The sequence below is a fragment of the Callospermophilus lateralis genome, chromosome 3 (assembly GCF_048772815.1).
Source record: "Callospermophilus lateralis isolate mCalLat2 chromosome 3, mCalLat2.hap1, whole genome shotgun sequence".
Lineage (NCBI taxonomy): Eukaryota > Metazoa > Chordata > Mammalia > Rodentia > Sciuridae > Callospermophilus > Callospermophilus lateralis.
Window position 1 is genome coordinate 121,792,339 of NC_135307.1, and position 120,789 is coordinate 121,913,127.

Genomic DNA, 120,789 nt, shown 5'->3' on the forward strand with positions numbered 1-120,789 from the left:
TATCCACCTACACTGTAAAAAATCTTCAAAATTTAACTTAGAGGGTTAGCCCTGTTCAAGGATAAATAGTAATCTGTTGATTGGAAAATATGTGGCCCAGCATTCAGAGGGTCACCCATTTGTGGGAGTGTAAGGAACCTCCAAGAGCTTCTAGGTAAAGTGGAAGGATTCAATTGGTCAGGATTCAACCTTTTGTTTTGTCCAGAACAGAGCCAGTGAGTAATTCATCCTCTTGTGGCGGGACTCTAAAATGCCTGGTGCTCATCATATTGTTCTCTTTCAGAACTGGGGTGGGGAGTGAAGGGAGAGTGCTGTAGGAGGTTGTGGGTAGGGAGTTTGGGGCAATTTTTCTCCTGAGACTGTGACAAGCTCACCTCATTCAGCTTTCCATAGGATATTTGTTACTTAACTGGCCTCTCTCAAAATTGCTTTTTGAAACTAGTTCAAGTCAGGCTTTCTTTTGTCAGCCATTCCCACAAGTCTGGGCACGCAGATAGCTACAGGGGTTGTGCAAATGCGATCACTGCAGGGGCCCGATGGGGCCCTTTTCTCTTAGTGGCCCTGGCAGCGAATACCTGCGGCAGGTGTGCTGGCCTTCTCTCTCTAGCAGTGTGCGCCCTGGCAGCTCATCCCACCCACCGCCTTGACCCTGGGCAGCGGAGACAGGGTGCAGAACCTCGCTCCTTTTGCGCGCCGAGGAGACGGCTCCCGAGGAGGAGCCTCTCGCCTGCTCCTGTCCCCACCCGCAAACAACCACGGTCCCGTGAAAGCTGAGGTCACCTAAGCCGGTAGGTGGCGGTCCGGGCTCTCACCCGGGAGAGCACCTCGGACGGCAGTCCGCAGGGAGCGCGGCAAGAAGCTCCAAAGACTCCTTCCCCGGTCGCATCCAGGGGGCTCCCGGGCGGCGGGGAACGCCCGGCCGCGAGGAGGGAGCGGCAGGGCCGCGGCCCGAGCGCGGAGGGAGGAGCGCCAGGAGGAAGGGGCCGAGCCGGGAGAGCACCCGCCCCGGGAGGAAGGGGAGGAGGCCGGGTGTTTCCTGGCGCATTCCCGGCCCGCCCAAGTGACTCACACGGGCAGGAAAACTCCCAGGGCCCGCCCGGGACCCCCGAGCCACCGCCGCCGCCGCCACCGCCGCCGCGGACCCAGGTGAGGATCGTCGCTGCGCCCGCTCCTAGTCCGCGGCTTCGGTGGTGTCCGGGCCGCGCTCGGAACCCGGGCTGGGCTGGGCTGGGCGCGGCGGGGCCGGGCAGGAGCCCCGAAGGCGGCCGGGGTGCGCGGCCTCCCCGGCAGCGCGGCCTCTCGGGATCGCCCGGCCTCTGGCCTCGCGTCTCCCGGCCCGCGCTCGCCAGCTCCTGAACTCCCGGTCCCGGGTCGCGGGCTTCTGCACGCCGGCTCCTGCATTCCCTCCTGAATCCCTGCGTTCTAGAATCTCCGGGCCCTGGGGCCCCCAGTGCTTAAGTCCACAAATCACCCGTTCCCGCGCACCCTGGACTCCTCGCCCCAACCCCCGAGTCTCCAAACCCCGGGCCCCGCGCCCCAGGATCTTGGATCGGGCGTCCCGGGCACGTGGCAGAGCTCCAATGGTGAAGGGACACATTGGTGTTTTGCATGTTATTGTTGGAAAGTAAGGAGCGGACTGATTGCAAATCTTGGGCTAAAGTCATGCCACCAGTCTTGAACCCGTTTTTGCTTTGTGCCACCCTCCGAGGAGAGGAGGGAGACTGTGGTCCAGCGAAACCATTCTCAGATTCTTGGAGAGATGAGTTTTGGGCTTTGTTAAGGAGACCGGATTGTTACGTGGGCAGCACTGCTCCGCACAGCCATGCTGAATTGTGTATTTTAAGCCTGAAATGCGTGCGCTTAATTTGCAGCACATTGTGGATGTGAGGCAAGAGGGGGAGAGTGATTTGGAATTGGGGTTTAAGGAGCGTTTTTAAACTGAGAGGAAGCATCCAGACGATGCCAACTCTGTGGTTAAGTGTGAATGGTATAGATAGCAATTGCTTATTAAACGCGGTATTGATGGATCTCCTCTGTGAAGAATGAGACTATGGAATGTGTGTCTTCTAGTAGCGGATACTTACTGCTTTTCACATCGGACAGTTTTTCAGCGTCGTGAGTTAATAATGTTTCCTGGCTGTCTTTTAATAAGATTCCTTAGTTAAGATCCGTGATTGAAGCTGCAGTGGTACCTGAGACCTGGCTCAGATTGCTGTCCTTGATGATTTGGTGATATTGCTGTGAAGCCCCATGGGTTCATCATCTGGAGGTTGCAGCAGGCTTACATTAAGAAGTGGTGTTGCCTGGATCGGTGAGGGTCCCACACCTGCCGTCCCTTAGCCCTGCAGGTTGCTAATGGATTTCCATGTCATGCCTAGATCCACAGGCACAGAGCTTGAAAGAACTAATTCCATTTTAGATAAATGTGAGCCATGACAGATACACATTGTTAAGATTTCAGTAGGAAGATTGTGCTAGTGGTGTAAGATTCCCTGTTACTTTCTTTCCCTAATGCATCCCAAGGGACTTAGGCAAACACTGGAGTTGTGGAGGACACATTTCCTGGTCAGTATGTATGTTCTCATGCTGATAAGTTGCTTAAAGAAACTAAATCGCTCCCTGTGTTTTTGAGTATGTGCTTATTTTTAAATTTACATATGGCAAAATTCATGTTATGGTGTACAGTGAGTTTTACGAATGCATAAAGTTCTGTGACTGCCACTATAGTCAAGATGCAGAACCAGTTCCATCACTCCCAAAATATCCATCCAGATGTCCCTTGTAGTCAGCCTCTCCCTATCCTCAACTTCTGGCCATCACTGATCATTGCTATTTGCTTTTTCCACGAGGTCATATACAGTCTTTCAGTCTGCATTGTAGATTCAGCCCTATTCTAGTTTGTCAATAAGGAGTAAATATAGAAGGGTTCGAAAAGTGTAGTTCTAGGATGCATCTTGGAAGAGAGACTAATATGGTATTTTTAAGTGTTAAGGAAAATTGCAAACTCCAGCTCATTTAAAAATCTAAGTAACATTACCTTACAACTTCATATCTCTCTCTGTATTTTTGGTAACAGTGAGATATCATGCATTTTCACTTAATGATGTTCAGTTATTTAAAGATTTTGGAAATCCTTAAATGTTGGTTGTTTTAGTCAGTTTTCTCATCACTGTGACTAAAATACCTGACAATAACAACTTAGAAGAGGAAAAGTTTATTTGGGATTCATGGTTTCAGAGACCTCAGTCCATAGATGACTAACTCCATGGCTCTGGGCCAAAGGTGAGGCTACTTCATGGAGGAAGGACCCAGAGGAGGAAAGCTGCTTACCTCATGGCAGCAAGAAAGCAGAAAAAGGGAGAGAGGGCGCAGGCAGGGAGGGACCCCAGGAAGAACGATCCTTCAAGGAGGTAGATCACCTCCTCTTGCCATGCCCCACCTGCTTACAGTTACTATCCAGTCAGTCCATTCAAACCAGGATGGGCCAACTAGGTTACAGTGACCTGTAATCATAATCTAATCATTTTACATCTGAATATTCCCAAATTAAGAGGAGCTTTTGGGGGGCACCTTATATCCATACCATAACTTTGGTGTGTGTGTGTGTGTGTGTGTGTGTGTGTGTATATATACACACACACACACAGATTTCCATTTAAAAATTTTTTAAATATTTTTTATTTATAGGTGGACACAATATCTTTATTTTATATTTATGTGGTGCTGAGAATCGAACCCAGTGCCCCACGCATGCCAGGCGAGCACTCTACCTCTGAGCCACAACCTCAGCCCTGAGATTTCCATTTTTAATGACAGTGTATTATAGTCATGCATTGCTTACTGATGGGGTTATGTTTTGATAAATGTATTGTTAGGCATTTCATTACTATGCAAAATCTTGGAGTGTAATTACCTAAAGTAGACAGCTATAGACATTAGTTGGCGATTCAATCTTAGGAGACCAAGATTACTGACTGAAATGTCACTGTGCAGCACGTGACTATATTCCATGGTGTAGATGTATTATAATTTGTTTCATGTCTCTGTTAGTTGACACTATTATTTTTTACTATTTTTTCACCACTCTAATTGATGCTTATGTCTGTATCTTGGTGCATGTACTCAAATTTGTGATTTTGAAGGTGAATTTGGGTTTCAGCAATAGCTAACATTTCTTGAGTACATCATATGTTACAGGCTTCATTCTAAGCCAGGGTTACTTTTCCTGTAAAGGTCCAGATCGTGAATTTTTAAGGCTTTGTGGGCCATCTGGTCTCTGTGGCAGCATCAAAGCAGCATGGACCACGTGTAATGAGTGGGTGTGGCAGTGTGCCAACAAAACTTATTTACAGAAAGAGGCAGTGGTCTGTAGTTTGCTGACTCATATTCTCAGTAGTTCATGTGCTAATTGTTCTCACAACACTCCAAAGCAGGTGCAATTATTATTCCCACTTTGTGGATAAAGAAGTGACACAGATGAGGTAGGAGCCAAAGGTTATATGCAGAGCCAGACTTTGAATTCACACTCCAAGTTTAAAAATTAGAAAAAAACTTGCCAAATACCATCCCCCAAATGTCAGGCCCTCAGGCACTTGCTGATCTGCTCATCTGTGGTGGTTAGAAAGGGACATGCATGCTTAGGGACCACTCTCAGCACCCCCATTGGGCACCTATCTGGATTCTGGCTTTTGATCTGCTTCACTAGCATCAGTGGGGCTTCTAGCAGACCATCTGGAGAGACAACAGAGACTTCTGGCAGGGGAGATCAAGATAGGTCATGACAAGACCGCTTCTCTGTCTCCTATCAATGCCTGCTCCAACAGTAATCACTAAACCAGAGTCTATGAGGCCCTGGATGTGTTCTCCAGCACTGCAAAAGATAAAGCAAAAATACACCAAAAAACCAACGTGGGGGAATCACCTACCTGACTTTTCTTCCCACTATGACAAAGTATACAAAACATGAAATTGACATGAAAAACTCCAGTTTTTGTTGGAGTGTAGTGATATTGAATACATTTACATTGTTGTGCAACCATCAGTATTGTCTCTAGCATTTTTTCATCATCCTAAACTTAAACGCTGAACCCATTAAGTCATAACTTCCTTTTCTCCCACTTCCATTCAGTCTTGTGTCTCTCTATGAACTTGACTGTTCCAAGTACTTCATGTAGGTAGAATCATGTAATATTTTAAAAAATTTCTATTTATGTCTTTTACTATAATGTTTTTTAAGTCTCATCATTTGTAGCATGTTTGGAATGTCATTCCTTTTCAAGGCTGAAAAGCATTACATACCACAATTTTGTTTCCTTGTTCATCTATCCATCCATGGACAGTTGGGCTGTTTCTACCTTTTAGTTTTTGTGAATAGTGCTGCTATGAAAATTGTTTTGAGAGCCTGTTCTCCCTCACCAACCTTTATTTATTTATTTATTTTGTACGTAGCAGAAGTGGAATTGTTAGATCATGTGGTAATTCAATATTTAATTTTTTTTTTTTTTTTTAAGGAACTGCTGTTCTGTTTTCCAGAGTGGCTTTACCATTTTACATTCCCGACAGTGCATAAGGGTTCTGATTTTGTTATATCCTTGCAAACACTTCTTGTTGGTTTTTCTTTTCTTTGTCTTTTAAATAAAAGCCATCCTAGTGAGGATGAAGTGATATCCAGTTTGGGTTTTGATAGTTTAGTGATATTCAGCATTTTTTTCTGAGTTTATTGGCCTCTTGTGCATTTTCTTTGAAGAAATGTGTATTTAAGTCTTTTGCTCATTTTTAAATTGAGTTGATTGTTTTTATTGTTGAATTTTAGGACTTATTACTTATGTATCGATGATTTGAAAATATTTTTTTGCCCATTGTGGGGGTTATCTATTCACACTTTTGTTTTTGTTGTTGAGCCCAGGGACATTCTGCTACTGACCTACAACCCAGGCCCTTTTGGTTCATTTCTTATTTTGAAACAGGTCCTGCTGGCCTCGAGCTTGTGATCTTCTTGCCTTCGTCTCTCAAGTAACTGGGATTACAGGTGTGCCCCACCATATCCAGCTCTTAATACCACCCTGGATGGTCAAAAATTTTTGATTTAGTCTGCTTTACTGTTTTTTTTTTTCTTCTTTTGTTACCAGTACCTTGGGGATCATATCCAAGAAGTCATTACTAAATCCAATGTCATGAAGCTTTTCTCCTGTATTTTCTTCTTGAGAGAAGTATGGTTTTAGTAATTATGTTTAAGTATTGATGTGTTTTGAGTTAACTGGTTTTTGAGGGTGTATGTGCTAGGGATGGAACCCAGGGCCTGGCACATGCCAAGGTCTCCCACAGAGCTACCTCCTTAGCCAAGTTAACTTTTATAATGTATAAAAGATATAAAAGTATAAGGAAATGGCCCAACTTGATTGTTTCATGTGTAGATGTCTAGTTTCCCTTCTTATTTATCTTATTTTTTATTGTGAGACATTGTCTCACTAAGTTGCCCAGGCTGTCCCTGAACTTGGGATCCTATTGCCTAGGGTTACAGGTGGCTCTGCCACCATGCTGACCTATCATTTGTTTTTGCTTTTGCAGTGTGGGAGCTCAACTCATGGCTTCATACTTGGTAGGCAAGTGCTCTACCACCGAGCCACAACTGCAACCACTTTCCAGTGGTATTTGTTGAAAAGACTGTCCTTTCTCCAATTGAATGGTGTTAGAAATCATTTGCCCTTATGTGTAAGGATGCATTTCTGGGTATTCTCTTTTGTTGGTCAGTTTGTTCATCTTTGTAATCTTTCACCTCTTGGTTAAATGTATTAAATTTTCTTTTTGATGTTTTAGTAAATGGAATTGTTAATTTCCACATTAGATTGTTCATTGCCAAGCTATAAGAAATCCTCATTTTAATGTGTTGCTTTTGAGTCTTACAACTTTGATGGATTCTTTTATTGGCTCTAACAGTGTTTCTGTGCAATCCAGGATTTCCTACATATAAAATCACGTCCTGGGGCTGTGGTTGTGGCTTAGTGGTAGAAAGCTTGCCTAACATGTGTGAGGCACTGGGTTTGATCCCTGGTGCCACATGAAAATAGAAACAAACAAAATAAAGGTATTGTGTCCATCTACAACTAATAAAATAAAATAAAATCATGTCTGTCATCTGCAGTTTCATGTGTTATGAGGCTATTTCGTTAGATGCATATGTATTTGTACTGTTATGTGACACTGATGGAGTGACCCTTTTATCATGTTTCTAGTAATTTTTGTCTTCAAGTCTATATTGTCTAGTATTTGTCTGATGTTAGTATAATCATTTGTGTTCTTTTTTGTCTTCTCTTTTCATGGCGTACTTTTCCCATTCTTTTAGTTTCACCTCACTTGTGTCTTTGAATTGAAAAGTGTGTTTCTCCTGGATAGCATATAGTTGGTACACGTTTTTAATCCATTCTGTATGTCTCAGCCTTCTGATTTGAGTGACTTGTTTTATTTCCATTTAATGTAAGTAGTTATGTGGTAGGATTTACATTGCCATTTTATTCTGTTTATGTCTTATCTGGAGAACTGATGGTCACAAGTGGGACGCCTAATCACAGCATGTCTGGCCTGATTTCAGGTTATTAAGAGGATTCCAGAGCATTTCAAGAACAAGATTTGCATTTATATATATTTTATATTAAAGGCCTCTCAAAACATGGTCTCAAAGAAATATGGATTTTTTTTAAACCCTTGTGGTGGTTTTGAGCCTGGTGTGCATTTGTGTTGTTCAGCAGAAGCTCAGTGTTCATTTTCCTGGTTGCTCCCTCTCCAGCTTTATCTTGACTGCCTCTTCATGCATAGCTGGTGAGAACAGAAAGGGTGGGCATTGAACTGTGGCTTCCAGCTTTTTTAGTTGTGAATAGGATAGATAGGCAGAACTGTGACCTTGAAACCAGAATATTTGTGATTTCATATTTGTACCTCAGATCTCTCTAGCCAAACTTGTCATGCCCTGTTCTTTGCTGTCACCAGCACATGGAGGGATTTTGCTCAACAAGGGAGAAAAACAGATGCTCAGAAAGCAATGGGCTCCATCTTGAAACTGGACTCCAGGCCAGGTTTATGCTTTGAGCCTGTGTGGTCTCCCCTTTTGCCCATTTCCCTGAGCAGAACAGTGGAGTGTGTTGATTTCTCCTTGAAGAAAGTCAGGAGGAGGCAGGCTTTGGTCTGAAGAATCAGATAGCCCCAAGTCAGATGTGGTAGGAGGATCTGTGTTGTACTTGAATCCCTGTCTAATGCTTGACTTACTCAGATTGTTCCTTTTTTTTTTTTTTCTGCACTGGGGATTGAATTAGGGGCCTTATGCATGCTAGGCAAGTGCTCTACTACTGAGCTACATCCCCAACCACAAGCTGTTCCAAAAAGCTGTTTTTTGTTCCCACAAATCCTGCCTAGAAGGACCAGTCTCCACAAAAGCAATAATCTTTCAAGCAACCTCCACTCTAAGACCCTAGAGATCATCCACTGACCAAGTGTGAGTCCACTTGTTCTTGAGAATTCACAGGTTGTAGAGAGTTAGCTTTGTTCCTGTCCTGCAGACCACACTGAAAGGTTTTGAACACGTTGTGTTTTCTTGCTTTCTTTGGTGTCAGAGGCATGGGAGTGGTAGGGGTGGTGATTAGTCAGGGTTCTCCAGAGAAACAGAATCAGTAGGGGAAATATATAATATATACTCATATATATAGATACAGATAGATATATGTATACGGTATATATGTATAAACATACACACACACATACATACACACACACACACACACAGGCGAGGGGAGGGAGACGGAGATTAATTTTAAGGAATTGACTCATAGTTGTGGAGGCCTGCAAGTCCAGGTTTTTTCAGGGCAGAGCAACATGCTAGAGCCTCAGGGAAGAGTTGATGTAGCTCTAGTCCATAGGCTGCTTGGAGGCAAAATTCCCTTTTTCTTTGGGGAACCTCAGTCTTTTTTCACTTAAATCCCTCAGCTCATTGGATGAGACCCTCCTGAGTTATGGAGGGTAATCTGCTTTACCCAGAGTCTACTAATTTAAGTGTTGACTCATCTAAAAGCTACCTTTCATAGCAACATCTAAATGGAGTTTGGCCCCAAACCAGATGTTGTTAAAAAACAACAACAACAAAACGCCCCAGGCACTGTGAACTTGACCCAAGTTGGCACATGGCTATCACAGGGAATAATTTTTAGTTTATATTTTAATAATTTGCATTTTAGAGAATTGCCTCCTCCTTCAGAATTTGAGTGCTTATTGCATTGGGGATGCAGAGGGTGAAAGAGGGTGTGGTCTTGGCTCTCTGGGAGCCAGCTGATCAAGAGCCTACACTACCAGATTCCCTCCACCAGGAACAGGAATTACATCTTGGTCACAGATGCCGCTGTAGTACCTTGCACACAAATTGTGAGAAGTTGTAAACCTTCTCTCATTTATACCTGGCCCCACGTCCATCAGAAGTGAACAGAGCTGGGTTGGACCCCCTTCAGAGTGCCACATGGTCAAGGTCTGTGTGGAGTATGGTACTGGGACTTGAACTCAGGGACACTGAACCACTGAGCCACATCCCCAGCCCTGTTTTGTGTTTATTTATAGACAGGGTCTCACTGAGTTGCTTTTTGCTGAGGCTGACTTTGAACTTGTGAACCACCTATCTCAGCCTCCCGAGCCTCTGGGATTCCAGGCGTGTGCCACTGCGCCTGGCTATGCCCTACACTTGTATGCCACCCTGGCAGGGCATTGTGTGTAAAGACTACTTTGTACTACTTAATATTTCATTTATACATTTCAGGCTTACCTCACAGGTGGAGTGGAATGGGTTCTGATCCTGTGAAGGGCATTTGAGAAGCTTTGGGAGTTCTTGGGTTATTGTGATTTTGTCCCAGGTCCAGGCAGGAGGCATTATGGCCTCTGGGCTAGGGCTCGGCCCAGCTCAGAAGGCCAGGGAGGTGTGAGCATAGGGCCCACAGCCCTGTGTGTTTTCTCTGCACGATGAACTTGAAGGGCTCAGAAGCCCCTGGCTCTTTCTTTTTACATGTCAGATGCATTCCTGCAGAGCTGGTCAAGATTGCATATTAGGAGGAATGCTTGGAACTCCGTGTGCTTCAGGAGCTTGGTGACTTTGTTTAGAGGATGGGTTACACTCCTACTTACAGCCTCTGACACTTTGATTGGGGATTACCCTAGCTGCAGGAGGACATGCAGATCTAGACCAAGTCCTCAGTCCATGCCACTCAGCAGCAGGGCTCAGCCAGGGTCCTTCAGACAGTCTTCACTTGTGGTTAGAATTCTTCATGCTTTGGACACTGTAGCCTCAGCTGAGTAGCTTCTGTCACATCTGCTAACAGCCCCTGGAAAGGGACGCTGGGGAGCATAGTCCTTGTCCTGGGTTCCTGTCACATGTCAGAATTGATACTCCCAAGCACCTCAGGTTGCTTGGAAAAGCTTAAATAAATTATATAAACTTATTCATTTTTTTTTCTCCTTTCATCCTTTCTCAGCCTTTTTATTGTCTCTGGCACCAAATAAAAACAAAAACACCTGGCCTGACATTTAACCCCAGGCATTCAGAAGGTTAAGGCAGGAGGATCCAAGTTTGAGGGTAGCCTCAGCAACTTAGTGAGATCTTGTCTCAAAATAAAAAATAAAAAAGAGCTGGGATTGTAGCTCAGTGGCAGTGTGTCCTGGGTTCAATCTCTAGTCCCCAAAAATAAATAAACAAAATCCCTAAACAGCAAGAAAGCAGTGAGGGTGATTTTGGGGAGCACAGTATTTCCCACCTTGGTCATTTCCTGTCTTCCACTCCTCCATCCCTAAAGCTTCTCTGAGCATGTCTCTGTTGTTTAGCCACATAAAGGGCACCTTTGTCCAGCCTGCTGGGTGTATCATAAGGTGCAGTGGAGAACATCGAGTTTTAGAAGGATCCATCCATCAGAGGTAGGTGACAACACAGGCAGCTGCATTTGTCTGTCGGTGACCTTGGACTTGTGTTAATCAGGCCCCCGCGCCCCAGGCCTGCACACACACAGCGCATGCAGATTCTTAGAAGTCTTCATTGCCTTACCATGGTCCTGCCGATGGCCTGGGCTTCGGTACTGATGTGCTTCTTTGTCCCCAGCAGGTCTGTAGGTTTGTTAGGGAGGCCTTTCACCTGGGCTTCTCCCTGGGTCTTTAGCATTGTTTTCCCTCTGCATGTTTGTGCCCTAATCTCCAATTGTCTTTGATTAGAGCCCACTCTGACAGCCTCATTTTAAATTAATCACCTCTGTGGAGACCCTGTCTCTAAATATGGCACATTCTTAGGTACAAAGGGTTAGGGCTTCAACAAATGAATTTGGGTGTAGGGGGCTACAGTTCAGCCCTTAACAAGTTATTTAATTAAAACTTGGTCTTATCATTTTCACTTTTTGATTTGCCAGAAGCTTTCTTCCCAGAAATGTGGTATGTTAGTCTGTTTTCTATTGCTATAACGAAATACCTAAGGCTTGGTAATTTTTAAAGAAGAGAGATTTATTTAACTAAAACTAACTTCTGCTTGGCTTTTATGAGGGCCTCATGGCAATGGAATCACAATGGTGGAAGACAAGAAGACAGGGCACAGAGAGACCAGTCTTGCTTTCTAGAACAACTTTCTCAGGATTCACATGAGAACTACCTAATCCTCTCTCCGGGTGATACTCCAATGACTTGCTCACCTCCTACTAGGATCCACCACCCCTTAATATCACTAAGCCGAAGACCAGGCATCTAACACATGAACTGTTGGGAAATAAACCTTGTCCAAACTGTAGCATGGGGCTCTGGGCACGTGGGCATTTCCCGGGCTGGTATGTAGTTGGAGAGGTGTGTTTCACCCAGCAGTGGGTGGGTCACAATGGTGAGTCACATGGCTGTTTTGAGAATTTTTTTTTTAATCTTTTTTTTTTTAAGAATGATATATTTTTTTGTTGATGGATTTTTATTTTACTTATTTATATATGGTGCTGAGATTCAAACCCAGGGACGGCACACATGTCAGACAAGCGCTGTACTGCTGAGCCATAACCCCAGCCCCTTGAGCATTTTTTTTAAACATTTATTTTTTAGTTGTTGGTGGAATGATACCTTCATTTATTTATTTTTGTGGTACTGAGGATCGAACCCAGGGCCTCACACATGCTAGGTGTGCACCCTACTGCTAAGCCCCAGTCCCCAAATTCTTATCTTTAGTCAGTTTATTGAACTTTTTCTGGATCTTGGTATTATTTCTGGATTCATTCCTGGGTGATCTATTGCCCTAATACTTTTTCTCCCATGGGTGATTCTTTGGCTCCTGGGAGTGGTGACAGCAGTTCGCTGAGTCTGGGTCTGTTAAACAGCTTCCTTCCCTGGGCCTGGGTGGGCAGAGTTCTTCCTACTTGGTAAATTTAGAAGTGAAAGAGGAAATTCCAGAGGGAAAGGCTGAAAAGTTCAATATGATAGAAAGTTTAGACCTTGCCAGAGACTCTAGGTTCAATTTTCAGCATAAAGAAGGAAAAAAAAAAAAAAGTTAAAACTTAGGTTTCAAAGGGGAAAAGTAAGTAAAATGATAAAGCAAGTAGCTTGATCTGGAAAAAGTTGGGCAGCACCCACCCAAAGTTTCAGTATCTTTAATATTGTTAGTATAGTGAATATCTGTGCAATCAACGAAGAAAGAACTGAGATTCCAGAGGATTAAAAACAAGGAGCCAAAAACTCAAGTTTAGCAGAGCGGTGGCACACGCCTATACTGAGGAGGCTGAATCAGGAGGATTGTGAGCTCAAAGCCAGTCTCAGCAACTCAGTGACGCCCTGAGGAACTCAGCAAGAGTCTGTCTCTAAATAAAATATAAAAAGAAGGGCTAAGGATGTGGCTCAGTGGTTAGCGCCCCTGGGCTCAATCCCTGGTATAAAAAAAAAAAGAATTTAGAATAAATAAATAAATAAATAAATAAATAAAAAGCTCAAGTTGGCAAATCATAAGGAAAAGCAAAAATGGTTACAGTACAAGAATGTGTTTAACCTCAGTGACAAGAAAATAAGGGCAAATTAAAAAATCTTTTGTGAACAGTGCTACAATGAACATGGGAGTATAGATGTCTCTTCTGAATACTGAGATCATTTCCTTTAGATAAAGACTCGGCAGTGGAATTGCTGAATCATGTGGTAGTTCTATTTTAATTTTTTGAGGAACCTCCATACTGTTTTCCATAATGACTGTACCAGTTTACGTTCCCACCAGCAGCACATGAGGGAGGGTTCTCACTTCTCCACATCCTCACTAGGTGTATTTTTTAGTTTTGTTAATAGTCATTCCCATGGGGTAAGGTGTTCTCTTATTGTGGTTTTGATTTGCATTTCCCTGATGACTAGTAATATTGAGCAGTTTTTCATTATCTTTTGGTCATTTATGCATCTTAATTTGAGAAATGTCTATGAAGTCCTTTGCCTCCTTTTAAATTGGATTACTTGCTTTTTCTGTTATTAAGTTGTTTTGAGTCCCTTATATATTCTGGATATTCATCCTTTGTAAGATGCGTAGTTTGGAAACATCTGCTCTCATTCTGAGGATGAAAATGAGGCCTGGCTGCTGTGGGAGGTACCATACCAGCGATAGACCGACCACCTTGTCTGTGGGACCTGGGGAGAGCACACCTGGCTTGAATCCACCTGCAGCTTTAAAGGTGGTCATGTGACTTAAGAATTCTTCCTTAGGGCTGGGGATGTGGCTCAAGCGGTAGCGCACGCCTGGCATGCACGGAGTGCTGGGTTCGATCCTCAACATCACATAAAAATAAAATGAAGATATTGTGTCCACCTAAAACTAAAAAATAAATTAAAGAAAAAAAAAAAGAATTCTTTGTTGGATGTGTTGCCTGGAAAGTGACCTGAGAGCATACACTTTGAGCTCTTCTGCCCAGAGATGGTCATGCAGGCCGCGTGCCCAGTGGTGTTCCCCTTCCTCAGGTATTCAGAATATGAAGGTATTATGAAGAAGGCAGAAGTTCCGTGGGAAATGGAGAGGGGAAGGGAATAGGAAAGAGTAGAATGAGTCGCCATAACTCTCCTGTGTTCTTATGTTCATACATAACCAGTGAATCTCCACATCATGTACAACCACAAGAATGGGATCCTAATTAGAATAAGATGTACTCCATGTATGTATAATATGTCAAAATACACTCTACTGTCATGTATATCTAAAAAGAACAATTTTTTTTTTAAAAAAGCATTCTGACAAAAGAACTGTGTAGAAAGTACAGTTCTTTTTGTTAATTATTTTGAAAGCATTCTGGTAATTAGAATTGGGCTAGGCAGTTTCATCTACGGTTGTGTAAGCATTTAGCTCTTTGAAATTGGTTTTAAAGTAAATTAAAGAAAATGGTGGAGAAGATCCTCGTGAACTCAGTGAAAGAACTGCTCTTGGTTTTTGTCCCACTGATGGGTAGCTAAATGACCTGGAACTGTCCCCCCAACCCTGCCTAGGAGTTCTCATGAGCCTGGGAGGGAACTTGCCAGGCACAGAGATAAATGCCAGACGGCCTGACTTGCTGCCCCAATTGGCAGATGACTGGCCTGAGCAGGATCCTTGTTGGTGGGGGTGGGAGCCTGTTGTAGGATCAGGGTTCTGGTTCACCCTGAAAAGCCCTTCTTTAAGTCGCTCCCTTTGGTGCATAGCTGGTGTGTATGTATGTCACTACCCATTTACAGAGTTGCTGCCTCTGTGGAAGTCTCCTGTGAATCCCAGGGATGCCCGAGGACATTGGTTGCCCTGCTCTGTGGGAATGTGAGGTCTCTCGTCACCTATAAGGGAAGGAATTGAGGCCAATACTGATGCTTTCAGCCAAAGTGGGTTGACAGCAGGATCCTTGGAAGAGATTGGGGAGTTGGGTGTTGGGGGGCATTAGGACATAGCATCGGTGAGATTAGCCAAGGTCATTGACTTGACTTTAGGCTGAATGTCATTGTTGAGCTCAAGGGTCCTCAGTGAAAGCTGGCTCAGGACCAAGGATGTCAGAATCTCCCCATGGCTGTGCCTGGAGGGGGTGGAGGCTGACTTGGTTGTCAGATGCTGGGCTACCTTAGACCCTAGTGTGCAGGAGGCTGGGTTCTTTACAGGGCAAGAGGAGGGACAAGGAGAAAAGAAAGGGCACATATGTTTGGTATGGGTACTTGGTAAAGATGGATGAGTTGAGCTGGGCATGGATGTGTATGCTTGTTATCCCAGTGACTTGGGAGGCTGAGGCAGGAGGATGGCAAGTTTGAGGCCAGCCTTGGCAACTTATCGAGACTCTGTGTCAAAATAAAAAATAGAAGGGGTTGGGGAGGGCTTTGGTTCAGTTCCTAGAACTAGAAAAAAAGATGGATCAGGTGATCACAGTTTAGCCTTTGCTTGTCTTACAACTTCCTCTGTTCAGGGAGGAGAACCCAAAAGGCTGGCAGGGGAAAGATGGGACCCGTTCCCAGCTGCCCGTGGCAGGATCTAGCAGATACACTGGCTGTCAGGGGTCTGCAGTGTGATAAGCCTTGAGGAGCAGTGGGGTCACTGTGCCAAGTGGCTGAGGTGGTGCCTGGCACCTGACTGTATGCTGGCCTCCTGGGTAGAGTGGTTGCCTATTGTTCTGTCCATGTGGGACAGTGCAGGTGGGTGCAGGCCACCCAAGTCATGGCTGCAGAGGGGTGTGGGGTGTGTTGGGTGCAGGGGAACCTCCTCAGTCTCTCTGGGTTCAGCTTGGAGAATTCCAGAAACTAGTCTGGAGGTTGCTGCATCCCCTTTATGGTGTGACTGCCCTCTTACATCCCAGAAACCCTCTTGGCAGGATCTGTTCTATTAGAGAGGATAAATTGAACTGGAAGTACAGTTGTCTTCCTTTGTGCCTTTTTAAACATGAACTGGATTCTTGTGACAGATGAAGGAATGCCACTATCACCAAAAGCCATTCTGTAGCAAGTCATGCTGTCTCTCTGGATCCCACATCATGGAGGAAAACAGCCACCCCCACCAACAAGGACCCTGCTCAGTCCAGCCATCTGCCAAATGGGGCAGCAAGTCAGGCCGTCTGGCGTTTATCTCTGTGCCTGGCAAGTTCCATCACAGGGGCATTGTTTAGCATTTTTTTTTTCCTGAGGAACCTTCTTGGTTGGGGCAGTAGGAACTGCAAAAGCATGTCACAGAGGCCCCACGGTGGCTGGTCCCAATATGAAGGAGCCAGGGCAGGGCAGCTGGAGGCAGCTGAGGAAGCCTCTGGACCTGGAGATGATGACTTTATTCTGGGACATGCTGGGCTTCTTCCCTGCTATCTATCTATCATCTATCTATCTATCTATCTATCTATTAATATTTATTTTTTGGTTTTAGGTGGACACAATATCATTATTTTATTTTTATGTGGTGCTGAGGATCGAACCCAGTGCCTCACGCATGCTAGGCAAGCGCGCTACCACTTGAGCCATATCCCCAGCCCTTCCTGCCTTTTATTGATTGATTTTTTTTTAAATGTCAGAGTATTTTTCATACAAATCCTTGGAAGTAGTCCCAGTACATAGAGTAGATGAGACAGAACTGCATTTGTTGCCATTGTGAGGCACCCCAGAGTTCCAGGGAGCATGGTTTAAATAACAGCTGTGGGCAGTGGGAGCCATTGCAAATGGAAGCAGGAGAGCTACATTTTCAGAGTTGTGCTTTGCACAGTTAAAAGGGGTTTAAGAAGAAGAGTGGCATAAACAAGCATGGTTTGGAGAGTTCCAGAGGGGTCAGGGATGATCAGGCTGTCAGGAGACAGACCACTGTTATCTTGAGAGACTCTTGACTCCAGCTGCAGAGGCTGCAGACTCAGAATGAGGGGTGAAGACTCCGTCTTATTCCCCCAAAACTCAAAATTCCACGGCACACTCCATTTTAGACTCCAACCTCTCACTGTCATAATGTTTCAAGCCAACTTGATTTCTGTTTCTCTGTTGATAAGGCAGTTCTTCTGAGCTAGTTTTGAGTTACTGCTTTTGGAAATGAAACTTAAAATTTTGTGCTTTTTTTAAAAAACGAATTTCCCAGTAGTGGAGTCAGCCTAAAGTTTTTAATTATAAACTTTTTGCCTCTTTTGCCCCAAAGCAGCCATCTCCACGCAGCAGCTCTCAGCCCCTGCTTATGGTACTGTCCTATGTTTGGCCATTTTAACATGTGAGAGAGAGAGAGGAACAATTCAATGACATGTGTTTTTATTCCAGAGATGATTTCTTTTGCATGTGAACAGATTGCACAAAAATATTGGAAGTTTCTACTTTTCTGGAAAGTGCTGTTATTTGCGTGTAGAAGAGGAAGAAAATGAGATCATGCTTTGTGCATGTTAGCAGAAACATCATAGTTTATTTTCGCTTGGTTATGCTGTGTAGTTAGACAAGCGAACCACTTTCAAGTTGTAAATTTTAAAACTGATAAGTTTGGAAGTGCTAACTAAGCAGTCACTCCTTCTAACAGCACAACCCTCTTGGTGTGAGCAGATTGGCTTGGAGGTTAGCACCTGACATATAGCTGACTGTGTATGCTGCAGGCGGGGTCACCTGAACTGGGCACGAATAGTTCTGCATTTTCCAGAGTGTGGCTTCATTGCATTTTGCAACCTCAGTGTTGAGCTGCCCTGGCAGTTTCTATTTTAACAGATACAAAGACTGTTTCTTTCAGTTCCTGTGAAAAGGCATGGTCCTCACTTTGTTTGTATCCGGAGATCAGCCCTTGCTCAGACATTACCCTGTCTGTGCCGGGGCCAGCAGGTGCTCTGGTGCCTCCTGTAGTCCTCGCCCTATTTGTCTGGTTTGAACTGGCATGCCCCCGAGCCCCCACCTGCCTCACCCTTACCCCAGCTCCTTGCTCTGTATTGGCATCCATGTACCTTGGCTTCTGCCGAGCAGGTGCACCAGCTGTCTGTTGTCACTGTAGATCCCTCCGCCTGCCCCTCCAGGACCAGGGGTCAATCCTTAGTCACATCTGTGAGCTGAGTCAGCTGCCACTCTTCCTCGCTCATGCCTTTTCCCTCTCATCTGGTTCCCAGCCTGTGGAAGCCTAATATTTAAAAATATTATTTAAAAATATATTTATTAGTTATTTGACTTATTTATTTTCATGCGGTGCTGAGAATTGAACCTAGTGCTTCACACATACTAGGCAAGCACTCTATCACTGAGCCACAACCCCAGCCCCTAATATTTATTAATGTTGCTTTATGACTGGAACACATTCTGAATTCCAGTCATGGAGGTGATTTTGTTGTTGAGTGAACATCGTAATGTACTTTCACAAACCTAAATAGTAAAGGCCAGTCTCTTGGCATGGCCTGTTGAGGTAATCAAGGAACAGATGCAGTGAACATGTAATGTATACTGCTGTTGCTAGCATGGCTTAGCATGCTGTTTTATGGCAAACTCTAAAAAATAGTAGGAGTACATTTTAAAATGATGGTAAAAGGATAGGATATTAAATACATAAACCAGCAACTTAGTCAACTATGTACTGCACATAATTTTACAGGCCACACTTTCACACAGCTGGCCATGTAGTAGGTTCATTTCCACCAGCATCACCAGAAACACCTGACAGTGCTTTGCTTTGTTGCTCAGGGTGGCTCTAGTGTCACTAGGCTTAGGGAATTTGTTAGCTCCATTATGATCTCACGACAACGCCATTATCTTACACAATCTGCTGTTGACTGAAATGTCATTATGCAGTGCATGATTGTAGTAAAAATGATTTCACTTCTGTTTTCATGAACAATAATTTAATTAGTTAAGACCGTGACTTGGTAAAAGTTATAGATTCTGTGAAACTATTATGAGCTCCTTTATGAGTACAAGAGGCCTGTTGGGTTTAAGTGTTTGATTTACTAAAGATTTAAAGTAGAGGCTGCTTTGGAAACAGAAGTAACCAGGGGTGTGGTTTGCTTACAGTTTGTATTCTGAACTGTTGCACTTGGCACTTTAAGTCTAGCCCTGTATGTTAGGTTTGTGTTACTGTAACAAAATATCAGAGAAAACCAACCTAGGAGGAGAAAAAGGTTCCAGAGCTTTTATCCATGGTTGCTTGGCCTATTGCTTTTGGGCCTGTGGTGAGGCAGCACATCATGGTAGGGAGCATGTGTGGGAACAGAGTTGCTCACCTCATGGCCTGGAAGCCAAGAGAGAGAGGAAGAGGAGGTCCTGGGTCCCAATGTCCTCTTTGAGGGCACACAGGCACCCCCCTCCCCCGTGAGCTAATTTCTTCCCACAAGGACCCACCTCATCAAGGTCCTACCACCTCCCAATAGCACGGCAGGCTGGTGACCAAGTCTTTAACATGTGGCCTTTGGGGGAGGACTTTCCAAATCCCAACCAGAGCACCCTCTAAGCCGCTTCCTGCTCAGTCTGGCTGCCTTCATCCCTGAGTTCTTCTTACCTGCACCAGTGTTTACTTTGCTCTTTGTTTTTGTCCTTACATGCTGGTGGATGAATGTCCTTGCCATTATATGAAAATTGTCCAATCAGAAAGTGTGGTTGTTTGTTTCCAGAACAGCTCTAGGGGAAGGAAAATACATCCCAAGGCCCCTCTGCATCTTGTTAGGGGGTGGCCCGAGCAGGAGGGCCAGGCTGAGGTGGTTCTGGCGAGGAGCAGGCCATCTGTGTGCGGGCGGTGACAGCTTTTAGTCACCATCTGGCCATGTTTTGTGGGCGGGACCTCACCACTGTGCGGCCTGTGGTCCCTGAGGTCCCTGAGGTGCTGTCAGAGTCTGAGCCGCATTCAGGCCCAGTGGCAGTGGACGTGTCCACACTCTGCTCTCAGGGGCTGCAGTGGGGCCATCTGGATGGTGTGGCCCGGGGATGCCCCCTCCTCACCACAGGTGACCTCCCAGTGAGCCTCACCTGTGATGCCTGTCTCGCTTGTCCCTTGGCTTTGTCCTGTCTCTGGCTGGTCTTCTCATGGGACCCATGTCCTCCCAGGAGTACTGGCTTCTCGAAGACACACTCACACACCCACCTCACACTCACTCACACTCCTTTTTCCTCCTTCCCGTTCAGTCTCCTGGCGCTGCCCTGCCGCCGGCTGCACATCCATCTTGCTGCTCTCGTTTCCATCAGTTCTTTGCAGCCCACACGTTCCTCTTCCTTTTATAAGACTCTCGAGTCAGGCAAGGACGGACAGTCTGTTTTTACCTCTTGGTGGAACTGCCAGCTGAACACGGGAGCTTGTCTCCCCCCAGCCACCTGCCTCATGCTGCCCCTGGATGGGGAGGACGATCGAGTCTGTTTATTTTGTAAGAGAATGTTCCGTTACTCACTGTTCTTTGTTTCGAAGCATGTGGAGTCTGCTAGGTTTTGTGAAAATCATCTCCCTTCTCTTCTCCCTTCTGCTTGGCCTCTCTGGTTGGGAGGTGCACACAGCCGACCCCCCATCACCCCCTGCCCTAGCCTGTGAGTTTGAGGTGGGAGTGTGGTGAGTGCTGGGCTCCTGAGCATTGTGCGCAGCGTTGTAGGTGGCTTTGGGGACCAGGAGCCTGCCCCGGGCAGGCTGGGAGGAGTCGCTCCACACGGCGTAAGCACTCTCATGCTTACCTTACGTACCTTGTCTGGTATGTCTTGTTTGTCCCCAGGCCCATTCTCCCTCTCTGCCCTCCAGCCTTCAGGACTCACTGGGGCCACTGGGGTAAGAGAGGTGGGTGGACCCTTGTCCCTGTGCCTCTTGCCACCCCTGGACTTTTCTCTCTGCAGGTTGGGCTCTGTGCTGGTTTTCTTCTACCCCTTGGCCTAGGCCAGTTTGGCATTTACTCTCTCTGACACTTGCCTTGGCCCTGCAAGTCCAGTTGCACAGCCCTGAGTGGACATGCAGTGCCCAGTGCTGGGTCAGGGCACTATTCCTGCTCTGTGTTTGGGGGTCCCCAGCAAAACAGGGGCTCTCTGAGGCTCTCTCCTGTCAGTGTGTTGGGGTGACCCTACCTTGGGCGTGGCCTTGAGGATGACTTGTTGAGAATAAGTCAAGGTGAATTCAAGGCTGAGGGCTGGTCAGTGACATGAGGTCAGCATGGTGACGTGAAGTTGGCATGTGAGGGGAGCCTCCAGCATGCTTGGTGTCACTGCCCTTTCAGTGGGTGACCACCACATACTTCAGCCTGGCATTGGAAACCTGGGCCTGTTGCTCACCTGCAGTCCCCTAATGTTACCTGATTGCATCTGGTGTCCTCTGATGCCCACCTGTAGTCCCCTGAGACCTGCTTTGTCCTTTGATCAAGGGGAGGTACGCAGTATGGGTGTAAATTACCTCTCAGCCTGAGACCACAGTGGGTCTCACAGAGTGCTGGTTATAACTTGTTCTGTAAACTGCTGTGTAGCTGCCCAGAGCAGAGGGTACCCCCGAGCCATAGAGTTACTGTGATTGATGCAGACTCTCGAAAAGTCACCTGAAAAGCAGCCAAGATGAGTGTGTCTTCCTTTGAAATCTTAATTTTCAGCAATTCTTTAATTTACAAAATAAATGAATTTCTGGGCTTTTAGAACAGCACTTCTCACATCACATTAAATTCATTTTTTATAACTTGATAAACATAGAATTCAAAAATAAACTTGAGGATTGGGAACTATGTGGACAGAAAAGAAGTCGTCAAGGAAGAAAAACTGTCAATTTATGTTGTTAAATGACATAAACCGAGGGAGGACATGGTGTTTGGGTTGCTTCACCTTCCGGGAAGCCGGGGCTGTGTCAGAGGTGATGGGAGGTGCACGTAGCTGATCGTCCATCACCCCCTGCCTGGGGTGAGTGTGGAATGCCTCCCTGCAGCCCATGTGCAAGCAGGTCCAGCTGGCTCAGTGCCTTTCTGCACTGAGTGTGTATTGTTTTGTGTTCAGGAAAATACCAGCACATGTTGGTTCTTACTGGTCACTCAGTGCACCGAGTTCCAAACCCTGCCTGGGCAGTTCTCCTCAACTCCATGTTAGTTTGCAAGGGCTATCATCATCTAAACACCACAGATCAGGCAAAAACTTATTTTCAAGTAGTTTGGAGACTGGAAGCTGAGACCAAGGTGTCAGCAGAGGCTCCTGTGGCCCCTCTCCTAGGCTAGACTCTTGCTGTGTCTTCTCAGGCCTTTCCTATTGTGCCTGCTCATGAGTCATCTGCTCTGACGAGGCCCCAAAGGATGGACATCTATGTTTATGTCCCTATGAGCTGAACCAGTGGAACTAGAGATTCCATCCTAGCATTAAACTGTCAACTGCTGGTTGGTGGCACTGGCAGGTGTCAGGGCCACTTCACATGTGTGATTTTAGTTTTGTTGTTGGACGTTTGCTCTGTGGCAGCCAGCTATGAAGGCTGGCCAGACAGTTGAGGCTCTGTCCCAGGGGTTGTAGGTAATGGTCATGCAATGTCTGAGCCAGACAAAGTGCTCCTGCTGTGTATGTGGGCTTGATGGTGGGGCTGGGCAGCATCGTGAGCAGTGGACAGGGAAGGAATCAGGGCATGGCTCAAAGCAGGAGGAGAGGCTGCCAACATCCTAGGACTGGGGTGGTTATAGCTGGGCACAGGTGAATGTAGACTTTATTCTCAAGCCACAGGACCTCGGGGACCAGGATTCGATTGGCAGTTACAGTTAGGAAAGTAAATGGATTTAAAAGAAAAATGGAAGGCACAAGTGCAAGGGCAAGAGGTGGCAGAGCCTTTGGGATTGGTTTCAGAGTGGATTATTCTGAGTTCATGTAACACAATTGAAGCAGAGGTCACCCAAGTACATAGTGGTGGAAGGTGTACAAAGAGAGAAACCTTCAGAAGTGGCTGTGGCCTGGTGAGCTGGCCCCAGGTGGTGTGCATGTGCACGTTGTGATGGCTGCTAGGCGTCCCACACCAGGTGTGTGGTGGAGGGAGTTTATGATGAAAGACTTGAAGTGTGAGAGTGCAAAGAACCACAGCGTGGGGCCGCAGGGCTTTGGCCAGCAGCCCATACAACGCATCCTGAGCAGTAGCAAAAATATGCTGCAAGTTGGACGTGGTGGCACACGCCTGTAATGCCAGTGGCTCGGGAGGTTGAGGCAGGAGGATTGCAAGTTCAAAGCCAGCCTCAGCAACTTAGTGAGGCCCTGTCTCAAAAAATAAAATAAAAAGGGCTGGGGATGTGGCTCACACCTGGGTTTAATCCACAGTACTGTACCCAAAAACCCCAAAACAACTGTGAAAAAAAAAATGTTGATTTACTTGAGAAATTTTATGGAAGTTGGAAGATACAAGCAGCTTACAAAACAATCCATATCATTTTATCTTGTTTTTGTGGGATTATAGATAATAATTTTTTATCCTTTGTACATTTTCTGAATTTTTTAAATGACTATCTATCTATTTATCTATTTATTTATTTATTGGTACCAGGGATTGAACTCAGGGGCACTTGACCACTGAACCATATCACCAGCCCTATTTTGTATTTAGAGACAGGGTCTCACTGAGTTGCTTAGGGCCTTGCTTTTGCTGAGGCTGACTTTGAACTTGCGATCCTCCTGTCTCAGGCTCCTGAGCCGCTGGGATTACAGGCGTTTGCAACTGCACCTGGCTTTCTGATTTATTACAATGATATATTTTGGCTTTCCATTTTCAAATTTAGGTACAATAATAGAAATACAGTGTTTTAACCATTTTTAGGTTCCAGTTCAGTGGCATTAAGTGCAGTTACATTGTTTTGCAACTATCATTACCAAACCATCCCAGGAATCTTTTCCTCATCCCAGACTAAAACTCTGTCCCTATTAAACACTGACTCCCTTTTCCTCCTTCCCAACCCCTGCAACTCTCTGTCTCTCTGAATTTGGCAAACCTCGGAACTTCACAAAAGTAAAATCATACGGAATTTGCTAGCTGGGCATGATGACTTTCACCTTTAGTCGCAGCTACTGAAGAGACTGAGGCAGAAGGCTCACTTGAACCCAAAAGTTTTGAGGCCAGCCTGGGCAACATAGTTTACCTTTTTGTGTCTGACTTTGTTCACTGTAGCATAATATCTTCAAGATTCATCCATTTTGTAGTATGTGTCAAAATTTCTTTCTTTTGTAAGATTGAATGACATTTCATTGTTTGTATAGACCACATAAATATTGCTTCTTTGAGGGGAGGCAGTTCCTGGGGATTGAACTCAGGGACACTCAGTCACTGAGCCACATCCCCAGTCCTATTATGTATTTTATTTAGAGACAGAGTCTCACTGTGTTGCTTAGTGCTTTGCTTTTGGTGAGGCTGGCTTTGAGCTTGGGATCCTCCTGCCTTAGCCTTCTGAGCTGCTGGGATTACAGGCATGTGCCACCACGCCCGGCTGCAATTCTTATATGTAGAAAGAAATCCATAAACACTGATTTGAAAAATGTTGAGCATGTGGGGTTTTCCTTAGATATGACATTAAGTGTGTCACTCATGAATCATGGTTGAGAAGTTAGCAGTTTCTACCAAGCCTTGCTGTGACCCCCTTCTTTTCTTCCTCTTTCTCCACTGTGGGGTTGCCTTGGCCTCTCCTGGGCAGAGGCTGGGGTGCGAGTTATGGGGGAAGGAGGGTCTCCAAGGGACACCCAGTGGGCTGTGTGGCTTCCTGACCTGATCTGCTTTCTCATTGACTAATGGCGGGTTGGCACAACTGACTGAGCCCCCCCCACCTCTCCTGGCATTCTGAATTGGTGTTGCTATGCAAAGGGCAGAGAGTGGAACTTGGGACTTGGTCCACAGGATGCTGGGCCGAGGTATGTCCTGGGTAGCCTGGACTCCTCAAAGCATCCTCAGTTTGGAGGTGCCTGCATGGAGACCATGGGGCTCCCGGGGCCAGCTGGCAGGATGAAGGCCTCCAGGCCCGACGTGGCCAGAGCAGCTTTGTGCTCTCACTGCCCTGTGCTTTTCTCTTGACTGCCTGGAACGGGAAGTTGTGATTAAAGAAAGAAAAAGGCTGGCTTCCTCGTTTTGAAAAGTTTCTGCTGCATAATAAGTTTAAGGTTAGAAACACGCAGACTAGATCTGCTGTGGGGGGAGTGTCTGTAAATGTCAATGAGATCCAGCCCGTGGGTGATGGTGGCGTCCCTCTGTGTTCTTGCTGATTTCCTAGCGATCCCTGAGAGATTATAGCTGTAGTCGTGGACTTGCCTATTTCTCCTCATTCTGTCAGTTTTGCTCTGGTCGTTTGAAGTGCTTTGGCTAGATGCAGACACATTTACAATTGTCCTCTCTTGGCAGAATTGACCCATCTGTCATTATGTAACATCCCCTATTTGTCCCTGGTAATTTCCTTGCTCTGAGTCGGCTTTGCAGGGCCATTCCAGCTTCCCTTTGATGAGTACTTGCCTGGTTTGTCTTGTTTTTACTTCCAACCTGTTTACCTTCACTTGAGGTGAACTTTTAAAATTCATTCTGGTGATCTTTTTTTGTGGTTTGTTTTTGGTACTGGGGATTGAATTCAGGGGTCAGCTTTGCCAGTGAGCTACATCCCCAGCCCTCTTTATTTATTTTGAGACAGGGTCTCTCTAAGTTGCTTAGGACCTCATTAAATGGCTGAGGCTACCCTTGAATTTGTGATCCTCCTGTCTCAGCCTCCTGAGTCACTAGGTAAGCATTTGATCCCCAGAACCATGCCCAGCTCTGGCAATCTTTTAATTGGTGTTTTTAGATTATTTATTTATTTATTTATTTATTTATTTATTTTTTTTATTATTTTTTTAATTAATTTTTATTGTAGGTTGTTCAAAACATTACATAGTTCTTGATATATCATATTTCACACTAGATTATTTATTATTAATATAATTGTTGGTGTGGTTTGATTTAGGTCTACTATTTTTTTTTTTTTTTTTTAGTTATTGGCGGACACAACATCTTTGTTTGTATGTGGTGCTGAGGACCGAACCCTGGCCGCACGCATGCCAGGCAAGCGCACTACCGCTTGAGCCACATCCCCAGCCCCAGGTCTACTGTTTTAATCACTTGATTTTTATTTTTTATTGCTGTGTCCCCCCCCACCCCTGACACCCCCTGCCTCAAGCATGCTAAGAACATGTTCTACCACTGAGCTATACCCTTTATCCTCTTCCTACCTTCTTTTAGGTTGTTTGGATTTTAAAATAGCTTTTTATTTTAGTTGATTAATTATTATTATTATTCGTTGTAGGTCCCTGAGATGGAACCCAGGACCAGCACATGCTAGGCAGGTGCTCTACTACAGAGCTGAATCCCCAGTACTCTTCTAGATTAATTGAACATTTCATAGTATTCTATTTTAATTTATTCCAAATTGTCAAATTAAAAATTACCTATTTTGCTTTGTATAACTTTCTTTTAGTGGTTGCTCTGAGGATTACAGTGTGAATCCTATTAACTTTTCACAATCTACGTAGGACCAGGATTTCACTACTAATAGTAGGGTATGGAAATCTTGCCACCATAGAGGTTTGCCTTCCTCCTTTGGTGTTATATTTCTTACATTTGCATAATTTCTGTAGTTACATATACTTATTTATAATTACAATTACATTTATATAGGGGTTGGAGTATAGCTTAGTGATAGCGTATGTGCTTCACATGTAGAAGGCCTGGGATTTGATCCTCAACACCAAAATCAATGAATATAACATATTTATGTAATCTGTATTTACCACACTGAACTCCCCATCAGGCAATATTGTAATTTTTTGGCTCTCAGCCACCAAACACCTTTTAAAGAGTCATAGAGGAAATGATGTGTCCTGGGCACTCGCTGTTTATTCTTTGTGTTGTTTTTGCTTCATTGATTCTTCATGTCTCAAGCTGCCTTCTGTATCTTTTCCCTTCTGTCTGAAGAACTTTCCTTAATCTGCTGTCTGTGAATTCTCATAATTTCCTCTCATCTGAGAATGTCCTTATGTCCTTGAAATTCTTGAAGGATTCATTCAGACCTTAATCTGGTCTAGAGGAGAAAATTTATTCTCCTTTAGACTTAAAATGTGTATTGCTGGGTGGGCCATGAAGCTCAGGGTAGCACAAGTGTTTAACATGCATGAGGATTCGATCCCCAGAACCAAAAAAATAAAAATAAAAAAGAAGAGAAGAAGAAATAATAATAATAACAATAATATTTTTCTGTTCCCTCTGCCTGGTTTCAGAGGGGAAATCCAATTAGTCCAGCCTTTGTTCCCTTTCTGTAACACATTATTTTTCTCTGTTTTCAAGCTATTTTTTCCTTATCTTTGGTTTTCAGTTGTTGAATTGTGTTGTGTCTGGGTGTGGATTTCTTTGGGCTTCTCTTATTTGGACTTGATGCAGCTTTTTGAATCTGTAAACAAAAGTCTTGCCCCCAAGTTGGGGGTTTTCAGGGTGTTTTTTTTGCAGCTCTTTTTCGGCGTCTCCCCGTTTTCCTTTCCTTTTTGCACTCTGATGACACAGACCCTAGACCTCTTGTCCCAAAGATCCCTAAGGTTCTTTTTATTTTTTCCCAATCTTTTTTCCCCTCTGGTATTCTGATTAGGTAGCTCAGGTTGCTCTGTCTTCAAGTTCATCGATTCTCTCCTCTGCTCTTGAGCTCAGGTAGGGAGTTTTAACATTTCAGTGTTATAGCTTTTAGTTAAAAAATTTCCATTTGGGTCTTTATATATATATATGTTTTGTTTTGTGGTACCGACTTTCCATTTCTTCATTCATCTTGGGGGCGTTGGTTGTTTTTAGGGCATTTTTACAGTAGTTGCTTTGCGACATCTGTGTTGGGTTGTCATTGGTGTCTGCTTTCTCTCTTTCCCCCTGGAAGTTGAAACAATCCTGGTTCTTTTTTTAAATTTTGTTTTAGTTATAGTTGGGCACAATACCTTTATTTATTTGTTTATTTTTTTATGTGGTGCTGAGGATTGAACCCAGCGCCTTGCACATGCTAGGCGAGCGCTTTACCGCTGAGCCACAATCAGCCCCCAGTCCGGGTTCTTTATGTGCAGAGTGATTTAAGTTGCAACTGGACATTTTGGGTGGTGCGATTCAATACCCAGGGTCTTGTTAAAACCCTAGCAAATATTGATGTCTTTATTTTTTAGCAGGCAAACAGCCTGGTTAGGTTTTGGCTGTGGTTCTGACCTGCGTTCTGTGGGTTATGGCTTAATGTCACTTCTGTTTTCCTGTCCCACCCCCACCCCCCACTGCCTCTGGCCAGCTGAGACCCAGCTGTGGTCTCAGGGGTGTGAAGAGGATCAGATCCACACTGTGCAGCTTGAGATGGCTCAAGTTTATGAGTAGTTTGTGGGCTGCTCTTCCTCTCTGCTCACTCCCCTGGGACTTTCCTGGTTCTGGGGCTTCCCTTTTCAGTTCTCCAGCCAGCACCCAGCCTTTAACCTGTCTGGCCCTGAACTTCCACACTGCCCATTGTCTGCGGCCCAGTTCTGGGAGGAGTGAGTCAGGGGCGTCTTCTATCCAGTGTCTTGTGTAGCCCACTTGCTGCTCTTTCCTTCCCAGGATGCCACCTAGCTGCCCTAGAGTCCCATCTGGGGTCACAGCTGCCCTAGTTCACCTTGTGTGGTTGGAGCTGCCCATGTCCCCTCCAGGCTCAGAGCTACCTCCCAAGGCTCATCTGAAGTCAGATCTGCTTTCAGAGCCCCATCCAGAGTTAGAACTGCTCCCTGAGTCCTGTCCTGGGTCAGAGCAGATTCATTGGGAGGCAGGCAGGCGCCATCCCCTGGAGCCCGCACAGAGGTGTGTGCAGATGATGTCGGCCTGCACTTCTGGGCCTCTCTAGACCAGCCTTGGCGTCTATGCTTTCTCTTCCCTGCTAACAGCCATCTCCCTGGTTCATTGTGTACCCCATGCCTCTAGGTGGAGGTCCCTGGGGGCCACCTGTATCCCTATAGTCCTGACCTGCAGCTACACAACTGGCAGCTGGTGGGCCAGGCCCCCCTTTTCCTTCTCAGTTCCAAGCATATTTGGAGCAACTTCCTGGAAGGTGTTGCCCCTTCCTTGGCCACGTGAGAGTGTTGTCAGACCCTGCAGAGAGCCCTCAATATTAGCAAGTAGGGATGATCATCCCAATGTGGGAAGGGCAGCAGGAAGTTGACAGTGCACGCAGTGTTCTGTGTTGCCTACGCTTTGACACTCTGGAGGCCAGAAGAGTCTGTCCTCAGTGGGCAGGGAGGAAGGAGAGGCCACATGGGGATTCCTGACCTCCTGACCTGCATGTCCCTGGAGAGACACCAGATTCCAAGGACTGGCTACCACCTGTGCCCTTGGGAGAAGGATAAGGAGATCTGGGACCTGAGTATCCCACCTTGGATGGCTTGTCACATGCCCCATATGCCATCCTTCCTCAAAGAACAGCTGGCTTTGTGTTTTGTTCTAGCTCAGGATGGCGGCCCAGGTGACGCTGGAGGACGCACTGTCCAACGTGGACCTCTTGGAAGAGCTGCCTCTGCCTGACCAGCAGCCCTGCATTGAGCCCCCACCATCCTCGCTGCTCTACCAGGTGGGTCCCTGAGCGGGTGGGAGACACATAGCCAGTAGTCCTGACCTCAGTGTGTGATGGTCTTCTCTTCCCTTCAGCCCAATTTCAACACCAACTTTGAAGACAGAAATGCATTTGTCACTGGCATCGCGAGATACATTGAACAAGCAACCGTCCACTCTAGCATGGTAATGCTGCCTGTGTGTCTTTGTTTCTTGGGGTGTGTGTGGGTGTCTGTGTGATCTGTGAATGGCAAATGGTGTTATCCTGATTAGGCTGTGTAGTGAGGAAAAAGAAGAGAAAATGAATTAAATGCCTTACAGTTTAAAAAAAGGTCTTTGTTTTTCTTGTAAAAACAATACATGTTCTATTTAAAAATATAGCATCTCTCTGGACAAGAGGAAACCCTTGTCAGCATTTGAGGGCCTCTTCCCAGGTAGCACTCATTTTCTCTCCATTTCTGTACTTACATATGACAGGTATGCACCTGCATGAGATTTAGGTTTTGTATTGCTATTATAATTATGTATTTTAATGACTTAGTGAATGTTTTTATGTGTCATGAAAATGTGTTGGAGAAAGTAATCTTTTAAGACTGTTCAGTCCATTTTGTAAGTGTCCATAATTTAACTATTCTTGCATGTTTAATTAGTTTCCCCTTTCTTGTAGTAAAAAAAATGCCCTTATGAATATCTGTCTAAATATTGGCTAGATGTGTAGAAGTGAAAACACAAAGTTTGTGATCATTTTTTAAAAGAACCTTAAAAACATTGCCAGGCTAGGGGTGTAACTCCTTGCACCTGTCTGGCACGTACCAGACTATGAATTCAATCCCCAGCACCACAGAAAATCAAAACAAACAAAATGGTCAAATTATAGTTGATATTTTAAAGGACATCTATGTGATTTAAACACACCACACCCACCCCCCCCACACACACACCTAAAAAACTATTTTTACCAAAGGAAGCAATGTGAAAGCAAGAACAGAACACAAAAGCAACTTTTAAAAATGATGCAATCGGATTGGAGTTGAGGCTCAGTGGTACAGCACTTGTCTCATGTGTGAGGTACTGGGTTCAATTCTTAGTACCACATTTAAATAAATGAATAAAATAAAGGTCCATCAACATGTAAAATATATGTGTGTGTGTGTGTGTGTGTGTGTGTGTGTGTATAAATAAAGTGATGGCAATCCTCTTCTGGGGATACTGTGCCTGAATTTTTTTATTTTTGGGTGGTCACAATATCTTTATTGTTATGTGGTGCTGAGGATCGAACCCAGTGCCTCATGCATGCCAGGCGAGCACTCTACCACTGAGCCACATCCCCTGCCTCTGTTCCTGGATTTAAGTGCTGTGGGAACACGTTTAGCTTTTCCTCCTCACCCCAGAGCCCTGCCTCTGAATCCTCTCTCTGAACCTGGAGGCTTTGTGTCATTCCAGGAAGAGATTGTGTGAGGACCCTGTGCGCCCTCATGCTGCACTGGGCCAGAAACCTTCCCTGAGCCCTTCCCTGTGTCCCCAGCTTGGGGTCTTCACTGCCAGGAGGTTGTTTAGAGCCCAGTCAAGTTGAGTGTGGCCCTTCAACAGCCCTGCTCAGAGGTGCCTGGGTGTCGTTCACACCCCTGTCCATTCTGTAGAAGTTGCAGGGTGTTTGGGGTAATCATGGCCATTGCAGCATTACCGGCTTCTTAGCAGCTGTCTCTTGGTCTGCAGGCTGTGGTCCCTTAAAGGGAGAGTCAGAATCGTTTGTGGCACTTTGTCTAGATTTTACCAGTTTGGCCTCTTGTTTTTCATGCTTGTTCTCCTGTTTGCCTTTGATTTGCTCTGTATGCCTTGCAGAATGAGATGCTGGAGGAAGGCCAAGAGTATGCTGTCATGCTGTATACCTGGAGGAGCTGCTCCCGGGCCATCCCACAGGTATCCCGCCAGCTGCACGCAGTCCCTGCTGGGCCACGCCCTAATCCCTGACTAGGCCATGCCCATCCTGACCAGGCCTCTCCCTCACCTCTGTTCTGTCTGTCTAGTGGGATGGGAAGCAGCTCCCAGGAGCCCCAGGTTACTTTTAGCTGGATTGAAACGTCATCACCCATATTTGTTTCTTTATTCCCAGGTGAAATGTAATGAGCAGCCTAATAGAGTGGAAATATATGAAAAAACCGTGGAGGTCCTGGAGCCTGAGGTCACAAAACTGATGAATTTTATGTACTTCCAGGTAAAAGAGCAAAGTAATCTGGAGGAGAGGGATGCTGGCTGTCTCCTACTCATTTCTGTCACTGAACAAAGTGCACGTAAATTAAAGCAACCACAGGTTTCTGAGGCAAAAAAGAAACTTTAGCCCTTGTTGGTCTACATCTTCACACACCTAACAAGTGCTTCTTTTGTCTCACTTCCCTCGGTTTGAGAGTGAATTTGTGGTTCCTTCACGGAAGCTTGCTTTTTGTTAGTTGCCACGAGGGAAACCAGGAGGTCTCTCCAGAGGCAGAGGAGACCTCTACTAGGACCTTCCAGGCTCTTGACATGTCGCAGAAAAGAATTTAAGGACTTTTCAGGTTTTAGCAAAGAGGAAGAGCTTTATTAGAGAACAAGAGTGAAGATGCACGTTTTCATAGCAGAATGCAGGCTTCTGGAGAGTGAAACGCAGCTTTGTGGGGTCTCAGGCTCCTCTTTTTCTCTTTTTGGTACCAGGCGTTGAACTGAGGGGCATTAACTACTGAGCCACATTCCCAGCCCTTTTTATTTTTTTATTTTGAGACAGGGTTTTGCTAAGTTGCTTAGGGCCTTGTTAAATGGCTGAGGCTGGGTTTGAACTTACGATCCTCCTGCCTGGGGTTATAGGCATGTGCCACTGTGCTTGGCTCTCAGGCCCTTCTTTTAAAGGAAACTCTGAGGGTGGGAAGGTATGTGGGTTGGTGATGTGCGTTGGCATCAGCCTGGTGATCACAAGTTAGTTTATGGTGGTCTGTCCATTCTCAAGATTCTTATGTTGACAGTGTTTCCTCTCTCCAGTCAATAGATAACGTTGGTTTCTTAAAATAATCATCTGTATGGGTTTCTTAAAGTAATCATCTCCCTTTGTTCAATCTAGTGTAAAAATACATGTGTTAGGAATAAGGTATGATCCATGTATGTATAATATATGAAAATATACTCTACTGTCATATATAACTAAAAAGAACAATTTAAAAAATAAAAATATATGTATTAATATATCACATAGGGTAATTAACAGTGAACAGGGCAATTCTCATAAGTGAATGAATTTACGGTAACATTAATATTTACAGATTTCTCAAGAATGTGGGGGTGATGGATGTGGGAGGAAAACTGTCCTGGGGAGGAAAGGTCTGAGGAACTTTAGCACAGGCTTTCAGATTAAAGTAGCAGTCTCCTTCCTTCCTTTTGTCTCCTCCTTACTTATCTACTATATTTCTTCTTATTTATTTATTTATTTATTTATTGGTTGTTCAAAACATTACAAAGCTCTTGACATCATATTTTATACATTAGATTCAAGTGGGTTATGAACTCCCATTTTTACCCCAAATACAGATTGCAGAATCACATGGGTTACACATCCACATTTTTACATGATGCCATATTAGTGACTGTTGTATTCTGCTACCTTTCCTATCCTCTACTATCCCCCCTCCCCTCCCCTCCCATCTTCTCTCTCTACCCCATCTACTGTAATTCATTTCTCTCCTTGTTTTTTTCCCCATTCCCCTCACAGCCTCTTATATGTGATTTTGTATAACAGTGAGGGTCTCCTTCCATTTCCATGCAATTTCCCTTTTTTCTCCCTTTCCCTCCCACCTCATGTCTCTGTTTAATGTTAATCTTTTCCTCCTGCTCTTCCTCCCTGCTCTGTTCTTAGTTGTTCTGATTATATCAAAGAAGACATTTGACATTTACTATTTTTCTTCTCTCCTGCCTCATTCTCAGTTCAGCGTTTTGCTCTCTGGCCACTGTACTTTCAGTTATCTGGTTTTTCAGGTGTTTTTTTTCTCTCACCCACTAGATCGTGACCTCGTAGTCCCTATCTGGCCATGGCCTCTGTTGGCCTTTTGTTTAGAAGAAGAGGCCAAGTGGAAGGGACTTGGTGTCTTTTCAAAGAACTCCTTTGGGAATATCTAAAATTTTTCTTATTATAGTTTTTCTTGAGTTAAGGGATAAGATAGAACTAAGAGATTAATTTTCATTTTATCTTTAAAGTTGCCAAGGGGCTGGGGTTGAGGCTCAGCGGTAAAGCCCTCGCCTAGCACATGCGAGGCCCTGGGTTCTATCCTCAGCACCACATAAAAAACTAACTAACTAAATAAAATAAAGGTATTTAAAAAAAAAATTTGCCAAGAGGAAAAACCTCCCACTTTTCACATCTGAAACTCATAGTATCTATATTTTAGATATTTTTTTTGGAACATTTTCTTAGTAACTTTATTGGTTTAAACAGCAGAATTTTTTTACTTTAGGGACATAGTTAAATAATGATTTTTACAGAATAAAGGCATGGGAGTTACTTTACAGATAGGACTCTGCTGGAGTTGTAAAGATGGTCCTACGGCTGGAGGGTGCATATTTTATCAGTGACTAACAGTGAATGCAGAACTGTGCTTGAAGTTGGAATGTGGAATTGATGCCTCGCTGACCACACCTCTTCTGTCTTCCCCTTGCTTTGCTCAGAGAAATGCTATTGAGCGTTTCTGTGGGGAGGTGAGACGCTTGTGCCATGCTGAGAGGAGAAAGGACTTCGTGTCAGAAGCCTACCTAATCACGCTGGGCAAATTCATCAACATGTTTGCTGTGTTAGACGAGCTGAAGAACATGAAGTGCAGCGTGAAAAATGACCATTCGGCCTACAAGAGGTGAGTTCAGACGTGTGGCATGTGGCAGGCCACCTGAGGAAGTCAACCTTGTACATAGCAGGTGCATAGCTTATGTGCGCTGAAATCATCAGTCCTGATGGGCAGCAGCCACTTATTAGTCCTGGGACTGTGTGTATGCATAAAATGCAAGGGTGGCTGGCAAGTTAAGTGTTTCTTTTTTTTTTTTTTAATACCTTTATTTTATTTATTTATATGTGTGCTGAGGATCAAACCCAGGGCCTCGCATGTGCCAGACAAGCACTATACCACTGAGCCACAACCCCAGCCCCAAGTTAAGGATTTCTTCTGGTAGTTTTATACAGCTGGAGAGGGCTCCAGGTCAGCCTCAGTGCCCTATGGGGGACCTCTAGGTGCTCAGTGTCCTTGGGAGGATAGACATACAGAGATACAGTCCCTACTCATGCTTACATCCAGGTGGGTTCTGCAACCCAAGGAGGCCACTCGGGCATTGCAGCAGCAGTGCTCAGAGCATATGCCCCACCTCTGCTTATCACTCATGGATCCGGTGTCCCTGGCACATGCATCATCATAGCAGAGTGTAGACATGGTCCGTGAACTGTTTCAAGGTGCCTTAAGCTCCCATTGAGCTTGTGGGTCCTATGGACAGCTCTCCTCTGTGGTGGGGAGGTACTGGGGATTGAACCACTGAGCCACATCCCCAGCCCTAATTTTGTATTTATTTAGATACAGGGTGTCCCCGGGTTGCTTAGCACCTCACTTTTGCTGAGGTGGTTTTGAACTCCTTATCCTTCTCCTCAGTCTCCCGAGTCACTGGAATGACAGGCATGTGCCATTGCGCCTGGCTACTCTGTGGTGGTTTTCTTTTTGAAGGTAGAAAACTTCTGGAGAAGTGACCAACAGAAGTATTTTAGTCAACTTTTCACTACCATAATAAAATACCTGAGGGCGTCTAACTTTACAAAAAAAAGAGGTCTGTTTTGCTTCCCAGTTTGGGGAAGCTGGAAGTTCAAACAGCATGGCACAGGCTCTGGTGAGGCCCTACCACTGCACCACCTTAGGGTGGATTACAGTGGCTGGAGCATGTTCAAGAGTGAAAAATCACCTGGTACCTCCTCCCACCCAAAAAGAGTGAAAAATCCCAGGACCAAACAGGAAGCCAGAGCAAGTCAGGCTCAGGGTTTTATGACAGTCCTCTTGAAAAACCCAATCAGGGTCCCAAGAAATACCTTATCCCTTTTAGGGCCATACTACCAGTTGACCTAGGGCTTCCGGCTAGGCTCCACCTCTTAAATATTCCACATCACCTCCCAGTCCCATCACCCCGGGGACCAAGCTCCCAACACACAAACCCAACATCCAAACCATAGAGGATGGGAAAAGTATGCTTCTGGAACACTGTGGGGGTTGGCGGGGATACTGATCCAGCAGTCTTTTAATGGACTTGCTTTACTAAGTCTGTGTGTGGTGCTGTTAAAGACAAGTTGGTTGGAATGAGATGCTGACTTCTGCTTCCTCTGCTGAGCAAGGAATTTTAGTACTAAAATTAAATTGGAAGAAATATTACTTTGCATCAGAATGTGCTGTACTTACGTTCTATCTGAAATCACACAACTGTTGCTGTGCCTCTATAATAAAATTGATGTGGGGCAGGGTACCAGATTGGAGGAGGAGGCTGCAGCGGGAGCAGAGCTAGATTGCTTGGAACGTTGATTGAGCCTTATTCATGTGAAATCAGTGCAGTGTTCCAATCATCACCTAAAATCGGCTCTGCACGAAGCCCAGATCTTCCCAGCTAGAAAAGGAGCTGAGCAGTTGGCTTGCTAGCCCTGGTCGGGAAGTCTGAGCTTGCCCGTGTTTGGTATCGGTGCCTGCGGGATTTCCAGTGTGCACCTTGCTGGTGGACGGGGAGGAGGCAGGGGTGAGGGTCAGGTGCATAACCACCAGCTTTAGAGGGTAGCTCCTGCTCCCAGCTGCGCAAGCAGGGCACCTGTGATTCCTACCAGCTTTAACAATCTTCTTAAAGACTTTGTTGGGGAAGGGGAGTGGAGGTTATAGTAATGTATTTAAAAAAAAAAAAAATACACACACACACACACACACACACACACATATAGTTTTACTCTTAGCAGCATCTTATCCCAAAGTTCAGGCTATAAAACTAGCTAAAGATGGGGTCTCTCAGTGGAAGATGTGGAGGGGGGCCGGGTGCCCCTCACAGAAGCTCCACTCTGCCTGTTCCTTGAGCAAAGGTGTGGACCTGGGCTCCCTCGTGACCTTCAACTGTCCCTTTCTGTGACTTTATTTGGAATCATTCATTGGTTCACCTTCCCAGTCAGCAACCCCCATTCTTTCCAAGCCCCTACCTCACATCCACACATTTCTTTTGCACCAGCTGATAGCTACATACAACCTCTTCTGTGTGTAAATGCCAAGTTAGCCCATTTGGTTGCGGTGAGGCTTGAGAAAAATAGGAAACAGTGTCCTCAATTTCTTCTTTAGTCAACACTCTGCATCCCAGCAACTATTCCAATCATTAAAGTGAACCTCTTCTAACAGGCAAGGGATGTTATTCTATCAGTTAATATTAGATTTAATTGTATGTAATTTTAAAAATCCACAGAGATAATAGTGGTTTAAATAAAATTGCAGTTTATTTCTCTTTCACTGTGAAAAGTCCTGAGTAGGTGGTCTCTAGCTGATTAGGAAGCACCACAGTGTTCAAGACCCAGCATTCCTGTTGTCCTGCTGCTGTGCCATCATGTGGGGGCTTCATGGTCCAAGACGGCTGCTTGATCTCCAGCTGTCATCGCTACAAGCTAGTCAGCAGGGAGGAAGGAGAAAAAAGGAGCTATACTTTTCCTTATAATTAAACTTTCAAGTGCCTTACAGTCTTTTTCCTAGGATCTCATTGCCCAGCCCTTGGTCATCTGTCCCCAACTGACTGCAAAGGAGGAGAGGCAAATTACTGCTCTGAGGAATTTTCAGACTTGTTCATGAGAAAGAAGGGAAGGAAATGAATGTTAGGCTACATTATCAGTTTTCATCATGAAAACTTTTCTTTAAGCCCCCAAGATTCTAGGTTGCAAAGGTACTTCCTTATGTGGGCAGTTTCTACTACCCGTTCTTAGGACAGCCCTAGATGTGCAGATTTTGCTTTCCTCTTCCTCACCGCTTTGCCGGATCTCAGACTCAGCATGCACCTTTCAGGATCAGGGAACCTCAATATACAAGTTCTTTTACAAGTGCATCAAATTGTGTAGCTGCAGGTGCGTGGTGGAGCCAGGACTCTGGGCTTTGGGCACCTGTGGCTCCAGAGAGGCATTCCCAGGACAGACGCTCCTTTCTGAGAGGTGTGGTAGCCCAGAGGGTTCTTGGCAAAGAACTTCAACAGTGCTGGTCGTCTTCATTGCAGGTCTTCTGGAAGTCACAGAGTTGGTAGCACTTCTGTTCTGACTGGGGGACTGAGCACCCAGTACCTGTGGATGAGGTGGGCAACCACCAGCATAGGGGAGAGGCCAGTGTGCATCCGCACCTGGAGGAAGTACCCTGGACAGCAGGGAGTGAGCTGCCCAGAGCTGTGACCTACGTCTAAGTTTATAAAAGATTAACCTGGCACTCAGGCTGGAGATGCTTCTCAAGGCTGAAACTGTAACCACCGTCTATGATCCACATGCCTACAGATAACTGCAGAGAGAGGGAAGGAATCTGATTTTCCCAAGCTTTTTACAAAAACCAACACGATGGTGCATTTCGGTATTAACTCTTTTTGCTTTCAAGGGCTGCTCAGTTTTTACGTAAAATGGCAGATCCACAGTCCATCCAGGAATCGCAGAATCTTTCCATGTTCCTGGCCAACCACAACAAGATCACACAAGTAAGGCTTGTCTTCTCAGTGCTGTGGGGCTGGGGGCCGGTGGGGCTGGGGCCGGTGGTACCACGCGTCTCTTGCCCTGCGTTTCAGTCTCTGCAGCAGCAGCTTGAGGTGATTTCTGGCTACGAAGAGCTCCTGGCAGACATCGTGAATCTGTGTGTCGATTACTACGAGAATAGGATGTACTTGACGCCCAGCGAGAAACACATGCTTCTCAAAGTACGTGTGGGAGAGGTGGCCCATAGCACTGTGCGAGTGCAGCTGTATGCAAAGGCTGTTTGTTCATTGTCTAGAATCCTTTTGCCAACTTTTTCTTATTCTCATGCTGTCTCGTGTGTGGGCAGCATCTCCACCCTTGCAGGCTGTGAATTCAACCCTTGTGACCGGTGCAGTCACACACCAACCTGAGAGGAGGAGCTTGGGGGCCCAGAGGTTCTGGGTCAAGGGCTCTGTCAGCATTTGGTTGTTTTTTTAGCAGAGGTTATATGTAAGATTCCACTTGTTCAAGATGTGATTCCCAGGACTTAATAATTTGTCCTTCATTGTCCATGGGGATTGGTTTCAGGACCCCCTGGGGATTATAAAATTTGTGGCTGCTCAACTCCCTTAAATAAAATGGCAGAACATTTGCATCTGACCCCTGCTAACCCTCCCATATGTTTTAAATCATCACTTAGATTACTTAGCGTCCTTAATACAATGTCAATGATGTATGAATTGTTATCATACTGTATTACTTAGAGAATAATGGAAAGGAAAAAAGTCTGTATACATTTAGTGGAAATGCAGGGGGTTTTTATTTATTTATTTATTTTAGTTGTAGTTGAACACAATACCTTTTTTACTTTTATGTGGTGTTGAGGATCAAACCCAGGGCCTTGCATGAGCTAGGCAAGTGCTCTCCTGCTAAGCCACAACCCCAGCCCCAGAAATGCAGTTTTTGTCTGGAATATTTTCAGTCTGTAGTTGGTTGAGTCCAAGGATGTGGGACACCCCAGTTGTGGAGGGCCACTGCATTTTTTTTATTTTTATTTTTTGATACCAGGGATTGAACTCAAGGGCACTCAGCCACTGAGTTACATCCCCTGCCCTGTTTTGTATTTTATTTAGACACAGGGTCTCACTGAGTTGCTTAGTGCCTTGCTAAATTGCTGAGGTTGGCTTTGAACTCACGATCTTCCTTCCTTGATCTCCTGAACCACTGGGATTACAGGTGTGCACCACTGCAACCAGCACATACTGTGTTTTGATGAAAGTAGACTTGCTTGTTCACTGCATTCTTTAACCATTCTGTTTCAAACTGGGGAGGTTTTCAGCTGTTTTCTCATTGGAAAGATAAGGCAGCTCCACAGTTACAATTGCTGTACTCTGCACCCTATGCATGTGACCCTGAGGAATCCCCTGGGGGGTGTGCTGCTGGTCGAGCCCCAGCCCTGGTGGGAGAGTCCTGTGAGGTAGTGAGGCCTGGGGAGGGAGGTGCTGTCCATGGAGCCCTCTGCAATAGTGGGAATTTTGTGTCTGTGCTGGTGGTTGGTGCAGGAGCCCTGGCCACAAAAAGCCCACTTAGCAGTGGAGATGTTCACTTAGCCAGTGCCACCTTAAAAAGTTTTAACTCATGGGGCTAGGATTGTGGCTCAGTGGTATAGCATGCCTAGCATGCGTGAGGCACTGGGTTTGATCCCCAGCACCGCATAAAATTAAACAAATAAAATAAAGGTATTGTGTCCATCTACAATGAAAAAATATTTTTAAAAAAAGTTTTAGCTTACATATATTGAAACTGGAATAGTTAATGGTGGCTGCATATTGGACAGTTCTCAAATGGCCCTGGTGCTCAGCTAAGTTAGTAGAAGTTTTTTGGTCTTTCAGCAATTGGCCTCGAAGCCCAGCTACCCTTTGTAACATGATTTTAATTGGGGGGGGGGGGAGGTGTTCAAAGCACGAGACAAGCAGCCTAAAATTTTTTCTGAGACTGTTTTGGGGGCTTTCTGGGGATATAGGATATTAAGTTAGAATAAAGACTTTAAAAAAATACAATTTAATACACGTACACATCTTCCACTTTCAGTGTGGTTGTGCATTTGCCTGTTGTTGCTAGTCATACCGTAGGGACAGTGCTGTGTTTATCCTAGCACCTGGTTTTGGAAGGTGTGAAGTTAGTTCTGAAAGACTGGATCTGATAGCATACTTGGGAGTCCGTAATTCTCAGCTGCAGCTGTCCACCAACTCTGTGAGAATTTGTGCTGGTGTGTGTGCCTTGGGAGGAAGTTGAAATAGGGATATATAAGAAATAGCTTCGGCTACAGGGAGAGCTCTTTGTTTTGTAGGAGCTTTTAAAAGTGCATGTTAAAAGAAGGGTGACTCGTGATTTCAGGGTTTTCAACTACAGCCGTGTTAAGTGTATGGGTAAATTCATGGATCTGAGTGTTACCCCACTGTTTTGTGACTTTTCAGGTCATGGGATTTGGTCTGTACTTGATGGATGGGAGCGTCAGTAACATCTATAAACTGGATGCCAAGAAAAGAATAAACTTATCCAAAATCGACAAGTACTTCAAGGTGAGTTTTATTAGATCATGTTTTATATGGATGTATACAGCTCAAATTTTCACACAGTGAACCTCTAGGTGATTGTGATGGACACAGGAAATGCCGAGATGGGAGGGGGTCTTGGAGGCTCACTTTCCCCACGACCTCTGTTCTCTTTCCTGCTCCCCTGCAGTGGTTTTGCTTGGGTTGAACTTTGTGTAAATGGAATCTCACTGTTTCTATCTTTTCCATCCTGCTGCTTGTATCCAAACCTTTTATTTACATTCCTGCAGGAGCTTGGGGCTACAGTTCTTAGGTTTCATTTGTCATTTAGTACTTCATTTTATGATTTCTACTGTGACTTTGTCATCTGTTCTGTTTTTGATGGGCATTAGTTTTTGTTCCCCCTGCCCCCCCCCCCCCCCCCCCGGGTTTTGGCTTGTGCAAACAGTGTTGCTCTGTTTTAGAGCATTTCTATTGGATACTGCTCAGGAGAGGGGTGGGGATCCTAGGCACACCTATTTTTACTTACTCTAGTTTTGGTCTCATGATTTCCTCACAAGGTGTCTTGATTTGCTTATCCACCAGCAATGAGTGAAGGCTCCTCCTCAGCAACACTTGGCACGGTCTTGGGGGTGCAGGGAACATCCCAGAGAGGACATGTACATCATTCTGATTTTAATGGCTGGTGTTTCCTGGGAGTTTATTTAATGTTTCTCTGGTTACTTCTCATGTTATTAGCCTTTGTATATTTCCTTTTATGAAATACCACTTCAATCTTTTGCTCTTTTCTTCCCTATGTTGTGTAATTTTTTATATATTTTGGCTACATCTCTTGTGGATGAATATATTCTAAAATACTTGCTGTGTCCCCTGTGGGCTCACTTTTTCACTCTTTTCCCCACCTTTATTAAGATGTAATTAAATTGAACTGTGCGTGGTGGCACATACCTATAAACCCAGAGACTCAGGGGTCTGAGATGGGAGGATCATAAGTTTGAGGCCAGCCTCAGCAACTTAGTGAGACCCTGTCTCAAAAAAAAAAAAAAAAAAAATGAGCGGAGGGGCTGGACTTGAATTTCATTGGTAAAGTGCTTCCCTAGCACATGTGAAGTATTGGGTTCGATCCTCAGCATCACATAAAAATAAATAAAATAAAGGTACTGTGTTCATCTAACTACTAACTAAAAGGAGGTGGGTGCTGAGGATGTAGCTTAGTGGTAAAGCACCCCAGGGTTAGATTCCTCAGTATATGCCCTACTCCCAAATAAGAGAAATGATAAAAACTTCATATATTTATGGTATACAGTGTGTAATGGTTTGATATATGTATTCATTGTGATGTTTTTAAATCATGCTCATTAACATTTATCACCTTGCATCTATCATTTTTTATTGGTGTGGTGAAAACATTTAAGATATATTCTCAAAGCAAATTTCAAGTATACAATGCAGTATCATCACCATGCTACACATTAGGTCCTCAAAACTTATTTGTCCTGCTTAACTGAGATTTCATACCCTGGGACCAACATCTTTCTTTCCGTCTACCTTCTTTTTACTTTATTTTGAAGAATGCTGGGGTTGGAATCCAGAGCCTTATGCTTGCTGAGCACACACTCTGCCACTGAGCAATGCCCTTAACCCTTCCTTCTCACTTTCTTAGTGAGGTCGGTTGATGAACAGAAGTGCTCGATTTTATTATGGGCCAATACATCAATCTTTTCACTAACGTCCACTTCAAAAAATCTTTGTAGACAGGAGTCTCATGAGAGTTTTCTGTGTGTTACCTTCTAGGAGCATTCCATTTCCTTTTTTGTCTAGATCTCTGATCTCTGGAACTCGTTTCTGTGCATGGTGTGAGGTAGGGGTTGGCATTGTTGGCATTTAGAATGGATAGCCAGTTGACCCCACTCATTTACTGTAAAGACCATCTGCCTTCCATTGCTCTATGGTGTCACTCAGGTCATAACTCAGTCTGTCTGTGGCTCTGTCCAGGTTCTCTGTCCTGTCCTGTCCTCTGGCCTCCGTCCTTGCTCCAGGGCCACCCTGCCTTAGCTGCTGCAGCTTTCTAACAGGTCTGTTTTGTCCCTCAAGATAGTCTTGGATATCATCCCTTCACCTTTCAAGATGTATTTTAGAATTGGTTTACTGATTTACACACAAAAATATTTTTTCCTCCTGGAATATTGATTGGGATTCCATTAAATGTATAGATCTGGGCTGGGAAGATAGCTCAGTGTTAGATACTTGTTTAGCATGCAGAAGGTCAAAAAATAAAATAAATTACCAAGCCTCCCAATGCAGGAAGACAGTATATTGCTTCATGTGTTGAGAAATTTTCTGTAATTTGGGGGTTTTATTTTTGTTTTGAAGTCTTTTGTTAGCTTTTTATGTACATTTTTCATTTTTGTGAGGTATTGCAAATTATTTCTTTATAAATTTTCATTTAATTGTTGTTCCTAGTTACAGAAATCCAGCTGTTTTCTTAGGGGTCACAAATAAAGCGACAAGATAAGATAGGTTGATTCTAAAGTTTATATAGTTTCAAAGTATGTTGGTTCTTAAATTGTATCTTGTTCCTTTCAAAGAGAAAGTAGAAGTTACTTAGATTTTTGTTGTTGTTGTTGTGAATGATTTGCGGAGGTGGCATTCAACCCACAATAATTATTAGCATTAGTCATTTTCCTTGTGCTTATGTATCTGGGGTTTGAACATGCATAATGACCCTGTTTTTTATTATTGTTCTTTGAATGCAGCAGCTCCAGGTGGTTCCGCTGTTCGGGGACATGCAAATAGAACTGGCAAGATACATCAAGACCAGCGCCCACTACGAGGAAAATAAATCTCGGTAGGAGGAGAGTAAAGCTGCCCAGCTAGAGTGTTCTGTTGTGACCTCCTTGATTGAGTACTTCTGTAATATCCTACCTACTTATCTAGGGAGAACACTTTTGACATTCTCCAAATTTCTGGAACTAAATATCTAGTATAGTAGCCTTTGCCACATATAGCTATTTGCATTTAAATCCATTGAAAAACGCAATTAAAATTTAATTTTCTTTAGCAGAACAGTCATTTCAAACACTCCAGGGTTAGTGGCTACCGTATTAGCACAGATGTAGAACATTTTCCTCATCTCGGGGATTTCAACTGGTCAGTGCTAGTTGAGAATGCAGAACTATAAAATAACTCTCTGGTCCCAGTGGGGTGCTTAAAATGCTTAACAACCAACCCTGCAGGCAGGTAGAGATATATATATGTGCTTTTGAGTTTATAAAACTGTCACTTGAGGACCAAACCAGTCTAGGCCTGTTTTTGTAAGATCCCTGGGGCTGAGAATGTTTTTTATGTTTATAAAAGGTTGTGTTAAAATGATGATTATGTGACAGATGTGAAAATGATAGTGTGGACCATAAATCCTAAATTGTTACCTCTCTGGTCTTGTACAGAGCAGGGTGGACAACTGTGCTATGAAGGATCAGTAGCTCACAATTAGAGGTAATAATAAACACACAGGTCTCTGTTGTGGACCCCACATAGCACATAGACTCTCATCACGTGCTTGTATTCACTTTTGCCAAGCTCTTGTACCCACAGCTGACTTGTGGTCCCCATGATTTTGACAAAGTTGAATGTCGGTCTCAGCGGTCAGCAGACCCCTTCTGTAAAAACCAGATAGTAAATGCATAGACTTGACAGACTACAGGTGGTCCCTGTCATATATTCTTTGTTTCATTTATTTAAACAATGCTTTAAAAATGGAAATTCCATTTTGTGCAGCCTTGGTGCCACACACAGTGTTCTCAGCCGCCCCAGCTGTTGGAATGCGTCACTGTCCTACTGGCACCTCTTCAAGTAACACTTTCCCTCCATACCCAGGTGGACGTGCACGTCCTCAAGCAGCAGCCCGCAGTACAACATCTGTGAGCAGATGATCCAGATTCGGGAGGACCACATGCGCTTCATCTCCGAGCTGGCGCGCTATAGCAACAGCGAGGTATGTGCCACCAAGCCACCCATGGGCAGACCCCGAGCCTGGTGAGCATCTGGGTGTCACTTGTATTCTTATGTACTCAAATATTAATGTGAATTGCTTTAACAAACACAATATAGTGCCAAATCTGAATATTTTTTCAAAAGCACGCTTTTGATTGATAAGGCAGTGAAATTAACTATCTGGTCAGCTACATGAAGTCCAGCTTTTCTTTGGGAAAACATAGTAAGAAGTTTGGGGGTATTGCTTGGTGTTGGAGGGCTTGTCTAGCATGTGCAAGGTCCTGTGTTTGATTCCCATCACTCCAAAAGAGTAAAAGAAAAAAGAAAAGAAGAAAGGATTTCAAAAGAGAAGACCAGGGAGAAACCATTAATTGGCATTTCCTAGTTAGTATTATGGTTTTAAGCAACTAGAAGAGAAGTGGAAAGGGGAGACTACTGGGAAAAGAAAGGGTTCTTCTGACCTGCCCCCGCTTCGTGTCTCGAATAAAAGGAAGTCCTGAGGCCAGAGGTGGCAGGAGCTTCTGGGTGGGTGACAGGTGGTGTCCTCGGGCTCAGTGGCAGTGGTCTGTGTGCCTGGGAGGTAGGCCTGGGCTTGAGTGTAGGAGGAGGGCTTTTCTCCTCTGCAGTGGGACCTTTATAATTCCTTCCAGCTCTGCAGCCAGGTCTGCTGGGGCCTCCTTTTGGCCACTCACATTCTCTCATCTTCCCTGGTGTGTGGAGTGGGCAGGAGAGTGGTGACAGCCTCGGGGAGGTTTCTGACCTGGGGAGCAGTGGAACATCACTCCTCACATCTTAGTGAGGCAGGGAGCAAGGTCAAGGTCAGAGTGCAGTGCCGACTAGTATGGGCTGAGAATAGGCTGGAGGGTCTTGATCTGTTTTCAGAACTGGTTGGTTCCTCAGGAGGACCATTAACATTTGAGAAGAATGACTCTGTGCTTGTTAGCCCCACTCATTGCAGGAGAGTGAGCATCCCTGTCTCTACTAACCAGATACTTGTCACCATGTAACTAAAATCACTGAAAAAAGCTCAGCCATCCAGATACCTGGGGTCATGTGCTGTCTCCAGGGCAGATCCCTGGCTTGGGACTGGGACAGCTCTCCAGTGAGCAGGTGTCACCTCACCTGGCTTCAACAGCTAGCATAGCCTGCAAGGGAAGAAATGAGGGGACTAGCTCCTCCCCTAAGACCACGGGACATGATTGTAAGACTGAGTTAATGGGAAGCTCTTGAACCACATAGACCACTGGATTCTGCTTCTCCAGATAAGAGCATTTTGCAGTGAGCATTTCCTATCTTCCTCTTAGGGTCTGCTGTGGTACTTTTATAATTAGGTACTAATTTATTTTTAAAAAGTCTACCTTTGAATGCTTTGCTTAGTCTATTTTTTAAACAGATGTATGGAGAGAGCTCACATGTCATATAATTAACTAATTGGAATTATACTACCAAAGTTTTTGGTATATTCACTAAGCTCTACAACCATGACCCACTTTTGAACATTTTCATTACCCCTAAATGTAGTCACTCCCCACCCCTCCTCCCCTCCCCCCATACCCTGGCAGTCCACTTTCTGTCTCCATGAATTTGTCTATTCTGCGCATTTTGTATAAATGGAACATATAGTATGTGGCCCATTATGACTGGCTTTTTCACTTAACATATTGTTTTTAAGATTTTTCCACATTGTAGCATGTATTAGCTCTTTATTTCCTTTTCTTTTTCTTTCTTTTTTGGTACTGGGGATTGAACCCAGGGTTGCTTTTACCAATGAAACACATCCCCAGATTTATCTTTTATTGTTTATAAGACAGGATCTTGCTAAGTTACTTAGGACCTCAAAAAATTGCTAAGGCTGGCCTCCAACTTAAAATCCTCCTGCTTTGTCCTCCCTGAGTCACTGGGGTTACAGCTGTGTGCCACCATACCTGGCTCTTTAATTCTTTTTATGATTGAATAACATTTTGTTATTTATTGGATGAATGAATAACATTTGGGTCAAGAATAATGATGCTATGCACATCAGTGTATGAGTTTTTGTGTGGAACAAGTTTTCTTTGCTCTCAGGAGATACTTAGGGGTGGAATTGCTGAGTAGTGATGATAACACTTCCGTTTAACATTTTGGGGAACTGCCAGGCTGTTTTCAAAGGGGCTGTGCCCTGTCACTTCCCTATCAGTAGAGTGTGAGGCTTCTGATTTCTCCACATCTTCACCAACACTGGTCATTCTCTCTTTTTTTGATCCTACGTGTTCTGGTTGATGTGAAGTGATGTCTAGTTATGTTTTGGATTTGTGCTTCCCCAATGAATAATGATATTGAGGCTCTTTTCATGTGGTCATTGGCTAATCGGAGATTCTTTTTGTATAAATATCTATTCAGATCCTTCGCCCATTTTGCGATTTTTGCACATGTGACCTTAGGATAGATTGCTAGTGTGGATTTGACGGGTGGGAGCATGAGCAGGCCTGTGACTTTTCTCCCGATCTCCGTGCACCCCAGGTTGTCACTGGGTCGGGCCGCCAGGAGGCCCAGAAGACAGATGCTGAGTACCGGAAGCTCTTCGACCTGGCTCTGCAAGGCCTGCAGCTGCTGTCTCAGTGGAGCGCACACGTGATGGAAGTGGTAGGGCTGTTTTTGTTGTGTTCAGAAATTCAAAGAGCTAAGTGCATAGCACTGTGATTGGTTTGTCATGAAATTGGCTAATTGGTATTTTTTCTGCATTGACTTCGGTCTTTGGGTCAAGAACAAATCATTCTTTTTTTTTTTGTTGTTAAATCTTTGACCTTAGAAATAAGAACATGTACCCATATATGTATTTCTAAGATGATTCAAAGCACAGTTCATTTTGGAGTGTTATAAATAAAGGGCTTCATCTATTTAAACAACTGATAGGATTAACTTTGTACCATTGAGATGGTCAGTAATTCTCACTTTTGGACGTTTACTCTTTGGAGCTCCAGCTATTTTGTTTAACAGTAGTAAAATTGTTTCTGGTGCCATATAAAGATTTGGATGACTTAAGTCATTCAGATTTTTTTCCTTTGGGGGTTTATTTTGGTTAGAAAACAGTTATCTATTTGAAAGAACAAATGATCACTTGAAAGGCAAGTTCTTCTTTTAAATGGTGAGAAAATACCTAGAGTCTCAGACATTCAATACACAGTACCCAGAGGCTCTTTGGCCAGTGTGTTTCTTTCTTTCTTTCTTTCTTTTTTTTTTTTTTTTTTTTTCAGTCAGTAATTGAAACTAGTGGTGCCATATCACTGAGTGACATTCCCAGCCCTTTTTATTTTTGGTTTTGAGATGGGGTCTTGCTAAGCTCTTCCCCACCTCAGCCTCCCAAGCAGCTGAGATTTCAGGTGTGCATCCTCAAACCTGGCCTGGTGTCTTTACTAAACCTCAAGTCACATGGCCAGAGTCTTTTGCCCTTGTATGGAGATGGATAGTGTGTGTGTGTGTGTGTGACTTTTCAGATATAGTCAGTTTTAGAAGGCTGATTTTTGGTGGCCTTGGTCACGGTCAGACCAGAAGTCAAGCATTTTGCCTTCATGGTGGCATGTCTCTCTTCTTACTGTCCACACCAGTATTCATGGAAGCTCGTGCACCCAACTGACAAGTACTCCAACAAGGACTGCCCCGACAATGCCGAGGAGTACGAGCGAGCCACGCGCTACAACTACACCAGCGAGGAGAAGTTTGCCCTGGTGGAGGTGAGGACATGTCTGCTGTCTCCTCCTCCTGTGACTCTTCTCTTGCCTTCTGAAAGCAAAGCAAAATTGTGAGCCAACTGCCCACTTGATGTTGTTGTTGGTAGTCGGGCAGCCCTTAGTATGGTCAGCTTAGTCCAAACGACAAAATAGATTTCAGTAAAAGTGGTTGTGGGTTCCTAGGTCTGTGGGCCCTGGGTCATCGGCTCTTTTCTGCATCCTTGTGCTTGGAGAGCAGTTTCTTGGGTACAGGAAAACCAGATGACTGACTGGGATGCGATCTCTCTCCCCTGAGAGGAGAGCTGTGCCTGGGTGTTTCCTCCCTGTGGTGGCCACCAGCTCTTGGCTGTCACATACATGGGGCTCAGCTCTGCAGTGTCCTCCTGGGCCTTTGATGGAAGTTCTTAATTCCAGTATCGACCAATTTTTTTAAAAAAATAATTATATTCTGCTGTCTTTAAGAAGTCTTTGCATGCCCTAAGTTCATGGAGGTGTTCTGCATTGACTTCTGGATGTACCTTTGAAGCGGGGATTTGAAGGTCCCCTGAAGTTAATTTCCAATGCACCTGCCCCTCCCCCAACTCTCTGGGCCCTCTGCCTTTCCTTTTCCCAACAATACTTTATACCTTAATAATAATCCATTGTGTCTGGTAAGTATGGCATTCTGCTCTCTTTAAGAGTTGCTTGGCTGTTGTCCTCTGTCCTTTTGTAGACACTTTTCCCATCCCTAGTGGAACCTACTAGAATATTTCATTAGGATATGAATAAACCTATAGTTCATTTCTGGGAGAATTGAGAAACTTCTTATATTAAATCTTTTTGAGTGAACTATATCCCTGTATTCAGATTCACTTTAATTTCTTTTGCAATCTATAAAAATCTTGGAGTTTTTTTTTTTTTTTACCTTTATTTCTAGGTGTCAGCTGATAGATGGTATAGTCTTAAATATTTCTCAATTCTTGTCACTTTCAGATGTAAACTTTAATACATTTCTCTTATATCTACCAACTTGTCTAAGCTCATTAATTATAATTTCTTGGATTCTTTTGGATTTTCCACCTATGTAATCATATCATCTGCAAATGACGTGAAAGTTGTTTTACTTTTTAGTTTTTCAATCACACTGGGTGAGGGTCTGTAGTTACCCCATAGAAGGGAGGTGCCAGACATGCTTGTTTTGTGCTTCTCAAAGGAAAAGTTTTCCATAGGTCTATTGCAGCCACCTTTTTTCATCAGATTAAAATACATTCCAGGGCTGGGGATGTGGCTCAAGCGGTAGCGCACTCGCCTGGCATGCGTGCGGCCCGGGTTCGATCCTCAGCACCACATACAAACAAAGATGTTGTGTCCGCCAAAAACTAAAGAAATAAATATTAAAAAATTCAAAAAAAAAATACATTCCATTCTTAGTTTAAGAGATTTTTTTTAACAGGAATAGGTATTCATTTTTGTGTCAAAGTGAATGAGTGAGAACAAGGCCCCTGGTCCGGAGAATCATTCCCAGGGCTGTGCCTATGCTAGACAAGCGCTCTCCACTGAGCTGCATCCCCAGCCCTTCCTTTTGTAATTTTATTTGGAGATATGGTCTTGCTAAAGTTGCCCAGACTAGCCTCAACTTGTCATCCTGCCGAGGCCTCCTGAGTAGCTGGGATTACCAGCATATGCCATTGTCCTAATCTGAATAGCCTTTAATGTTACTTAAAACAAAAACAAGAAAGAAAACTTTTTTAGTTTGATAGAAAAATTATAAAGATGCTACAAAGAGGTCCCAAATAGTCCACATCTATTTTCCTTTATTATTAATATTATATGTTAGTATTGTTGCAGTTAATAAATCAACATTGATATTATTAATGAAAGTCCGTACTTTATTTATATTTTGTCAATTTTCCTGTGATAGTCTTTTTCTGATCCAGGATTTCATATTACACTCGGTTGGCATGTCTTCTTAGACACCTTGGGCAGTAGCATTTCTCAGACATTTGTTATAGCCTTGATAATTTTGAGGAGCACCAGGCAGGTGTTGTACAGGAATTTATCTGATGGGTTTCTTTTTATGATGAGATTGGAGAAGAGGACCACAGAGGTGAAGTGGCCTTTGTCGGGGAATACCGTCAACATGATATATTGCTGTTAACGCTGACCTCGACCCCCTGGTTGAGGTCAGATGTCAAATTTCTCTATTGTAAAGTCACCACCTGCGCTTTTCCACCGTGTGTTCTGGGGAGGGAAGTGGCTATGCCCCACTCACACCTATAGAATATAATACTGCATTTTTAAAAAAACATTTTTTAGTTGTAGATGAACACAATACCTTTATTTTGTTTGTTTATTTAGTTTTTTAATATGGTGCTGGGATCCAGCCCTGTGCCTCATGCATGCTAGGCAAGTGCTCTACCACTGAGCCACAATCCCAGCCCTATTACTATGTTTTTATGAACTTTAATCATTTTTTGGATGTTGACTTCATAAATTGGCTCATGGAATGTTCTCTTCTTTTCTAGTGTCTGGAATGGTTTGTGTAAGATTTATATTATTTTTTTCTTTAAATGTTTGCTGGCATTTACTGGAGAAGCCTTCCCTTAATGGGATATTTTTTGAAACATTTTCTTTTTACTATGTAGTATTCAGATTAAAAAAAAAATTGTTTTTTAGGTATAGATGAACACAATGCCTTTATTTACTTATTTTTATGTGGTGCCGAGGATCGAACCCAGGGCCTCGCCTGTGCTAGGCGAGCGCTCTACCACTGAGCCACAACCCCAACCCTGAGTAGTCAGATTTTTAATTTTGTTTTGTATCAATTTTGGTAAGTTGTATTTTTAAGGAATTAGTCTACATTTTCTAAGTTTTATGTAAAATTTTTTTGGCCGGGGGGTGGTAGGTACTGGGGATTGAACCTAGGGGTGCTCTACCACTGAGCTATATCCTCAGTCCTTTTTTATTTTTTATTTTGAGACAGGGTCTCACCAAGTTGCTGAGGCTGGCCTTGAACTTGTGATCCTTCTGCCTCAACTTCTTTAGTCTCTGGGATTACAGGCGAGCGCCACTACGTTTGACTATGTAAAGTTTTTCATAATAAATCTTATACCATTTTGTTTCTTTTGGTGTATTCACAGAGTTTTATGATCACAAATCAAACAAAAGACATTATCTCAAAAAGGGAACCCCATACTTATCAGCTGTCTCCCTACTTCTCCTTCTTCAACCCAAGGCAACGTCAGTCTACTTGGTGATGTCCAGTATATCTATTTTTCCTTTGTTGCTTATGCTTTCAAGTCATGAAGATTTACTCTTACATTTCCTTCCAGGAATTTTGTGGTTTTACCTCTTAATTTAAATATATAATCCATTGTGAATTAATTTTTTTTTTATACATTCTGAGGTAAGGATTGTGTCAATGGTCCCCAAGATTACCCCTTAAGCTTAGTGAATAGCTGGGACCCTCAAGATTCAGTAGTTATCATACTCAAAATTATGGCATTACAGCAGAAAGTCACATATTAAAATGAGCAAAAGGGAAAGGCACATGCACAGGGGCTATCCAGGAGATGGGTGCAGATGGTTGAGGGTACGTGCTTAATTCTCCCAGCAGCATGTGTGACATGTGCATGATGTTTCCAACCAGGGTAACTGACCCAACCTTCCTGTCTAGAGTTTTTGTGGGTGGCCTCTCATAAAGGCAGGCCGAGCCTGGTGACCAGCCTTAGCTACTCAGACTCCAGACCCTGAGCAAAAACAGGTGATCACTGTTAGTTACGTTGTTAGCATTGACTCTCTGTCAGACTGAAATAGTGGCTCAGAGTGGAATAGTGGCTCGAGGCCTTAGGCTTATGAAAATCCAGTTTTCAGGCAAAAATATTCCCACTGCAGAGATCTATTCTTGGGAGCAGGCCAAGGGCCAGTCCTGAAGACAGGCTTTTCTTGGAAATGTGCAGGATTTGATCATCCCAGAACTGCTGCGTTAACCCATTGCTGCACTGGGATTCAGCTTCATTCTTTTGCATGTGGGTAACCAGTTGTCCTAGTACTGTTCGTTGAAAAGAATCTTCCCCATCAAATTGTTTTAGTGCCTTGTGGAAAATTAGCTGAAAATACAAGGGTTTGTTTCTAAACTCTTAATTCTGTTCCATTGATTTCTATGCTTATGCTATAGCTGTATAGTCTCATAATCTCTTTTTTTTAAAAAAATATTTTTTAGTTGTAGATGGACATAATAACTTTATTTATTTTTTATTTTTATATGGTGTTAAGGATCAAACTCAGTGCCTCAACGTGTGCTAAGCAAGCATTCTACCACTGAACTACAACCCCAGCCCCTCATAATCTGTTAATGTGCTTAAGATTTTGAGAAATGTCCCCCATTTCTTTCTTTTTTTTTTTGGTGGGGGGGGGGCACCAGGGTTTGATTGATCCCAGAGGCATTCAGCCACTGAGCCACATTCCATGCCCGTTTTTTTTTAATATATATTTTTTAGTTTTAGTTGAACACCATATCTTTATTTTATTTATTTTTTTTTGTGGTGCTGAGGATTGAACCCAGGGCCTCAGATGTGCTAGGCGGGTTCTCTACCGCTGAGCTACAACCCGAGCCCCCTGTTTTTTTTTTTTAAAGTTGTAAGTGGACACAATATCTTTATATTCTATTCATTCATTTTTATGTGGTGCTGAGGATCGAACCCAGTGCTTCACCTGTGCTAGGCAAGTGCTCTACCGCTCAGTTATAACCCCAGTCCCTAATTTTTTTCTTTTAAGACAGGGTCTCTCTAAATTGTTGAGGCTGGTTTTGAATTTGCAGTCCCCCGCCTCACCCTCCTGAGCCACTGGGATTACAGCTGCACCTGGCTTCCTTTTCATTCTTAATAATCTGTTCCTTATCTTTTTATTTTTCCTTGATTAGTTCTGCTTATGCTTGCCAGTTTTATTATTTAATTAGTAAACAGTTTTGTCTTTGTTGATCCCCCTTTGATATATTTCTAGTTGACTGTTTCATCAATTTCTGTTATGTATTTCTTTTGTACTACTTTAGGAAGTTTATTTTGCTGTCCTTTTTATAATTTCATGACAAATATTAGATGATGATTATTTTCTGCCTTTTTGGTTTTCTAATGTACACATTTACACCTTTCAGTTTGCCATTTGGCAAGCCTTTTCCTGCTTCCCATAAGTTCAAATATGTGGTATTCTCATTTTCATTCAAATGGGGTTTTCTCATTAATTAGAAATTAATTAGAAATAGAAATTTCCTTTTTTTGTTTTTCTTCTTTTTATGATTAGAAAAGCAATAGAAAATTAAACAGTTCTCCAGAGTAAACACATGGAAACCTTAACAGTGACACTGGGGGAGTACTGCGCCCCTGAGGCCATCACAGAGGGACTTGAAGCAGTTTCCTGCATTTTCTTCCACGCATTTGTTAACAAGTTTGATTTGGGATACAAACTCTCATAACATCCTTTTGCTTTTCCAGTTAGCATCACTTATGCTTTCCTGGATCTTTTCTCTTCTTCCCTATCAGGGTAGGGTGTGCCCTGGTGGATGGGGTGAGTCAGAGGCACCCCTGCCCTTAGGGCACTCACAGTATGGTGGGGAGGTCAGACCAGGAGGACAAGACTGGGTTGAGGCCACTGCTCTGGGGAAGGTGATGATGGGGCTGTATAGCTCCAGGGTAAGGGCTAGGGAGGCCAGGGAGAGCGCCCTGGGTAAGGAGCAAACAGTCTCCTGGATGGTGCAGCATTGTCCCCACTTCCCCTCCAGCTGCTGAAAGCCGTATCCCCTACAGGTGATCGCCATGATCAAAGGCCTACAGGTGTTGATGGGCAGGATGGAGAGCGTGTTCAACCATGCCATCCGCCACACTGTCTACGCTGCGCTGCAGGACTTCTCCCAGGTGACTCTTAGGGAGCCGCTGCGGCAGGCCATCAAGAAGAAGAAAAACGTCATCCAGAGGTCAGCCTCCTGCTCTCACCCTATGCACCCAGCCACACCCAAAAGTCATCTGAGAAACCTGCTTTACACAGCAGGACAGTTATTTTCATAAACAGTCTCAGTACATGTAATTTATCTTCAACCCCCAGACACTGTTTTGGTGAATGACAGCTATATGTAATGTGGTGGATTTAATTAGTAACCTGAACAACTGGCAGTAAGTCACCTGCATAGTATTTACGGTCTGCAGACCCAGGAACAAAGGCATATTTACCTCAGGGAAATAAATAAGACAAAGGCATATTTACTTGTATCAGAATCTGCCCACAACTCTGATTATCTGGCCTTGGGGACTGGAGGTCCCACACTGTCCCTCAGTGTGTGTCACCTTGAGTCATTTTGCTTTTATTTCTCTGTCTTTTCCTACAAATCCGTCAAAACTACAAAGTCATTGTAGAAATCTAATAGCTGTCTTGAGCTTCTTTTCTCTTTATGTTGAGCCTTTCAGATAAAATTATGTTTCAAGGACATCTGTGTAAATTGAAATTTACTGGGGGTTGGTGAATGTACAGACTTCATTATTATTTAGTTTTGCTTTATAATTGATAATATTTGTCACCCAGCATGGTATAACTTTTAGCATTAATAAAATGTTATACAAGTTGAGCATCCTAATCCAAAAATCTGAAATCTGAAGTACTCCAAAATCCAAAGCTTATGTTACTTTATGGTGCTGGAGATCAAACCCAGGGCCTTGTGCATGCTAATGCTAGACCAGCGGTCTACCATTGAGCTACACCCCCAAACCCCAAACCCAAGTCTACTAGAGCACTGACATGATACCACATGTAGAAAATCCCACTCCATATTTTAATATAGGAAATTATTAAAATATTGTATAAAATTATTTTCTGGCTTTGTCTATAAAGTATATATGAAACATAAATGAATTTCATGTTTAGACTTGGGTCCCATTCCCAAATTGACTTACTATATATATACAGATATTCCAAAATTCAAGAAATCTGAAATCTGAAACACTTTTGGTCCCAAACACTTCAGATAAGGGATGCTCAGCCTGCACTGTGATGCTTGCAGAATTAATTTCTGTCACCTTGAGGTTTTTAAATTGAGGTTTTCATTTTTCTGGTCTTGCCTGCTATTTTGCATGTGCTTGTCTTCATGGGAAGCTTGCTGTATGTTATGGATGCTGTTAAGATATATGCACCCGAGGATGCTGCCTGGCTTTGGAGGGGTGATCTTTACTGATAGAAACACATACTAATAGAAATACTTGAAACACACCAGGTATAGAACAAAGTGCTTACCCCTGACTCAGAATGGATCCAACAGCCACAAGGTGTGGAATGTGTTGTGTGGCCCTGGGTTTTAGCAAGAACTCTCCTCCTGATGTGACCAAGGCTGGCACAGGGTCCCTCTGATTTCCCTGTGTGCTCATGGGTCTCTCCACATAGTGGAGCTGTTGTTGGTAGGGTCACATTCCTGGACACATCTCATCTCCTCAGCTTGTGGATGATTTCATATTCCTTTTGGAACACCTACACAGTCATCCATAGACAGGTGGAACTCAGCTGTCCGGGTGGGTATTGGAGGTTCCTATTCTCCCTGCCCTTGGCATGATTCATGGCCGCCTGGTGAACATTCTGCAAATAAAACACTGCTTCGGCTAATTGATGCAAACTGCAATTAAGTTGAATCTTCTGGGAACAGTCATGTTTCCAAGAAAATAATGTGTTTCTAAAATTTCATGTTGAACTAGACTATAAAAGTCCCTTCACTACCCCCAGAGGGATTTTTTTATATTGTGCGTTGGCTGTTCCGAGAGCCTACTAGTTAGGTGAGCAGATGCTGTGATTGTAGAAGTCTCTCTGATAACTTGACGGGGCTGTTTAGTGTCCTGCAGGCCATCAGGAAGACAGTGTGTGATTGGGAGACTGGGCACGAGCCCTTCAACGATCCAGCTCTGCGGGGCGAGAAGGACCCCAAGAGTGGCTTCGACATCAAAGTGCCACGCCGTGCTGTGGGACCCTCCAGCACACAGGTTCTCATCCTCCCCATGTGTACTGGGGCTGGGCCAATCCTGGGCTGGGGGAGTGGGGCAGACCCCGAGTGAAATGGTGTCACCTCTGCTCAGGCAAATCCCATCCTGCCTGCGACTCTTCTGCCATTTCTCACCCAAGTGAATCTGGAGTGTGAACTGGGACTTGCTTGTGATTCCCTGGTTTATTCATTTACCTTCAGAAATGAATTGACTCCGTTCTAACTCCATCCCCAAAATACTAGTGGATGTCTATATGTACCTACCTATGCTGTGTTTCTTGATGGGTGTTTGAATGTATCATTGTAATTTTTATACTGGGTCTGCAAGTAAGAGTTCCTGAAGCTGAAACTGGGGAGATTACAGAACGCTGCCCTTGTGTGTCCTGGTCGTAAGCCACCTGTGCTATTCTCTCTCCCGGTGTGCCCGGCCTCGCCCTGAAGTGCTTCTCACTGCCTCTCACCCCTGATTTAATATGCTCCATTGCTTTTTTCTGGGTCCTGATACTCACTTATCTCTCTGCTGGAGACTTCATAATCTTTCCTGTCCGTCTTCTAGAGAGTTACCAGCAAAGCACGTAGCTGGCTCTGTAAGATCTCTCTGGAATGTCAGGATTCCAGAAGGCACTTGGCCAGTCCTTAAGGGCGGCCCTCTGGGGTCTGCGTGAGGTGCACTCCGCCCTCCTCGCTCAGTCCATTGTGTCTGTCCCTGTGTCCCCCACCCAGGCGTGTGCGTGGTGTGACTAACGGCTTTCTCCCGCCTCTCCCTCCCTGTCTGTCTGTGTCTAGCTCTACCTGGTGCGCACCATGGCCGAGTCCTTGAGCTCTGCCGAGCTGCTGAGGCAGCTCAAGTCTCTGGGCATGGAAAGGCTCTTGCATGTGGTAAACGCGTTTCTGAGGCAGTCGTACACCTATCCACCTCTTTTAACCTTTGGTGGTAAGACATTGTTTGTTTTTCTTATTGATGTTTATGGCACGGAGGTGAACTGCTCCGCTGCAAGTGGTTTTTTCCCCCAAGCAGCAGCAACTTGGCCACTCAGAGGGGCCCCCAGACTGTGGAGGCCGAGTGCACAGCTCGGGGCTGGGGCCCAGCCCAATCAGGGTGTATTGGAGCAGTCCTTCTCTCGTGGTTTTTCTGAGTGTTGCATAACTAATGTATCATGTATATTTTCTCCCCTACGAATGTCTCCTTGGATAACACAGCTTTATATGGTGAGAACCATGCTAGAGTCCCTCATTGCGGACAAAAGTGGTTCCAAGAAAACCCTGAGAAGTAGCCTTGAGGGGCCCACCATATTGGACATAGAAAAATTTCATCGAGAGTCATTCTTCTACACCCACTTGATAAATTTCAGTGGTAAGAGACAGTGCTGACCAGAGTCCGGCCCAGCATGCTCTAACACCGCTAACACCATCTAGAACGCTTACGCCTGCCTGACCGTCCCCTGCCCTGTCCCTCACGCACCCACCTCATGGTGATGTGCCCTAACCTTTGTGGTGGTGGCCGGACGTCCCAAGGCTCCCCCTACGTCCTCTCTGTCTTTGGCTTCTGCCATAGCCTTGTGGGGCACAGCCCTTTCAAGGCCAAGGGCTGTGGGGCCATGGCTGGCCTGGCGATGTGAGCACCGTCTTTCAACCTGCACCGGGTTAGGAACCCAGGCAAATGTAACCTGTCACTTGGATCGAGACCTGGCATTGGTAAATAGCAGAAACAGCCCCCACGGGCAGTGACATGTGGGAAGGTAGCCCCGAGCCAGGCTAGCCCCCGTTTTGGTGACGCCCGGCCACTTTGACCTCGTACAGTGGGTGCTCTGTACTCTCCGTGTGTCTGCCTGTGGCCTGTGGAGCCAACCATGTCCATTCCTTGGCTCAGAGCAGAAGGCCTCTCTCTCTTGGCTGGGGGTGCTGCAATATTGGAGTAAATAGTGATGCTTTTGCCTTTAACTCCGTGAAAGGACAGAAACTTGTTTTTTTCAGTCTATCTTTAGTTTTGCATTAGCTAGACCTCCCCTGAGTGTGTGTAAATGCTGTGTCCTGGATATTTTATCCCGAGTAAAAGAAAATACAGGTTGAGTATCCCTTATTGGGACCTTATTGTTTTGGATTATGGATTTTTTTCAGATTTTAGAATATTTGTATGTACATAATGAGATATCTTGGGAATGGGACCCAAATCCAAATATGAAATTTATTTGTTTCTTACACACCTTTGACACATAGTCTGAAGGTAATTTTATAGTCATATATAGCATAATGACATGTCAGTCAACATGGTCCAGATATATGACTGTGGTCCCATAAGATTATATCCCCTGTTGATGTTGTAATCACCTTAGTTTGTATAAGCACACTCTGTGATGTTTGCACAATAACAAAGTTACCTAACGATGCACTTCTCAGAGTGTGACCCTGTCATTAAGTAATGCAGGACTATACAGTATGTTTGGATGTGCCTGCATTTTGACATCAACTTGGTACAAGGTCAGCGGTAGAATATTCCATTGTGGGATCACATTGGTGCTCAAAAGTTTCCAATTTTACAGCAGTTAATATTTCTGATTTTCGGGTTAGGAGTGCTCAACCTGTAATCCTGTTTTACTTCTCCTTTTCAAAAGGACATTGTCCCTCTAGTCCTGCTGAGGGGAGGTTGATGACGTCCTTGCTGGAAGGAGGATGCTGACTGCTCTGAACGCGCAGGGTCCATGCAGCTGCACTTGCAGCCGTACCCGTGCTGGTCTTGTCTCTTGTGCAGGGTGTCTTGTGACCCCTCCCTGCTCATGTCCTCGCTGCATGGCTCAGGGCTGAGCGCAGAGGAGCTGTCACCATGCAGACAGCCCCTCTTGTATCATTTCTACTGAATCTCTTTCTGGTCATAAAAGGTAACATGGTGTCTTTGAATCCTTCAAGAAACTCTGCAGCAGTGCTGTGACCTTTCCCAGCTGTGGTTCCGAGAGTTCTTCCTGGAGCTGACCATGGGCAGGAGGATCCAGTTCCCCATTGAGATGTCCATGCCCTGGATCCTGACTGACCATATCCTAGAGACCAAGGAGGCATCCATGATGGAGTGAGTGTCCTGCCTCTGAGGCCCTTGCTCATGGTGGTGGGGAAGGGAGGTTCCTAGGAGCTGGTATGTAGATGAGGGGACCTGGACTGTTTTTAGCATTTTGTTGAAAATCACGTTCACTATGGTAAATATTTGGCAAATAATACAAGTAACCAGTTTCTTGGCTCCAGACTGAAATCAAGATCTCTGGTACTAGAACTGGTCAAGTTCTCATCTTGCACAGATGCTGGGCAAGGCCAGGAGGACACAGCCTGGATCAGGGAGATGAGATGAGCCTGGGTCTTCCCCAAGCCTGGGTAGTACTGGCCCTGCAAGGTGAAGCTGTGCCCAGTGCACTGGGGGCAGGAGGGCTTAGAGCCCCCACTCAGCCTAGCCTCTGTCTAAGATGAAATTGGGAGAGAAGGTGTTCATTGAACATCTTTATTTTGGAAATTGGAATTCTGGGCTTGAGATCAGTCTTTCAAAATATGATCTCCATGGAAAGGAAAACCATAAAAATGGGGGTATCTTATGAAGAGTGGGAGACCCTCTCAGCAGGTCAGTTCTTTGCAAATCATTCCTTACAGGTCCATGTGGAGCTGGATGTTGGTCAGGACCATCACCTTCTACTCTGCTGCAATGGCCAGCAGCCTGTTCCATAGCATTAGGACAGATGAGGAGCCAGAGCCAGTGCAGAGGCACTCCTCCAGAACGGGGCTTCCTCTCTCCCCACTTTTCTACATAGCTCCTCCTGAGGCTTCTGACCGCTGTCTTTTGTCCAGGCACAAGGCAGGAGTGATGGGCTTTTGGCCTTGGTCCCAACATTGGACATGGCTTTGGTCATCTATGTGATCCAGGACCTGTGTCGTTTTTAAGTCAAACAGTTTATCCTTAAATTAAGAAAGTAGTCCCTTTTTAATTTTTTTTCTTTTAATTTGTACATAATAATAGTATGTATTTATGGGTTAGTGTGCTATTTAAATACATGTATATGTTATGTAGTGATTGAATCAGAGTAATTAGCATACCCATCATCATAAACGTTTCATTGTGGTGAGACCACTGAAAATCCCCTCTTTGAGCTATTTTGAAATATCCATTACATTCTTGTCAATTATGGTCATCTTACTATGTAATAGATCCTTAAAATTTACTTTTGTTGTTAAAAAAAATACTGCATATTTGTAGTAAAAAACTTTAAAGCATCATGAGAAGACACAGGTAGGTGGAGGTCCTTGTCTGTGTGTCCTTAGTGAGTATATCCCTCCTATGGTATTGGCTGCGTGGCTGTCCCCAGCCTTGCCTGTCCTGGCCAAGTGTGGTAGTTCTGTAAGGTACAGCTGCCAGCAGCGCTCTGTAGGAACATAATTTGGCTTTTGAAGTAAGAAACTCTTTTTTCCTTTTATGAGATTTAAATTCCTCTTTCAGTAGGAGGTTGTGAGGGCCGTAGCTCATGGTGTGGGCACGTGGGGAGTAACCAATGCCACCCTCTGCAGGTACGTTCTCTACTCCCTGGACCTGTACAACGACAGTGCCCATTACGCACTCACCAGGTTCAACAAGCAGTTTCTGTACGATGAGATCGAGGCAGAGGTGAGGGCACAGCACCTTGATTCCTTTTTGTTTCCTTTATAATGAAACTTCCTTTTTCTCTTGAGTATTAAGCTTTCTTTAAAATATGAGGCAGTTTAAACAATGAAATAGGCATTTTAGTGTGAGCTCTTCTGCCTGCACCTTCCTCCTACTTCCACACAGGACCATGGTAGGATGTCCTCTTTCTCTGGATAATTCTTGCATCCACGTCTGTTTTCTGTTGAACATGATCGTTGCACTAAACCAATCCCTCTTTCATTCCTTTGATCTCTTGCTCTTGAGATTTTATAAATGGGACTTTGCTGTACTTCTTGGTACATGCTCTTTCTTTTGCATCAGATTTCTTGTTAAGGATAAATTCCCACAAAAGGAATTATCAGATCAGTGTACACATAGAAGGTGAATCTTATTCTTTAGTTTAAGATGTAAGAGAACTTAACCTTGACAAATTGTTTCATGCATCTGGGCCTCTTCCACTCCTCATGAAGTCCTACTGTTTCTGCAGGGAGAGGTCAGGGTCTCTGTGTGATGCAGGGTAGATGAAGGGCTCCCTCTGCAGGCCCTCCTGATGTGCTCACTTGCCTCTGAGCACATGTATCCTCTTCATGGATCCAGAAGATGGTGCCAGCCTCATCTGGAAGCCAGGTTGCAGGTTTTGGGGGTATCTTCTGGATAATCTCTTGTGCAATGTAGCCAGTCCTGCTCCAGGGGAAAAGTGGCAGGTGCTCTGGGACAAATGATGACTCCTGAAAAGCATAACTGGTGACAGAAGCTGCTTCAGGTGGGGACACAGTGTATCCCCCCAAGAGCATATGGTGAAGAGAGGCCTTTGTTTGCTTTTGCATTTAAGAGAATGGTGACATTTTGACCTCAGTAAGAACACTTCAGGCTGGGGTTGTGGCTCAGTGACAGACCACTTTGTCTAGCACATGTGAGGCACTGGGTTCAATTCTCTGCACCACATTGAAAACTAAATAAATAAAATAAAGGTATTGTGTACATCTATAACTAAAAATATTTTTTAAAAAACCAGAATAGTTCTACCATAGTTTTTTTAAAATTTGTTCTTTTTAATTATACAAGACAATAGAATGTGTTTTGACATTATCATACATACATGAAGCATAACTTCTCATTTTTGTAGTTGTACAGGACATGAGTTATACTGGTCGTGTATTCATATGTGAACTAGTTAATTCTTATTCCCACGCCCCTTTCCTTCCCTTCATTCCCCTTTATCTAGTCCAAAGTACTTCTATTCTTCCCTATCCCTCACAATCTTTTTGTGTGTTAGCATCCAAATATCAGAAAGAAGATTCAGCCTTTGGTTTGGGGGGATTGGCTTATTTCATTTAGCATGATAGTTTTCAGTTCCATTCATTTACCTGCACCTAGGTTGGTTCCACAGCTTGGCTATTGTAAATTGAGCTGCTATTACCATTGATGTGGCCATGTCACTATATAATGGTCATTTTAAGTCCTTTGAGTATATATAGAAGAGTGGAATACTTGGTCAAATGGTGGTTCCATTCCAAGTTTTCTGAGGAATCTCCATACTGCTTTCCATAATGGTTGCACCAATTTGCAGTCCCACCAGCAATGTATGAGTGTATCTTTTTCTCCACATCTTCGCCAACATTTATTGTTGCTTGTATCCTTGATAATTGCCATTCTGACTGGTGTGAGATAAAATCTCAGTGTAGTTTTAATTTGCATTTCTCTATTTGGTAGGTATGTTAAGCTTGTTTTCATGTATTTGGTGACTGATTGTATTTCTGTAAAGTGCCTGTTCAGTTCCTTTGCCCATTTATTGATTGGGCTATGGTTTTTTTTGTTCTTGTTGTTTTTGATGTTAAGTTTTTTGAGTTATTAGTCATCTTGGAGATTAATGCTGAATCTGAGGTTCAGGTGGCAAAGATTTCCTCCCATTCTGTAGGCTCTCTCTCCACATTCTTGAACAATCCTTTGCTGTACAGAAGCTTTTTAGTTTGATACCATCTCATTTATTGATTCTTAATTTTACTTTTTGCATTTTAGTCTACTATAGTTTTCAATGACTAGATGTCACTTATTGTGACACCATAATCTCTTTAATGTGCTAATGTTGGATAGTAAGATTATTTCTTCTTTCTCTTTTCTAAAAGATCCTGAATTTGTTATCTTAAAAAAGGTTTTGTTGTTAACTTATATTATTTGATGTTGGTTTAGGGAATTGAAATAATGTGTGCTTTCTCTTACTCCAGGTGAATCTGTGTTTTGACCAATTTGTTTATAAGCTAGCAGACCAGATATTTGCATATTATAAGGTTATGGCAGGAAGGTGAGTGAGTATCTGATTTGTGATTGCAATACAAAATCTTGGTTAATTTGATCTGATGCTTCTGTTAACATTCAGTGTATGAAAAATGCCCTGTGTTTCTTCTGTACCAGTTTGCTTCTTGATAAACGGTTACGATCTGAATGCAAGAACCAGGGAGCCACAATTCATCTCCCACCATCTAATCGCTACGAGACGCTGCTGAAGCAGAGGCACGTACAGGTGTGTAGGGCTCCTGTTGGGCCTCAGTACAAGCCTGGAGTGTGCATCAGAAATATTGGATTTTTCTTATAGCTTACAAGGTTTACTATTTTATGTGACTGTGTGAATATCCTCATAAAGTTAAGGTTTTTGTTTCTTTGAAATGGGGGTCTTGCTATGTTGCCCAGGCTGCCCTCAATCACCTGGGCTCAAGTGATCCTCCTGCCTCAGTTTCCTAAGTAGCTGGGTCTGGAGGCATGCACTATCATAATGTGCTAAAAGAGAGCTGGCCACAATGGCACACACCTTTAATCCTAACTACTTGGGAGTCTGGGGAGGTAGCTCAGTGATAGAGAGCTTGCCTTGCATTTTGAGGATCTGGATTTGATTCCCAGCACCACACACACACGTAGAGATTATATCACCCAGTGATGTTGCGATCATCTTAGATCATGTCAGTATACTCTGTGCTGTTTGCACAACAACAAAATCACCTAATGATATAATCTGTTGCTAAGTGATGTGGGATGTGTATACACCACACAAAAAAAGTTGGAAAACAGTGGGGAAACCTCCACTCAATTATACTGTCTTTGTACAGATAACCACTGTGTACATTTGGGATATTCTTACCAGGGCTTTTACTATCTTGTTATCTAGTTCAGATGATACTGATAAGTTCTTAGGACCCTGAAATAGAGATGAGGAATGTTATCTTACTTGCCATTTTAACACCTGTGGCATATTAGACATACCCAGGCCACTGTGGGGTGGGAGATGGATCCTGAACACCTTTATATGTGATGCTGTTATTGACAGACACAGATATTCTGGGGTGCTGGTGAGGCTCAGGGTTTCTGCCCATGATTTAGGTTAAATTCAATGTTAAGGTGCTGAAAAAAGTCTTCAAGGCTTTCCCTTGCAGGGAAAGCTCTAGGGAGGTAGAGTATTTTGTTACGACCCTTGTATATAAAATTTCATCTGAAACATTTAAATTTCTACTATATCCTCACAAAGACATTTTGTTGTTGTTTATGTTTTTAAATAGATTTCTGAGGGACATTTTTCATTGCCTATTTGCTTTTTTGTTCTTTGGGTTTCCATGTTTACTCTTTTCTTGGATGTCCCTCTCCTCCCTCCCTCTATCTAGCTCCTTGGCAGGTCGGTGGACCTCAACCGCCTGATTACACAGCGTGTGTCAGCGGGCATGTATAAGTCTCTAGAGCTAGCGATCGGACGATTTGAAAGTGAAGACTTGACATCAATAGTTGTAAGTACTGGAATTAATTTTACTTCCATCTCTAGTAATAAACTGAATAAATGATATTTCTTGTGTAGATAATAAAAGATAGGGACTCATTGAACCTGGTCTGTCTCAAGTATCTATCAGCACCTACTCTTAGTAGTCACATTTCTAAATTGATTTCAAAGAAACCAATAATCTGGTATGATTTCCTGGATATATATGAATGTTAAAACCCATGCAACTCATTATATACTAATCATATCTCAATAAAGCTATAAATAAACCTACATTATTAATCCTTGCCTTGAAAAAAAAAAAAAAAGGACCGAGAATCTCAATCTTGGAATTATACCTAAGCATGGCAAAGGTTAACATATAACTTAGTTTAATAACATGCTATATTCAAATTGCAATGAGTTAGTAGACAAAATTTAAAAAAAAATTTTTTATAACAATAATAACAAAAAGATGTACTTGTTTTTTGGTATCAAGGATTGAACCCAGGGCACTTAGCCATTGAGCCATATCCTCAAGCCTTCTTATTTTTTATTTTGAGACAGGGTCTCCCTAAGTTACCTTAGAGCTTTACTAAATTGCTAAGGCTGGCTTTGAACTTTGATTACTCCTGCCTCACCCTCCTAAGCTGCTGGGATTGCCAGTGTGAGCCACTGGCCTGGCTCCACCTTCTTGTCTTGCTGAGGTTCAAAGTCCTGCTAGGCTTTTAATTGAAAGCCCTCCTGGAGGTCAATTTAGAGGTTAAAAAAAAAAAAAATACATAGCCCTGCTTTGACACAGCTCTGTCCCTGGTTGGACCCTGATGTTCAGGTCCCAGTTCTATTTGTTTTGCAGAGGAAAGTAGGGGTGTGCTCTGTGGAAACAACTGTTTGGGAGCCTCTACAGTTTTCAAAAATACACAATTATTAGCCTTCAATAAAAAATTGCTAGACATTGATTAAAGAGTGTAATGGTTTAACGGGGCTGTGGCTGTGGCTCAGTGGTAGAGTACTTGTCTCACATGTGAGAGGCCCTGGGCTTGATCCTCAGCACCACATAAATAAAATAAAGGCATTGTATCCACCTACAACTAAAAAAAAATATTAAAAAGAAATTCCTAGACAAGAGAGACAAGATCATATGACCACTCTAAGAGAAAAACAGCAATGGAAACAAACCCTTTTGTGATGCTGAGTTAGTATACCAGAGCTTTTATTAATTATGATTAATGACAAGAAGATGGAGGAAAAGATGGATAAATTAGATAAAAAGGAGAATTCCTTCAGGAAATTAGAATCTATAAAAAACAACCAAGGTAAAAAGTAAAGGACATAACATTCTTGATTAGTTTATAGCAATTTGAACACAGTAGAAGATAGCATTAAGATATAGAAAAATAGCATATAGAAAATATCTGAAATCAGAAACAGAAAAATATGAATGGGTGAAACAGAAAAGAGCTTACAAAATGTTGTAAATAAAAATCATCTAATGTGTGATTGGAGTGTTACAGAAGTCGAGAGAGAGAGAGAGGGGGGGGGGCGGGGGACAGTGTGCAGAAGACTTTTCTCAAAAGAAAATGGAAGAGAAGTTCATAAATGGATGCAAGACACTGGCCCTGCCCCTCTGGAGCGTTGCTCCAGCTCTATATTCTGGAGTTGGGATGGGCCTCAGGAAGCCTCTGTGAAGGACCTGACAGCTCCGTTGATCACCTGACCTCACCAGACTCTGGCTCTTGGACCACGGTGTCTGTGAATACTCAGGAATCAGTGTCATTTCAGAGCAAGTGTCCAGCAGTGCTGTACACTCTGGTTTTCTCCCCTTCTTTTATTGCGGTAAATGGTCACGTGTCCTTTTCCATTGTTGGAACTCAGGAGGGAGATGTACAGTATACACTTTTGTCAGTGTTATAGAGAGGGACCAGGACAAGAGATAGCCCAAGAACACACAAGGTTCTTCACCCCATGATTCAGGGAGCTTTGGGTACAGGGATTGATCAAAGAGTGTTATGGTTTGTATTGAAATGTCCCCCAAAGGCTTGTGTATTAAAGTCTTGGTGCCAATGCAGCAGTGTTCAGAGGAGGCATTTTGGAAAGTGCTTAGATCATGAAGGCTCTGACCTCAATAGTGGATCAAGCCATTGGTGGGTCATAGCTGGGAGGTGATGGAAACTGCAGGACGTAGGTCTAGTTGAAGGGGGTGGGCTCCTGGCGGCGTGTTCTTGGGCTGTCTCTTGTGCTGGTCCCTCTCTGTCTCTTTCTCTGCTTTTTGGCACCCCCAAGGTGAGCAGCTTTGTTCCACCTGACCTTCCCTGACATGATATTCTGCCCACAGTACTGGACCCAAATGACCATGGACTAAGTCTTCTGAAATCGTGAGCCAAAGTAAAATCCTTCCTTCTTCTTTAAATTGATTTTCTCAGCAACAAAGAACAATGATCTCTTTCATAATGATTCCAGTCAGACTTCTATTCACTAGTCCTATAGCTTCCCCTGTATACAGATCAAAGAGAACCTTCTAACACTGTCTGTGGCAGCCTTAGGAATACCACGACCCATGAGACAGTGCTGAGATCTCTAGGGGTCAAACCATTTGAAAACGCTTTCATTGTGCTGCCCTGTACTTGGCCACATTGGATTTAGGGAGCCCAGTTGGGTGAATTCTGTTCCCATTCTCATTGTGGCCTACAGAGAATAATTTCTACAGAGCTTTTCAAGGATAATCGAGGTGAGAGAAAATTTAATGGTAGTAAAACAGTCAGCCTAAACTCGAGAATCTAATAAGTCAAAACTCTCTTCTGAGACAAAAGTTCACTTGGGAGATGCCTCCTGATAGTGGTATGGATGATGAAGAAAAGAAAAGTGGAGATGCAGTTAGGGGAGGGGAACATGAGAGAGATCTTAGGAAGCATGAATCATTTTTCTCTAGAGGCATAAAGTGAAGATTACTATTCTGGTGTCTTTGTCTGTTTTGGGTTGCTATAGCAGAATACCTGAGATTGGATACTTTATAAAGAAGGAAGGTTTATTTAATTTACGGTTCTAAGGGTCCAAGAGCATGATTCTGGCATCTGCTTCTGGTGAGGTCCTTATGGCAGATATAATCACCTAACAGGTGAACGTGAAGGAGTAGTGCTGTGTTAGTCAGGTTTCTGTCACTGTGATAAGATACCAGAGAAAAAGAACTTATGAAGAGGACAAGTTTATTTTGACTCATGCTTTCAGAGTTTTCAGTTCATAGTCAGCTGACTCCATTGCTTTTGGGCCTTTGACAGACAGAATACCGCAAGAGACTTGTGGTGGAGCAAAGCTGCCTGTCTCGTGGCAACTGGGAAGCAAAAAGAGAAAGGAAGAGCTCAATGTCTTCTTCAAGGGCACAGCCTAATGTTCATCCCTAGGCCCCACTTTTTTATTTTTATTTTATTTTTTTCCTGGACTGGGGATTGAACCCAGGGCCTCATTCTTTCTAGGCAAACGTCCCCATGGAGGTACATCCCCAGCCCTATTTTAAAATTTTATTTTGAGACAGGAACTTTCTGTGTTGCCTGTTTGGGGCTCACACTGATCCTCCTGCCTCAGCCCTCTGAGTAGTGGGGATCATAGGCATGCACCACTGCACCCCATCAGGCCCAGCTTTTTAAAGGTTAATCTCCCTGGATGGTGACTGAGCCTTTAACATGTGGCCTTTGGGTGATATTTAAGAGCCAAAGCATAACAGGTGCACACAGGAAAGCTCACATGGTGGGAGAGGAGGCAGGAGAGCAGGCCAAGGCAGCGAGCTGGCTCCTGGACACCCTGCTCTTGTAGCATCTAGCAGGCCCCACAGAACCTAAGTTTTGAGAAGGCTAGTCTAGACTCTCAAGGAAACGTTACTGTATTCATGTGGACGGAGCCCTCGTCACCTCACGTGCCTCCCGGGGGCTCCCCACGTGGTACGTTACACTGGAAGATAGGCCTCAACGTGAGCTTTCATGGGGATAAACCACATTTAAACAATAGTACCTGCAACCACGTCTGCCCCAAAAGCAAAGTGAGCTGCAGAAAAGGGTCAGGGTCCAATCCCATTTGATGTGTTATAATAAAAGAGAGGATATAAATGTACCGTGGTATCTCTACAGACAGTGAAAGTGTTCAGAAAGGTGCCCATGAAACCTGTGAAAATGGTGGCTGCTGTGAAAGAACCGTATATATCAGAATAGGTTAAAATCCAGAATTAGGGGGATTAGAGGAAAGGAGGTTTTGAAAAGTGATGGTGGGCTCGTGAAAGATTTCACAAGAAAATCACTGCAGAACTGAAGGCTGCACCAGAAAGAACAAATGCATAATGACCTCAGAGAAATAACAAGAAGGAGAGAAAGAACATTTTTTAAATTGGAAAGAAATTAACTGGGCACAGTGGCACATGCCTATAATCTTAGCAACGTGGGAGGCTGAGGCAGGAGGATCACAAGTTCAAAGCCAACCTGAGCAACTTGGTGAGACCCTGTCTCAAGATAAAAAAAAATAAAAGGACGGGGGATGTAGCTCAGTGGTACAGGGTCTCTGGGTTCAATCCATGGTTCCAAATAATGAAAAAGGATGCTAATGTTATTAAGGACTCTGAAAATGGCTCCAACAACAAAAATATTGCAATAAAAGGATTAGACTTTAAAAGGAAAGAAAAAAAATCTTTTGTTTGAGAGGAGGAAGGACTGAGGACCAGATTCAGTTGCCCTCAGACCATTTTCAGGAGCCAAGGAAAGGAACTGTGAATTGAGGATTTGGGATCCAACCAAATTGATCTAAGAATAAAGGCCGAAGACAGATGGTAAAGAACATGCAAGAACTACAGGGGAATTGTCCATGACCAGGGAGTGAGCTTTAGTCAGAGGAATGGGAGAGGCCTCAGCCGGGGTGGCCCATGGGTCTTGGAGATAGATGAGATGGATGTTGGCATTTTTCCTTCTTCACACTAAGTCTTTGAAATCTATTGTGTTTCACACTCAGTGCATCTTACTTGGCAGGATTTTTTTTTTTTTTGGTACCTGGGATTGAACCCAGGAGTGCTTCACCCCTGAACCACATCCCTAGCCCTTGTTTATATTTTATTAGCAACTCTTGCTAAGTTGCTGAGGCTTTGAACTCAAGATTCTCCTGCCTCAGCCTCTCCAGTTGCTGGGATTACAGATGTGTGCCGCCATGACTGGCAAGAATTTGGGAAGTTTTCTGAGCAATATAGTAATTTTATCTGATTGAATGGGGGATACATTCTAAGACCCCTAGTGGATACTGGAACTCACAGATTGTAATCCCAGTGGCTCTGGAGGCTGACGTAGGAGGATTGCAGGTTTGAAGCCCGCCTCAGCAAATTAGTGAGACTTTAAGCGACCTAGTGAGATCCTGTCTCAAAATAAAAAGTGCCCCTGGGTTCAATCCCTGGTACCAAAAAAAAAAAAAAAGAAAAAGAAAAAAAAGAAAAGAAAAATCACGGATTATAAAGGATTCTATATTTTATATGTACTGTGTTTCTTCCTGTACCTACATACTCATAAAAATAAGTTTAATTATAAATTGGGCATGGTAAGAGATTAATAACAATAACTAAAATCACGTGGGCTGGGGATATGACTCAAGCGCTAGGGCGCTCGCCTGGCATGCGTGTGGCCCGGGTTCGATCCTCAGCACCACATACAAACAAAGATATTGTGTCCGCTGAAAACTAAAAAATAAATATTAAAAAATTCTCTCTCTCTCTCTCTCTCTCTTAAAAATAAATAAATAAATAAATAAAAAACCTTAATGCACTGGTGGCTACCTTGTTGCAAACTCTTGTTGTCTAGTCCCCACTGTGCGCTGGCCCACCAGGGACCTCATGGCCTGGGTGGGGACTGCAGGTGACAGTACTGATTCCCCCTTCCTGCGTGACCCAGTTCTGTCCTTACATCCCTGTCTCTGTGGCCCTGTAGGAGCTGGATGGCCTTTTAGAAATCAACCGCATGACCCATAAGCTGCTGAGCAGGTACCTGACTCTGGACAGCTTTGATGCCATGTTCCGGGAAGCCAACCACAATGTGTCAGCGCCCTATGGAAGAATCACCCTCCATGTCTTCTGGGAGCTCAACTATGACTTCCTGCCCAACTACTGTTACAATGGTTCCACCAACCGGTGAGCGGCTGTGAGCTTCACGGATGGGTCTGGATGCCCCCGGCTAAGCATTGGTGTGGAATGATCTTGGGGGAACTGCCTCCCCCACAGAATTTCACTGTGTCCCTGTCACTGTGTTCCCTCTTCCTTCTCTTTTCCAGAACATTTTGTCCCTCCTGTTTCTTCTATTTGTAAGGGTAGCCCTGGGCCAGCCCTGGCTTTACACATGAAGATTGGGTGATGGGCCTGGACTAGAGAGGGAAGTTGTGATTCCTATCTAGGTGCTTGCTCATGGCTTAGGACAGACTCTCACAGCCACACAGGGAGCAGCTGCTGGGTGACAGCTACTCCCTAATATTCCAGGACATGCCGACATACACAGATGCATGCAAATTTACACGTGGGCCCATGTAGACAGAGACATACACACATACACACACGCATGCACCCACACGCACCCACACCAATGTTGAGTGTTGTACACCAGTGGTATTGACTACTGATAGCACAGTGGTGTATGATCCTTTTTGGTCCTGCTGCCAACAGGCTAGCATTTCCCTGAGTGTGGAACTATGTTTATGGGGGGAGGACATCAGGAATTCTTGCTGTGGCTCCTAAGCTTTGGATACATTTACTCTATATTGGATAAATTTATTCTACATATATTCAGATATGTATCTAATTCATTCTGTGGTTTTTTTATTTACTAGAATTTTCCTGTTTGATGATTGTAACAGTTAATGATTGTAACAGTTAATTTAATAGATGGGTAATAGAAAAGTTCAGAATATAAATAACTACAATTAAATTTAGTTTTCTTTTTAATCTTTCTTGTGTAGGTTTGTTCGAACAGTGTTACCATTTTCTCAGGAATTTCAAAGAGATAAACAGCCTAATGCACAACCCCAGTATTTGCATGGATCAAAGGTGGGTTCTTTTTTGTTTGTGACGTTCATAATGAAGCATAATTTGAATTTGAATTTTTTTCTTTCTGCGTTTCTTTTCTCTTTCCTATCTTTACCTACCTACCTATTTACGTTCCTTTCTTCCTTTGTTTCTTTCCTGGTTTTTGTTGTTATTGTTTATTTGTTTGTTTGAGATAGAGTCTCACTATGTTGCTTAGGCTGTCCTTAAACTCCTGGGCTCAAGTGATCCTCTTGCCTTAGCCTTCCAAGTAGCTGGGACTGCAAGGGTGTACCACCTTGCCCAGCTTGAAATTTCAGTTTAATTGCAATGATGTCAATGTAATATATACCATGTAGAGAATGTTGTTTTTCCTTCTATTCCATTAACATCTTCCTGAAAGCAATAGTAATTTAAAACAGAAGCTAGTGGGGCTTGGTGGCATGTGCTTGGTGGCATGGATTCTATCTATTCTATATACAACTACAAAAATTTTTAAAACAAGTAATCTAGAGATGATTAGGCTAAAGCAGGAGAATTGCTTCAACCCAGAGGTTCGAGGTCATCCTGGGAAACATAGGAAGATAACATCTTTAAAAAAATTTTTTTTTATTTGAAATTAGTTGCTTATACTATTGAGACAACTTTGGGCATGAAATAATAAGAGTTGGAGTAAGTCCAGCTTCATTTGTGGCATTAAAATATGTGTGCTTATTGGGAGATTTAAAAGTTTACAAATCCTTATACTAAGAAAGCATATACGGAGGGCTGGGGATGTGGCCCAGTGGAAGATGATTTGCCTAGCATGTGCGACACCATGAGTTCAATCCCTGATACCACAAGAAAGAAACTAAAGCACATGGAAGAGTCTGAGGAGCATTGCTGAGGCAGAGCCAGGACTGCTGTTCAGGGTCAATGCCACCAAGGCATGGGCTGATGTGGGAAGATGAGTGCAGAAAAGATCTGACTTCTACAAATAACAGAATCAGCCCACACATGTGAGCAGGCTGAAATAGCAGATGCTCACCTCTAAGGAGATAAGACAGATGCCATGCAGGGGTGCCCAGATACCCAACAAGTGTGAGTAGTACTAAGGGCAGCCCTCCTTGCCTGTGTGTTCTCATCTGTGGGCTCAACTGACTATGGATCAAAAATATTTGGGAAAGCTGGGCATGGTGGCACATGCCTGTAAATCCCGGCAGCTTGGGAGACTGAGGCAGGAGGATCAGAAGTTCAAAGTCACCCTTAACAATTTAGCAAGACTGTCTCAAAATTAAAAATAAAATAAAATAAAAATGGACTGGGGATGTGGCTCAGTGGTTAAGGGCCCCTGAATTCAATCCCTGGTTACCCCTCCTCCCCCCGAGAAAATTGCAAAATCCCAGGAATTCAGGAGTTGGAGGCCAGCCTTGGCAACCTAGCAAGACTATCTCAAAACAAAAACTAAAAATGGGGATGTAACTCAGTGGGTAGAGCACCTCTGAGTTCAAACGCTAGTACCAGGAAAAAAAATAGGAGAAAGAAAGAAATTGTGTGTAATCTGAACATGTACAGACTTTTTCTTGTCATTATTACCTGAACAATAGGATATGACACTCTTTACTTAGCATTTACATTGTATTAGGTATTAAAAGTAATCTAGAGGCTGGGGCTGCAGCCCAGTGGTAGAACATTTGCCTAGCATGTGAGAGGCACTGGGCTCAGTCCTTAGCACTGCATAAAAATAAAACAAATAGGGGCTGGGGATGTGGCTCAAGTGGTAGCTCACTCGCCTGGCATGCATGCGGCCTGGGTTCGATCCTCAGCACCACATACAAACAAAGATGTTGTGTCCGCCGAGAACTAAAAAATAAATATTAAAAAATTCTCTCTCTCTCTCTCTCTCTCTCCCATTCTCTTTAAAAAAAAAATAAATAAATAAATAAAAAATAAAACAAATTAAAGGCATCCATATACAACTACAAACTTTTTTAAAAAAAAGTAATCTAGAGATGATTTCAAGTATATGAGGATATGTTTAAGTCATCCAAATACTTCACTGTTTTATATAAAGGATGTGAACATCTGCAGATTTTGGTATCCACTGGGAATCCTGGAACCAATTTTCCACAGTATCTTGGGGTGACTGTCAATAATTTATTGAGTATTTGTATGGTTCAATAAGAAAAAAATAAACAATCTGTAGGAAAAAAATAAAACAGATGAAATGAGCGAACACCGCCCTCCAAAGTAGATCTCCTGCCTTGTAATTGAAGAGATATAATGACAGAAATTAGGATTATTTTGCTCATCAGATGGGAAAGTTTAAAGTATCTAGCTCCTCCTGGGAAGAGTGACATTGTCTCCAATGTTGCTGGCAGGAGCGTCCCTGAACCCCATGCTTCCAGGGGCAGGCCGCCAACATTCATCAATATTTAAATGTTCTCACTTGCAGAAAGCCAAACACTGAGGAAATAAAGAAACAGGTGCACAGTGAAATCTCACAGGGTGGTCATGAGACGTTATCTATCCCATCTGCTGTTGCTGGGAGCTGGGTATCTTGGGGTTGATGTGAGCAGCTGGTGCCTGGGTTTACAGGCTGTGTGTGCACAGGCTGGCCCACCATAATACCTTGTGTCCTTTGAGGCAAGAGGATACTGCGCTGCCTGGCATCAGGTCTACACTCACGGCAGGCTGACCTGTGTGCCTTCTTCCTGCTCACAGTGGGATGTTCAAAACCTAGTACCAATCTGAGATTGGGGATGTGGGGAGCAGGATTGGAGGACCCTACAGCTCCCATTGGATAGGGCTTGGAGCTGTTCTAAGTCTCATGCGGCAGATTGAACCCTGGGCTTCAGGCTTGCTGGGCAAGTGCTGCTACTGGGCTACATTCTTAATTATTTTAATTGTGCATGTTTAAGGGGCACAGTGATCATTTGGTAAATCTGTACAATGTGTAATGATTATATAAAGGTAATCATTGTGCATATATATTGAAATAATGCACCATACTTCATAAATGTCTAATTAATATGTGTTCATCAAAATAATTTTTAAATGTTTAAGGGATGTGGTCTTTTCATCACAAATGAGGTGTCCCCAAGCAGAAGAGAGGGGTCCTCTTTTTAACATCTCTGTAGACAGGCAGGTGAGAAAAGGATATGAGACTCTTCTTCCAAAAATGGAGTCTGGGTGGTCTGAGGGATGCTGTAAAACTTGTGGCCTTGAAAAACTATCTTTTGCTTTTGGGGGCAATAATTTGTTTTTTAGCAACTCCATGATGACAATTTAAAAAATAATACAGTCAGTCCAGCTGCTCTATAAGTGTGCTGGTTTTTGAATGTCCTGGGTTGTTACCTTCTGGAAACTCAAAATAAAGACTAGGGAGGGACCTTCCTCCTCCAGCCCAGAGTCCAGAGAGGGTGGCCTCCCAGGAGAGGTGGCATTGGCCAGGTGAATGGTTCTGATGCTCTGTCCCTAGAACGAGGCCTGTGGGGGCTGGTTTGGAGACCTCACTCTGTGTCTGTTCTTGCTGTCCAGGTGGACAGTCTGTACATCACAGTGGTGTTCAAGGCTCAGGTGACACAGGGTTTTCTTCAGGATTTCCCAGTAGGAACTCAGGGAGGCAGCATTGTGTCCACTCCTAGTAAGATAGGCGATGCCCACAGTCCACCCCATTCCCCGGTGATGTCCCCATAGGGTACAGGCCCGGTGATGTCCCCACAGGGGTACAGCTCGTGCCCTTCTTGGGGGAAAGAAAGAATAGATGACTTGAATGTAATAGTTGTTTCTAATGTGAATACTATGACTGAACCTGAATCTCACTGCAGCTTAGTCTCAGTTTGAGAAATTGTGTAATTTTTGTTCTTGTAAATTTATATTCTTACAGCCTAAAAACACACACATACACACATTTTTTGTTGTTTTTTAGTTGGGGAGAGGGTAAAATTGTTTGGACTTTCATACGAGTGACATCGGTATCGACTGCTCAATCTTATATATATTAGGTGACACTTCTTTGAGGAACTTCCCCTCAAAAAAAGGCCAGATGCCAGAACAGTCTGATGTCTGAGTTGAATTGTTTTCAAAATGAGCAGCCTTTGTTCTCGCGATGCACTTTATTCTGCTGCCGTGTAATTTGTAGTGTTTATATCTGTGTGATCGTGGGATATACAGAATCCAAGAATCAGACTGGTTCTTTTTCTCATGAATAATGAACCTAGGGCTGGTGTCTCTCGGAGATAAGATTGTCCTAATCAAGTGGGCCGTTTTTGAGAATGTTATTAGGGTTCTTGGTAACCTCACCATACATGGAATGTCTACTCTGCCCAAAACTTTTGAGAACACTCTCTTTCATAAGATAATAAGATTGTCCCCAATTCAAAGGGGAAGAGACAGAGCTGGGGAGCCCATGTCTAGTGATTCTGGAGCTGGCTCTGTACTGAGCTGTGACATCCAAAGTGCTTCCCTCTTCAGAGTCTAAGTATTTATTTTTAAATTCTGTTGGTTTATTTTTATGTGGTGCTGGGGATTGAACACAGTGCCTCACATGTGCGAGTCAAGCGCTCTGCCACTGAGCCACAAAACCAGCCCCAGAGTCTAAGTATTTTAAATGTGGTGTTTGTAACTCTGCCCTCCCCTGAAGTTGAGCTTCCTCTTCCCTCTGAGTAGTTAAGTCAACTTTTGCTGTTTGTTACTCTGGTTGTTGGCTTTGGGATGTGTCCTTTTGGGGGTTGGCCTAGTCCACAGGGAAGCTGGACACTGGGCGGAGGCCGGGGACCAAGTGTTTGATTGATGTCTCTTCTAACCACCGTAGGCCCCAGGCAGGGCAGCTCTGGGAATGAATGATGTGACCTATAGCATGAGGTCATTAGTTTTCACTAATGATTTGCATGTGGTTTTGTTTCCTTCTTTTTCTCCCACCCCACCCCACCCCACCCCAAGCAGTAAAGCTGTTATCAAGTAAAAGTCTTCTACAGAATCCCAGCATGTAGAGCAGAGTGGTGGAGCTTTGAGAGGCAGAGAGAGGGGGTTATTTGAACTCCTGATTTATACATGGTTCTTTTAAGTCTGATAGGGTTGTCAGGATTGGCATGGGACAGGTTATAGCAACAGGGTCTCCATTCTTTGATGTGGTCCAACTTGGTCAGTGTGGTCTTTTATGATCAACTTAGACCCACCCAGACTTTCAGTAATTCAGCACCTTTACTTTTCAGTAATCAGCAACAATAGAGAAGAACTGAGTGATGCCATTAACCAGCAGGATGTAATTGACAAGCATTGAACAGTCCACCCCACAACAACAGAAAAACCCCCCCTTTTTTTTTTTTTGGAGAGAGAAAGAGAGAGAGAGAATTTTAATATTTATTTTTTTTAGTTTTCGGCGGACACAACATCTTTGTTTGTATGTGGTGCTGAAGATCGAACCCGGGCCGCATGTATGCCAGGCGAGCGTGCTACCGCTTGGGCCACATCCCCAGCCCCCTTTTTTTTTTTTCAAATGGTTGTGAAACATTGACCAAGACAGACCATTCCTGAGTCATAAATAGACTTGAACAAAATTAAAAGAATGGAAATCATACAGTGTATTCTCTGACACAGTGAACTCAAACCAGAAACAATAAAAAAAGAAAATCTCTGAACATCTGGAAGTTAGTATACTTCTAAATCATCCATGCCTCAATGAGAAAGTCTCATGGGAAATTTTAAAAATACATTGAAAAAATGTGAGCGTAACATCGGAATTTGTGGACTGCAGCTAAAGAAGTGCTGAGAGGAAAATTTATAGCACAAATGGTTACCTTAGGGGGGTCTTCCTGCTCTGTTCACCTGCATTGTCAGAGAGCTTAGAGGTCCCCTCCATGAAATGCTCTCATTGCCTTTCTCACCTCCCACCCCGGGGCATTGCTCTCCCCAGTTCCTGGCACCTTATGCCTCCTCTTAAGAACTTGGCTCCACTGCTCCATCAGGATCTGTCCTTGGGCTCTATTAGCAGGTTTGCTTTTCTTAACAGGTTGAAGACTCCACACCAGCAGGGGCAGTGCATTTTACAAGAAAAGTCACTGAATCCCATCTGCTCAGGGTTGTGTTGTGCTGAATGCAGCTTCACATAGTGGATTTTCATCTGCATGTGCCTAGAGACCATATTGAAAACTCTGTCCCCTCTTCCCCAGGCTTTGAACCTTGCCTACTCCAGTATTTACGGCAGCTACCGGAACTTTGTGGGACCTCCACACTTTCAAGTCATCTGCCGGCTGCTGGGCTACCAGGGCATTGCCGTTGTCATGGAAGAGCTGCTGAAGGTCGTCAAGAGCCTGGTGAGTTTCCTCCAGAGGAGTGTCCTTCTCAGGGCAGGAATTTACAGGGGTAGAGCCAGCCTCTCTTGGTATCTGGATCTCGAATCTGTAACAGACAAATGATTCAGTTTAGCTTTAAACACTTTGATTCTTTGATTTCTTCCTCATCTTTCCTGGCTCAAGAAAATAGATCCAGTAGGCGCAGTGGCACAAATATATAGTCTCAGCTACTCTGGAGACTAAGGCAGAAGGATTGCTTGAGCCCTGGAGTTTGGGGCCAGCCTGGGCAACATAGTGGGAGCCTGTCTTTAAAAACAAAGAGAATAGATTCAAGTTATTTTAATCCATCCATAGAAGGAGTTTTTGATAACCCAAATATTGCCTATAGAAGTAGTCCCTCCCTCCCATGTAAAGGGCTACCACTGAGCCCAAGGCTCAAGGGAATACAGTGCTTTGGAGATAGAGGACAAAACAGAAGCCAGGAGGCCATGATAGACACTTCTCTGTTTCAGTTGGTGATTGTCTGGGAAGGGAGGGTAATATCTGGGAATGTTCTGCAAGGACCCACGTCCATTCATGAAGCATGAGTTTCCATAAAACACAAATTTCAAACATTTGTGTTGGGGAGAATAGAATAGAGCATGTTCTCTGTGGAGACACTAAGTGATGGGCAGGGGCTGCAGCAAGAGGGCAGCCCATTTGGCAGGCTGTGGTCACAGGTGCCACTGTGAGAAGGCTCCCAGTACCTCACAGCTTGATAGAGTTAATTTTTGAGGCAAATGGTATATGCCCTTTTTCTAGATGATAAGGGTTACATAGCTTGAGAAAAGGATTCGGACCCAGAGTTAGGCAAGTGCTCTACCACAGGCTACAGCCTTAGCCTTCTCTGTCATATCTCAGGGCCATTTTTGTCTTGGAAGAGAAGTTGTTTAGAGCACAAATTTCAGCGATGTGGACCCCTTGTGCAGGTTGCTGTTTGCATGGGTGATTCTGCATTGGTGATCATTACTGTGCATTTTGCTAACACTCAATTTTCAGAACGTGCAACAGCCACAGCTTTTTAGGAGAGTGTAGGCCCGAGGCTGACACAGTTTGTATTTCTCCCAGCTGCAAGGCACAATCCTACAGTATGTGAAGACACTGATGGAGGTGATGCCCAAGATCTGCCGCCTACCCCGGCATGAATACGGCTCTCCAGGTGAGTGCAGGCACCTTGGGTGCTGGATGGAGGCACAACACCACTTAGTGGTGTGTGGGGCTCATTGCTAGTGTCTCTGGAGAAGATGGAAAGGTCAGCCTTTCAACCATAGTAAAGAAAATCAAGTTAAAAATGGTTGAGGGCTGGGGCTGTGGCTCAGTGGCAGAACACTTGTCTAGCATGTGTGAGGCACTGGGTTCAATCCTCAGCACCAAAAATAAATAAATAAATAAATAAAAGGCATTCTGTCCATTTATAACTCCCCCATACCCCTCACCCCCCCCTCCAAAAAAAAAAAGAACCTTTGTTCTCCCTGATGGGCAAAATCATAGCCCCTGGGACAGGAGTCCTCTGTGCTTCTCCTTTCCTAGCAGAGCAATTAAACTGTCTCCTTAAAAAAGAAAGAAAGAATGGTTGAGAAGGGCCAGGTGGGAGGAGAAGGTGAGGATGCCCAAACCAGAGCCGACTGTTTAGAGTAGAAGAAACAAAGGCATTTTATAGCCAGGAAGCAGGTAAGTGTGGGGGAAGTTGTGTTGGTGTCACTATTTGCTCTGAGGAAGCTGAGGGGCCCCATGGGGTCAGCCAGTGGGGTGAGGCACTGAGAGGGATTCTGAGCACTATGTTCCCTCAGACCCCTGTACTCTTAAAAAAATCACCAAGGAAGACCCCTGCACCCTCAAAATATCACCAAGGAAAACAGGTCGTATTGTTGTCCTCTTGGGCAGCCCCCTGGAGCAGGATACTGGTCTTGCCCCTTCCCCTACTTTTCTTCCTCTTCCCCTCACAGTCTGTCTGTGTGGAGGACTGCCCTGGGCTCCAGCCTGTCCTGCTTACAGGCAGATGTGCTCTTCAGGGACAGCCCACGTGTCTCACTGCAGGCTGTTCTTGGGCCACCCAAGTAAATAGCTGTGATGATCTCAGAAAGTGGCACTGCATGGCACTGCTGGGCTGGAGGGACCTTTGCCAAGTGAAACTGCCTTGCATCTCTTGCCTGATGGTTTTCTCTTGAAAGCTAGACAATTGAACCCTAGCCTTGTCTTATTAAGTGACTTGAACCCATGTGTGGTGACATCTGAGAGACTGTCCTAATGGGCAGACTGTTGATGTGGCCAGCCACCTGGACACTGCCCTGTACTAGCCCAGGGCTCTTATCAATGTTTGAGGGGGACATTCTGCCAGATAGTATCGTGTCGCCCTTGCTTAGAAGAATGCAGTTTCATTTCACTGTCAAAAAGTAGATGGAAGGCAGGGGATATAGTTCAGGTGGTAGAGTGCTTGTCTCAAATGCACAAGGCCCTGGGTTCAATCCCCAGCACCAAAAAATAAAAAGTAGATGGATAGGGCTGGGGATATAGCTTAGTGGTAGAGCACTTGCCTAGCATGTGTGAGGCATTGGGTTTGATTCTCAGCACTGCATATAAATAAATAAAATAATTTTAAAAAGTGGATGGATAATGTTGGGATAATAAAATGAATGCTTGTATATAAGCTAGACATGGGAATTTTTAACATCTGAAGAGGAAGCCATTAGTGCATCTCAGTGCAGGACAAGTCATTTGCAGCTTGCCTCAAGTGTGCTTGCTGAGGATGAGGATGACCCAGATGAACAACACCTGAGAGGGTCTTCATGCCAGTGAGCATGACTACATGGTGGTGCCGGGACCTGGGAGAAGACAAAGTGGCAGCGAGCATGGGGTGTGGCTGTGTTTCAGGCAAGAAGGCGCTGAGTATAGGTGCTAGGCATGATTTGTGGGATGAGGGGTTTAATTGAAATCCACTGAGTCTCTGACTTTGTGTCTCAGGCTAGTTTGGCTCCTGTGGGTCTTTTACATTGTGTACTTTTTGGAGTCAGTGTGGTAATTTTGGACTGGGTTAGCACTGAGTGTACAGATCCAGTTAGGGAGAGTTTGCTCTGGACCTTGGGGAGAAAGCATGCAGCCTTCTCACTGAGTGTGATGTCAGCTGCAGGACACCTAATCAGATTGGTACATTCCCTTCTGAATTTATCAAATATCTCGTCTGATTCTGCTGGAAATGACAATGTGGCCTCTTTTATTCTTAATGATGTACACTTCCTGTTATTAGAGCCTTCTCTGAAGATATGGGGTTGACTGAGAAAGAAGTGGCAGTCTATGGAGAGTGTGCCTGGGGGCAAACGTACCCCTGTTGAAGGGAAGATGTTAGGGGTGCGATATTGTGGTGGTCCTTTTAACCAGGCACAGTGGCAGTGTCAAATTGGCAAGTGCTTCCTGCTGTGGCCCCATGATGCTAGGCTCTGCCCTCCAGCCTTCCAAGCCAGCCCTCACTTCTTCCCACACAGGCATCCTGGAGTTCTTCCACCACCAGCTGAAGGACATCGTGGAGTATGCAGAGCTGAAGACAGTGTGTTTCCAGAACCTGCGGGAGGTGGGGAATGCTGTCCTCTTCTGTTTGCTCATCGAGCAGAGCCTGGTGAGTGCGCAGCCCCACCGCTGAGGTACCAGGGCTGTTTTCTGCTGGTGACAGAGGAAGGCTTCTTTTTTGTTATGTGCTGGGGATGAAACCCAGGGCCTTACACATGCTACCACTGAGCTACATTCCCAACCTTATTAGGAGGTTTTTGGTGAAAAATTAGGGTTGCAGTGTTGTAAAGTACCATTCATATTTCATGGGTTTTTTTTTTTTGTTGTTGTTGTTTTACTTTAAATTTGTTCCCTACAGTTGAAAAATAAAAATGTAGCTCGCTGTCTCAAGAATGTTTTTCTATGTGAACGTTATAAAAATGTTTTATGTGAAATGTGCACCAGGCATGGTGGCCCATGCATTTAATCTCAGCAACTCTAGAGGCTGAGGTAGGAAGATCACAAATTTGAGGCAAGCCTCAGCAGCTCAGTGAGGCCCTGTCTCAAAATTTAAAAAGGGCTAGGAATGTAGCTCAAAATAAAGTGTTCCTGGGTTCAATCTGGTACCAAAAACACACACACAAAAAAAGTGTGTGTGTGTGTGTGTGTGTGTGTGTGTGTACAAGTATATATATAATGTACATGAAATACATGATGTACCTATAGGATCTAAAGCCATATTGCCCAGGAGAGCTCTTTGCAAAGTTCCATCTGAGGCTGTTGAGTAAGTGAAGTGTGATTCAGCATGACTGAGGAACTGATTTTTAAATTTTTTCAAATTTTAATTAATTTAAACTTAAATAGCTACCTGTGCCTCATAGTTAACTTTGGACATCACAAGCATAAGACAACAGTTTAATAGGAGTACACGTGGGAGTCCATTACTACCTGAGAAATGGCGCAGCGGGGCGCCTTGCTTTCTTGGCCGATTGCTTCCTTATGGCATCCTTCACCGCTCCTCCCTCCCCTGTGCATCAGCCAGCTCAGTTTTTGGCCTGAATTGGAAAGCCTAGTGTCAGACGAATCTCACTGGTTCTGTTCTGCCTTTCTCTCATTGTGAAGGAGGTGGACCTTCAATTATTCATTGGCTCTTCTTTTTATTTTTTTTTTTTCTTGGTTGTTTTTCTGTTAATTGCCACATCTAGTTCTTTTGCCTTTTCTTTTTTAAAGAGAGAGAATTTTTTTTTAATATTTATTTTTTAGTTTTCGGTGGACACAACATCTTTATTTTATGTGGTGCTGAGGATCAAACCCAGCGCCCCGCGCATGCCAGGCGAGCACATTACCGCTTGAGCCACATCCCCACCCCTCTTTTGCCTTTTCTGTGGTTCGTTTCTAGAAGTTCTTTGGGTTTCCTTTATATATAACACACATTGCAAATACAATGTGTGTAATATATACAATGTGTGAGCCCTGTTTGGCTCATCTTTTTACTCTGATAGTGGTGACTTTTTATTTTCTCTTTGAATACAGTCTCTTTTTAGTTTTATTTTCCCTGGTGCTGGGGATTGAACCCAGGCCTTGCAATATGCTGTAACCCTCTGTAGGGGCTGACCTGCTGGCTAACTGCCTCACACCAGAAAACAGTAAATAAAGAGGGTGTGCACACATCTGATGTGTCAGGGTCTGTGCGCATATCTGGGAGTTGACAGCATCCAAGAGTCCTGCGTCTCTTAACTTCTCCCCTTTTCCTGCACTTCTAGAAAAACCCTTCCCACATGGTGGTAAAGGGGGACTGCAGCAGCCCCAGGCCCTCATTGTCCTTGCTATCTGTGGGCTCAATGGGACCCTGAATAGGCAGTCCTCCACAGGCCGCCCTGCCCACAGTGGGACATTGCCATTATCCCAGAGAGTTCTGTTGACAGGCCACTTTAGAGATTACTTTATACTGGATAGCTAGGATATACCTTATTTTCAGCACCAGATTTCTCTGTTTTTGTTGTGAGCGACACTTCTTGATGTCGTCTTCCCCTTCTCTGTTCCAGTCTTTAGAAGAAGTATGTGACCTGTTGCATGCAGCTCCTTTTCAGAACATCTTGCCGCGCGTCCACGTGAAAGGTGAGCCTGTGTGTCCCCAACCCAGAGATCAGGTTGCCCTCTGCAGAGTCATGCTCACTTGGGTGGCCAAGAGTCCACTTTGGTGCCTGTTCAGTCATAACCGGGGGTGTACCCTACTTAATTACATAACTAATTACATAATTACTTATTAAATAACTAAAGTTTTTATGGCTGAAATAAATCTTGGATTTGTTTCAAAATAGCATGGGAGCAGGGGAGTGGGGCACATATAAGAGAAGAGTCACTGTGAGTTAATAGCTGTCTCAAGAAGATAGGTAAAGAGCTCATGGTACTCTTTTCTGCTTTAACTCACATGGAATGTTTGACAAATTTTTACAAACAACTGTTGAACAAAATTGTCTGGTTTTTCTAAAAAAAATTTTTTTTTTAGTTGTGGATGAATCTTTATTTTTCTTTATTTATTTCTATGCTGTGCTGAGAATCCAACCCAGTGCCTCACACATGCTAGGCAAGTGCTCTACCACTGAGCCACAACCCCAGCCCCACTTGTCTGGTTTTGTTTGTTATTTTGGCTCTTCAGTTCATTGCATGAAAGTGTTTTACTAGTTCAAGTTCAAAGCAGACCCCAAATTTATATTATGTAAGTAAATATGTCAGTTTGAATTAAAGTATCAAATGAGCTAGTTTTGTATAACACTTTTTTTCCAAGGAGTATCCTTAATGTCAACTCTTTCTTTTCTAATTGTTGCTTCCTGTAGAGGGGGAGAGACTTGATGCCAAAATGAAAAGATTGGAATCCAAGTATGCCCCACTGCATCTTGTCCCTCTGATCGAAAGGTTGGGGACCCCACAGGTAAAGTGTGCTGTGGCTCTGTGAATTGCAATAGGTATCCACATCAGGTCAGGCAGCAGGGCGGGAAGGTATAGTGAAGTCACACGGGGCACTTGGCTCCTCAGACCTCATGTTTCCAGGGGATACATTACAGGATGTTGTGAAGTTTAAATGAGCAAGTACATGGAATGGGCTTAGCATCTGAGGCATACAGATTAAATGTCACTTGTTGCCATTATTCATCCCTTCACAGAGGAAGCTTTTTCAAAGGGTTTCTTTAAAACAGAAGGAACTGGGACAAAAGGCAAGGTATCATGGCAGACTTCTGCAGTCCCGTGTCACCTTACTCTAGATCCAGATTACTCAACCTTGGCACTGCTGCCATTTTGAACCAGGTGATTCTTTGTGTTGGGAGTGACCTGTGAATTGTAAAATGTTTAGCAGCATCTCTGGTCTCTCTATTCAGTAGGTGTCAGTAGACCCACCCCCACATTGTGACAACCATAACTATCTCTCTGGACATTGCCAAATATGTCCTGGAAGCAAAGTCACTTCTGGGTTAGAAACAGCTGTATTCCATTTCCCTTGACTGTGAATGTATTTAACCTTGTAAGACATACTGGTAATTGCCGACATACACACATTTTGTTAATCCTTGCCTCCAAAGATCCTCTTCTGCCAGCTGAGTGTTTTCCGTTAAGTCATCAACAGGACAGGAGTAGTTTGGTCTCAACATGGCAGCCTCATGCTGTGGCCCATAACATCCCACAACTTTTGCTTTCTGCAGCAAATTGCAATCGCAAGAGAAGGGGACTTGCTGACTAAGGAGCGTCTCTGCTGTGGCCTGTCTATGTTTGAAGTCATCCTGACGCGGATCCGGACCTTTTTGGATGACCCTATCTGGCGTGGGCCTCTACCCAGCAATGGGGTCATGCATGTGGATGAGTGTGTGGAGTTCCACAGGCTGTGGAGTGCCATGCAGTTTGTCTACTGCATTCCTGTGGGGACACACGAGTTTACAGTGGAGTAAGTGCATGCTCAGTGTGATGCTTTGGAACAGGACAAAATTCCAGTGGAGGTGGAAGAGCTGGTGGAGGAGGTGGCAGCAGCAGTGTGAGGCCAACACAGCTGATAAGTTCTTCTGGAAAGGGACCAGACACTGAGCTACTTTAAAGGGTGGTTTCATACTTGATGCCAAAGAGAAGACTCAGGATTAGTGTCCATAGTCTCTGAACCCATAGCAACTGAATGCAAATTGGGTGTGCCATGTTCTGGGTGGGATGTCCATAAGGTCATTCTTCACAGAAGGTCTGTGATCTTAAAAGAGGGTTAGGAAACTGTGTGCCAGAGAAACCCAAAAAAGAAATTTACCAAAACCAAGAATATCATCTGTTGCTTAGCATTCTCCTCGCTGCACAAGGTGACTGGATGAAGATAGTAATGCCTACAGCTTGGCTGGTGACCCCTGGAGACAGACTCATAAAGGACTTGCTCATTGTTTATTCATCTCCCATTCTGTTCATTGCTTTTGACTGCAGGCAGTGTTTTGGTGATGGGCTCCACTGGGCTGGTTGCATGATCATCGTGCTTCTTGGGCAGCAGCGACGCTTTGCTGTGCTGGATTTCTGCTACCATCTACTCAAAGTCCAGAAACATGATGGCAAAGATGAGATTATCAAAAATGTGGTATGTGGACAAGGCTCTTCCACCATATGTGTCTCTATTTATTAAAAGTTGTTTGGGGGAAAATGTTTCTTTCATCTTAGTATGAAATGTTCTATCAACTGAAACTTTCTTTGTATTCCAAAAGTGAATCTAAACATATAATTGGCAAGTAGAGCAGCCTGACAGATTAAGAATTAACTTCCATTTTCTTTCTCTTTTCAAAGTACTTAGATCTACTTCATATTTTACCTTGTAGGATCTGCATGTTCAGATTTTTGGCATACAATTTCAATCTTCTGGCTTCCTTCAAGTCAAAGTGTGCTTTCTTGGATGCTTTTAGATCTTTTGGTCTTTGTGTTTTATTGACACCTTGTAGTTGCATTCTAGAAAATACTCCACCATTATCATTTCAAATATTTTAGCCCTTCTTCCATTTGCTCTTGTTCTCTTCTTTTGGAACTTTAGTTAAACATGTTAAACTTTCTTATTCATTCCATTCTCCCATGCTTTATCCTGTGGTATTTGTTTTCTCTTGCTCCCTCCCATGACCAGACACCACAGGTTTAGTGGTATAACTACCACTGATTGTCACAGTCCTCCAGATCAGCATGACTCAGCTGGGTCCCCTACTTAGGAGTCTCGTAAAGTCAAAACGAATTTGTCAGTGGTGTTGTGCTCCCCTTGGAATCTCTGTCCATTTAGGTGGTTGGCTGAGTTTCAGTTCCTCACACTTGTAGGACTGAGGTCCCCATTTCCTACTGGCTGTCAGCTCCACATTCCCTCTCATGTTTTCCATATGGTACTTTCCAACAGCAGTGGGCTGAGCCATCTCTGCTTCTAATCATCTTCCAGTGTTCCTTGTCATGTCCTTCCCTACAGCTAGAAAAGGTTCTCTGTTTCATGGCTGTCCACTTGGGCAACAATATACTTGCTGTTGAAGTTCATACCCTTAGCCACATTTGCAAAGTTAACACACAGGTGCCAGGGATTGGGTGTGGACATCCTTGAAGGGCTATTCTAGTTCTCACACCTCCATTTCCTTGGTTCTCTATGCTGTATCCAGAGTACTTTCTTCAGATACATCTTTCAGGTAATTAATTCATTTCAGCTTTGTCTACTCGGAAGGTCTTGGGAGTTGGTGTATCTAAAATTGTTTCCTTGTATGCTTGGTTATTTGCCAAGCTCTTTATCTGATTTTCATCCCAAGATTTGTATTTGCTTCTACTCATTGCCAGTGGCCATTGCCAACCTGGGACCACTTTAGTCTAATTAAAGGGTTCTATAGTGGTGGGGTCTCTAGGTATAGTACAGCTTGCTCATAGCCAAGTCTATTCTCCCACCTCAGTGTCATTGGTATGTGTCCCAGAAGCAGCCCTGGCCTCTGCTTTGCCTCCTTATGGGAAGAACCAGCAATGCTTTTAAAATTAAGTGTTTGGGGGCTGCTGAGGTTGTAGCTCAATGGTAGAGCGCTTGCCTAGCATGTGTGAGGCGCTGGGTTCAATCCTCAGCACCACATATATTTTTTTAAAACAATGAAGTCATTAAAAAATGTTTGTTATGTGTTTTTATTCTTTAGTGGGAGGGCTATCAAAGGTTCCTGTCCACAATATTAACTAACTGCAAGTCTAGAACTTATATTAGTTTACTAGTCTTTCCCCTGAACATATTGTTTTTCTCCTTTTATTCCCAGCTCTTAGTACACAGGTGTTTTTTTTTTTTTTTAGTTGTCAGTGGATCTTTATTTTTATGTGGTGCTGAGGATCAAACCCAGTGCCTCACACATGCTAGGCAAGCACACTGTGCCACAACCCCATCCTAGTACACAGGTTCTTTAAAAAAAATAATAATATATATATTATTAATTAATATATATATTAATTAATATATATATATTAATTTTTTTTTTAGTTGTAGTTGGACACAATACCTTTATTTATGTGGTGCTGAGGATCAAACCCAGGGCCTTGCATGTGCTAGGCGAGCACTGTACCACTGAGCCACAATCTCAGCCCAGTACACAGGTTCTTAATGCTGAATGAATATGCCTGTGAGTTGTGCAAACCTTACACTTAGCAGCATGAAACCTATGAATGAATGCATTTGAATTTAAAATATTTCATTAATAGTGGCATTTAAAAGATGGTATGTCAATAATAGTCTGCTGTAATTTGGCAGAAAGTATGAAAATGCTGTCATTTTGAAACATGCATAACTGTGCAAGTGTTGATAGTAAAACGCCCTGATCTTATTTATTATAATTATAGCCTTTGAAGAAGATGGTGGAGAGGATTCGAAAGTTCCAGATTCTCAATGATGAGATCATCACTATCCTGGATAAGTACTTGAAGTCAGGTGATGGGGAGAGCACACCTGTGGAACATGTGCGCTGCTTTCAGCCACCCATCCACCAGTCTCTGGCCAGCAGCTAAGGGCTCAGGACTGTGCCCATGGCATTTATTAACTCTAATGGCATGTTCTTTCTGTAAACTGTTTAGTGAGATGTTTAGGGAATATTTTTCAGTATCTCTGTACCTGTTCAAGGAGGTGCTTTTCAATCTAAAATTTTAATTTTATAATATGGACTTATTTTTCTAGACTAAAATTATATGTTTTTGGTAATTAGGAAGTCTGAAAATACTGGCTGCCAATTGTTGCCATCATGTTCTTAAAAATTTGTTTGCAGTTTTCCTCTGAAATGTTCCAGTAGCCACCTGTCAGAATGCTACTGAGTTCCTTCACTTACCCCTTAGGAAATGTAATACCAGCTAACTGTATTAAAATCCTATGCCAATTACCACTAAACTTTGTTTCACATTTGTTTAGGGATTTTTCTGATGGTCTTTTATGAAGAATCTTTTCTAAGTCATTGTCCCCATCCCTCTTGTGTCAGTGTTTCAGACAGTGAATTTGATTCCTCTGCTTCTGCTAAATCCAATTGTGACAAATTAATTTGTGAGATATGACTTAAAGGTTAGAGAAATAAAACTAATGAAACCCAGTTGTGTTACTACAACCTATCCTTGTTCTGTCTCTTATACCCAAGTTCACAGATGGGGTTCAGATTGAAGTCTGGGTCACTTTCAGCATTTTGAGGTGGGACATGATCAAAATGCTACTCTTCTGATCAGCACACAAATTTACTTCATATTTAGGTTTTGGCAGGGATGAAATGAAAGCCACGCCAGTAAGATATAAGACAACAGCTGTGTTGGCTGCTTCATTCTGGACATGAAGAAAGAACAGGCGAGCAGTTTGGGAAATGATTGACTTGGGACTAGAAGGACTGAGAAGACCTTAAATCCTGTCCCTAACCACTTTAGCTGTTATTCCCAACAGCTGGGTGAACTGCCTCATGTAGATGGAGTTGGTCCTGTAGTGGGTGATCTTTCAAATGAAAGTTTTGATCAGAATCTGACCTACTATTATAGAAATAGATAAAAATATCTGTAATCCCAGCTACTCAGGAGGCTCAGGTGGAACCACTTGATTGTAGGAGTTCAAGGCCAGCCTGGGCAACATAGTGAGACCCTGTTTCAAAAAATTTGCATTATGGGGCTACGAAAAATCCAAATCTAGGAGCTTCAAGTTTCAGCTGGGTTTCAACCCTTGCATCACAAATATATTACATGGAAGGTTGCAGTCAAGAATTTCTAACAGCTCCTTAGAGCGCCAATAATAAAAGAAAGCTGGAAAAAGGACATTTCACAAAATTGGAGACTGTCAACTCTACCCTGATGAGGTCAACAAAAGCTGCATGGCATGACAGCACAGCCTCCACATAAGACTGCAGGACTGAGTGGTGCCTTACCACGACTAGCCAATGTGTAACTTCAGACAGAAGCTTCTGCTCTTCCTGCCACAAGTGAGGACTGGGGGAACACCCAGAGGAATGGAACTGTCAATGCTTTTTTTTTTAAAAAAAAGGCCAATGACTTGAATAAATAGAGGTTCCAGGGCTGGATGGAGTTCATTATACTTTCCTATATATTTTTGCATGTGTTTGAAATTCTCCATAACCATTTCCTTAAACAAAACATTTAATGATCCAAGTAAACCCTTAAGCAAAGCAAAATACTTGGTACAAAGACTGTGTTTTACAAATATTTCAAGTCCATTCCAAGCATTTGGACTTAGAACTTTGTTTCAGCTTGTCTCTTTATTTATCTAAATTTAAGAAATCACTCTTTTCTTCTGATTTTATTTCCCACTTATTAAAAGGTCTAAATAACAATTAACTTATTATGAAAATAGACTGAAAAGTACAAGAGCTGATATAAAATGGTCCTAAAGGTTCCCATGGAATTCAAGTAACCGAAGAATAAATCCAGCCAAGGTACAAAGCAGAGCCCAGCCTGGCAGATGCACGATGTGCTGGTTTAATAGGGTTCTAAGAATACCATCAAATGCACACAGTAAACCACATGTGTGGTGACAAGTCATAGCCTAAGAAATATTTCCTTGGCATAATTCTTCTTATTATTTTTTTTTGGTCTGTGAGTTTCCTTCAATTAGTAACTTAGGATTCCCTTTAACATTTCAACATCAAAATAATTCATCCAAACAGGAGCCACTTTTATAGGTAAGATAAATCAGAGGATAATGTATTGGGATAGTTTTGTTCTTGTTTACAATCAAAAAGCCTTACATGATCAAGGATTGATGGGAGTGGGAATGACAAATGTACATTTCAGACTTTCATCAATAATGAAAAAATAAAGCATTTTTATAGACTTAAAACTTGTCATTAGTGCATTTAGATTTTGAAGAAAGAATCAAAATGTAAAATACCTCTACAATTATACAATGTTAATAGAAATTGGCCACACACTGAGGCCATTTTTAGTGAGCTACCATTGTTTAAATATAAGAAAAGTAACTTCTTGGTCCAAATTAGTGAAAACTTAAAAAAGATTGTCTTTAGAGAACATTATTTGAGGACAATGCTTTTTCAGACAGATTCTGATATTCAAAATCACTATAACATAATTATGGATTAACCTTTAAATCGTATCTTAAAAACCTGTCAGATTTCCATTTCTCCGTGAGATATTCTCACCAGTGTGTTGTTCAATTCCACAGGTTAAGCTTTCTTCATTATTATTAAGAACTTCATACATAGTAGGGAGATTGCCATTCATTGCTTTATCATCTTTTCGAAAAGACACAGGCAGACTTGCTAGACTAAAGCTGACATCTTTAAAGGCATGCAACAAGAATATCCCCACAATGATTGTGAAGAAGCCACTCAGAGTCCCAATGATATCATCAGCAGGCATATCTTGCCACTCCTTAAAAAGAATAGCTGAACAAGTTAAAACTGAGGTTGTAAAGAAAACGTAATATATTGGTGTTACGAGGGAAGTGTTGAATATGTCCAGGGCCCGGTTTAGGTAATTGATCTGTGTGCTCACACAGATGACGAGGCTCAGCAGCAGAATCCAGGCCAGGGGATGCCGCAGCACAGGCTTTCCAGCTAACAGTTCTTTGATGGTGATGCCCAAGCCCTTTGCACAGGACACTGAAAACGCTCCAATCACAGAGCAGATTGTTATGTACACAAGAATATTTGTCTGTCCGTGGCGAGGTCCCACCACAAAGATTAATATCAAGGACACAATGACCACAATTGTTGCAAATACCACAAAACCTGGAGGAGGCAAAGAAAAGATACTTGGTCAAGAATTTAGTCAAACACTGTCCTTAAACATTTAGAGACTCCAAACGAAACAATGCAGTAAGATAAGAGGGTATAACACAAAAATAAAATTCAACTTTATTTTGTTGCTCTAGCAAAAGAATACCCACAAAGATTTCATTACATGTACACATTGGAAGGTTAAAGTATGCTTTATGTTCACAAATTTTAACACCAATAATATTTTCAAGTAGTTTCTTATGCCTACTTAAGTTCTCTAACTCACACAAAAAAGTAGGACAAGGGTGATCAGTACAGGGACAGAAACTAGTAGAGAAATCACAAGGTGCCCTTGAATGTTCAACAATGTATAGATGCCAAAAATGGGAGTTATGAATCAAGTTTTCCCTAAAAAAGAGTAATTTTTTTTTCTAATATTTAGGAACAAGTGCAAGGATAAACAGCATGCCATTAAGAGAATTTGAAAAATATGGCAGGGTTTCTGGCAGAATTTGGAGAACTGAAGCTAGCATGAAAATAGCTAAAAACCATTTAGCACTGTGGCCAGGTGTTGCTCCTGGCAATTTGTACTTAATGATCATCTGCATTTTAAGATAAGGCACTCTGCGTTCCTCAAACTCCACTAATAAAAGATTTTTAAAGAAACAAATACAGAAATAATGGCAACAATATTTTAACAAAGCAGAGGATAACTCATAATTGACTCAAGATAGGTGAATCATATCAGTAATCAGATGTGAAAATGACTCAGAAACACTGAACACTCACAAAGTAAAGTCCCCATGAAGGAATGAAGACAACTTTGAACTAGAGGTCTGGCTGGAAGTCCATTCAAGAAGCAATGTGACTTCTGGTCCCTGCCAAGTTCTGCATGTCTGAGTGACTCTTTGTCCCTCCCATCCACTATAAGCAATAGAGGACTCCTAACCAGTTCCAGCTGAGCATGTGAACATCATGCTAAAATAAGGGGCTAAGGTAAGGGGTGCATCTGGGTGTTAACCTCTGTTCAACACTGAATGTCTGTGGCCAGTCAGGGACACTTCTTTACTGGAGATCTCACCAGCCTGAATTTTAAATAAAAGAAGGCAGTCAAAGACCAAGAGGCCAAAACAACAGAAAAAAGCAAAAGCCTTTATTTCTTCCACTAGACAGAGGAAAACTTCAAAATAAATAACTCTTCATTAAAAAAGAAAAAAGCGGGGGGGGGGGGGGGGGTGCTGGGCCTGTAGTTCAGTGTGAGGCCCTGGGTTTGATCCTCAGCATCACATAAAGATAAGTAAATAAAAAATAAAGTATTGTGTCCATCTACAACTACAAATTTTTTTTTTCAAAAAAGATGAACTATTCCTAATATCCTGAGAGGCAATACTGAAATATCAGACTTACCTTGTACTCTAAAGCAACTTCAAATGATGGATAAATCATGAAACCAAAACAACAACAACAACAAAAAATAAACAATACTTGAGAACAATCGAAGCAGCCATAACTTAAGGTACCAAAATTCAAAAAAAAGGGGGCGGGGGGAAACTGCTCAACACTCACCACTGCTTTTTCCCCTGGGGAACTGCCCACTCAGCAAAGGAAACTTAAGGAAGTTTCAGTGAACTAGATAGACACATGTTGGAATTTGGAGTTGGCTAAGCAGCTAGGATTTAATAGGCCAAGCTCCAGAAAAGAGGAAACTACCAAGTAGTGACCCCAAATTTCTGTGTGCTATTCCCTTAAGCATTTGCAGGCACATAAGCTACACAGCCAAGGTCAGAGAAGCAAAAAAAAACAAAAAACAAAAAAACCCCAAAAAACTAAAAGGAGGATGTGAGGCTGAACTGGGATATCAGCAGTCTTGTGGTACTAAGTGGACACAGGAACTCACAACTTCCTAAGTGAAGGAGCCCAGGCTACCAGCTGAAAGCCAGAGTGATATGAAGAAAAAAAGGCAAACTGAAAACCAGACTTAATGAAGCTTACAACAACACCAGGGTGAAAGTGGTCTGCTGGACTTTTATGTTTCTGCCAGAGGAAATTTAAATTCTCTCTGAAGGAAAACAACACTCAAAATCTTCACATTTTCTCTTATATCTTATGTTCAGCATTTAATCAAAGTTGCCAAAATAGACTGGGCTCACCTGGCTTGGGAGGCTGAGGCAGGAGGATTGTGAGTTCAAAGCCAGCCTTAGCAATGGCAAGGTGCTAAACAACTCAGTGAGACCCTGTCTCTAAATAAAATACAAAATAGGGCTGAGGATGTGGCTCAGTGGTCTAGTGCCCTCCCCCACCCCAAGAAGAAAAGATCCTAATAAGAAGATGAAACAAAACCTAAGGAAAATCCTGGATAGTAAAGTAATAGACCTTATAAAGCACTAATGAAGCTAAAATAGATCAAGCCTAGGCTTCCTGTCTCAGTCTGGCCCTGCCATCATAACCACGTCTGTAGATGTGGATAACACATCTTGGGACCTTCCAAGAAAACAGCAAAACTTCACGTAGCAGTGAATATATTACAGGCAATGAATGGGATCTCCAACAGGCTTTGATGCAGATATTGAATGTATGAGTTCTGATGAAAAATCAGATAATGAAAGCAAAAATGAAACAGTGTCTTCAAATTCAAGCAATAAAACTGGAAATTCTATAACTGAAACCACCAGTACCTTAGGGGTAAGAACTCAGGGCCCTACCCTAACAGCAAGTGGCAAAAATCCTGTAATGGAGCTCAATGAAAAAAGAAGAGGTCTCAAGTATGAACTCATCTCAGAAACTGGTGGAAACCATGACAAGTGCTTTGTAATGGAGGTAAAAGTAGATGGAAAGAAATTCAGAGGCGCAGGTCCAAATAATCCATGGCCAGGGCAAATGCAGCCTTAGCTGCCCTGGAGAAGCTGTTTTCTGGACCCAATGTGGCAAATAATAAGAAAAAGAAGATTATTCCTCAGGCAAAGGGTGTCATGAATACAGGTGTGTCTGCAGCATTCCAGGCAGTTAGGGGCAGAGGAAGAGGAACTCTGACAAGGGGAGCTTTTGTTGAGGCTATAGCAGCTCCTGTCCACATAGCTCCAGGCTATGAAACACCATATGGTTACAGAACAGCTGCCCCTGCCTATGGTTTGCCCAAGAGAATGATTCTGTTAACCTGTTATGAAATTCCCAACATATCCCATTCCCCACTACTCATTCAAAACAAATGACAGAAGCTTATTCCTATTGAACATCAATATAGTATAATACAGAATATTAAAGAAAAAGACTTTTTATCTTGCTTTCTTTGAAAACATATTTAATCAAAATTATTTGTAAAGATCATCCTTCCTACTTTTTTTGATTTTAACAAATACAAATTTAGTTCTTTAAAACTTGGAAACAGGGGCTGGAGATATAGCTCAGTTGGTAGAGTGCTTGCCTCACATGCATAAGGGCCCTGCATTCAATCCCCAGCACCATCAAAACAAACAAACAAAAATCTTGCAAAAAAACAAAAAAAGAGAAACCAATTCTGTGAAATGGTACCTCATTTCTGGAAAATAATTTATACCAGCCCTTCTGTTCTAAGGAAATAAAAGTCTAGACGTTCAAAGTTTAAGTTTTAAGAAAGTATCAGATTATATAAAATTGAATTTGTGAAGGACATATAGTCTCAAACACTGATCACAAATAAACTGCTTTGTTGTAACACACACACACCCACACACACATACACACACCCAAGAGCTGGGGATGTGGCTCAGTGGTTAAGCACCCCTGGTTCAATCCCTGGTACTAAAAACCAAAACAAACAAAAACAAAACCCCTGTTTCAAAATAAAATATAAAAGGGCTGGCGATGAAGCTCAGCAGTTAAAATATTCTCTGGTAGTTAGTGGGGATATTTTTATTTTACTTTACAAAAGTAAAGTAAGAATAAAGGCTTTTCTTTTAGACTTACCTGGATCACCTAACTTGTGTGACATTTCATTTAACGTCTCAATCTCCTCTTCCTTTGGAGCATGGATGACCATAACTGTAGATCCTAGAATGCTTAGCAAACATCCAATTTTCCCATGAAGATTAAGTCTTTCATTTAGAAAGTATGAAGAAAGAATGGCACTAAAATGGGGAGAAGAGAATGCTGAGAACTTTCAAATATCAGCTATTTTTCTCATTTTTAAATATCAACAAACTTATAATTTAAAATTACTGAACCCACACTAGAACACTGAGAGCTTATGAAGTATCTGGTCTTTAGCCAAAAAAAAAAAAAAAAGTATATGATTGAATATATACCATAAGATTGTATATACACCATACACTAAGATGGTATTTATCATCTTTCTACAGGAAAAAGTCCATATGAAATGCACAAAAAAAGAGCTATAGTTTGTACAACTTAAGTTCTAATTAAGACTCTATATCCAAACCATTAAAAATTGCTCAACTTTAATTTATCCCTAAAAATTCATGCGTTCCACTTATGTATTCATTTAACTTCATATAATTTGCCTACTAATTATCCTGTTATTTAGAAATGTGGAGTTAAAAGCAAAAGAAACAAGGGATTTGTTAAAAGCAAAATTTGTTTATAAATTATGTTTTAACACCACAGGTTTATCCATACCTAAAAAGAAAATATAGTATAAACCAATAAATAAAATAACGGTGTAATGTAAGGAAAGTTAAGGGTAAAGGCTTATATCGAAACTCTATTTTACATAGTTTCTTAAAAACAAAGAAGAAAAATAATACCTAACTATAGTCAGTCAACTTTCCAAATCCTAACCAAAACTCAGACGTCAAAATGAGCTTAGTTGTTTGGAATAATCATTAAAACAGAAACAGAACAAGCCTTGGACTGGTCTGGCAAAACAAGCACCTCAGGCCAGTCTTCAAAGGCATGGAACCTCACCCTGGCTTTCTGTACTAGGTGTAGAAATCTATTCATCAGCAACCATGATCTACCAAAGTATACATACACTTAAATGTTGGGACAAATGCAAATTTTAAAAAATTGAAATCAAAGAACTAGTATTGGCTCTGTATACAAAACAAAGCACAAAATCATCTTCCCCCAATAAATTAACAACTTGCCTATGCAGAGGATAACTTTTGAAGAGCAAATTACTACACAGTACAAAAATAAGTCCTCTAGTCTATTGAAATTTAAGTTATGCTGAATACATGTAATTAGACAGCACTGAATACAGACCGAAATACTGACTATTGTTGGCATATGTGAAAGGTTGTGTCCTTACCTTACGAGGACGCTGAGAGCTCCCAGTGGAGTCACTAGCGTGGCTGGTGCAAAGGCATATGCAGCGAAGTTGGCCACCTCGCCTGCCCCCACTTAGAGAGAGACAATTTTAAAAAAATAAAAAACTTTCAGAAAGGAATGTATGATTCAATTTGGAAATGCTTTCACTTTATGCAAAATCTCTATTATTTCAACTGTATTCAATAACTTCCATATTTTGTCCCCTTTGTTAATAAAGATTATGATTCTCTAAGTTGTAAATATCTAGTGCCCAAGTGAATTAGAAAGAACACAAATCTATAATTTTAATTGAAAAAGCTAGTGGGCTGGGGTTGTGGCTCAGTGGTAGAGCGCTTGCCTAGCATGTGTGAGGCACTGGGTTTGATTCTCAGCACCACATAAAAATAAATAGATAAAATAAAGGTCTATCCAACAACTAAAAAAAATTTAAAAAGAAAAAGCTAGTTTATATTTATTATGAAGGTAGATTAATATAATAACTTAAACATTTATATCCTAGGACAAAACCACAAATCAATGAAAAGAACTAACACTGATATGAAGATACTTCTGAGTCTTTCTCACTGGCTTCTCCAGGAAATACAGTAGGGAGAAAAACAATGACACTACTCTCGTAACACTTCCAAATTTAGTTAGGGAAGACACACAAAATACATGTGTCAAAGAGTTTAAAGTAAGAGCCTGATGCTGTAGCTCATGCCTATAATCCCAGCTACTGAGGCTGAGGGAGAAGGATCAGGAGTTTCAGGCCAGTGGCAGCACAGCAAGACCCTATTCTCAAAATAAAAATAAAAAGGGCTGAGGATGTAGCTTAGTGGTAGGGCACCCCTTGGTTCAAGACCCAATACACACATGAACTGCGACCTCACCCTCTGCCCAAGTACTTAAAAGTGCTATGGAGAAAACAAAGCAAGGGTAAAGAGTAGAAGAAGCTAGTGACAAACATGTCCTAATTTATATCATGGTATCAGGAGGCGACTCTCTGAAAAGGAAACTAAATGAAGTGAGGGATTTATCTGGGGGTAAAACATTTCAGGGAGGGATAATGTAAAGTACTAAAACCTGACTGAAGATGTCTGGCACGTCTGAACACCAAAGCAGCCAAGGTGGCTCCAATAGAGCCAAAAAAGATAGGACCTTGCTGAGTCTCACTGCAGATTCTATGATATGTAAGTAGAAAAGACACTGGGGAATCCTAAGCAGAGGAAGGTCATGACTTCATAAGGATCCCTCATAACTGTTTTCTGAAATGGTTATACCAATTTTTTACCTACTAATGTATAAAAGCTTTCTGTTCCACACTCTTCACTATACTTGATATTGTCAGACTTAAAAAATTTGCTAATCCATTTGGGATACAGAATTATTCTATTATGCTTCCAATCTGCATTTCCCATTCTCATCTATTTATTGGCCATGTGACATCTTTTCGTGAAGTAGTGTTCAGATTTGTCCCTTATTTGTCTACTAGATTATTTTCTTTCTCTTATTATTTATTTACATGTTTTGGGCATAAATCTTGCTTGTTAAATACATTCCAATTACTTTTTTCAAACTCTCCATCTGCTTTTCATTCTCATAGTAAACTCTTTTGATCAAATTAAGTTTTCTGTTTTATTTGCAGTATCGGAGATATTCCTTCTTCTTCTTTTTGTTTGCAAAACCCAGGGCCCCATACATTTACTAGACAAATGCTCTACCACTGAGCTACATCCCCAGTTCTTTTTATTTATCTAATTTTTAACAGGGTTTTTCACATTGTCCAAGCTGGCCTCAAACTTGTAATCCTCTAGCCTCAGCCTCTGGAGTACTGGGATTATATGTATATCATCATACCTGGTTAATACTGTCAAAAGTTCTAATTTCAATGTCAAATCTTAAAATATTTTTCCTTTGTAATCAATAATTCATACAACTAGTTAAAAAATATTGTTCTAAGTTCAACATCATACCTTTCACATTTAGGCCTATAGACCACCTAAAGTTAAGTGTATGAAGAATGCAACAGGAATTGAGTATCTTCTTTTCCATGTGGATTGTTATAGGAATGCATTTCTCTACATTAATGACACCTTTGTCATATACTGACTGAGGGTCTGTTTCAGGGTTCTGTATTTTATTCTATTAGTTTATACATCTACCTTGATGCAACACTATACTAACTTGATTAGTATAACTCTACAACAAGTCTTAACAAAGAAAGAAAGAAACATTCTTACAGAATGTCTTTGCCCATTTGGGACTTTCAAATTTCTATATAAACATCAACTTTTCATATATCAAAATCAACCTATGGTTTTGAATGCGATAATATTCAACCTGTGCAGTTGAAGAAATATGGCAGTATGAAGAAATATGAAAATTTTACATGATGAATCATGAGGATGGTATCTCCTATTTGGAACTTCTTTTTCTCAGTAATGTTTTGGTTTTCTCAATGGGGGTCTTTCCCATCTTAGGTTTATAAGTAACTATTTTTTAAATTATATGCCGATATTACTATTTTAACATTTCATTTTCTAATGACTGCTAACATACAGTGAAATATTCAACCTTACTAAATCTTAAAAAATTACTTATATATTCTTTGAAAGTTTTATACAACAAGCATGTAATCTGCAAATAGCAACAGTTTACAAATGCCTTTCTTTCTAATTCTCTGTCTTCCTACACTTGTGAAAGTCATACACTTGTTTTTATTTAACTGAATACCATATGATACAACACGTATCATAAACCTGTCAAGTTTAATATTAATATTTAGCTTTATTATTTTTATTCATCAACATTCAGGCAGATATACTCACACATTCCTCACTCTTTCTGTATCTGTGAACTTCCATTTGGATCAATCTCTTTCTGCTAACTGTATATCCTTTCAAATGATCAGTTTTGGTTTGTCCAAAATATGTCTGTTGAGTTTTATTCTTGAAGTATATTTTCACTGAATAGGGAATTACACTACCAGTATTTTGTCAGAATTCTGAAGCTCTATTTCCAACTGTTTTCATTTTCAATGTTGTTAAAATTCTGCTTTCAATTTATTATTCCTTTGAGGGTACAATGATATTTTTTTCCTGACAGCTTTTAAAACACTGTGCCTTTGGTTTTCATCACTTTTACTAGCAAGTGTTTAGGTAGTAAATTTTCTTTTCACAAATTCTGTGTAGGTCTTGTTGTGCTTCTTTTATCTGAAGTTTAATAAATTTGGTCAGTTTTGGAAAAGTCTCATTTTTCTGTTCAAACATTGCCTCTTCTCCATTCTCTTTGATCCTTATTCAATTAGTCATTGAATCCTCTATGTTCCATAATCCTTGGATTTATATTTTCCATTTTTTGGTCTCTGCTTGCTACATTTTAATTTTTTTCCAAACTACCATCAGTTCACTAAGTCTCTCTTCATCCATACCTAACCATACCTTATTAAGCAATTCAATTTTCTTTATTGCATTTTTTAATTCTAAAATTTCTTTTCAGTTCTTTTGCCAATCTGTAATATCACTATATGCCAGTGTAGTGAACAAAGTTGTTTTATATTCAAGATACTTCCCATATCTGGAGAGTCTGTGGGTCAGGTTTCTGTTGCTTTTGCTAAATTCTCAATCTCTTGTGTTCCTCCCTTTAATTAAATTTAACTTAATTAAAGAGATGGGGGGCTGGGGTTGTGGCTCAGTGGCAGAGTGCTTGCCTTGCATGCGTGAGGCACTGGGTTCAATCCTCAGCTCCACATAAAAAAATAAATGATCAAAATTAAGTTGTTGTGTCTATCTACAACTAAAACATTTAAATAAATAAATAAAGAGATGGGTCTTATTATGTTGCCTAGGCTGGCCCTGAACTCCTGGTCTTGAGCAATTTTGGCCCTGAGTCTCACAAAAAAATGTTAAAATGACCGGTGTGTGTCACAGTCCCCAGCAAACATTTTATTTTTAATGTTTTAATTACTTTATACGCCTGTAATCCCAACAATTCTCAAGGTCAAGGCAGGAGGATTATGAGTTCAAAGCCACCTCAGCAAAAGCGAGGTGCTAGGCAACTCAGTGAGACCCTGTCTCTAAATAAAATACAAAATAGGGCGGGGGATGTGGCTTAGTGGTTGAATGCCACTGAGTTCAATCCCCAGTACAAAAAAAAAAAAAGAAAGAAAGAAAAGAAAGGGTAAGGACAGGATGGTGTTATATCTTCTGGTGCTGTTATATCTCCAGCACCTAGAAAAATGTCCGACATACAGGAGACAATCAATTACTAATTGTTATATAATCAAGACTCAGTGTTAAGAACAATTGTTCTCTACAAACCTTTTTAAAGATAGTCAACAAATAAGCACGGACAGTCTTATCAAATAAAAATGCCTCCTTTTTAATTTGGAATAAGAACCAATGAAGGCAGAACTGAAAATTAGATTTTCCTATGAATTTTCACTTTTAAAATTACCTTCTTTTTTTTCAGTGCTGGGGAATCTAACCCATGGCCTTGAGAAGACTAGGCAAGTGCTCTATAACTAAACTATAACCCCGCCGCAAAATTATCTTCTTAAATTTAGCAGAATTTAAAAAAAATGTACAGGGGTATCAAACATGTTCTAATCAGATGAGTAAAAAGGTCTTAATATGCAAATTAAATAAACTATTAGCTGCTGAATAACTTTTACAGACTTATATATTTTGTTTTTTTTTTTTTTTAAATATTTATTTATTTATTTATTTTTAGTTCTCGGCAGACACAACAACATCTTTGTTGGTATGTGGTGCTGAGGATCGAACCCGGGTCGCACGCATGCCAGGCGAGCGCGTTACCGCTTGAGCCACATCCCCAGCCCCCCAGACTTATATATTTTGAATTTTTTCATTAAAACAAGATTTAAATTTTAAAATTTGCTAGTAAAAACACTGTAATAGTATGTGCAAATATTTTAACACATAGTTATAACATTTTCTTGAAATGTTCTCTATACATACTTGACAGCAGTCCAGCCCACCACAACCATTCTTTAAGATATGCATGGCCACCTTGACCTGTGAATGAAGAAATATTTTACTTCTTTGGAAGATGATCACACTCTTTTTTAAATTTTTTTTTTAAGTTGTCAATGGACCTTTATTTTAGTTACTTATACGTGGTGCTGAGAATCGAACCCAGTGCCTCACACATGCTAGGCGAGCACTCTACCACTGTACCACCATCCCAGCCCCAATGATCACACTCTTAAATAAACTATGACAACTATAATAATAAACAGACTTGTTATAACACACTAAATAAAATATTTATACTAATAATTGAATGGAGATCAGTAGAGTAGAGCAAAGGGATCAGGGGGAAGGAGGTGGAAGGAAAAGAGAAGAATAATAAGATTGATAAAATTACGTTATACGTATATGTGAATATGGCATGATGAATCCCACTATTACACATAATTATAATATACCAATAAAGACATAATATAAAAGCAAAAGCATTCAATGAATAAAAAAAGGGGTGGGGGTGTAGCTCAGAATTTGTCAAGCATGTGTAAGACCATGGAATAATCCCCAGCACCACAAAACAAAATATCTCATTTCTCGGCTATAAGTACTTTAAATAAATGTATCTGCAGCTCCACTTAGCAGGAGACTCTAGTCCTTCCTATAAAGACTAAGAACTGATCATAGTATGGGGCTGCCCAGATGCACTTACTGCTTTATCCTTGGCTTTACTCTTCACCAAACAATGTCAAAACACAATCCATACTTAAGCCAAGGTGAATGAATCCTTTATAAACATATTCTTTATGGATAATGAAAGAGTGTGCCTTAGGATCAAGGATGAGGGACTGGGAAACAAACAGTAGATGTTACTATTTTTTACTTTGCCCAAGATGGCACAGGAAAGAGAGAAAGTAATAATTTTTACTGCCAAAGCATGTCTACTCATGAGGTCCAAAGAGGTCTAGAAGTAGAGATAGAATGATAGGCTACCCCAGCTTTCACTAAGACTCTGGTTCTATTCATGAATCCTATTTCCTGCTCTGTATTAAAAAATTTAATAAAAGTCTGGGTGCTAATTTGACATTGGTCCCTCTTCCCTTTGCTAATAACAGCAAGTGTGGGAAGTTAATTGATTTGACATCTTTCTGTTTTCTTATTACAAAATTGATATTTAATTGTCTATAATCATTCAGAAGTCTTAAACAGTTGAAAGGTTTGACTCTATTCATGAAAGAATATGTGTTCTTCCACAGTCAAAAAACCTGAGTATGTAAGTACACACTAAAGTCATTTCAAATCATATATGGTGCAACATACCTGCTCTCATAGATCCTTTTCTGGCAAGTCGCAGAAGGCCTTTTTTTTTCAAAATGAAACTCCCTCCTATGAAAATGCTGGAGGTCATAGCCAATCCCAAACCAATATAGAAATCATATTTTCCACGCCCTGGGCTCATTTCGTTTGTCACTTAAGAAGCTCCTGTGAATCACATTGATTACAGAACAGAGAAACTTGCTGGCACTGAAGGCAGGGGGATGCAGTCTTCACATCTAAACAATACAAAATGAAATGAGATGTCCACAGAATGATCATGACAGTTCACAATTTAAATTTACTTAATTTCTCTTCTCAAAAAGGAAGAAAATTTTATTACTGTTATAGATTAAAAAAATGTAATTTAATAACCAATCTAATAATTGCTTCTTCCAACTATGGCCAAAAATTGGATTGTGACATAAAACCAAGTGTTAATTGACTTTATAAACTCTCATTCTATATTTTTATAAGAAAATGTTTCTCATCATAGCTAACCCACAGCAACAAAACTCTCCTAATGAGGAAAAAAAATTCTACAGAATAAAACTCAGACATAACCATACACAAATCTAGCTTATTAGTATATTTATCAATTTCACAAATGTGTCCTTATTGAATAATTTATATAGAGAAATTCCAATTTTTCCCATGTATATATTTTCTTCTTAGTAATATATGTGGATATAAACATGATAATTTATTTATTTAACCTATCAGAGGATATGCTGAGAGAAGACCAAGTTCACATTATTTGTTAGCAGAGAATGACAATTCCAATAAAAATGTATACTTGTGTACAAGGTTTGGTAGTATTGAATTTTAGAGAACATGACCATGTTACCAGAAGCTCAATCTACAAGATCTGATGGGAAGTACAGGCTACACAATTTTTTCCACATGAGCCAACTCATGAATTCTGCCGACTAAATTAAAGTGTCCAAAGCAAAGAAAACACACCACTTAGCAACAAGGTTTGTGACTGGTTATAATTGCAAGTCTATCTTTCTAGCATATTTTGGGATTTTTTAATTCTACAATTTAACTACTGAGTCCCAAAACCAATCTGCAGTTCAGTTAGGATCCTTACTAACAAGCCATAATTTTCCATCCTTCAAGTTATGACATTCTGGCCTTTAATCAAAACAACTCAATTTCCAAACCCACTTATCCCTCAATTACTTTCTCTGTTCACTTAAACATTGTTCATTAGATTCACACTGTATGTGCTAAATGTTATGCTAAGCACTGTGGATAAAATAGTGATAGCTTCTTGTGGCAGGGAATTTTGCTTAGTGAAAGTGCTTGCCTACTATGTGTGAGTCCCTGACTTTGATCCCCAGAACCACCACACACATATCCAAAGATAGCTTTTAAATAGCTTTTAGTCTTCAATAGGGAAACAGACAAGAGGCAATTAAGTAAGGAATACTAAATAACAAAAACTACCAAACTGAGTTGATATCACTTCATGATATCATTGTCACACCACTGTTTTGATTTGCCAGTTGAAGTTCACTGATTCTTGTACACATCAATGAGTATATTTTTCCTCACCCTACTGACTTGAGACTTGACCAAGCCTCGTCATTGCAAGGCAAGTTTCAATGGCAGAATGCCAGTTTTTTGGTTTTGGGATTTTTTTTTTTTTTTAGTACCAGGAATTGAACTCAGGAGCACTCGACCACTGAGCCACATCTCCAGCCATATTTTGTATTTTATTTAGAGACATTTTACTTAGAGTTGCTTAACACCTCGCCATTGCTGAGGCTGGCTTTGAACTCACGATTCTCCTGTCTCAGCCTCCTGAGCTGCTGGGATTACAGGTGTGTGCCACCATGCCTGGCTGAGAGTGCCAGTTTTGAGTACAGACTTAAAGTGGTCCCTCATACTTCTGCTTGCTCATTTGTACACTGCCATTACCACATCAACATCCCCCAGGGAGACCACTAATCACAATTGTGGGAAACTCACTGAACAGAATATCCCAGGTGACTCAGACCTGTGAGCCTGAACAAGTTCTCATTCCTTTGTGCTACTGAAATGGCTAATTTATACACAAACAGGCTTTCTGTAGTAAGTATAAAAATTTACATCATGATTTTTGAAAAACAAAAACTTGTCTCAGAACACAGGGATCACAGGGTGATGGGGATATAGCTCATCAGCAGAGCACTTCCCTAGTATGTGAGAGGACCTGGGTTCAATCCCTAGCCCTGCAAAAGAAAACAGAGATCACAGTTAAAGCTGGGGGTTCACTTTATTATTCTTTCTACTTTTGTATATGTCTAAACACTTCCACATATAAGTTTTTAAACACATCCTTCAGTGCTCAAGAGCTATAGGGACCCCAAGACAGAAACCACTAACAAGTTGCCAAAACAAGGCTGCCCCACAATCTAGGACAAGATATTACTGAAATATGGAAAGAAGAAACTCAAATCAGACAGGTGCTGAGTTTTCTAAGTATCAGTCACATAATATATAGCTTATGGCTATTTGAAGTGCTTTCAAAATTAATCTTTCTCACAAGGGATTTGGACAAATATCCCTAGTCCTCCTTGTGCTGCTTTTAAGGCAAGATGAAACTAGGACAAAATCATAAGTAGGGAATTTGAAGACTCCATCCTGCCTCTAGATGGGTCTATAACCTTAGATGAGTCAAACCTTAACAGATGTGTAGAAGAAAAGAAAGAAGTTGAACAATCTAAGGCATCGCCCTCTTTATGTGTCACATGGGTCATCTCAAGCTACCACTTACCTTAATGCTAGTTAGGAGATCCCTGCTGACAGTAACAATCAGTTACTGAGATAGAAATATAAGAACAGAAAATGCAGGGGAAAACTTGAGAACAAGGTGAGAACAAATTATTAGGGACAATCATTTCTATGCAATATGAGGTCATTACAAAAAATAATAAAGTGTGTGCTTACACAGTTTAACTCCTGTGTTTATGAGCTAGTCTCCCTTGGCAGACTGTAAGTTCTTGGGCTCCTGCACATTAAGCACCTTTTAAGCCTGTGTGACTCTGTTTCAAAATAGGTCTTAATATATGTTTTCTAGGTAAATATAGATGAATGGAATGATTTATAATTGGCCCTAAAAAGTAAAGCTGCCTATTTTGAAGTGGCCACTAATACAAAGAAAACCACTGCATCATTTAGATAAGCATCCTAAAATGTAAACAATGCTTTAGAGCCTACAAATTTGAAAACTGTAAAAAAAAAATTATCAAAGTCAGCCAGGAAGTAATAGTTCTAGATACAAGTGAAAGTGAAAAGATAATGGTCATAATGTCTGGGGAAATCATAGTTAAAAAACCTAGCCACCCAAACACATCAACCCTCTTGGCAGGCACATCGGTCTAATGAGCATGGGTCACCTAACTTTAATTAACATCCCTGAAGATTATCTGATGTAGGGGCTGGGAGTGTAGCTCAGTGGTAGAAAGCTTGTTTAGCATGTGAGAGGCCCTTGGTTCAAGTCCAAACACCAACAACCAAAAAATCATCTGATGTATAAATCATCATTCTCCTTTAACCATCACCTTCATGAAGCAATGCTCTTTTTTAAATTATTATTATGCAAGTTCTACTGAGAAGTGACTACTTCACAGTTGTGTTTCTCACTATAGTTTTTAAAGTTCTGTGGCTCACAAGTCACATTTTTGAAGGTCTAAACAGAACAAATCAAACATATAGTCTGAATATTCCAGAATCAATCAAATGGAACTTTGTTATCTGCAAAAATGATATCCAGAAATAATTCAGTTCTATTTTACAGTCCTTATCTCCAAGTAACAACAGCCTTACAAATTCAAATTTGGACTTTACTAACATGAACCTGACCTTATTTTTTTTTACCTGCTGTTTTGGGAATTGAATACACAGGAGCTTTATCACGGAGCTACATACCCAGCCCTTTTTATTTGTTTCTATAATACTAAGAAATGAATCTAGCCAAGTGCTCTATCACTGAGCTATATCCCCAGCCCTCACCCAGCTCTTTTTGACCAGGGTATTGCTAGATTGCCTAGGCTGGCTTTGAACTTGTGATATTCCTGATCCTCCTGCCCCAGCCTCCTAAGTACCTGGGACTACAGGTGTACGCCACCATGCCCAGATAAACCTGACTTTTAAATGCCAAATGTACAACTATTTTTGTAATATTTACTAAAAATGTTAACTTTCATTGAATGCAAGCTATATACATGTGGTATAAGGTCTACAATTAAGACCAATATTATGTGCTGACCCAATATCTGGTAAAACTAGAAAAACTTTCAATGGCCTCACTACAAATTTCCCTCCCCACTCTGTTCCTATTAATAAGATCGTGAAGCCAAACAACTCTCATTTTCATGGCACCCAGGCACTGTCCTACTCATCCCTATGTAGTGGGTTTCACTGCCCTGGCAGTCTAAGGAATTATTAAAGTAAGCAATTACATCCGATTCAGGAACCAAAAAGTACTCATTATCACAAAGATTGCCTCCCACAGCTCTTGGTTCTTCATTCTGTTGTGAACAACTCCCATGAGGTTTTTTTTTTTTTAATATTTTTTAGTTGTATTTGGACACCATACCTTTATTTTATTTATTCATCTTTATGTGGTACTGAGGATCGAACCCAGTGCCTCATCCATGCTAGGTGAGCACTTTAGCACTGAGCCACAACCCCTCCCATAATTTTGTATGATGTATAGTGTCTTTCTCCCCAGGGCAGGAGGATATGTGACTAAGAAACTGCTGTTCATCTCATGTGCCCAGTGTCAGTGTTGTGGGGAGAGAATCCCTTCCCAACCTACAAAGTAAAGAGGTGATTAAAATAATGCATATAATAAAATCCTACTCATTTTATCCTAAGGTCAATGCAAGTTAATTGTTCCTAACTTTATCATGGCTTATATATGAATTGTATCCACAATATTTAACTAAGTTTCATAATGCTATTTCAAATATATTCTTCTCTTTCCATTTTTTAAAAAATATTTTTCTTAGTTGTAGGTGGACACAATACCTTTATTTTATTTATTTATTTTTATGTGGTGCTGAGGATTGGACCCAGTGCCCCATATGTACGAGGCAAGTGCTCTGCCACTGAGCCACAATCTCAGCCCTTCTCTTTCCTTTTTATCTTTATCTCTGTACTAGGAAAATTTCAAACACATAAAGCAGAAGCCCTTTAAGGACCAGGTGTGTTGGGGCAGAGGATGTGGCTCAAGCGGTAGCGCGCTCACCTGGCATGTGTGCGGGCCGGGTTTGATCCTCAGCACCACATACAAACAAAGATGTTGTGTCCACCGAAAACTAAAAAAATAAATATTAAAAAAATTCTCTCTCTCTCTCAAAAAAAAAAAAAATAAAAAAACAAAACAAACAACCAGGTGTGTTAATCATACATGTGGGGCTTTAGAGAATCCTCATAGCCAGACTGCCTCTCTCCGGCCTACTTCATTTCCCAACACAGAATCTGATGTCCATCACATGGGGGTCACACTGTCTACAAACACCAGAACTCTATATATACTCCATTCCCATGACAGGCCATGGCTCCTTCCTCCTCCCCTGCCTGGCTTTTTACTAAGAACAGGCCAAACTTCAAGCTGTGCTACAGTCTCCTCCAACACCTCTAGCTCACAGGCATTTTTCTCCTTTCCACTTACTTACAGTTAGTTTCATCAAATTTACCTTACCTATCTCATTTACTCAACCATCAAAGATGGTTACCTATCTCATTTACTCAACCATCAAAGATGTACTGAGTACATACAATATTCTAGCAACAGGAGCATAGAAGTGAATAAAACAGATAATAAATTTTATCTTAATGGAATTTACCTTCTGTTGGAGGTAGGATGGAACAAATAAAATAAATAAGGACACCGGAAAGTGGCAAATGTGATAGGGAAGATAAAGCAGATTAAGGGCACTGGGGAGTTGCAGGAGGAGGAGGAGGCCTTCTGGAGAAGGTGTTGAGTGAAGACTTTAAAGACATAGGAAAAGAACACAGCAGCAAGAGAAGAAAAGTGCAGAGGCTCTGAGCTATGAACAAGTGTGCAGTTCTCCAGGAAAAGAAAGGTCATTGTAGTTGACCCTGAGTGAGCAAAGTTAGGTATTAGATATCAGAGCAGAGGGGTGTCAGATCATCTGCGGGGGGGCCCCCCTAATGGCTATATAAAAATCCAAGATATCGAACAGATCTGTAATCCACTTATTTTACCAAATCACAACTTATTTTTACAGAACTTCATAGAAACTGTTCTAGTTCAAGTTAATTTACATAAAACCAATACAATTAGATATACCAAAATTTTTAAGGCTGAGCATACTATAGTCTGAAAGATGCTCTTAGTTCTTCAATACAAAAAAGTCTTTTTTCCTTGGCTTGTTAAATAAGGGCTTAAAAATGTGTGTGTATATATGCATATACACATGTATATATACATGTGCATATACATATATATGGATACACACACATATACACATTTATTTATTTATTTTAGCCAGGCATGATGGCATATACCTGCAATCCCAGTTACTTGGGAGGTTAAAGCAGGATCACAAGTTCAAGGCCAGCATGGGCAATTTAGTGAGACCCTGTCTCAAAATAAAAAGGAGGGAGAGCACTATGGATGTAGTTCAGTTGTAGAGTACTTGCCTAGCATGTGTGAGGCCCTGGATTTGATCCCCAATACTTAAAAAAAAAAAATAAAAAACTTTAATAAATTTTATTGGATATATTTGAGGTTTACAATGTTATGGAATACACTGAGATAATAAAATGGTTACCATAATAAAGCAAATTAACATGTGGAAAAATGTAATATTTAAATCATATGTTTTAAGTATGAGTGAATCATTTTTTACAACAGAAATATACTGAAAACAAATGAAATTTTTATTATTATTTCTCCCTAACAATAATGGCTATCACTCACTTCCTAGTATCTTCCTAGGCTCTGTTCCAATAATTTACATATATCATTTCCCTTCTACACAATAATTGGAAAGGGTTTCATTATCCTCCACCTTACAGCTGAAGAAATTCAATATCTCAAAAGATATGATCACATGCAGAGGACTACTTTTACACCTAGATGCCTGTATTATCTTAAAATTTTTGAGTTCTTACTCTTTACTTCTGCTTGGTTTTCATGGCTATCTAAAATTAGCTTTAATTTTTCCAAACCTCTCATTTGGTTAATTATTTTAAAATCCATACTTACAAATGCTCCAGAACCTCTTTGAAAAAATAAATAAAATTGATAAATCCTTAGCCTAATTAACCAAAGAGGGAAAAAAAAAGAACCCAAATTATTAAAATTCATAATGAGAAAGTAAATATTACCACAGACACTAATAAAATACTAAGGATAACCAGAAACTATTCTGAAAATTTATATTCCACTAAATTAGAAAACCTTAAAGACATCAACAAATTTCTAGAGACATATGACTTACCCAAATTAAACCAGGAGGGCATAGAAAATTTAAACCTATCAATTTCAACTCATGAAACTGAAGATGCCATCAAAAGCCTACCAACAAAGAAAAGCGCAGGGCCTGATGGATTCTCGGCCGAGTTCTATCAGACCTTCAATCTTCTATCAGACCACCAATCTTCCTCAAATTAGTCCACAAAATAGAAAAAGAGGGAACACTTCCAAACTCATTCTATGAAGCTAGTAGCACCCTGATCCCCAAACCAGACAAAGACACATCAAGGAAAGAAAACTCCAGAAAATATCCCTATGAACATATATGTAAAAATTCTTAATAAAATTCTGATAATTTGCATACAAAAACATTAAAAATGTAGTGCACCATGAGTAAATGGGTTTCACCCCACGGACACAAGGTTGGTTCAACATACGGAAATCAATAAACGTAATTCACCATATCAATAAACTTAAAAACAAGAATCACATCATCTTAATAGATACAGAAAAGCATTGACAAAATATAGCATCCATCTGTATTCAAAACACTAGAAAAACTAGGGATAGTAGAAACATATCTCAACATTGTAAAAGCCATATATGTTAAATCCAAGGCCAACATCATTATAAATGGAGAAAAACTAAAAGCATTCCTTCTAAAAACTGGAACAACACAGGGATGCTCTTTCAGCTCATCTATTCAACATACCCTTCAAACTCTATCCAGAGCAATTAGGCAAAAGAAAATCGCAGGGATACGAATAGGAAAAGAGAAGTTTAAACTGTCACTATATGCTAATAACATGATCCTATATTTAGAAGGCCAAAAAAACTCCACCTGCAGGATATAAAATTAACACCCATAAATCAATTACATTCTATATAACAGTGATAAGTCAGCTAAAAGAAATTAGGAAAACTATCCCATTCACAACAGCCTCAAAAAAATAAAATAAAATATTTGGGATTCAATCTAACAAAAGAGGTGAAAGACCTCTACAATGAAAACTACAGAACACTAAAGAGAGAAACTAAAAAAGACCTCAGAAGATGGAAAGATCTCCCATGTTCTTGGATAGGCAGAATTAATAGTCAAAATGGCCATACTACCAAAAGCACTATACAGACTTAATACAATTCTTATTAAGATTCCAATGATGTTCTTCACAGAAATAGAAAAAGCAGTCATGAAATTCATTTTGAAAAACAGGAGGCCCAGAATAGCCAAAGCAATCTTTTTTTAAATAAATAAATACACACACACACACACACACACACACACATATATATATATTCAGTTGTAGATGGACCTTTATTTTATTCATTTATTCATATGTGGTGCTGAGAATCGAACCCAGTGCCTCACACATGCTAGGCAAGTGCTGTACCACTGAGCCATAACTCCAGCCCCCAAAGCAATCTTTAGAAAGAAAAGTAAAGCAGGAGGCATCACAACACCAAACCTTACACTATACTATAGAGCTACGGTAACAAAAACAGCATGGTTTGGCACGAACACAGGCATAAAGACCAATGGAACAGAAGACACAGACAAACCCACATATCTAATACTGGACAAAGGCACCAAAAATATACACTGGAGAATAGATACCCTCTTCAACAAATGGTGCTGGGAAAACTGGAAATCCATATGTAGCAGAATGAAATTTAATCCCATCTCTCACCTTGTACAAAATTCGACTCAAAGTTGATTAAAGACCTAGGCTTTCCCTTCAGTAGATAAATGGATAAAGAAAATGTGGTATATACACACAATGGAATATTATTCAACATTAAAAGATAATAAAATCATGGCACTTGCAGGTAAATAAATGGAGCTGGAGAATATAATGCTAAGTGAAATTAGCCAATCCCAAAAAACCAAATGCCGAATGATTTCTTGAATTTAAGGATGCTGGGGAGGGGGATGATGGGGAGGATCAAATGAAAAGGGGAAGGAGGGGAAGGGAGGGGCATAGGGGTAGGAAAGCCGGTAGAATGTGATGATCATCATTACCTAAGTACATGTATGAAGACACAAAGGATGTGACTCTACTTTGTGTACAACCAGAGATATGAAAAATTGTGCTCTATATGTGTAATATGAATTGTAATACATTCTGTTCTCATATATAACAAATTAAAAATAATTAAATAAATAAAATTGTTTTTCCCCACCAAAAAAAAAAAGACCTAGACATCGACCAGAAACCCTCTGCCTACTAAAAGAAAATATAGGCACAACACTCCAACAAGTCCCCTTAGGAACCAATTTCCTCAATAAGACTCCTAAAGTACAAGAAGTAAAATCAAAAATCAATAAATGGGATGCTATCAAACTAAAAGCTCGTTCACAGCAAAAGAAACAATAAAAGCATGAAGAGAATGCCTACAGAATGGCAGAAAAATCTTTGTCACCCACACCCTCAGATAAGGCATTAATTTCCAGTATATACAAAGAACTCAAAAAGTTTAACACCAAAAAAAAAACAAAACAAAACAAACCAGATGACCCAATCAATAAATGGGCAAAGGAACTAAAGACACTTATCAAAAGAAGATACACAAATGGGCAACAGATACATGAAAAAATGTTCCAACATCTCTAGCAATTAAAGAAATGCAAATTAAAACTACACTGAGATTTTACCTCACTCCAGCCAGAACAGCAATTATCAAGAATACAAGAAGGCTGGGGTTGTGGCTCAGTGGTAGAGCACTCGCCTAGGATGCATGAGGCACTGGCTCAGCACCACATAAAGTAAAATAAAGACACTGTGTCCACCTGTAACTAAAAAATAAATAAATATTAAAAAAAAAAAAAAAAGAATACAAGAAACAGGGGTCTGGGGCTGCGTCTCAGTGGTAGAGTGCTTGCCTACCATGTGTGAGGCACTGGGTTCGATCCTCAGCACCACATAAAAATAAAATAAAGGTATTCTGTCCATCTATAACTACAAAAAAAAAAAGAAGAAGAAAAAGAATACAAGAAACAATAAATGTTGGCAAGGAAGTGGGGAAAAGGGTACACTCATACATTGCTGGTGGGACTGCAAATTGGTACAACCATCCTGGAAAGCACTATGGAGATTCCTCAGAAAATTAGAAATGGATCCACCATCTGACCCGGTTATACCATTTCTTGGTGTATATTCAAAGGAGTGAGGGAGTCAAAATCAGTATACCATAGTGACACAGTCACACCAATGTTTACTGCAGCTTAATTCACAAAAGCTAAACTATGAAACCAACTGAGGAGCCCTTCAACAGCTGAATGGATAAAGAAAATGTGGTATATATACACAATGGAATATTACTCAGCCATAAAGAAGAATGAGTGTGACATTTGCCAGTGAATGGATGGATCTGAAGATTATTATGCTAAGTGAAATAGGCCAATTTCCAAAAAAAAAAAAAAAAAAAACAAAGGTGGAATGTTCTCTGATATGTGGATGCTAATACACAAAAAGGGAGGTGGGGAATAATAGAAGTTCAGTGGATTAGACAAAGGGGAAGAAAAGGGAGGAGGATAAGAATAGGAAAGACAGTGGAATGAATCTGACATAATTTTCCTATGTACACATACAAATATATCACAGTGAAACTCCACATCATGTACAACACAAGATTGGGATCCTGATGAGAATAAGCTATACTCCATGTTTGTAAATATGTCAAAACTGACTCTACTGTCATGTATAACTAAAAAGAACAAATTAAAAAAAAAAATACTCCAGAACCTAAATCTCCAACCCTAACTTAGCAACATTAGTCATAAGTTAAAATTTTAACTTACATGTAAGTTTAATATGGTCTCTCTTTTGAAAACCAGGGATGATTTATTCATTCTCATTTTCTTGTAAATACTACCCTTTATTTCCATTTAAAGTTTTTAACTTTACTGTTCCAGCCTGAAAAGAAGAAAATACAGAAGTAGGCAAAAGGACTTTACCACTTTTCAAATTTTATTACTAGCCACTATACTCATTTTACTCAGCAACTAACATCAAGCCTATTCAAACAAACATAAGAGAGTGCTTTCACAGTTTACTGAAACAAAAGATCGCTACTTTAACATTTCCTCTTTTTAAAACATCCTAATTGAGCACATAATGTGTAACAATTTCTAGAACCCGGAAATCAAGCTGTAACACTATATTAAATGACTTCATATTCTATTCTAGCAAAGAAATTAAAGAAGCACACTCGCAATACCAAAATATACTGAGTTCTGCACTGTCGTATAAAGTGAAACACTAGATTCAGGGATCTTGTCAAAGTTAGGAAATTAAAGGACACGTTCAATGCGTTACAGAAAACGGAAACCACTTTCTAAAACTCACCAAGACAAAACTACTCGAAAGAACTTATTGCACACGAGCCACCGACAAGGCCAACGAGCCGGATTTCCGTGGGATTGAATGGCAATCCGATGCGCGGCGGATTTCCTCACTGCGGATTACTAGGAGAGCCGCGTCCATCTCAGAACACGCGTAAAAGAAAGTCGCCACGGAGGGGCTGTCCCCCGACCCGAGACCGGCAGGCTGTCCCGCAAGTCAGCCCCTCCGCGCGTGCCTCAAGAGAAGGAGCAGCGACCTCACCCCAGGCGGCACGCGGGCCGCGCGACTTCCCCTCGGCACTCCGACCCTCGGAACCTTGGCTCACACCCCCACAAAGGCCGCTCCCTCCAGCGCTCGCGCGGCCACCGCCTCCGTCGCCGTCCAGGGGTAAGTGCGAGCATCCGGGGCTGCTGCCGTGCAAGCCGCCTTCTCCATGGAAGCGTTGAGATAAACCTACCCAGGACGACCTCCAGCCCACCGCGGCCGGGACCGAGGGCCACCGCCGAGGAGAACCTGGGCGCGACCGAGTGACGCCAGACTCCACGCGCGCACACGCGCAGTGATGAGCCCCGCAGGCCCCGCCCCGCGGTGTCTCGACCAGCCGGTTCCGGCTTCTTCACCCGCCGGGGTCAGCCAGGCTCGGGGGCTGGGAACCGGAAGGGAGAAAGGTGGTAGGGAGTATTTTATGAAGTGACGTTACACCCCCACAAGATGATGAAAATATGAATTCTGTGCGGCGCTTATTTAAAATGCAAATTTCTAGGGTTCAGCGTGCGCAACTAAATTTGAAGCAGCGTCTCGAAGATGCAACTGGTACTCGGAAGCTGGCGAAGGGCGGGGCCGGGCAAGCTTGCAGGGGAGTGGGAGGGGCGTGGTCAAGGAAGCCAGGGCTGCCTCTCCGGCGCCAGACACTTCCATTCCCGAAAGCTAACCGTCCGGGTCCCAAAATAGATGCAAGTTTGTGGTTTGGTAAAGTTGATGGGTGAATTTATGACATTTGTCTTGCGACATTTGTAATAGAGATATTTTTCACAAAATGCATAGCCAAAAGTCAATGATTCCTTGGTTACAGGTGTAAAGATCTCTTGGACTTTGTGACTAGACGCAAAAACGCTATTGTGCAATTTCAATCATCTGGGTTGAGAATCTGAGTATAATGAATTATATTTTTGTTGAGTCAGAAAATTGCAAATGTAGTTTCTCCATTTCAGACAATCTATTAGGCTGTGTTCTAGACTATATGCAGAGCCCCTGTGGTATAGGTCACTATGCAGTTACTAGTTTAAAAACTTAATCTGCTGTGATCTTGGCAACCACACAATTGTGCATCTTAGAACTGATTTTTATTTATTTATTTATTTTTAAAGCCCGGGCCATTAGTGACACCTCTAGGTCATGACATCTGGACCTCCTTTTGGCTGGGTAAGGAACAGCATTCCTTACATTCCAAGTAGGATGAAAAGGGACCTTGGGTCCAGCTACTACTCCTAACATAAATCTAAATCTCTGTTGTCAATATTGAACCCAACCTTTTTATGGGACCAAACTTTTTTTTTTTTTTTTTTTTTTGAGACAGGTTGTTGTCCAGGCTGGCCACAAACTTTGGATCCACTTGCACTTGCCTCAGCCTCCCAAGTTTCTGGGATTACAGGCCAGTCGTGCACACCCAGCTCAAAGGACCTGTTTTGCTTATTTCTTTAGTCTCAGCCAGATTGACTTGATAACATTGTCAGATAAAGAATTACGTTTAATATTAAAATATAACTGGAAGGTTGGTCTTTAATGATGTGGGTAGATTTACAGTATGGCTGACCTATCCCTTGAATCTGCATTGGCCTTGGGATTGGCTTTGAGCAGGAAAATGTGGTAGTTCTTAGCCTAAAGAAAGATGAGATGAAGCCTCGACTGACCTGCAGGAAGAAGGGATCCTGTGGGGTCCCCTCCAGACCTACTAGCTGACCCATAATTGAGACCCTGCAGGGATTGGGCCAAATTGCTCCAAATTAGCCAATCTGCCCTAGTGATACATGGGCATATGAGAAAGAATGATTATCTTAAGCCACTCATTTTTGAGATGGACTAGTAAGCAGCAATAACTAATAAAGATGGCAACAGACACCTCTAGAAGGCAGATGATTGTAATGAAAATAGTTGTTGGCTCATATGAACAGGAATGCTTAGTTCTAACATGTTAATTTAACTTAAGGAGACCAATATGATGCATGCTGTTTAAATGCCCACATCACTTCTCAAATACATAGTATTCTGTGAGTGTTCAAGCAGTAATCATGAGATACTTTTAAAGTTTCTAAAACTAATTTTTCCTCAAATATTTCTGATGGAATTCTGAAATGGCACAACTTCCTTGGAAAACAGGTTGATAGTTTCTTAAAAAGTTAAGACACATTCCCACCATAGGACCCAAAGGTTCTATTCCCAGGTATTTACCCAAGAGAATGAAAATATATATCTATGAAAAGACTTATGAATGAACATTCCATAGCAACTTTATTTGTAATAGTGAAAAAAACTAGAAACAACCCAAATATTCAAATGAGAATGAATAAACAGATTGTTGGCATATCCATATAATAGAACACTACTCAGCAATATAATGGAATGAACTATTGATACATGCTATAACATAGCTGAGTCTCAAAATAATTAAGCTAAGTGAAAAGCGCCAGACCCCAAAAAGCAAAAAAGTAGTATATGCTAATTAATTACAGTTATATAAAGTCTAGGAAATGGGAGCTAATATATAGTGATAGTAAACAGTTTAAAGGTTGCATGGGAGTGGAAGGACAAAGAAGGCAGGATTACAGTGGGTCAAAAAGGGTGATGGATATGTTCAGTTCCACTGATATTTTCATTATACTTAATGATATATTACTTTCATTATAAGACATATGTCAAAACAAATTGTACACTTTATAAGTGTGTAGTTTATTATATGTGAATTAAATCTCCATAAAACTACTATAATCTTTCTTTGTTACAGAAACATAGGCAAGACTCCTTATTAAAATAGTATTTTTTAAAATCATACGTTAGGAAATCAAATAGTTTTCTTATGTTTCTTAAGTTGTTCCCCAATTACTCTCATGTTTTGGTTTTGATACCACAGAAACAAAATAGCAGAGCAGATGATTATTTTTTTAACTCAACCCCATCACTAAAGTTGCCCTTTGTCCTTTCAAAGTAAATTGTGGCATTCTCTATTATTTAACTTATTTTTTGGTGGTGTTGGGGATTGAACAGGGCCTTGTGCATGCTAGGCAAGTGTTCTAACACTGAGCTACAGCCCCAGGCCCCTCTGTCACTTAAAAATATTACTGTTATATAATATTTTTCAGTTAGCATTTGTTCATTCAAGGCTATACATGACCTCCAAATGTAGTGGGGCATTTTCCAGAATATTTAGTTCAGGGAATGGCAGGGAGAAACTGAAAAAGATAGGAATAACTCGAAGTTAATTTAGGTAGAACACTAGGATATTCATTAAAGGGCAGGAGTTGTTTTTTAATAATCGCCTCACCTGGTGAAATGGAAAATGTATGTGCTGATCAGAATAATGCCCACTAACAGTCCTTGGAACCTGTGGTCTTATTACATTACATAGCAGAAGGTGCTATGCAGATGTAATTGAGAATCTTGAAATGGGGAGATGATTCTGGATTGTCCGGGTAGGTCCAAAATAATCAGAGTTCCTTCTAAGGGGAGGACAGGAGGGACAAAGTTTAAAAAAAAGAACCAACAATGGAATAATAGTCAGAAAGATATGATGTTGGTGGTTTTGAAGGAGGAGGAGGGAGCCATAAGTCAAAGAATACAGGCAGTCTCTAGAAACTGAAAAGGACAGGGAATGGATTCTTCCTCTGAGTCTCTGGAGGAATTAATCCTGCCAACACCCTGTAAAACCTGTGTTGGACTTCTGACCTCCTGAACTATAATATAATAACCCACAAAGCTTGTGGTAACTTGTTAGTCACACAAAACTAGAGTGATTATTCTAAATTCGGTAGGAGGATAACATACCAAGTCCCCCAGGCATCTTCACCAAATATAAAAAGATGCAATTTCATAGGCAACCTAGTTTAAACTTTCTTCCATCATATCAGTTATTTTATTCAGATTGATTGTGTTTCTTGCCTTGCACCTCCCCATCCTGCTCACCCCAGTCCAGTTTTACTCCCAATGCTAATATCCTCAGCTGAAATTAATCTCTCTCTCCTCTGAAATGCTGAGATATAGAAGTACTTAGCTATTATACAACTGTTTCTTGACTATACCACTACCTCTCCAACTTAAAACCTTTTAGAAACTACATATCATGTGAAGTTCAAAATAATAGGTCTGTGAGTGTAATTCAGTAGTAGAGTGTTTGCCTAGCATATGCAAGGCCCTGGGTTTCCTCCTCAGTACACCCCCAAAATTAATTATTATAAGGGTATATAAATAAGTGTGATCAATACTACAACAAATATGCCAATAGCATCACACTTAAGGGTTATCAGACAGGGACATGACAGCAATAGAGGAACCCTAACAAGGTGCCAGGAAGGTAAGAATGGCTTGGTTTTCTGTGCTCCTCAGAACTAGATATCCAGCTCACACTTAACTATTGTGCCTAGCTGGCAGCTAGAACTAAAAGTTCCTTAGTAGTAATCAAATAGGGCTGCAGAATTTGCCATACACACATTTCACAGCTGCCAAAAGCAGTCTGGAAATAATTAGACATACAAACATTCCTGATTTCAGTAGAAGTATACTTTGATCAAAATGTGTGTAATTAAAATAAATCTTTGCCAGGCACAGTGGTGCATGCCTGTAATCCCAGTAGCTTGGGAGGCTGAGGCTGAAGGTTGGCAAGTTCAAATTCAGCCTCAGCAATTTAGCCAAGCTCTAAGCAACTCAGCAAGACACTGTTTCTAAATAAAATATAGAAAAGGGCTGGGAATATGGCTTAGCCAGTGGTTAAACACCCCTGTGTTCAATCCCTGGTATGTATGTATGTATGTATGTATGTATAAATAAATATAAATAAATAAATAAATAAATATCTTTTTGGATAGAGCCTAAGGAAAAAAATCTTTACTCAAATTATTTTTTCTCATTTAATAAAATAACTGAGGTTGGGGTTATAACTCAGTGGAAAAGTGTGTGTTTAGCATGTGTAAGGATCTGGGTTTGATCCTGGTACCAAAAACAAAATTATTGGACACTAGAAAAGGTTAATGACAAGATTTCTGATGATGTTCGGAGTACTAAAATGTGTTATGACTCTTTAATTTTTTATGGACTTAAAATATAAAATGACGTGTTACGCAACTCAAAAATGTGTAAAAGATTTGGATGTGGTAGCACATACCTGTAATATCAGCTACTTGGGGGGCTAAGGCAGGAAGATCACAAGTTCAAGGCCAGCTTGGGCAAGTTACTGAGACCCTGTCTCAAAATAAAAAAATAAAAAAGGCTAGGGATATAGCTCAGGAGGAGATTGTCTCCGAGTTCAATCCCTAGTACCCCTCCCCCCAAAAAAAAGCCATATTAAAATAGAGCTGATGGGGATGGGGTTGTGGCTCAGCAGTAGAGTGCTCACCTAGCATGAGCGAGGCGCATAAAAATAAATAAATAAAAGCACCACATAAAAATAAATAAATAAAATAAAGGCAGTGTGTCCCACTACA

At 42.0% G+C, this 120,789-nt stretch overlaps 2 protein-coding genes across 7 annotated transcripts; one reads left to right on the forward strand and one right to left on the reverse strand.

Annotated features, from left to right (window-relative positions):
* Positions 1–1,019: 1,019 nt before the first annotated feature.
* Positions 1,020–90,874, forward strand: Cyfip1 (cytoplasmic FMR1 interacting protein 1). 3 transcript variants are annotated; one of them, XM_076851259.2, is made up of 31 exons: positions 1,020–1,146; positions 29,310–29,432; positions 29,510–29,599; positions 31,256–31,333; positions 31,527–31,628; positions 34,097–34,278; positions 38,038–38,134; positions 38,222–38,350; positions 40,586–40,690; positions 43,420–43,511; positions 44,540–44,657; positions 47,156–47,278; positions 48,241–48,366; positions 54,144–54,310; positions 56,204–56,351; positions 57,137–57,284; positions 59,255–59,411; positions 60,887–60,983; positions 63,227–63,303; positions 63,414–63,522; positions 64,652–64,771; positions 70,686–70,885; positions 71,704–71,791; positions 77,920–78,063; positions 79,150–79,240; positions 81,561–81,691; positions 83,607–83,679; positions 84,399–84,493; positions 85,260–85,498; positions 86,011–86,158; positions 88,402–90,874. In XM_076851259.2, exons 2-31 carry the CDS (start codon positions 29,316–29,318, stop codon positions 88,564–88,566), a joined length of 3,756 nt encoding a protein of 1,251 aa, XP_076707374.2. In that variant the 5' UTR covers positions 1,020–1,146; positions 29,310–29,315; the 3' UTR covers positions 88,567–90,874. The 3 variants fall into 3 exon arrangements, with proteins under 3 accessions (XP_076707374.2, XP_076707373.2, XP_076965295.1); XM_076851258.2 differs by lacking the exon at positions 57,137–57,284 and adding an exon at positions 57,551–57,704 and having other exon boundaries at positions 1,022–1,146; XM_077109180.1 differs by lacking the exon at positions 57,137–57,284 and adding an exon at positions 57,551–57,704 and having other exon boundaries at positions 1,022–1,146; positions 29,315–29,432.
* Nipa2 (NIPA magnesium transporter 2) lies at positions 90,179–115,635 on the reverse strand. 4 transcript variants are annotated; one of them, XM_076851262.2, is made up of 7 exons: positions 115,557–115,630; positions 114,556–114,670; positions 103,322–103,554; positions 101,996–102,052; positions 97,018–97,108; positions 95,715–95,875; positions 90,179–91,784 (listed from the first exon to the last, which is right to left on the reverse strand). In XM_076851262.2, exons 3-7 carry the CDS (start codon positions 103,458–103,460, stop codon positions 91,150–91,152), a joined length of 1,083 nt encoding a protein of 360 aa, XP_076707377.1. In that variant the 5' UTR covers positions 103,461–103,554; positions 114,556–114,670; positions 115,557–115,630; the 3' UTR covers positions 90,179–91,149. The 4 variants fall into 4 exon arrangements, with proteins under 4 accessions (XP_076707377.1, XP_076707376.1, XP_076707375.1 ...); XM_076851261.2 differs by having other exon boundaries at positions 115,361–115,625; XM_076851260.2 differs by having other exon boundaries at positions 115,103–115,625.
* Positions 115,636–120,789: the final 5,154 nt, after the last annotated feature.

What these genes read in the sequence shown, in the direction of transcription:
- Cyfip1 (XM_076851258.2), top strand. Translation starts at nt 29,316, where the DNA reads ATGGCGGCCCAGGTGACGCTGGAGGACGCACTGTCCAACGTGGACCTC. An exon ending in GACCATTCGGCCTACAAGAG is followed by an intron (nt 34,279 to 38,037) that starts GTGAGTTCAGAC and finishes TTTGCTTTCAAG; the next exon opens with GGCTGCTCAGTTTTTACGTA. An exon ending in AAGACTTGACATCAATAGTT is followed by an intron (nt 64,772 to 70,685) that starts GTAAGTACTGGA and finishes GTGGCCCTGTAG; the next exon opens with GAGCTGGATGGCCTTTTAGA.
- Nipa2 (XM_076851263.2), bottom strand. Translation starts at nt 103,460, where the DNA reads ATGAGCCCAGGGCGTGGAAAATATGATTTCTATATTGGTTTGGGATTG. An exon ending in AAAAGGATCTATGAGAGCAG is followed by an intron (nt 102,053 to 103,321) that starts GTATGTTGCACC and finishes CTTCATTCACAG; the next exon opens with GTCAAGGTGGCCATGCATAT. An exon ending in GCTCTCAGCGTCCTCGTAAG is followed by an intron (nt 95,876 to 97,017) that starts GTAAGGACACAA and finishes TCCCCATTTTAG; the next exon opens with TGCCATTCTTTCTTCATACT.